General features: G+C 29.0%; 6 protein-coding genes across 10 annotated transcripts in view; 2 read left to right on the forward strand and 4 right to left on the reverse strand.

The window, feature by feature from the left end:
- Nucleotides 1–18,059, reverse strand: part of LOC119690151 (putative uncharacterized protein DDB_G0277255) — a 98,658-nt gene extending 80,599 nt beyond the window's left edge. The window contains exon 1 of the mRNA XM_038105141.1: nucleotides 17,854–18,059. The gene's annotated coding sequence lies outside the window, so the exon portion shown is untranslated. The remainder of the gene's footprint in view (nucleotides 1–17,853) is intronic.
- A 12,478-nt stretch (nucleotides 18,060–30,537) lies between these two features.
- LOC119662494 lies at nucleotides 30,538–35,776 on the forward strand. The gene is made up of 4 exons (XM_038072125.1): nucleotides 30,538–30,705; nucleotides 30,773–31,066; nucleotides 35,437–35,544; nucleotides 35,619–35,776. The coding sequence occupies exons 1-4, from the start codon at nucleotides 30,640–30,642 to the stop codon at nucleotides 35,661–35,663; spliced, it is 513 nt and encodes a 170-aa protein (XP_037928053.1). The 5' UTR covers nucleotides 30,538–30,639; the 3' UTR covers nucleotides 35,664–35,776.
- Nucleotides 35,775–40,969, reverse strand: LOC119688279 (zinc carboxypeptidase). Its single transcript, XM_038102959.1, has 7 exons — nucleotides 40,938–40,969; nucleotides 40,177–40,300; nucleotides 39,939–40,075; nucleotides 36,605–36,983; nucleotides 36,448–36,541; nucleotides 36,093–36,386; nucleotides 35,775–36,025 (listed from the first exon to the last, which is right to left on the reverse strand). The coding sequence occupies exons 1-7, from the start codon at nucleotides 40,967–40,969 to the stop codon at nucleotides 35,832–35,834; spliced, it is 1,254 nt and encodes a 417-aa protein (XP_037958887.1). The 3' UTR covers nucleotides 35,775–35,831.
- A 6,107-nt stretch (nucleotides 40,970–47,076) lies between these two features.
- Nucleotides 47,077–48,770, reverse strand: LOC119690217 (zinc carboxypeptidase). Its single transcript, XM_038105230.1, has 6 exons — nucleotides 48,567–48,770; nucleotides 48,372–48,505; nucleotides 47,936–48,314; nucleotides 47,763–47,865; nucleotides 47,417–47,704; nucleotides 47,077–47,333 (listed from the first exon to the last, which is right to left on the reverse strand). Exons 1-6 carry the CDS (start codon nucleotides 48,732–48,734, stop codon nucleotides 47,137–47,139), a joined length of 1,269 nt encoding a protein of 422 aa, XP_037961158.1. The 5' UTR covers nucleotides 48,735–48,770; the 3' UTR covers nucleotides 47,077–47,136.
- Nucleotides 48,771–56,865: 8,095 nt separating this feature from the next.
- Nucleotides 56,866–112,924, reverse strand: LOC119662664. 5 transcript variants are annotated; one of them, XM_038072344.1, is made up of 14 exons: nucleotides 112,607–112,924; nucleotides 73,551–73,734; nucleotides 71,788–72,096; nucleotides 68,526–68,627; nucleotides 65,380–65,484; nucleotides 64,959–65,057; nucleotides 64,674–64,772; nucleotides 64,491–64,589; nucleotides 60,736–64,398; nucleotides 60,502–60,600; nucleotides 60,036–60,119; nucleotides 59,671–59,739; nucleotides 57,349–57,922; nucleotides 56,866–56,952 (listed from the first exon to the last, which is right to left on the reverse strand). In XM_038072344.1, exons 2-14 carry the CDS (start codon nucleotides 73,660–73,662, stop codon nucleotides 56,946–56,948), a joined length of 5,421 nt encoding a protein of 1,806 aa, XP_037928272.1. In that variant the 5' UTR covers nucleotides 73,663–73,734; nucleotides 112,607–112,924; the 3' UTR covers nucleotides 56,866–56,945. The 5 variants fall into 5 exon arrangements, with proteins under 5 accessions (XP_037928272.1, XP_037928268.1, XP_037928269.1 ...); XM_038072340.1 differs by lacking the exon at nucleotides 68,526–68,627 and having other exon boundaries at nucleotides 112,607–112,923; XM_038072341.1 differs by lacking the exons at nucleotides 65,380–65,484; nucleotides 68,526–68,627 and having other exon boundaries at nucleotides 112,607–112,922.
- A 5,472-nt stretch (nucleotides 112,925–118,396) lies between these two features.
- On the forward strand, nucleotides 118,397–121,115 carry LOC119662276. The gene is made up of 6 exons (XM_038071868.1): nucleotides 118,397–118,557; nucleotides 118,614–118,737; nucleotides 118,794–118,917; nucleotides 118,980–119,110; nucleotides 119,166–119,234; nucleotides 119,566–121,115. Exon 6 carries the CDS (start codon nucleotides 119,718–119,720, stop codon nucleotides 120,882–120,884), a length of 1,167 nt encoding a protein of 388 aa, XP_037927796.1. The 5' UTR covers nucleotides 118,397–118,557; nucleotides 118,614–118,737; nucleotides 118,794–118,917; nucleotides 118,980–119,110; nucleotides 119,166–119,234; nucleotides 119,566–119,717; the 3' UTR covers nucleotides 120,885–121,115.
- Nucleotides 121,116–121,896: the final 781 nt, after the last annotated feature.

Genomic DNA, 121,896 nt, shown 5'->3' on the forward strand with positions numbered 1-121,896 from the left:
TCCCGATAATGGGGGACAATGGCGGGTGGTGCCGTATTCGCCTCTGCTAAGCAAGACATACAATGCTCATATTAATGTTGAGTTTTGCAGTTCTGTGAAGAGCATCAAATATATAAGTATGTCCATAAAGGCAGTGATATGGCTGTGTTTAGAGTAGAAAATACTAATGTAAATGCTCCTCCAATGAACAAAAACGGTGAAATTACGCTCTACCAAATTGGTCGGTACATCAGCTCCAATGAAGCTGCTTGGCGTATCTTCGGTTTTCTAATTCATGAACGGGATCCAGCAGCTGTTCAGTTAGCCGTCCATCTTGAAAACGGTCAGCGTGTATTTTTCACGAACGAGACAGTGATTGATCGTGGTACAAATCCACCTAAATCTACACTCACTGCATTTTTTGAATTGTGTAATAGTACGGATGATTTTGGTGCCTTTGCAAGAACATTACTCTATTCACAAGTACCACGCTATTTCACATGGGCTCAAACAAAAAAATGGATGCCCCGCAAGCAAGTTTCACCAGTTGATGCATGTCTCAATTTATTTAAATCGAACGCTTATTTACAGTTAATCCAAGACACACTGAGTGCTTTTATCTTCGACTGTTGTTGGTTAATGTTACTGGCCCATTATCATTATTATTATTTACAGTCAATCCAAGACAATTTAAATTTGAAGATACAACAGTTGTTGCCAGGGAACTTGGTATCATACAAATCTATTGATTTTAAATTAATAATTTAATAAATAAACTATAATAACTTAAAAATAATATTGTTTGGCGTTTGTTATTTTTATTTTCCTTTTCGTTCATAGCGCTCCATGCCTATTTCATGCATATACCACATACTTACACACTTATAATAAGTAAGTTACTTTTTGTCTACACTAGAATTTATCTAGAAACTAGAAATAATTAATGAGGCAAAACAACGTTTGTCGGGTTATCTAGTATATTTATATAGATAGATATATTTTTGATGTAATGATATATGTTTGTTTAATTCAAAAGTTTTATAAATTAAGATAAAAAAGTTGTGTCGGCTTTACAGTTCCTTATATATCCGTCGGTTTTCTCTAGTCTTCGTCAAAAAAAAAAAACACTAGTCCCAACCACTCTGACTTCTCGTAACACATTGACATTTCTTATAATATACTGACACTTCCTACTACTGCTTAGTATTGTCTCTATATATATGTAATACATAATTATTGTGATGTGATATGTCATCACGAAGTTAAGGTCTGTTGTGCCCCTTTCATGGATAAATAATAAAACAAATCCCATTCCTTAGTAAATATTAACACAGATATCCCTTTTTTGTGGGTCCGAAAGTAAGTGTAAACAAAACACAGTTATGATTAAGATTTTCAGCAAATTTTTATTTCAAACAATATATTTGGACCTTGGAAATGTTGTTCAAATGCCCACAAATATCTTATAGTACTTACGATAATTTTACATGATTTACCTGCGAGAGTTTGAGGATTGTCTGCGTATACACGATTCTTTGTGAACCTTCAGTAAAAAAGTCAGAGGCAATTATACAATTTGAATGTGAAGTTACACATTCGAGAAATTTCTCTAAAAAGTAAGTTGCTTGTGGAGCACCATTCTAATAAAACTACACATCACCTTTATTTATATGTATAATTTCAAACAATTTCTTTTACGCGTTCAATATTTTCAAATCAGTATGGGTCCATCACACTTTCAAATAATACAAACTTTACAATAATATGTAGTGAGTTTTTGTAGATACAATGGTCTTTTGTGGATTTACTCTGATTTTTACTATGGAAATGACAATTTATTCTATTGACATATCCACTAAAAATAATACAATGTACGTACTAAAGAATCACCATTTTTGTAGTAAGTTTTTACCACTTAAACAAGTTAAACTATTGCTAAACGATAAGTATTGTAAAATGGCAACTTTGAAACTCAGCATATGATGGCTTAGATTAGGGCTGTCCAGATCAGATACGTTCGCGGGCCAATATAAATGACTGTGCAGATTGGAGGGCCGCAGAAACACGTAAATACGTCCATGGTTTTTTTTTGGAGTTACGGTAATAATATTAAATTTAGTTTTATTTGGTATCCCAATAAAATAGTGTAATATTACCGAAATATGTCAAGGAAAAATTTGCGTAATTGTGGTACATTAGAATGATACATTATTTATTTATTTGAATTGCTTTGGGATATGGTAAAATAGTGTAATATTACCGAAATAAATCAAGGAATAATGTGCGTAATTGTGGTCGTTTAGAAACAGTTCGGGTCCACACATATATTATTAGAGGGTCCAATGTGGCCTGTAGGCCGTGCATTGGACAGCATTGCCTTAGATTATAGTTCTATTTGATGTAGTATATTAGTATTTTAGTTTTATTTTACTTCACTTTAAGTATATTGTATTTCATAGAAATTTATAACAATTATATTATATAGGTATATAAAGCTAACAGTTATGGCATTTTCGCCGTCTATGGAAATTTAGATTAATATTTTTATAATTTATCTTAAAAATTAAATTCTATTTGATGCATATAACTGAACTAGTGTTGCCAAAACAGATTATAGAAGTTTTTATAATCTCTCAAGAAAGTCATCTTTACAAATTGTTTAAGTTGTACGATATAGACTTAAAAAACAACACCAGGAAGGGTCCAGCAGAAGCGGTATAGGGAAAGTATTTTAATACATGGGAAAAATAAAAAAAATGTGATGACTTAAGTTTATTTAGAAGTTAATGATCTGTAGACAAATATATTATTATTAGAGAAGAGAATTTTGTCACGATCTATGAGATTTGTTGTATCTTGTATAGCATCTTTTAGATTATTGGGTTAGTTTCTACTTTATTTTAATTTACGCAAATTAAACTTAGTAAATTTAATCTCATAAAGATTAAAGATTATTTAAATAAAAATAATACAAGATAAAATATCTAATTTTTTGTAGAAAATAGAAAGATATTTTATTCATTACTTTAAGAATTCACAAGTCACAAAACAAATTTTATTTCTTGTTTTTGTTTTGTTGTTGATAGAAATAATTACGAATATGATTATAATTATAATTAATTAATCATAATAGTCTTTGTTATCTTCTAAATTTGTTACTTTTGGCTTTTGGTTGCTTTTGGTTGCTTTTGATAAATGTTTTCTGTTTTCTTATCTTTAAGTTAAAATCTCATTGCAATTATAAATATACGCTGTTCAACTATACGTTGTTATTGTGAATTTATATATATATATATGTATATATGCATATATGAAAGATATATGCATATATATGTATATCTTATACATTATAATTGTCAATATATATGCAAGTATATCTGAATGGAACAAATTTCATATGTGTATATAGTTTCTTTGTCGTCGACTCGCCCGCAGCAGATATTCATAAATTTTTGAGCATTCACAGTTATCAGTTTTGTGCGTGTTTTGTTATCAATTATCAGTTTCTTTTTTCGTATTATTATTATTTTTATTTAATATTTTTTTTTTTTGCCTATTGAATAACAACACATTTAACCTACTCATTATTGAAAGTAGGCATTGTATCTTAAGAAAGCCGGCGGTAGTGCAAGTATTCGGGCAATGGGGTAATTTGTCTAGCACTTCTATCTTGTTTCGTTCGTGCCAAGCAAAATTTATGGACATGAAAAATTGAAAATGTAACGAAAATGAAGTATTTTATTCCATGATTATTGCTTAGAACTAACTGGATATGGAATATAAATGATATATGAGTTGATGTCAGTTCTGATTTGAGTAGCACCAACAGACCATATGTGGGTGTGAGCATAACCCGTAAACTACAAGATTTGCCATTTAAGATTAATGGAAGCATAAATCTGCAACAATTTCAGTGAAGAGTTTTTAACGAATTTAGTTCATGGATTAAAGTAGGAGAAAAGACTTAGAAAAATTGCTCTTAACAGCTGCAATAGAAACTTATATTGTCTTTGATGTTATGTTTGGCAATAAGTAATATGCAAATGTATGCTACAATATGTTCCTCACAAGCAGTAAAAATTTATAGCAAAGATTCGCAATAACAGATTTTAAAATCTAAACTGGACTAGCTTAAAGAAGTAAGAGGAACAATTTTCATCTCCGCCATCTTCAAACTAATAGTAATGGATTCTTGCTCTGAAAAGCAAATCAAATACAATTTAGTTGTCTCATAAATCTTTAAGTAGCATTTTTGTCAAATTTTTCTAATGCTAATCTTGCTCTGCAACTAATACGGCCGTCAAACATCTGTAGCTCCACACAAAACTAATATTTATAAGAATTGTTGCGGCACGATTATCAGAGATAAGCCAATGCTTGAAGATACTTTACTTCTGTAACTGAAGTTGTGCAATTTGTCGTTTTCGTGTTCAAATTCTTAACAGCAGTTCGTTAATATTGCTTAATAAATTTAATTTTTTATTAGAAAATTTGTGTCTAAAATATTGTGCATCTATTTCCGCCTCTTAGTAGTACTCGTAGATCTATACTATGCATTCAATGGAATTGAATCTTGTAGTTTTTCGACTACTTGAATTTTTTTTTAAATTTATTTCAAATTTTTGGTACACAAAATTATTATTTACGCGTTATTTGTTGGTATATATATATATATATACGTAAATATATATGCATAAATTGCTATATAATTAGCACTAATTACACAATATATACATAGACTACAGAAGTGCAATTTTAAAAATCTTATTTAGCAATCCGAAATTTTGAAATTGTAAATCTTAGAAATAAAAGTATATTATTTAGAAATGAGTTGTGTGCCGAACTAAGATACATATATACAATATAAGTATTTGGTTTAGTTTGGCCTTCAATTGAAATTTACATCCTATTTTATTTCATTCTATTGTATTTTATATTATATTATGTGTTATTTTTACTACTATTAAATATAAAATTTTATGAAAATAATAAACAAAAATATTTAGCCACATGCTTAATATACAGTTTATATACAGTACACAATAGTTTTACAAATACTAAATAATAATAATAATAAATAATAAAGACAGAGACTTCTTATAAAATATAACCATTTCAATTATCAATATATTCATCCTTACCCATATAGTTCCAACCCCAACCAACCGCAGCACTTTGTACTATTATGGGTCTTTGTGGGAACTACGCTTAAAAACTTGCCATGGATATGTTTTTTGATAATTAAATCCGTTGATGAGCATAATACTTATCACAAACTATAGTTTTATAAAATGAATCACAGCAAAAGCTTGGTTTTTTGTATGCGTCAAATTTCACATTAATTAAGAAAAGGGGCGTGAGAATTAAATATTAATTTTAATTCTAATTTAAAATTCTAAGATTAAAATTCAATGCCAGTTTTTTTTCGCCGATAAAATAGGTTCTACACTACTTTTTATCAAGGCGACAGTGCTTAGAGACTTACTTTAAACCCAGAAAGTGGCACAATAGATCTGACGGTTGCAGTGCCACATATCACAGCAATAATAATATCAATAGAACGGCATACAAATTAAATTTCTAGATATGCTAGTCTTCACAAATTCATGTTAGTTATACATTCTATTAAGCACATTTCCTGAATTATTTCAAAACATTTCAGTTTAAATTTATTAATAAAACTTAAATTGTTAAAAATATGTATGTCATGTTATTAGAAAAAAATCTATTAGATAAAATTTAATAGAAGCAACAGGTAAATATTACAAAAACCAATTTCAATAACTATCACTTTTTTATAATTCTCATTTAATTGAATTAAAATCTTTCTTGAAAAGAACATAAAATCTTTTCAAGGGTGTTTAATTTTAATATAAGGATTTGTTTTATCCGCTCCATACACACTAATTGTATCTGGCGGTGATACAATAATTATGTTGCCATTTCAGAGAAATAAATTAATCAGAAAATTTGATAAAAACTACAGATACCATAAAAACAACAATTTCAATAACTATTAGTTTTGTTTATAATTCTCATTTAGTTGAATTATTTGAACAGCGTACAATTTTAATGTAAAGAAGTTTGTTAACAATAGTGGTTAACTGGTATTATTCATGAAATTGTTTTTTGAATGGCGTATAACTGTGATGTGAGGGATTTTTGTGCACTGCTTTCGTTTAAACTTACATTTGGCAGAGATTTTATAAGGCAGTAAAAATATGTTTGCGTCCTCTTTTCATCCCCTTTTTAATTTGAAAGCGCTTCTTTTTTTTTTATCAAAAGAGCATGACGCACTCTTTAGAATGATCAACATTTTAATGTCAGAAAGTTTTGTGGGCTACCACAGTCAGTTTCTACAGTTGCTGAAGAACTTGGAGATCATTAAAGAATTGCTAATAGAGTTAAAGCTGTTGGGAAAATATTTGCGATGTCATTGAAGAGACATGATACATAGTAAGTAATTGGATTTATCAACTAAATAACACAATAACAACTGAAACTATACAATATTATATATACACAAGTATGTATAATATAGCTACCATTAAATGCCATTATTTCAAAATATAATAAGACATTTTGTAAGTCTTTGGTAAAGATATGGTATACAAAATCTAATCAAGTGAAGAACACAAATTTATATTATCTTAAATGTGTTCCATATAACGTTATAGGCTATGTTTCGAAATATGCTATAATTAACAGTATTAAATGTTGATCACATCAGAAAACATCAGACATAAGTACTATGAATGATCTGAAGAATGTAGTTCACCTAAATGTGGAAAAACGTGTAGCAAAACAATTCTCTGTTTATATGTCTCTGATGAGAGTATTACATATGGTCGTCATCAGGGATTTATAGATAATTACGTATTATGTGTTTGTGTCATGTGTAGTACTAAAATGTATTTTAGATTTGAGTTAAGTTTGTCGTATACGTTATGTATATATATTTTAGTATAGATTAGAGAAATGTTAATAATCATTACTCTTACACATAGAGTATATTCATAAATAGCAAGCATAATTTTTTTACTCAGATTAGTACTCATACGCACTCATACTGGTCAAACAGGTTTTTTTTTATAAATTTTTACATGAGTAAGTATCAGTTGAGCGTTGGGGAACTTATACCTGAGTATCACAAGTGGCCTTCTTCGTAGAGTTTACGTGAGTCAAGTATTTTACGAGACGATGTTTTGATATAGTTTTCTTATAATTTATAATTTCTAAAAAGTAAGTATTAAAAAATTGAAGTAAAGGTAAATTATCCTAAGTAAGCCTTAATGTCAAAGTTTTCACAACTTGTACATTCTCTGCTCTTTATATATGAAGGGTTAACTATCAACTTTGGGAATTTGCGAATTTGATGAAATCAGATACTTGTGAAATTTTCACTTCCGATTGAATTATGTCGTATATTTTTAAATTTTGTATTCATAAACTGAATGCTTTCATTAAATCCTATTGTGTTATATTCCTGAAGATAGAAAATTTTTTACTTGCCGAAAAAAATTGTTCACAAAAAAGATACACAATCTCAGGTCATAAAACTGAAAATGTTTTACTTCTTTTGAGTTTTAATTTAAAGTCATTTAATTGCGTTAATACCGGTCATTTCGAAATTTTTAATAGAAAAAAAACATAAAAATTAATTAAATAATAAACTTTTTGCAACAAACAAAAAAATATAAAAAAAAGTAGTAAAATTTATTAGAAAGTGAAACTGAACTTAAAGTTTTAAATTAACTCGTGATTTTTATTTTGTCTGAAAAAGAAATCTTTTCTAGCATTTGAGTAAGTTGAGTAAAATTAATTTAATTTGCGAAAAGCACTTTTTTAATGTAATATTTTTTCTTATATTTATTTTTATAATTTCAATCGACCTTTTTCATTTTTATTAGACACGTATGTCATATTGAGACATTCATATTCAGATAAATTTTTTCTCCATAATTTACAGTAGATTTCCGAAATTCGCGAAAGCGATTATCGTATTTCTTGCTATTAAATTGATGCCACACATTTACAGATATTTTTAATTTATTTAAGCAAACAAAACAAAAAATTATTTATTTTTATGTTTTTAAGTGCTATTTTTATAGAATTTATTTTTATAATTTTTTTTTGTGTATTCTTCAAAGTGAAACTTCATTTGATAAATTTAGCTTTTTTCGACTATGAACTTTTTGATAAGAAGATTAATATGATCTCATTCAATTGGATTCTTAAAGTTGCGCCGAATTGCCCCCTCTCCAAAAATATTCATTGTGCACTCGAACATTTATGTATGTATTTTGATTAGTGGTTTGATCTATGAAAAGAAATTGGTTCAAAATTTAATTTTATTCTATATTCATTCTATGTTCTGTATTTATTGCTGTCCCATTTATTGCTTTTCTTTAGGCATTTCTTTATTTATGTGTTTCAGTTTATATTTATTAGCACTTATACGACTATACACTACATACTATTGTGAAAAGAGAATGTTAAGTTTATCAACAAATTTGTAACATATTGAATGAGGCTTCGAACCAAAACTGTACCGTAACTGTCTAAAGAAAAAACCGAATTTGAACAGAAAATAATATATCTCTTTTAATAAATTAAGTTTATATAGTTCAGTACAAGTTTAATACAATGTTTCCACTGCTTATTAAGCAAGTTACTTAAGTAACTTTAAGATTTTGTCGTTTTCATTGGCATAAGTTATTTATTGCATGGGAAAGAACTTTTATAGGCACACTAGACCTGACAGTTTCAGTGCCATATCCCCTAACAATAATAATAATTATAATTTGATATTTTTCGCTTTAAATAAATTAATTTATTTATAATGAGCTCATTTATATGAAAGCTCTTGGTACGAATATGGTAAATTTTTTGCATTAGCGGCCTTAATGAGCAAAACTGTTTAAATGAAACCAGTGGAAACATGGTATAAATTATTTATCTTATTTAAATTCGTCACTGTCATCAACCAAATGATATCATTTATTTTTGTTTTAATAAAAATTATTTAAGCATAAATTATTAATTAATTAAAGACATAATATTATGTTCAATACTTAAGCTAATGAATTAATTTTATCAATTGCCTTACTTACTCTTACTTGCATACTCGTCAGCCAAATTGTTGAAACTTACAATCTGCAGTTGGGGATTTGTAACTAATTATTTCGGCTTAGACACTGAGTAAGCGGAAAACTTTATCTAAATCTCTTCGCAAATACTTTCCGACACAATCGTGATACTCCTTCCTATGAATAACGAAAAATATTATATGAACAAATTATTCAACTAAACGACGTCGAGCATTGCAAACTGCTTCTTGGCTTCGGTGCTGAGTCTTGGATAATTTTAATGCGACAGCTCTAAGAGATTTGATTTGGATACATAAATATGATTAATTATGATAAATTATAAGGAAAAGTCATTGGAATCGGCTTGGCTTTATTGCAGAATAGCATGTGAACATGCAATGAAATTTGTTTTTATTTTAATTTTTTATAATTTTTTTAAGTAAAAGTATTGCAAAAACATTTAATTTTTATGCAGACCAAGACATTTGCAATGTTTGCCGAATTGTAACATTTTTGCTATGATTTTGTCTTTTTGATAAACAATTTAGATAAAATTTTTGTGCATTTCATTTATTTTTAAATAGAAATGCAGTTTTTTAAACAAATTTTTTTTTTATGATTTAACAGATTAGTAGTCTATAATTGATTGCAGTTTAATAGAAACTTAAGTTTATGACTGTGTAAGGTATTAGGCAATTTCATTGACTGATAAAACTGTTAATATGTTATGACAATTTAAAAATAATTTGATAATTTATTAAAAAGTTTTCAGATAAGAAACGTGTGTGCCCAATAATTTGGTAATATGGTATATAGATAATTTTAAGTCAATAAAATTAAATAGACTAAGAGGTAACAAGAGGCAACTGCTCAGGGCGGCGAAAATAAAGAAGCGTTGAAAATTAGTTCCACTAGTTCTACATTCATGATAGAAAATAAGAAAACGAGTATGAGAAGTACCATCTTAAGAGCGAAGGAGTTGGCTAGAGTACGAAAATAACCTGCATATGAAATCTCGATGTCGTGAAACATCAAGAAAGTCTACACCTTCCCAGAAAATTAATTTGAAGTTAAATATTTCAACTGACACTATTTTAAATTAACTCTAATAAAGATTTAATCAGAGAGAATAAGTACTCAGAAACTTAGTCTATATTGTATAATATATAAATAGTTCAGAAAATCTTGAACTCTCTGATCTCTGATGATATTGTCCAATAGAAACTTAAAAATAAAACGAAAATAGAATTTCCTTGAAACTCCATCAAACAGAAAGTCTCAATCAGAAAGTCTATCTCCTACCCCTCGTATCTCACATTTAATATTATTTATAGGGACATTTCTCCTACCGAATAATGTTTTCCTTAAAAAATGGTGTATTTACTTGATGTTTGACGTTTAAATGTTCATTTCATGATAGTCAATAATCTAAACTCTAGATTAGAGATATTATAATTATAACTTATAATAATTTGCCTTCCTGAAAATCTGAGATTGCGACATGTAGTATCGGAGCAATCAGAAGAGTCAGAATAGCCAACAAAACAAAACACGCTTTCAGAAGAGCAAACCCGTTTTCTTTCATTGAAAGAAAATTGTTAGTAGTGAATATTGAACTGCTTTCAGCTATATGTGTGTTTCATTACAAGTTTCATTACAAGAGCTACTGAAAAGGTTCAACGAAAATTGGTTGACTTAGAGGTCCCCTACTGAGATCATGTAGTATTATAATAAAGACAGTACATGTTTATGTGGATTTTTCAAACAATAAATTCTTAATACTTTGTATATTGTATATATCTTCTTTTTTAATTTTCAGTTAATTCCAATATAGACAGTTTTTAAGCATGTTTTAAAAACCTTAAATTCCGGATACTTTATACACTAAACATATATTGTATAGTTATATAGAAAAATTTGCATTTTTACGTGAAATTCAATAAATAAATTTTTAATTCAATCTTAAACAATGAGTTGTTCAAAAATGCTTATGTGAATGTAAAAAGGTATATCCGAAAGTAATCGACAAAAAAGTATATGACCATGTATAACCATGGAGATATTCGGAGAGTAATTCTGTTTTTTCTTTTTTTTTTTGAAATAAATTGGAAGACGTTTATTTATTTATTTGCAGTACATAAAAATTTTATTAAATTAAAAAATACCAATAAAGTGTAACGTCGCTAAAGCTTACTAAAGTAAAGGTAGTAAGAAAACATCGAGGTAGATTTAAAGAAGATTAGATATTATCTAATATATGGATATTAGATTTTGTTTCTTTAAACGTAAGATTCTATGAAGATCAAAAAAAATAGCAATAAAATCGAAATCAAAAATCATAATTCTAATCGCTATAACTTCATCTTGGAAAATCAAAGCTTTGTTCGATAGTACCTATAGTCGAAGTGAATGATATATGCCTGCAATTAGAGGGAATAATTCTTCTGTCAATAAGTTATGAGAGCTGACTTAATTTACTTGAAAGTTCATCCTTTTCCATTTGTTTCTTAACAGTAATACCTTCAAGAACCTTTCAGACCATAATTATAGAGTTAAATACTTTGATGTCATCCTATACATACAGTTTCGAACCAACTCATGAACTCGACTATGACCGCATGTATATTCAGTCTAGCAGTTTATTGCTGTTGAGACCTTGCACTTCACTTGAATTGAAATTTCATTAAATGTTATTATTTTTATTAAAAATTTCAAATCTAAATTGTTTTTATAATTTATTATATATTGTTCAAGTTGGAGTGTCAATCAATTAATTGTCGTGTGTTGGTTACTCTTCCACAATTTGGCAAATCTCTCGCGAATACACAGAAAAATCGCAAATTGTTTAAATTTTATTTCATTGTTTATTGATATATTTATTTCTATAATAAAACCAGTTTCAAAATTATTGTTAAAAACAATCCAAGCTGTTATTGTGCAACCAAGCGAGGTGAATAGAGAAAGAGAACTTTATTGACAACCGAGAATACAACTGAAAAGTATCTGTTGAATGTAAGATGAACTGAACACAGTCATTTCAAAATAATAAAATTTTATTCCATTGCATTTCAAACACAATCTCATACGATTTTATTTTTATTTCAATATTATATTTCATTTATGCAAATGCATATTAGAAAAACCACACACATGCACACTTTTTAATATCTGTTTAAATGATTCTATCGAGGCAATATAGAAGGCGAGGCCCTGTTATGCAAAACACTTTCGTTTTATTAAAGTTTTAATAAATTAGAATTATCGACACACAACATGTTCGATAGAGAATCCATAGGAGAATGCAATCAAATACTATCTTGTGAGTTCTAGTGCACTTTTTTCAGCCAAGTCAACTTCAAGCGTTCAATAAAAACAAGGTATTGGCTATATGAATTACATTGATTCGTTCATTTCTCTGTTTTAAACTGATCACCTATTAATTAATCTTAATTTGAGCGGACTTTGATATAGTGGAGGCAATAAATATACTTCCCAATTAACAGAGAATATTTTTATGCTATGCTATATATTTTGCTAAGCTTTTAAATGTTGTTTTGACTATAAAAGATCGAAAGTAAACATAACTGCAGAGTAATTTTATACAAAACAGCTTTTTTTAACCTTAAACTTAAAAAGTAGCATATCTTGAGATTCCATTTACAACAGAGCAGCCTCAACAAACAGTTTTATTTCATACGTTCTGGACCCAAAAGAAAATATACATATAAAAATATATGCATATAAATGCATGTAGGTATATACATATATATATATTTAGCGTTTTAAGATTTTTCACTACAGTACACATTTATGGTACTTTCTTCTTCCTATAGTTTCCATTTAACCACTAATATTTATATTGTAGGATTTCTTTGAAGGATAGTACGTATTTACCATAGACACTCGTAAGTCCAAATCAATTGATTCATTTCAATTTTGTAAAACTGGTAACCGGATTTTATGACTCTAATTCATATTTATAGCTATGTTGACGGATGTCGTGGGTAATATTAATTACCTAGAGTTGATCAAACATAATATCATTTAAGTTCTTTCTTTGAGCTTTCTCAGTTTTCGAACTTTCTTAGTTTCTGAGCTCTCTTAATTGCTCAACTTTCTTAGTTTTTGAGCGCTCTTAGGTCTTGAGCTCTCTTATTTTTGAGCTCTCTTAGTTTATCAGCATATGAAGATAATATAGTAAATAAAAAAAATATATATATAAATCATAAATTTGAGCTTTCACATTTTCGTTATACTACATTTTGATAACAGCCATCAATTTGCAAATTATTAAGTTCAAGTGCATTTATAATAATAATTACAATAACGTTGATTATTAGAAAAACAAATAATTAAATTATTATCAAAATTTTTTTAATTTCATATTCGTGATTATTTGAAAATATACTTTTTATAATAAATTTAATTTAGTTTATAATAGTTTTTTCATTACAATGCTTTATTGTTTGCTATACGTACGTTATATATACAATAAATTTTCTATATATATATGTTCATATATTGCATTTATAATATATTATGTGAATACAATAAGTACTTAAAACCACACCCATGATTTCTATAAACTACATACTAATTACACTAATCGTAAATTACATTTAAAAAAAATTTAATACATAATACATTAAGCAGAAGAGAGATTTTATATTTGATGAAATCATCATTTTTGGAGAATTTTCTATTAAAAATTCGTGAATGATTTCTTTATATTACAAATTTAATTTGTAATAGAGAATAATACAAAATTATTTTTTAAAATTTATAATTTTTTACTTTTTATTATATATATTCTTATATCTCTTATATCTCTTATATATATCTCAAAGATCTTAAAGATATAAATGGAACTGTTCGGTATCAATTCTTAGACACAGAATAAACAAAATTCGATTAGTTAAGACACAGATAACATATGTTTTGTGATATTACCACAGAATTCAAGATATTAGGCTTACTTACATACTGAGGTCGCCGTTACAGACGTTAGTTCTGCTTGACCGCGTTTGAGGACGATTGAACGCAGCGAAATGGTCAGATAAAAAACTGGGAAAGTAAACTAGTATCTACTCAATTCCTTTCTGGTCACAGAATTTAGGAATTGAGGTATTTCAAAAATACCTCTTCACAAACAATCTGAAATTTTTATGCAGAGATGCAGAGATGCAGCCAAAGACGACACTGAGCACCCCATAATTCAAATGCAATAGATGATACAATAGTCTGTATAATAAGCTTTGAAAATTTTACAACGTAACATAGATGATGCTATCCGAAGATATAAAAAAATAATAATGTATAATAAGTAAATAATAAGTAAATATATAATAATAAGTAATAAGTAAATATATATTATTACTATATATATTATGAAAATAATAATATATATTAGGTATATAATAAAATTCATTCCGTAAATACGTAATAGCATAAAATAAGTAATGTAATAAAATATTTTAAAAATAATAATATGAGATAAGTAGATATTAATATATAATAAGTAAATAATAACATATAATAAGTAAGTAACAATATAAATAAAGTAAATAATATCACATAATAATGAAATAAATATATGGTATATTACTTGTTAATAATAATATAAAATAAAGAAATAAGAATAAGAGAGGCCAAGGTTCATACTGGACTTTAGTGCCAAATAAGAAAAAGAAAGAAATAATAATATATGATAAGTTAATATTTATATATAATCAAATAATTATACAAAAGTAACTAATAATATAGAAAAAGTAAATATGATTATAAAATAATGATATAAAAATATATTATATGTTAATAATAATATAAAATAATAATATAAATAATAAATAATAACATATAACAATTAAATTATAACATATAATATAAAATATTTATATTTAAACAAATAATAATAAATAATAACCAAATATTAATACACATAAAAAATATACATGAAAAATAACATATAGTAAGTGAATTGTATTTTCCAATAAGTAAACATTTACAGATAAAATGTACGTAATAATATACAAAAAGTGAAAAATATTAATAAATAATAATTATTACTATTACTTTATAAAAATTTTATTATTTCATAATAATTTTGTTATTATTTTATGATAATTTTATTATTATTTTGTAATAATTCTATTATTATTTTATAATAGTTTTATTATTATTTTACAATAATTTTATTATTATTTTATAATTAGTTTATTAGTAATTTATAATAATATTATTATTATTTTATAATAATTTTATTGTATTTTATAATTAGTTTATTGTTATTTTATAATTAGTTTATTATTATATTTTAATAATTTTATTATTATTTTGTAATAATTCTATTATTATTTTATAGTAGTTTTATTATTATTTTATAATAATTTTATTATTATTTTACAATAATTTTATTATTATTTTATAATAATTTTATTATTATTTGAAATAATTTTATTATTATTTTATAATAATTTTATTATATTTTATAATTAGTTTATTGTTATTTTATAATTAGTTTATTATTATTTTATAATAATATTATTATTATTTTATAATAATTTTATTATATTTTATAATTAGTTTATTGTTATTTTATAATTAGTTTATTAGTATTTTATAATAATATTATTAATATTTTATAATAATTTTGTTATATTTTATAATTAGTTTAATGTTATTTTATAAATAGTTATTATTATTTTATGATAATTTTATTATTATTTCATAATAATTTTATTACTATTTTATAATAATTTTATTATTATTTTATTATTATTTTATATTAATTTTATAAATTATTAAAATTTTATGAAATTATAAATTTTTTATAAATTTTATAAATTGCCTACTTGTGTGCTATATCAATGAAAGACAAAAATAATTCAATTTGAAGTAATAATTAAAAAAAAGAATGAATTTCATACAATTGTTTAATTCGAAAGTTTTAATTTAAATTGTTTAAAAAAAATTAAAATACAAGAAAAAACTTACTTTTAATGGATCTGCCTTAGTTCGCCTCCATCCTACAGCGCCGCATTTTATTTGTAAATTTACAAGAAGAAAAGCAAATTAAATTGAGTGACGATTTCTTGTCTTTGGTTTCCCTACATTTTACATCGAAGCGATATCGCATTAACGAAATCATGACGACGTAATAATTAATTTATTAACAAAATGATTGACTGCATTTGCAGTTTGAACTTTGGCCTGTTAATATTGCAAGCCTTTGGAGAGATTGACAGACAGACCAAAGTTGGCAAAGTTGGAAATAAGAATCACAATGGCACAAGCACAAGCACAAGCACAAATATCATTGTCTCAGCCAACCGAGGTAGTCAGCCGGGCTGTGGTAGTTCGTTCAAAAATATAAAAAATATAACAACAAAGAAGAAACAGTCAGCAGAAAGAAGTTGACAGAAGTTAACAGCAGCAAAAACAATTGTTTTGGGCAAAAGTCTACAGTCTACAGGTAAGCCGTGTGTGTCATACACACGCACACATATGAACGTGCATACAACTTCAAGCTGCTACATACGTACGTACATATGTATAAGCTGATATATTATTTAATTGATTTGCTTGTTGTTGTTTTGCTTCTCGTTTTATTTGCATTTATTTAACATTATCATTGTTGCCGCCGCTGCTGTTATTTTTGCTGCTTTCTTAGCCGTGTTTTGGTAAGTGACGGCAGCTTAACCTGAGGCGAAAAGAACATGCGAAAAGAGCAGCAACTGCTTTGGCAAATAAAACAGAAGAAGAAGAGTTTTATTTTTTTATTTTTCAATACTTTTGGTTGTAATCTTTTAATTTTCTTCTTGCATATGCAGTTACATACATACATACATACATAAAATAAACGGTATATATGATAAAATTTATTGAAAACAGATGAGGGGAAAAAGTAACAATAAATGACTTAAAACCGCGATGAATCATGCCACAAGGTGAGCACAGCGCTAAATTGAAGTCTTAACTTTTTTCATTTAAATTTTTTTTTATATTATTTTTAATATATCAGTTTTGTTGTTGTTGTTGTTGTTGTTGTTGTATTGTAAATAATTCATTTATTAACAATTTGTAGATTTCTTTTAAATTCTATTAATCATACAATTTAATCATGCAAACGCTGCCGGCCTACAACGGATCGACTTGATGCCATTCAATTTTCAGTCATAAGTAAATGCGAAATTCAATAACAGAAACAAACAACAACAACAGTAGTAGTAACAATACTAGAACAAATAATAACGAGAAGAGGCGACAACAATAATAACAACAACAATAGCAGCATTTATAGTTAACACAACCACCTGTAGATTGTTTTTTTTTGTTTTTGCTTTAGCTTTGTTTTTTTATTTTAATAAAAACATTTGTAGCTTTGCCTTAATTTTGAATTTGATTTGTCAGCGTTTAATTCACAACGCGATCTCTCATAAAATCGCACAAAAACAAAAAAAAAAAAACATTGAATACACAAAAAAAATTTATATACGAAATATAATAAAATATTTTTTAATAAGAAACAAATAAATTCATAAAAATTTTTAAAAACACTTTTCGTTTTAAATTATTTTTTTTTTTTTTGTTAACGTTTACGCTCCAATGTCTTGCCTTCGCATTTCACCTTTTACCGCACCTTTAAACGTTCTGCATTAATAAAATTTTGAAAAATTAAATAACAATAATAATAAAAATAAAAGCAACAACACAGAACAATGAAATTTTGTAAATTTTAGAATTTCTTATTCTAATTCGGATTAAAAAAAAATTTTTTTTTTTGAACCTTCACTTTACCGCTTTGATGACGCGTTGTGGTTGTTAAACTTTTTTACTATCAAACGATTTTTATCGACGTATTCGTTTTTTATTTATTTATTTTATTACTTTTAATAAAATCGTAAAATATTTTTCTAACGCCAGTTTTAAATTTATATTTCTAACGTTTTTTTTTCTTCCAACTACGCACTATAACCAATGTTCGCCCGCCAACTTGTGCAACACAACTGAATATCTACAACCAAAAATTTCGTTTGAGTGCTTCGCTTTGCGGTTGCACGATGTTTGAGCTGAAAATTGCTAATATTGCTTTTAAATGTTACTCACACATTTAAAACGTGCAATAAGTGTGTTTACATGCGTCAGCTGTGGAGTTGGCTGCTAGAAATGAGTTTGAAATTGAGTTATGTTTTTGGTTTATGTATATAATATTATAGCAGAATGGTATAGCACATTATTCAAAAGATTGTTTAGACCGTATGATAAGGTGTTCGATGGTTGTTGAATAGAATTGGAATATAGAAATATACTTGTTATAAAGAATTTATTATTTCCTTACATTAAATTATGTTAAGAATTTTTGTTATTTAAAAAATAAAATAAAACAGATTTAATAAAAAATATTCAATAAAATTATATATAAGAAAACGTAAGGAAAACAAAGACCGTTTTACGGTCTTCGACGAACTGAAAACAACTCAATTCAATTGAAAAGATTCTAATACAGTAAACGCTTGCAGTTCTTAAGCAATTTTTTAATGGACTACTTAAATTTCCTTAAATCTGTAGATTTTTAACGTCGAAATAATATTTACACTCATTATAATTACTCATTTCTTCACATATATTATTATTTATTATCTTTTAAAAATTTGAGTTCATCTTCTAAGAACTTAAATTTATATATAAAAAACCAAATTTGAAAAACCTAAGTTTTTCTAAAACTCAAGTTCCTCTTCTTACAACCTAAGTTTATCTTTTAAAAACTTAAGTTTATCTTTTAAAAACTTAAGTTTATCTATAGAAAACTTGAGTTTATGTTCTAAAAACTTAAGTTCGTCTTCCGAAAACTTTAGTTTATTTTCTGAAAACTTGAATTTATCTTCTGAAACCTTGGGTTCATGTTCTGAGAACTTAAGATTATCTTCTAAGTTTAAGTTTATCTTTTAAAAACTGGAGTTTATCTAAAGAAAACTTGAGTTTATGTTCTAAAAACTAGAGTATTGATGCTAATGATGCTAGAGTATTGAGAAGTTGAAAGCGTTCCCAGCGTAACTTTGATTGAAATGAAGAGTTTTTACCTATTATTATTAATATGCGATCTAGTATGTTGAAGTCAGTATGCAAGCTATTTCAGAGAAATTGTAATCTTTATCATGAACACCTAACTATCAACATGAAGCTACAGTATACAATAATAGTGTGTGATAGGGCGGTTGAAGGGTATGTAGATACAGATTGTGGCGACGATAGCATTGACAAAAAATCATATACAGGTTATTTGTATACCTTGGATAGTAGTATATTTATTTAGAGAAGCAAAAAATCAGTCTACACTGACCCAAAGCAACACAAAAGCTGAGTATATGGTGCTCTCCTCTGTAGCAAAAGAAGCTATGTATATATTAAAGAAAATTATGGAGATGGCGATTTAATAGGTTTCAATGAATATGGTTTAAAATAATGTGTATATGTAATATATGATGTCATTAAAAATTGTGTTGATGATATAAACTATGAATTAAAAAAAAACATAGTATTATATATTATAATAAAATGATCTAAATTTTTTTATTAACATATAGGATTATTGAAGTAATGTACATACACAATGCTAGTAAAATTAATTTATATTTCAAATGACTTATTAAAATGGCGATACATATTTTAGTACGCCCGTAAATATAACATGTTTTATTTAAATATCTAACAGACACAGACCTTCTCGAACGATAGCTCGATATTGGTTCTTCAATTTAATTTACTGCCTACCAAGAAGTACAATTCAATAACAAATTCAAGTGCCGTCGATGTTCAGATGTATCATTTTATAATATATTAAAAAATTAGAATTACATTCAAGTTTTTGATCTACCTGCTCTTTTATAGAAATGTTGAAATATTAAAATGTTGAAAGTAAACGAATAATGCATATTTGTTGTACTTAAAAGCACTTTTTAAATTACAAATTGCCTGTAATGCACTTTTGAACTTTTTAAATGCAAAATCACATCAATATTTATTATTGGAAGGCACGATGGTACAGAGAGACCTATTAAGATGTATTGTACTATGTTTTTATAAAGTTTTCTAAGCTAATCTGAACATATAAAGTCACTTGATAAATCGTAAACCGTTTCAAGATCCCACACCTATTATAATGTGTTAAAATACTCATAGACTTCCTTCTGTGGGTAGTCAATTTATGAGAGTTTGGGTGCTTGACGACAGTTTCTGATAAATTTTGATAAATCGTAAACCGTTTCAAGATCCCACACCTATTATAATGTGTTGAAATACTCACAGACTTGCTTCTATGGGTAGTCATTTTATGAGAGTTTGGTTGCTTGACGATAGTTTCTGATAAATTTTGAGAACAAGAAATTTCGACCAAAGAGCAAAGAAATAAAAATGGTTGGCTTCGCAGAAAAAAAAAATGAATTTTTTATGACAATAACTATTTAAACCATTTATGAATATACTTTATATATTAATACATTATAAATATATTGTTTATCATTTTTATTAGTATAATTACCTTAACAGTATATTAATATGTTTTATATATTGATACATTATATATATATTATATATTTCTGATTAGAATAACCATTTAATAATATATTAATATTATTTATATATTGTTAGATTATATTTATAATACATATATATATATTTTATCAGTATAGCTACCTTAATAATAAATCTTCATATATATATAAACATATGCTATATATATAAGTATTTTATCGGTTACTCTGATACCTTAAGGGTGTATTCCAAAAACCCTTTCAACACAAACTTTTGCAACGTAACGACTTGCAGTTAGTACAGGTAACTGACTAGACTATGTTGTTATATTTGCGGGACTTGCACTGCGATCTAGAGATTTGTTGTGCTGCTCAACTGGACTATAATTGAAAACAGAAATTAAAAGTATCTAAGACACTATTTTCCTCTTTTACCAATTTAAACCCAATTGAATCTCAAATTGGGATTTCAACAGATTAGAAAATCAATTTTTATTATTTTTTTGCCATTCTTTTATTAAACTTTTTGCAATTTTATTATCTCTTATTTCTCTATTTTAATCGAACCATTTTCTTTAGAAACGTCGCGGTAATGAAAATTTATTTCCATCGCATCTACGGGAATTAGAATTGCAGTCTCCATTCGATTCCATCCATTGACTCCACTTAATTTATTACTAATTGTGCACATTTCTCGACTCGAATCAAATCAAATGCTGACTCAGTGAAAATCAGATGCTGAACAATTTAGAGCAGGCGTTATTCTCAGAATTGATAAATCCGCTCCACCACAAACAGCAGAGGCAGCAGCAATTCAAATTATAAGTCCATAATGAAGTCCATAATTTAGAAAATTGTAATTTTTATTTGGTAAACCGAAACACATTGAAACACACTTTTTTTTCTGGAAGACATGAACTCGTGCTTTATGGGTATCGGCATAACCGAAATAAACTACTTGAGGTCAAGAGTACTAAGTGGGAAGAAGTGAACATAAAATTTGATATGAAAGAACAAATGTAAAATACAAGAAAAACATGTAGAAAATATTAAAATAAATGAATACTTAAAAAAATAAATTTTAATAAAATTAGAAATGCTATAGAAAGAAATTTAAAAACAATTTAATCGTATCTGAGTTTTAATGCGGCATTCCTCGAGATAAGAGCTCGAGAACGAACTACCATGAGAATTGAAGGGAGTGCCAGAGTTACGAGAACTAGAACGAGAACGAGACTAGTCTTGTATTTTTACTGATTAGAATGCTCAATGCTTTGATTGCTGTTTATATAAATGCTAAGGAGAATTGTGGTAAGTGAATTGTTTTTTATTTTTTCGCAGTATTAGATATCTTATTATATTGTTACTTGTATGCTATATTGTATGTTTTTTTGTACTATATATCATATATGTACTATATATAGCTAAAGTAGCATAGAGCTGAAATCTCAAATCTGTTCACTTGAGAAGTGCATTAACAAAATTTTATAATAAAAATAGATTAGTTGTTTGGAATAATGTTTAAATATTAATTTTTGCACTTTATATACATATAAGCATATAGCTTAAGCAATGTAATTTCAAGAAGAGCCACATAATTACCAAGGTGACTTTTTTAGGCCGATTTTTTATTATTATTTTTATTATTAATTAACTATTATTATTATTATTAATTATGTTTCATTATCTATAAAATTTTGAGATGTGCTTAGAAATCATTGAGCACTCAAACAGCCTATTGAGAGATATAGTAGATGTTTTAACAGACTTTTAAATCAATATACAAAGTGTGCGACAATCAACAACGCCTAAGAGACAACGTGTTATTTTACTTCGGGGTCTTTAAAATGTTCTTATCGTGTAGATTATATCCGAAAAGCATTTTTAAAAATTAGGAAGAGAAAATTAACAGATGGAGCTAAAGGCAACAAAGCATGTGGATGTGATATCAACTCATAATCTAATGACAAATGAGCTTAGTAAAAATTTTGTTTTTGTATATGTAGTTTTCTTCCCTAATATCACCATCTAACTAGACTGCGGTCTAAAAGTGGTTCGTAATATTGCCTATTCTTAAGTCCATTTCAAAGTAAATAATTATAATCATAACTAACACATCTCAAAAACTGGGATCCATAACATCTTTAATTGATATTATTGTCTTTGTATTTAAGAAGTAGGAGAAATCACTATTTTGAATGCTCTTTAATTTCCGACGTTTAGGCTTGGATCTATGTTTTACAAAAAATATTTAGAAACACTGTAGAAAGTGATTATATGGGTATATTTATTATTAACAATATGATAAAAAGTAGTACCGATTTAGCTGAAAACTTTTCCATATGAAAATACTTTTGTTAAAATGTAATAATTGTTTTATTAGTAAGTATTATAATATAAACTGCTAAGTAGTAGTACTTTACTCACTCACTTACTATTATCCTTCTCTCTGTTAAGTGGAGCAGAGGGCCTCTACGGTTTTAGTCGTCTGGATACTCAAACGTGAATTTGGCGCCTCCACATCCGATACGTTTATTGCCGTGGCAGGGGGATTAGCCGTGAATCGGCTGCTTCATAGAGATATAGTTCTGCTGTGGTTTTCATTTATGTTTGTTAAGAGTATATGTAAAGATTAGTCAATGAGTGATGGGTTCAAAGACTATGGCGACCCGTCCTCTTAGTGAGTTCTAGAGTTCTAGAGTTGTTTTTTCTCGCCTACTTCCTGAGATGCTATGATGTTTAAAAAGCCATTCAAATTAGTTGATTATGTTCCCTCCTACTTTTTTAACCGAGCTTGGGACCGGCTACAGAGAAATTACTTTACCTACTAAGTAATATTACTTTAAGCAGTACCTTGACTTAAGCAGTCAATTTAATTAATATTCGTGCTATAGAATATTTAATTACAAGGTGTAGTATTGTTTTATTCAAAATTGTTAAAGATAGGTAACATTTACTTTATTTTATGTAGCGATAACTTATCATAAGTGTAAAATGTTAAAAAAAGTCCTACTCATAGCAAGACATAGTGTGAAACTTGAACCCAAGGAAACCACCTTTCAGGAATGTGTTCAGACGACCCTAGACATTGAATTCTGAAAGAGTTCTGGCTAAATTTACATTCCAGCAATAATGAATAGTATTTCTAAATTAATCTAATATCATGTTTCTACTGTCTCATTTAAACACCCCAGCGGGAAAGAGCTTAAGCATACCGAGGTAAGGTATGCCTGTCATAAGAAATTACTAAAATCCAAGCACCATCCGACACTGTTTGGAGTGGAAATGGTAGTGAGTCAGTCACTTGTGATACCAGACTGTAGGTGTAAATTTGGTACCACGAGGCTCAGTGCCCGCTCTCCTGACCAATTGGCGTTGGCAGTGTCATGGTCATTGTGGTTATATATAGGTATGTATACATAATTTGCTCAAATTTTACTAATGATCTTATGTTCAAACTTATCATTTTATTTTATCCTTAATAAATTTATAGGAATATTGAAACAGGAATTATTGCTCTCAAACTAATTAAAACCATTGAAATATAAATACCCGTGCTTACTACTTTTTAACTAATTTATAATTTTAATTAAATTTTTATTGTGACAATTTAGTGATTTGACCGCTTTTAATAAATAATTGTTTATGTGTATCAATGATCAACTCCTGTTACTGCTGCCATATGTAGGATGAATAACTCCAATGTGGCCAATTTAAGAATAGCCGCTCATATCTCATAAAAATAAAAGTCAATTGACCCTTGCTGCTCCCTTTTGGAGATTGTAAATTCAATAAATTTGTTTACGATTGATTTATGATAACAGAAAAAATATTAAAAATACAGAAAAAATATTATTTTTAACACTTTAAGTGTTAAATGAACAATCTCCAAATGACTTTAAATGAATTGGAGATACATTAAGTAAATGATACTGAATGTGTGAGGTGGCTCCATGCCACTTGATAAGCAAGTCAATTAAATTATTTGATACAGTGGCATATGAAACTTCAGAGTTGTTGCTTGGAACCGTGGTAGTAAAATTACTTACCACATTAAGGGTATTCACTATTACGAGTAACGAACTCGGTACCTACTGATCGGTAATATTATAAAATATTTTTAAAAATTGTATATTGAATGGGAAGATGAACTGATCGTAGCCTAATGTAATATATGTATACAATAAGCAATATAAACATTTAATGAAAGTATGGAAAATTATTGGACCTATTTTCAGAACGTAAATGAGTTGCGTCTTTTGTACAAAACTGACTACCACTTGAGCCTACCATAAAGACTTTTAGTTATTAAAATATTACTTAATTAATAATATAAATAGATTCTTCTTATTCTTATTTGGTACTATAGTCCAATGTGAACCTTGGCCTCTCTCACGATCTCCCTCCATTTATCCTAATTTTCTGCTACTTTCTTCTCATTAAATAGATTAATATGTAAAATAATTTCTTTTGAGAACTCTAACTTAAATATTTAAAACTTGGTACAGAAGACATGCAAACATATATATTGAAGCCTTTTATAATGAAATGCACATCTTGGCAAAAATTTTTGGTCTCATGTTTTGAAACCCATTTTTAATATTAATACAATCGCATTTACATTTTTACACTTATCTTCCTTATACTTACCTATGTGTTGAGATCTTCAAAATGGATCTCTGCTTCAGAGATTATTTAATGATTCAAACTAAATCTTATTTTCCGCTTTTTATATAGTTTTGGGATCGTGGGAGTGTAAATATGTAAATAAAATGCAATTTGTGTGATCTGTCAGTATTTATGAGGCAATAGTATTTTCTTCTTCATGCTTATTTTGCAGTTTCAATCTTTAAACATAACAGTAATTCTATCTAATATTTAGAATTTGTTGAGAATTTCAAAATAGAGATCTGCTTGGGAGATCTCTTAACTATACAAATGAAATTACTTTCCTCTTCAGTATTAGATCAGTAATCTTAACAATGTGGGAGAACCTATGTTTTAACTAAGCTTATACATCGCATGAAAGAAGGCTCGTGCAAGTTGTATTTATAAAAGCTATCGTAGTCATCGAACCGTTGCTGTTTTCGATGGATTGTCAAATATCTTAGTCAAATATTTATGTGAATATGCTCTACTCGTTCATTTGATATCTTTTAGATGCCACTTGTTTCTTGGACTTTAATTTGTGGTCCTTCAACATAATTTTGCGAACTTTTTTATATATTCTGTAGTAGCAGTCTACCTTTAAGGTCCGTATACAATATCTTGTATTCGATTTACTGCAAAGTCAAGCCCTATGCTCCAAGAGGATTTAAAAGAAAAAAGAATTAATATATGAAGTTCATTTAAATTTTATTTCCATTCTGGAGAACATTTTTTTAATTAACATATATTATACAAAAAAAAAAAACTGACTCTGAGCTTCAAATTGGCAGGGTACAAGTTCAACCTATCGTACTTGCGGTCTCAAAAAATTATTTGTCAATGTTTAAATATAGAAACAATTCCAAGACCACTGTTGATGGGTATTTGGCCATACTTGAAACAGCTTAACTGGTCAACTTAAAATTCAATTAATTAAAAATTATAAAAATATTTTGTTGTTCTAATTCACTACTATTTAAAAGTAACTCTATAGAAAACAAAAGTTTATGTTAAGAGAATAGTTTCTTTTGTCGGTAAAGATCAACTCTAATAAAAAATTATTATAATTAAAAGAGAAAAAATATTAATAAACAATACTTAATTATATTAGATGCTGTAATAATAATGTAAGCAAATTTTGTGATAATAACAGTTATCCATATTACTATTAAGCTTTGGTTATGATGACATTTTAATACCATTTACTAATGTTTTTATCGCGTGAATACTTAGTAGTTTACAATCTATTTTTTTATTACGAAGTATATATTGTACTCTGATAAATCTACTTAATTATCATATTCTATTATTTGTAAAATACATAAATATTTATATAGAGTAAATAACAAATGACATATGATTATAATATGAGAAATTTGCAGTAGTTAAAAATATATATTAAAAATTATTTATCCAAGTAATATACAATATAATAATCAGTAATCAATTGAATTATTGTCAAAATTAAGACATAATATACATACATAATGTATGTATAGTATAATAATGTGTAATAATATATAGGGTTTTATTAGGACAACATACGACATAACATAAGTTTGGTAACCCACCATAAGCTTAAAGCACCAGTATTATTAAAGAAAAAAGATAAATATATTCTTCCAATAAGATAATTTTCATAACTCACTAAAATTTTACAGTTTATTCGGTAGATATTATCACACCCGCAATATTTTCCATTATTTTTCTGAGATCTTCAGAATAACACTTTTACTGGTCTATTAAAAATAACTAAGCTAACATAACCTCTATGACAAAAGTGGAATTTGCTGAAATGGAAAGGAATATACGTCATGTAACCTGTTTTGGACATATTTTGCCTATCGCTTTCTTAAACCTGATTATTACCTTCGAATTAAAAAGCTCTACGACTTCTGAACAAGCGCTTAACAAGAACTCTTGAACAGTATTATATTTAAATAGCCAGTGTGTTAAGTGTCGAAAAATTCAACGATATTTAAAATCGTAGAGATAACGATGAAAAATCTAGTTAAAACTTAATTAGTATTCTCCTTTTCTCCTTATTCTCCTTTTGTATAAGAGTCTAGTTAAATCCAATTAGAATTAAACGAAAATGTAGACCAGGGCTGTACACACGGTTGCCACTTGAAAATTTTTTTCTGTACCAAAATTGGTTTAAAAAGGTACCATTTTTTTGGACCTTTTTGTTTTCTCGTTCTGTGTTTTTCATAGTGTTATAAATGAACAAAATATAAAATAGTGCAAAGTTGCATTTATATGGGTCGTCAAAAATGTACCAGTTTTTGAAAATGAGTACCAAACGAAAAAAAAAAAAAAAAAAATACCAATTTTGGTACTAAAGTACCATAAGTGGCAACCGTGGCTGTACACGAGGCCCGTGGGAGGACGTGCTTTAGACAGCCTTGATGTAGATTTAATTCATTCTACTCTAGTATAAGTTTTTCTAGTATTGTTTACTTAATATTTTCTTAAAATTTTATCCAGCTAATTTTTTTACTTTAAATAATTCTTTCTCTATTTATTTATTTACGATACGATAAATATATATACAGTCCAAAGTTTCGAGAGAGGGAGAAAAAAAAAACATAAAATTAAGAATGCGTTTGCGGATTCCCGTGTAAACACAATTAGCAGAATATAAAACCTATTAAAATAATCATGCTGTAGTGAAGTATATTGGTCTCTTTTGCACAAAAATTCACTTCAACCCAATGAGAATTATAAGGAAATGTGGAAACGTATGTACGTAATCCAATTCAACCCAATGAGAATTATAAGGAAATGCGGAAATGTATGTACGTAATTCAATTCAACCCAATGAGAATTGTAAAGAAATGTGGAAATGTATTATATTTTTTATATAAAAAAATTAAAAATGTATGCATTATAACTGCAGATTAAATACTCTTACTCTAATATCTTATAGTAGGATATTTTTATACAGCACATATAATTATTATCTTATCCTATTTTATTAAACCTGATTTGATGTTTTCTTACTACCTTAGCCTTAGTAAGCCTTAGTGAATATGGTATATATGTATATTTATTACTCCATCGGTAGCATAGACTTGTTGCATAGAATTTTCAACTTTTTCTCTCGCCAGCAATATAACGAAATTCATTAACAGATTAGCCGGTTTCAATTGTTTTCGTTCTCCAGGTGTTACATGGTTTTCCTTTGTGTCTGTTGCGTTGGAGGTTCCATTGAAGTGCTGCGTAGCATATTTCATCGTACGGCTTTCGAAGAGTGTGGGCAAGCCAATTATATTTCCGATGCTTAACGTATTTGTTAATATCTTCTTGGTTTGTTTGTTAAGAAATTCCATGTTTGAAATTCTACGTGGCCACCAAATTCTCAAAATATAACGTGTATTTCACTGTTGACCAATTAAGTTTCTGATTCACACAATAGGACGGATTTTGCTCAGGCATTGTAAACATGGATTTTTCTTTGTAAAGATATTTCATTTGAATTCCATACACTGCGAAGATTACTGAACGTTATTTTGGCTTTTGATATTCTGCTATCCACATATTTTGAAATCTTAATTATAAGACTTTGTTTCCGTAGTCTTAAAGTACTTTTTAAGTGCACCAGATAGAAATCTTTAAACAAGCTCATTTGATTATCAGCCACAGTATTTATATCTGCTTTAAAGGAGTCTGTTGGGATATTATCAGTTTCTGCAGACATCCCAATTTTCAGTTGTGTTATAGCTTATATAGTTTCTTCTATGCTAGAGTGATTTGTAGATATACATCTTAAAGACCGACTTGATGGGAAGATGACCAATGTGTCATTGTCTGATAGTTGGTCTTTGAGAAACTATGTTGTTGCGTTTGTATAAGTAAAATTTTTACGAAAATTGGATAGAAAATATATTCATTATATAAACTATTTATTTTAAAAATACTATCGTTGATTATTGTATTTTGTAGGAGTTTTTTAAAAAAAAATTTAATAAATGTGATCGACTAAGGACAATTGTCTACAGTTTCAAATCTGTGTTAGATTTTTCTTTTCTGGAAACTTAAATTACCCCTTCGTTTTGAATTGATTGTAGTCGAGGATTCAAGAACTCGTGGACGAAGTTGGGTCATTAATATCAGCCAACAAGAAATTAATTTTAAGATTTACTTTGCCATTAGACCCCGATAGGGATTAAATTTTCTTTTAGACGGATACGAATAGCAAAGAAATAACAAGGACATAAATTTTATATAATTTATTGAAATTTGAAATAAATTATATACGGACTATAAACTAATTAAAAAATTCGAATATTTCTTAAGACCACTGATGATGAGTACTTGGCAATACTCGAAACAGCATTGTATGGTCAGCCAAATTTCAATAAATTAAACATAATTTTTGTCCTTCTCTTTTCTTTGCTATTCGAATCCGTCTAACTTTTAAATAGTTTCTTTTCGTTATAAAGACGAGTCACACTGGGCAAGAAAAAATTAATTAAAATTAATTTTTGTTCTATTTATTTTATTTTATAATTTCGGGTACTTTGTACATTGAAGGTCCATAATATGAATTATATTCACAATTTCTTTTATTTAAATGTACATATATTATGTGCATTTCCCATATATCATAAGAATCATGCCATATATCATTAAGGACTTTTTTCTCAAAAAAAGTTGGATCTACGTGTCTTAGTTCGGGGACGGACAGACGGTTGTTTTTGTGGTTATATGGCAGCATTAAATCATGTTTTTGTAAAATACTTATACGAGTAGAATTGAAGAAATTTATTTAAAAAAGAAATATCACTATTATTTTTAAAATCATTAACTATTCACATTATATTGCATTTTGTATAAAATATCAATGTAATTAGAACTTTTCAAATGACAGGTTCATGTTAAAACTATCGTTAATATTGCGTTTATAATGGAACTGAGTTTTAGCATTTCTTTTTTTTTGTTTTGCTCGATCATATTTAATATAACATTAATGAGAAAAATTATCAAAAGTATTAATCGCATAACTGAAATAAATCAAACGAATTTCTAAAACTAATTAGCGTGTTTCGTTTACATTAAAAATCCGCCGTTTCGATTTTTTTATTATATAAATTCAATGGCTAGTTTCAATCGAAGCGACTAATTTCGAAAAAAGTGCTGAGCAACACTACATTCAGTGCACAATTGACCCGAACAATCTCAGATCGTTGAAGTTAAATACCGCATAATTTCGGTATAATTGCCCAAGGCAATTTTCCCTAAAATGTTTGCACACTTTTTGTGGGCACATATAAAAGCGTTGACCACAGAAGAAATGCCAAATTGAAGAGTGTTGAGGCTTGTGTTAATAGGTCAAATACTGAAAACTCCGGTTAAGTGATCAAGGATATCAGTGCTAATAGGAAGTGTGAAAAATGTTTTCGAAATATTTGTTGAATTTCTTAATCGTTGGCATCGTAGCCGATGTTGCCTTCGCTTGTGTAAGTCGTCTTGGATGATTTGTGTGCTCTCCAGGTTTTAAGTGCTTCCATCGTTATTTATTTCCAGAATGGTTATAAAGCAAAAATTTTAAAATTGGAAAATTGTGCTGGTCCCGAAGGTATCATTACTGTTGACTCGGATTTTTCGGTTAAATTGAACAAGAAATGTGAATTGGTGCCAACCGGTTGCATTGTCAATAAAGCCTTCAATACTGCAGTTTCGAAATTCAAAATAACAAAAGATGGCGTTGTTATCAAGGAGGGTAAGCACGATATGTGTGCCATGGCTGAGCAGGCACCAAATGAAGCAAAGGACCTGTTAAAACTATTTGGTGCTCCACCAAATTGTCCAGTACCAGAGGTGAGAATATCAATATAATCAACTTATATAACATAGAATAAGGAATTTACTGAAATTACATAAATCCATTAAAAGCTTTACAGCTCTATAAAGTTGAGATGTAAATCCATCCATTTTAGTGTTCTGAAATTTTGGATATGTTATTAGGGTACTTTGTGAATATTAACTTAATTTAGTGTTCGGAAATTATGGAATTATTGTTATGGTTATTTTAGGAACACTTACTTATATTAGAGTTCGGATGTTATGAAAGTATTATTGATGTTATTTTAAGAATAATAACTTTTTTTAGGGTTTTGACACAATAAAAATATTATTAGGGTAATTTTCATAATATTAATTTTTTTGGGTTTGGAAATTATGAAAGTATTTTTAATGTCACTTTTGGAATATATACTTATTTAGGGTTCGGAAATTATGGAAGTATTATTATGGTTATTTCAGGAACATTATTTATTTTTAGGGTTCTCAAATCAGGGAATTATTATCAAGTTTTCAAAAAACATGTAAATTAGTATACCTTAAAAGCTGCTATAACATTTTATTCGAAGCATAAGCTATAGTGTTTTCCATTTTAATAAAACTAGACGATTCATTTTTAAATCTCTTTAAAACAGTATATACTCAAAAAGTAAACCTCATAATTTAAAATAGTTGTCTAAAACAATAATGTCAATCCAATGTTAATCCAAGTTAACTTTACCCAGACAACTTTAGGCTCAAAAAGATACTTCAGATTTTTCTATAAAATACGTTAACCAATCCATATTCAAATGATAGAAAGATTATAACCATGCAGAAGAGAAATTTAAAAACTAATGATCATTTTAAGATCTATTTTTGCTTATTATAGCATTTTATATTCGTAACTAATATACCGTGTCATGTATGTTCGTAACGGTCACAACTTTTAGTATTATATATATCTTAAAAAAGATTAATTTTACTTCATTATATTATTTAAATATTTCTATGTAACATCAATTAACTTATTATTTAATAGCGATGTCGATTACTATATAATAATAATAATAAGTGAGCCTTTATTTATAGATTTACATTTCTTATATACAAGAACAAAGACACAAACTTGTATTTACAGTAACACTTAACTTTACATCCTTAACAGATTTGTCAAAGTACTTAAATATTTTTTTTTTTTTTTTTTTTTTTTTTATAAATTGTTTATTATTATATATGATTTTAAAGAACAATAAATAAAACAAAACAAGACATAAAGCAACTAGTTATTAGATAACTAACAAGCAATTTAAATTTAAATAGATTAGGCGATTCCACGCAATAATAAATTAATTGTACTATATTTCAATGATTTAAGCCCAAAGATCGCACGGCTTTCGGCGCTTTAGACGGCGTATTGGCTCAGTTGTCGCTAGTAAATGCGCCTCAGCATTTATGTGACAACTAAGTCTATCTTGGTGTGATTTGGCTTTGGTATGAATTTCTTCCTGTACTGTTGTCACTCCAAGGTCACGATGTAAGTCAGAATTTCTCACGTACCATGGCGCGTTTGTTACACTCCGTAGCATGAAATTTTGGAATCTTTGGATGATGGAAATTTGTGTTCTGCTTGCGCAACCCCATAGCTGTATTCCATATGTCCAGATTGGCTGGAGCATTTGTTTGTATAATATGTACAAGTTTATTGAAAAGCGATAGTTTTGATTTTTTGCCGATTAACCATTTCAACGATTTGAATTTAAGATCTAATTCACTTCTTTTCTTTTTTATGTGCTCGCTCCATCTTAGTTTAGCGTCCAAAGTCATACCCAAGTATTTCGCAGTATTCGCGTGAGGGATTTGTGCTTCATCGATGTAGACAGGTATATGACTGATGCTTCGATTTGTGAAATTTACATGCACTGATTTTTCTTTATTCAGATTAATTTTCCATTTTTTTGTCCAAGCAATTATACTGTCCATACTATTTTGCAAATTATTAGCTGCTATTACTGCGCTTTCTCCAACTGCAAGGACTGCAGTATCATCAGCAAAAGTTGCTGTGAACGTTGTTGCACTCGTTGGCAAGTCGTGTGTATAAATCAGATATAAGAGAGGACCCAAGACACTACCTTGCGGAACTCCAGCGTTAATTTTATGCAGTTTACTATAGGTATCACCGTGCTTTACTCGAAAGTAACGATCAGATAAGTAAGAGGAGATTATGTCATAATACTCCGTTGGGAGAATATTTTTTACTTTGGTAAGCAATCCGGAGTGCCAGAATTTATCGAAAGCCTGCGACACATCTAAAAACACAGCTGAGCAGATTTTTTTTTCCTCAAGAGCTTTTTCTACTACATTGGTAATCCTATGGACTTGATCTATGGTGGAGTGATTGCACCTAAAACCAAACTGATGTAAAGGTATTATGTTTTGACTTTCAATCAGAGGAAGGATTCTTTTCAGTAAGACTTTTTCAAATATTTTTGAAAGTACAGGCAGAAGTGCTATTGGTCTGTAACCACTTACGTCATTAATATCCTTTCCTGGCTTATGTACCATGATAATTTCAGATACTTTCCACAGGGATGGAAGGGTTCGCATCTGTATTATAGCGTTAAATATATTCGTAATTTTAACTAGGCATTTTGCAGGAATTTCTTTTAAAACTTCAGCACTTATCAATTCATAACCTGGGGTTTTTTTAGCTTAAGTTCATTTTTAATAATCATCATTACCTCAAGCTCGGTGGTTGGTGGAATACATGATGAATGTGCTGTCCTAGGAGGGCAGATTACTGCATTGTTAACGTTTTCGTCTATGGAAAACACTTTTGACAGGTGTTCGGAAAAGACCTCCACTTTTTCCTCATCGCTTTTAGCCCATTGATTAGCGTGATTTTTAATTGGAGCTTTGTGTACTAAAGGTCGCTTAAGGTTTCGTGTGCATTTCCAGAGAGAATAGTTGGTAGCACGATCATTACTTAAGTTAGATAGGTAGTAGTTGAATTGATTATTTTTAAATTGCTTGATTTTTAGGCTGAGTTCTTTTGCAAGTACTTAAATATGATAGGTTTTCGATTTCTCGTTTTAATTATATTAAGTATGTTTTGTTTGATTTAACTTTTGTATTTTCCTTACACGACTATGTCGATTACTATATCTTTCAGCTAAAATGCATGATAAAAAAAAATCTATAAAACATATATTTTGCCCTGCTAAATTCTTTAGCTTGATCCTGGATTTCTTTTATTCTTGAACGTTGATAAGGGTGCCTACATCTATCGAAATCTAACTTCATCTGTTTATACTCAATACCACTATTTGCGTGCTTAACTCTATTTTATGTATTCTCAACTCATACCAAAGTGTTGTTCTATTTGGATTAGTAGATTTCAATAAAATAACTGCTATACATATATAAGTCTACAGAATTATATTTTTGTAAATTCCTAAATTTGCTCTTCTATAAAAACTTATGTTATTATCTTTTTATATATAGCTCCATATTTTTGGGCTGACGAATTCCAAAGAAATGAGTCATAAATAAACTACTATAGAATAATACTCTTTGACTAGCTTTTATATTTCCTCTAATTTATCACTTTATTAAAAGCAATACGATTATATATAAGTCTTGCTCAAGTTCCATTCTTCATACTAATAACAGAAATCATCATATATATATTTTGCCATCCTCTTTACTTCGTTCTGCTACTCTTGCTCTTTGACTTCTATTTAATAGTACTATTCTGTATATGTAGACAAAAATTCAGTTCTTTTTTTTAGTTTAATGAATATCAATCAAAGGTGTAATGGTAATCCAAATGAAATACATGTTTCTCAATAATTTTCATCCCTTCATTAGATCTATATAACATCATACATAAAATATTTAATAACTAGTACGGATGTGAAGATTATATCTCCTCACTTATATCTCCTACAGTTGCTTCATTTTTCGCAAAGATTATAGCATAGAACATCGTCCATATATTTTTTCGAATAAAAGTTTTCGCTTTTTGTAAAAACAAAAATGTGGAACACACCTCTATAACTTTATGAGATCTGATGGGATATTGAGGTCCTATGCTCCACGAGGAGTTTTCAGAAAGAAAAAGAAGAATATTGGATAAAACACAAATATTTTATTTCGACTATTTTTTCTGGAGCATGACCATTAGTCAGTGTAAAGTCTATTCTTTTGAATGCTGAGTTGACCTCTTTCTACAGAAACTCTAAGATCTCTAATAGATGTTTAAGCAATTTTATTGTAAAAAAATCATTGTTTATATTAGTTACCGCCAATAGTTATGAATAAATATTTTAAATTATTTTCTTTTGATTAGAAGTAAATAATATGATTTTATATATAATTATATATGTTTTATAAATAATTTTTTACAGGAAAAAATTTGTGCTAACGACCACAAAGTTGACTTGTCAAAATACAAGGCTATGCTTAGCATGGCAAAGGGTAATATTGTTATTGATTCAGAGGTTCAACACGATACTGTAAGTACTGGGTTTTATATAATTTTATGAATTTGAATATAATATTATTTTTCATTTGAATTTTCTCTAAACAGGGCAAATCTTGCATCCATGTTGAACTTGAAATCACCAAGAGTTAAATTATATAAGAAAATTTTTTTCAACAGGAACCAAATTGATGTTATTGGATTAGTAAAAATGTGTTAAATTTCAAATCAAACTTAAGTAATCAATAAAATAATTAAATAAATGAAAACATTTTAATTGCAAATTTAAAATCGTCTATATTTTATTTCGAAATATTTTCCTTATATAACATTGACTTCTCGAGCTGCATCTACCATACCTACAAAACCATCGAGCACTTCAGAACCAACGGGTATAATATACTCTGGTGGCAATAAAAATCCATATTCACTTTTATCACGTAATTCGATAGTGTATGGAATTGGTATACCTTTAACACCGTATGCCCACTCTTTACCAGAACCAGAAACTTTATCTGTAATATTATAAAATATTAAATTACACAATAAATAAACACAAATTATTTCATTGATTTAACGCACATAAAGTTGTTGAACTCGAACCATAAGTGAATACAGTATTAAAACGTCTATACAGCGCATCGGCGTAACCCTTAGCTACATGCATCATCTCCGGGTAGTGTTCCGGAAAGTCTTCGGTATGACCCCAGGGTGAGAGTACATATTGACCATACGAATGTAATGATATATAAATTCTTATTGTATCTTCGGGTATACTTGTATTAATGTACTGCAACATTTGTTTAATTTCAACATCCGATTCAGCATAAGGACCAGCATAAGTTTCGGAACATGGGTTATCTGATGCACCAACGCCTATGTGTTTAATGCATTCATTAACTTTAACAACGCTTAAACTAATAATATAAAGTCTTACTCATCCATAAAAAGTCAAAATTACGGTTTAGATCAGTACCATAACATGTACCAGCTGGATCTGATAGTAAACGTGATTTACGCCACATTCGATTCTGAAATATAAAATGTAAATCAATATGTATAGATTGCCTTTAATATTTTTAATCGCCACTTACTACTTCGTGTGAATACACAAAACCATCGACATTCAATACTGGTATGATGTACCAATCTAAGTTTTCCGCTATATCTCGTACAGCAGGATTTCTTGATACCAATAACTCGTCTATCACATATGTTATAGCAGCCGATGTTATCCACTCTCTGGCATGTATGGTTGACTCTATGAAAATTGCTTTGTTTCCAGGTTTATAGGAAATTTTTATACCCTTAATTTTGCGTCCCTCATGAGAATTACCAATACTGAAAGGTGTTATTATGTCAGGATAACGATCCGCAATTTCATCCAACCAAATATTAATTTCATCCAAAGTGTTATATTGCTTCCAATCCATGCGTGATGAACGTTGAGATGGAATTCCAGCATCGATTAAGCTAAGTGTAAAGAAAATGTATTTTATTATTATTTTATTATTTAAGTAATAGGCTATTAAAGCACCCGACTAAAAGATCTATTGTGCGCCTAAATCTTGTAATTGCTGTGGGCTTAATTTTACCTATTTGACTTGTGACTAAGATCCCGCTTCCAAGGTAATCGAGTCTACGTCTTGCCACCGCTAGGCAGTTGCATAGAACATGTTCTGATGTTTCCGTCTCCTCATGACAGAGTCAACAGGAGTCAATTCCTACCACACCTATAATCTTCATGTGGTCTTCATGTGTAAGTCTACAGTGTTTTTATAAATCATATTATGATATACCTCATATACTAGGAATTTTCGACTTAAACTGCTTAAACGAAAGAGATGATTTGTTGGTTGTTGAAATAATCGTATATAAGATGGAGGGTGGACGTTTTTAATATTAATCGAGGTATAGGGTGTCATAAATGTATATATAAAAATAAACCTATGAAATCAATAATCTAAAAAATTAATTGTTTTAGTATATACATTGTGACCGAAAGGTTTTCGGAAGTTCTCATTTAAAATTCGCGCGCTGTATATTTTTCGATATTTTAAGTTTATGTAGTTTGGCAGCACTGTCCTTAATTACTATGCCAAAAATGAGCGCGATCTGTCAGACAGTTCGTTTACGACAGCTGTTGAAACCAGTTCCCCTCAGTAGTGCGTTGCGAAAAAACAATGGAAAAAAATATTGAACAAAGAGTTTGCATCAAATTTTGTGTTTCGAACGAAATTTCGTGTGCAGAATCGTTGCGAATGCTACAAAAGGCTTATGGGTAATCAGTTTTATCGAAAACTCAAGTTTATGAGTGGTACAAAGCCTTTCAGGACGGTCGTACGACCGTCGAAGACATGCCGCGTTCTGGACGACCTTCGGCCTCTACCACCGACGAAAACATTGAAAAGGCAAAGGAAATCGTGTTCCAAAATCCTCATGTGAGTGTTAGAGAGATAGCACGAGAGCTAGGCATCGGTCGTGAGAGCTATCCGCCGTAAACGGCCTCAATTGTGGAAGGATAATTCATGGATTTTTCATGACGATAATGCTCCCTCGCACCGAGCCAACATTATCAACGATTTTAAGGCCAAACATTCAATAAATACCATCAAACAGCCACCGTATTCACCTGATCTTGCACCGTGTGACTTTTTCCTGTTTCCCAAACTCAAATTACCACTCAGAGGAACGCGTTTTGAATCCATAGAAGACGAAAAACAGAATTCGCAGAGGGAACTCAAAGCCATACCGGAAAGCGCCTATAAAAAATGTTTTGATGATTGGAAGAAACGTTGGCATTTGTGTATCGCTTCTAATGGAGCATATTTTGAAGGAGATAAAATAAATATTGATGAAGATTAAGAATTTTGCGTTTGTACATTGTGACCGGAAACTTTTCGGTCACAATGTATGCCATTTTTATACCTATGTACAATTTTATTATTTTTTTAATCTTTTAGTTTGATACATCGCTCGATTGATTATTAAAAATATAGAAGTTCAAAATTGATTTTTCTCGAAATTTTTCAATAATGGGATGTGAAACACATTTTTTCTATTTATTTAGAGGAGTACAATGACATATATACGACTATTGATAGAAAAATTCTTATCTATCGGAAATAAATATTTGAATTTTTATTGAGACTTGAAATAACGTAATCGAATATAGTTTTTCAATAGACTTGACATACTATAGTAAATATTTTATTTATTTTTTATACTGTAGAATAGCTATGTAATAATAAAAGTAGCTCTATGGATTGAAACCCTAATATTAATTAAATAATTAATTATAATTAATTATAATCAATTATAATTATATAATTAAAGTGGACTTTTAAGCTAGTAAAGAAAAAGAAAAAATTCAATATAACTATTATATTATATGTGAGTTTATTATAATCTTACTACTTTATTATGATAAATACAATGAAGAGGGAGTTATTTTTTGAGTACATTATTAGTGGGGGTTGTCAAGTATAAAATTAGTTTTATTATAATTTGTATATTTGGAAAAGTTAGAGCTTAACGTAATGTTTTAGTCTACAAACGATCGAAAATTCTAATAGCTTAGCAGGCATTTAAATTGAATATATATCGTAAACAGTTTAGTGATATATATACATATACAACTTACATTGCAATATCTTCACATTAATTCTTTAGATACTTAACTTAGTATTAACTATCTATTTGATTGGAATAATATGTAGGATCACTTATGTTCTCGTTCATACTTTGATAATAACTTTGCCACTTGAACTCTCTCAATAGAGAAATGGGAGGTAGGGCTGAATTTAACGGAAGAGAAAATAGCGATATACACAGATGGGTTTAAGATAAATAAAGGCATCGGAGCTGGAATCTATTCTATGGACTTAGGGATTAGTAAATCCTAAATCCTTTTGAGTTCCAGAATATTTCAATATAGTGGAGATTGAGTGCGCAGATGAACAAACCAGACTAGACGAGTTTTCTATGGGAACTTCTGTTTCAATTCCTGCCCCTGCCAGTCACATTCAGAAGTATCTATGTTAATATTTGTTCTAACAAGGCACTGGATTACAGGACGGCATGGGGCCAAGCTTTTCCTACCTCTTGTACTTGTCCAGTAGTACTTGTCTACCGATCCTCGTACAAAAGGCGACACAACATCTATTCTGTTCAACACACTCGGCGATATTTTTAGCATTAGTATTCTCCAGATACTCGCATTTAACAATACTTCCGGCGTTTTCTAACATAACCCACCATAACAAGGAATTTTGAAGTCAAAAGAGCTTTATAGCTGATTGAGGAGAACTTGTGCCTCTTTTTCTTTTACCAAACCTAATCTAACTTCCTATTTATATTGTATTTAGAGGCTACAATAACATTTTCAGATTCAAAAATGGCAATAATATTATCTATTTTTGACATTACCTTTGTACATTTTTAATTTTAACTCCGTAGCTATAATTCTTTGCTAGCATATAGTTTTCGAATTTTTCCTGCATAAGCGGTGGAACCATAATATCAAAATCATCTTCCAATCGACGTACTTCATTCCAAAAATTTAACTACAGGAATTTGAAAATTTTCATTAAATAAATAGATAGTATATATATATGTATATATAATATATGTATGTGTGATTACAAAAATGTAAACAGTGACTCACGTTATATTTGGATTCAAGTTGTCTGATCTCTTCATACTGTTCTGGACTTTGAATTTTAATCTTATAAACCTTGAAGTCATCATAACGCACTATATTCTTTTTAAGAGAAGCACCCAAAGCCAGACTAAACAGAAGCAATAATATATACACTTTGCTTAACGAAAACATTTTGCTTTCTAATCGGTGGTCAATTTCATTATCAGCATTTTGCTTGGCTATTTAGAGTAACTTTTGTAGTGCTTATCTCTAGAACTAATAAAATTTTTGTATAACAATTAAATTAAACTAACCACCTTAATTAAGATTATCTGCTACGACAAGTGTATTGAGTTTCACTTTGAAATTAGCGCATAATACTCGTAGATAAAAGAATTAAGTTCCCCAGTAGTACACGATTTCAGTGATACTTTATAAGTTTGTTTCAGGAAATTCTAGTAAAACATATATTATCTCTATTCTCCTGTTATCATAAGTCTTTTTATTATTACGATTATAATGGCCAGTCGAAACAACTGTATGATCAGGTCAAGAATTGATTTGATTAAATATATCTTTTAGGATAAAAATTTCCTCGCTATTTCCATTGCTTTTTATTCAAAACAGATTTATTCTCATACAATATATGTTTAAATAATAATATTTATAATTACTGTTAATTAAATAATTGTACTTCTCAATAGCGATCACCCTGAAGCAGTATTATCACAATATAGTAATGCGTTCCTAAAAGAGAGTTGAGACTTAAAATCGATGTTATTTACCTTGAGTGAACAGGACATTTAACAGGATTCATGCTTTATACTAAAGTTTTAGTTTGAACTTTAGATATTTGCATGCAAAGAACTATAAATTTCTGATATTACAGAAAAGTGTAACATATTTTTAGAAGTTTTATTTTAACATAAAGTTCTTATGTTATTAACAGAGAATCACTCAAAATTTACTGTAAGTTACAGTCATAAGTTGAGAAACTTGGTTAAAAATATGCTATCAAAAAAAAACAATACATAATATAAGGTCTGAGTGTTAATACTTAGAATTAGTATTTGATACATTATACAATTGATACATTGATATTCCAAGATCTATTAACGGCGTTTTAGGGTTTTCCGTTAAATACCAATAAAAAATCAAACCCAACTTATCATAAAACATATGGACATAGACATGGGGGTATAACGAGCAGTATCTCTTCCCCATTAGAGTTTGTTTGAGGTAATAATAAAGAAAAGTGGACTCGAATAGGAATGGCATCTACCAAATATGATTGACAGATGTTAAAAGATTAGGCGTGCAGGCAGACTTATACAGGAAATGTAATAAGGAAGCCCGGTTTCAATGTAATGACCACTTCTGTTTAGTAAATCATATATCAATAGATATATCCTTAGTTTCGGTTTGCAAGGTAATATTTAAATTAAAAAAATTGGCAAAAAAGTAAAAAAAATGTCCTTAAAATCGCACAAACAAAAAATTGCATTATTGAGAAGTAAAATACTTATATTTTTTATCCAAAAGTTGCCAATTTAAGTATTTATTCCAGAGCAGATTTTGATGTTGACGGATTTTACAGTGGAAGTAAATACATTAAGACCGAAAAGTTTTCGGAAATTCTCATTTAAAATTCGCGCGCTGTATATTTTTCGATATTTTAAGTTTATGTAGTTTGGCAGCACTGTCCTTAATTACTATGCCAAAAATGAGCGCGATCTGTCAGACAGTTCGTTTTCGGCAGCTGTTGAAACCAGTTCACCTCAGTAGTGCGTTGCGAAAAAAACAATGGAAAAAAATATTGAACAAAGAGTTTGCATCAAATTTTGTGTTTCGAACGAATTTCGTGTGCAGAATCGTTGCGAATGCTACAAAAGGCTTATGGGGAATCAGTTTTATCGAAAACTCAAGTTTATGAGTGGTACAAAGCCTTTCAGGACGGTCGTAAGACCGTCGAAGACATTTCGCAACGCACTACTGAGGTGAACTGGTTTCAACAGCTGCCGTAAACGAACTGTCTGACAGATCGCGCTCATTTTTGGCATAGAAATTAAGGACAGTGCTGCCAAACTACATAAACTTAAAATATCGAAAAATATACAGCGCGCGAATTTTAAATGAGAATTTCCGAAAACTTTTCAGTCTTAATGTACTTTAAAATAAATGTAAAAGTACAAAATATAATATTAAAGAGAGTGGAAGTGCGAGAATAGTTACCTCCTATAAAAATAGAAAGAAAGAGAGAGATATAGATAAGGAAGTAAAGGTTAGCATGGAAGTGAGTGATTGAAAGAAGAAGGGTTAGAGAGAAAGGGCGAGGAAGAGAGTAATAGATAGAGGGTGAAAAAACCTCCTATAAAAATAGAAAGAAAGAGAAAGATATAGATAAGGAAGTAAAGGTTAGAATGGAAGTAAGTGATTGAGAGAAGAAGGGTTAGAGAGAAAGGGCGGGGAAGAGAGTAATAGATAGAGGGTGAAAAAAGAGACAGATATAAATGAGGAACTGAAGGTTTAGTGAGAAAGGACGAGAGAGAGGGAAGTAGAAAGCGAGAGAAGGAGAGAATGAATAGGAGAAATATAAATAGGGACAAAGAGAAAACAAATATATATAAGAAGGAAAAGAGTGGTAAAAGATAAACCGATAGATAACAGTAACAAAGCACTGAAGTTAATTCAATAAAGTACTTTGGTAAGACTTTGAAAATGATCTCATTATAAAGTAAACTCGGTTTCTTTAAGATATCTTAAGCTGTTTTGAATACAACTTAAAAAAAACAATATTTTTAAACGAACTTATAATAAGCTCAAGATTATGAGCTAAAAAAAAATAATGTTCATAGTTCGAATTCTAACTTGAGAGAAATTTTTATTATGTTTCGCTTTTCTAGTAAGTAATTCATTCTTCTTTTAAGGTGTGAGTAAAATCCAAACATAAACATAAAAACAAAATACATATTATATAGGTATCTAAACATTAACAAAGTGCCATCAAAAAAGTATAACAAAATAGCTAGAGAGATCTGTAAGTGTTAGGTGATATAGACTTACCATTATATAGGTTGTGTCGCTACATTTTAAAGAAAATCTAATAATAAGTGAAACTAATTAATTTTCCTTCCATCGGAATCATTTATGAATACAGAATTTTTCTTATCATCAACAAAAAAATTATTTAAATTTTATCATTAATCATTTATATTATTTGCCTATAAATGTTTATTGCCGTTTAAATAACCTTAGCTACACTTTTCCAAACAAACTTTCATATCATCCGATATTCAAATAATTTTTTTTTTTTGTTCTCACTAAGTTTTTTTTTCAATTTTTTTTTACTATGTTCCTATCGTTCTTCGCTTTTATGAGCCCATAATTTTTTTATTGCATTTGGTGACATTTCAAGAATATTTTTATGTCATGGCCCGACCCCACTGAACAACTAAATACCATATAGTTAAATATGCGAAATTATTAGTTAATAGCAATTTTTAAATTATTTTTTTTTTTTATTTTTTTTTCAACTAAATAATAATTTTTTTTATCACATTGTCACAATGTCACATTATAAATTGCACTATTTTTTTTATTATAAACAAGTTATTCAATTTAATGTCTTTACTGAGTTCCCTTGACAAATATGTTAGAGATGTCTTTGAATTCGAAATTATGTTGAAGCTTACTTTAAGCCTTAACTAATTTTAAGCTTAACGGAATTTGAAAGAAGCAAGTTAAGAATATCGCCATAATATTAAATTTCTTTAAGTTACTAGCATTGTGTTGTTGTACCATCGGAGATTATCATCTGTCTTATCTCTCATTTAGTGTTTCTATCTCTCTGCTCTTTTTACAATTATACTTTTGATTGATCTGCGATGACAAAAAGTTAAGAGTTTTTGGTATAAAACTCAGCAAAGCTGTTAGCTCAATCATTATCTTACCTGGTATTGTTCCGTCTGACTTCTTTTTGTTTTTGAAACTAAAATCATCACTTCAATAATAGTGACCAATAAAGAAACTTCACGTAGTAACTTGGAGTATTCAACCAAGTAGAGAGGTTGTATTGCACTCCATGAGATCATGTTTAAAGACTCAAAATTAAAATTTAGTAAATTAATTATTCTTGTGTTTTGTTCGAAATTCCTTATACCTAATGTTTGTATTGTGTTCTAAATAAGTACAAGAAAGATATTATCAGCAGTAGCGGGAAAAATATATATTATCCGTCTGTCCGTGATCGCAAATCTTGTTACTAATCAAAATGATTTTTTAATATTAAAATATATCTTTTCACTCGCAATTCAAAAATGTCTACACCATTCTAGTACTCTTACTGATAATAATACACACAATGTTATCCCAAAAGAAACCATAGTATTTTATTTAACTGATTGAATGGTAATAGAGATAACAAATTAAATTGGGCTTATTAAAAATTATGACTTGTGCGTTTATCTGATCATATCTAAAATCATAAACTCTCGTCTGGCACTCATTTCAGTTTGAAATGAAATCGAAAGGTTACTTTATTAACTTAATTGTAAATTTTTTACTACTAGTAATATACTTTCTTTACAGTTGATAATAATCGGGTATCACCTTTTTAAAATAATGTATGGGGGAGGGTGTCATGGAGTCAAACGCACCTGTTAACTGGTTATTACAGAAGTGAAATAAATACTATTAAAATTTTTTAGAAATATTAATATCTATTGACTTGATGTCTGTTACCTGAACGTATGATATAAGCTTTAACATGTCACTTATTTTAAGCTTTTATTTAATAACTGTTAGCCATGATTTTAAAGTAGTAAGTATATATAATTAGATGAAATTACCGAACAACTTCAAAATGGTTTGCTATATTGAAGATCTTGTTTGTATAGTATAAATTATTTGAACAAAAACCACTCAAAAGATTTCTGCTTCACTAGCGCCATCTTGCTAATATTCTCCTTGAGTTCTTATTTGTGCCCAACTACAATCCAGCGAAATAATATTGAGTCCAGTTTTTGCTAAGATGAGATAATTTTATTTTCAAGAAGTTATGTTGCAGATTTACATCTAAATAGGATATTGGTTAAGAGACTAGATATATTAATTTGGTTTGGAGTAAACTATTACTATAATACTTCTTAAAAGTTTTATGTATAAACTTAAGATCCCTTTGAACGCATCTTGAACATAGTATATGGTTAATTTGGTTAAGAATAATATTAAAAAATGAATTTAAAGAGGCAGAGGAAAGTTTAATTACCCATAAACTTTCTTAAAGGTTCAAAACGGACATCTCTTCACATCTCTGTACATCTCTTCTGTTCTATCGAAATCGTTAGGTTACGTCCATACAAGATAACTAAGCTTTAAGCTAAGCTAATAAGATTCTATATAAAATTAGAAAACAAAATTTGTAATAATAAAAAATGTAGTAAATAAATAAATCATAAAAAAAACCCATATATGTAGGGTAATGATAATTTTGAAAAGCCCGAGACAAGCACCTGGTAAATACAAATTTGCACACAGGGTTTATAGTAACCAGTGCTTTAGTTTGATTAATAAAATATTTTAATAATCTTTAATTTTATTCCAAAGCCTTCAAAGTAGTTCCCACATAATATTAAATGCTGATGACACCAATATTTCTGATTGAAGAAACAATGATGGAATTTTTAAACTCGATCTGCAAACTCTTCTTCATCTCAACTGTCTTTCTAAAACATTGTTCTTAAAGTGTGTTTTTTGACTTTGTGAAATAAGTAATAGTCATCACAGAAAACTTACTATCACTCTTTTCATGTCAAAAATATTCATAACAATCACAACGTATGATATTCCAATGTCTTGTTATCTTCAATGTTTCCTTGATCTTCCTAAAAACGTTTGTCCCATTCAACAATTCGTTGCTGTGGCACAGTATTGTCGGAAAAGGCCTTATTTAACATATTAAATGATTTAACATTTTACCAAACAAATATTATAATGTACATCAATGGTTCCAATTGATGATACATTGATACATTGTGGACCGTAACCATTTCTTAGTCTACCTAAATCTATTGTGAGACTAGCAAGTGCGGTTGGATTCAATCTGTGTCAAACAATAAATCGTGTAATCTTTTATGGCAGTAAGCACACCAAAATATGTCTTACCTGTGAAAACAGTAAAAAGGATAATACTCTTCTTGGGAGTTTATATTGCAATGTCTGTGCCAAACACCTTTTTTGTCTTGATTTCGCTTACAGCAGCTTATGTCCATTTTTTTCAAGAATGATAACACTATTGAGCATTTTGCTCTGCGCCCTTAAGATTTAGACTCAAAGCGCTAGAGTTTGCGCCATAAGTAGCTCTAGCGTTAACTCTTTACTCTTTCGAAATATGCTTTGCATCATGGTACAATAGACTTTCAGGAGCTGAGTGCTGTGATTCTTCCAATACAACATTCCTGAAATTTGGTTTCAGCAAGTTAAGGTCTCAAGCGGTGGCCTTCGATTTTTTCTACTTACAGACTAAAAAATCTTGTTTTTAGTGTGTAGTTTGGAAAACACTAAATAACCACTAAATAACCATTAAATAATAACTAAATAAATTACCTAAAACTATTGATAGTTATTTGTGTACTTAAAAATTTTTTTTTAAAACATTGCACCTTTTCTTGTAATCTAATCGCTGTTTTTTAACTATTATTATTAGCCTAATTTTTTCATTTAGAATATTGAGTGAAACAATATTCTGCATTGTAATATCCAATAGTGGGCTTTAAACCAACCTGTAGCTACGTTCTTGGTCTTTGAGTTTGCTCGATTTGTGCATGTGAAAGAAGTGATTTTCAGTAATCTTTAAAATTTTTATTTCATTAACATTAGCTGTTAAATATAAAATATATTGAATACAAAGTTTAACAATTTATTAACATTATTTAAATCAATTCCAATGAATTTGAAATTAGCTTCAAATGTTTGTAATTTTGATTTTTAATCAAAAAGTCCTTTTTCGTTGGCTGCCACAAACAGAGATATTAAACCTTCAGTCACCTCCTCACACACATCAGCTATTTGGTCTGCAGGCAAGAAGAAACCATATGTACCACGATCACGTAGTTCAATTGTGGCTGAAAATGGCACATCTAGCACAGCAAATGCATAATCCTTAGCAGCACCAGATACAGGATCTATTACATAGCAGAAGAGTATGTTAATCAATATTATTAGTTTAAAATGTAAAAAATAAAACAAATTTTTTACAAGAACTTACAGTTAAGTTTGCCACTTGGTCCTACAAGATATTGGGTATTAAACACAGATGCCACACCCTTAGCAAATCCTTTGCATATATATTCCATAACATCGTAGTTTGGTGGGAGCTCATTAGTATGGCCATATGGCAAAAGGCATAAATTACCATATGAATGCATTGCCAAATATACCTTTATATCGGGGATTGATTGCAAAAATCTTACCATGGTTTTTACTTCTGGCTCACTATCAGGAGCGGATCCAGCATACCAGTGATCACATGGAACGTCCATATTGTATCCATTAACTGTAATATATTTTTTTTAATGCATACATTTTAAACTAAATTAATACACTTGGTTTACCCATCCACTGATAATCGAAGTTTCGATTCAAATCAGTTCCGTAGCATATACCGGATGAGTTACTGAAACCGGTAGGCTTGCGATTTTTGCGCCATAAGCGTTCCTATAAAATAAATATTATTAGCTGATATTAAACCCTTATATAAGGTACACATTTTGTTCAATGTACACACCTTCTCATGTGAAAAAACAAAACCATCGGGATTAACAATTGGAACAAAGTACCATGTATAGTTTTCACGCAATGCAACAAGTCGTGGATCGGTTGAAGATAGCAAGTTATTAATGAAGCATGTCAATGTAGCTGATGAAATCCACTCAATAGCATGAATGTTGGCATCTATTACAATATTCTTCGTTCCCTTACGATGTTGTACTTTAAGCGCTTTTATTGGACGACCATCGTATGAAAACCCAATTATGAAGGTTTTCACAAAATGTCGGTAAGTGAAAGCAATATGATCAATCCATTGATAAATTGTTTTTAGGTCGTGATAGTCTTCCCAATCCATAGAAGTGCTTTTCAGACTTGAAAAGCCTTGCTCAATTAAACTGTAAATATTATAAATCTATAGAACTCATTATGATAAAGTATACCATTCCACTCACTTTTGTAAGTCTTTAATTATTGTTTTTATTAAGAGACCATAGTATCTACAACGCTCCTCAAAGTCCTCCTGGTTCGAAGGAGCAACGGCAACATCATAAGTACCAGTGAGGGAGGTTTCTTTTAAGATTTCAACCTATACGTGCAAATTAAATAATGATTAGACTAATTTGATATTGTTCTGCAGGCGCACTTACTGATAAGTCTTCACTCATTTTCCTGAACTCAGTCAATTGTTCGCCATCAGCAACTTGAACTTGGTATACTTTGAACCCATCCAAGCGTCGCATTGTGGATGGGAATTCTGCCATAACTGTAGTTAGGCATATAAAGCTAAGGATGGTCAAGAATATCAGTCCCTTCATGTTTTCAAAACGACTAAATGCTTCGATTCTCAATTCAACTGTGATTTCTATTCTTCAAGTGAAAGTCTTTTATATCAATGCGTTTCTATTCCAACTTGCGTTATCATAGTTTCTTTATTAGCAACTATCATAAAGTCCTGGAGCAACTCATTATGTATTATCGCAAAGTGATTAAACAATTTGGCGCAGCGAATTTGATTTCACCAACATAAAATATATTTTATTTTATAATAGAAAGAAATCTTTATTAAAATTTTATAAGGTTCATAAAATTTTATGGGCTTAACTGATTTTTTTTGCGTTATTTAAATTTAACAGTGGTTTGTTTCAAAAAAGTTTAAATCTTATCGGCCTATAGAGAAATTAGTCAAAATCGTGTGATACTTGCTTTACTTTCGATTGATTGTAGATTTGTATACATTCAATTTTTTACTGTTAGTCATTTTAATTCGAATATCTTTAAAAATTCAATATAGAATATATTAATAAGCTCTAAATAAACATTTAACAAAATTATTCTAAAACTATAATTTTATATTATAAATAAAAGATGACTAAATTCTTAGCAAGTAAAACCATTTCTTCTAAAACACAACTAATGTTTCTTAGTTACTTTAATGTTACCGAATCCATCTGCGTAATTCAATCCAATCTTGCGTTATCCAGATCTGTTACCAGATTTCTGCTCTACGCAAGACTTCCCTCTGAACTTTGCGTACAAATTCTTCAGTTACGTACATCAAGTTCAGCTAGTGAATTTTAAAATTGGTCTTCAAACTGATCGTGTTTCAAGATACACTAAGTATTATAAGTAAGTCAACCACCTTTTTTGCTGAACCATAATATTTCAAATTTGCACATAATAACCAAGAAGGGTAATCGTTTAATGAAGATTCACTTAACAAGTATAATGCCCTGGTAGGCCTTAGATAGCTTATGGTGCTGAAGTCGTCTCCAAAGCGCAAAGGATCAAAGGTGCAACGAATAATCTTTTTATTCGTAATATCTAAATTTGACATTACCTTTTGTGCTACAAATAAAGTTATTATTGAATTATATGGGTGATTTGGTTTTTCACCTTTGAGAATATGTTATATATGAACTTATTGTTCATTTAGTTCATATTTATTTCAGATTTGTTGTGTTGTCCCTGGTAAGAGTTTTTCAAACTATTCTGAAAAATTTGAAGCTATTAAAACACCTAATTTTTTTTATTTTCTTTAAGCATTTAGTTCTCATTCGGTGCAATAGAACCTATATAGTGGAACAGGTTACTTTCACATAAATAACAATAATATATTCTTTATCATTTCGAATGTTTTCCTTTGCTCTACAAAGTGAAACCCATTAAATTATAGACAAAAAAATCGAACATAAATAGTCAGTCTACTAAAGTACAATACCATTTCTTTAGAGCAAACGAAGTCTATTAAAAAAAAGCAGCTAACTTTGGTCGTTTAAAGTTAATAATTGTTTCATTCACATATATTTCATTTTTAATAATTAATTGTTAAGTTAGGTCATGTTATACCGACGATCCCAAGGGGTCCACTTAGGCCTATAAGCCCATTACCATATATTATATAATACATTATATAATACATATATAATACATTACATGTATTACCATATAATTCAAAACTCAAGGGTTACAACCACTTAGAACCTTTGACAAAGCTTACAATGCTATTCAGAAGGATGTCTTGTAGTTCGCCAAGATCTTCAAAAAGAAATCCCACGTATGTGTCACACACAGAAACAAAGCAGATGGGAGACACTTTCATCGTTCTCTCCTCAACTACATCTTTTGTTCAAAAGTCCGGTACAGGAAGAACTCAGTGTAAGTTTGCATGATGTTAACGAAATGCCCAAATTGCTTAGGTGTTCTGAGTGGTTTCCTGATGCACCTTGTCTGCGTAGTTTGTCTGCTTTGCAATTGCCGTAACCATCCCTATGACTGGGTACCCAGATTAGAGAAATATTGAACTGTGTGTAGCAGTCAAAGACTGTAAATTGGACTGAGGTCAAGAACTTTAAAGCAGCTTCACTCTCAGATAGTATATATATATGTATAGATGATATTTATGTATATATGATATATATGTATATATGATATTTATGTATATATGATAGTATGTACTTCTTCAAAATTTGCAGTATGGTTCCTCATAGAACAGTGAGGTGCCGGACAATCAAATACTAATTTACAAAAAGGACAAAAATTAATTATATATTTTTTTAGTTCGGAAAAAAGTACATCATCACTTCTGGAAAATAATAATAAGTATGAAAATCTATTTATTATTTGGTTAAATTTAAAGTATATATTTAAAGCTTAATATTGCAATTACTCAATTCCACTATCATTAATAATTAATTAAAAATTAATTATAATTAATAATAAAGTTAATAAGTTTAAAATCTAATGAAGGAAATTTTTTATATTCCAATACAGCTTGATTCTTTAGATTTAAAGCCTTAACTGTGCAAACTTTTTACTATAGATTAATTAGACTAAAAAGTCACTAAGCAGCTTTTTATATAGAAATGTGACACTTTTTTAAGTCTGATAACACTAGAATTAAGCCAGATATGCATATAGCGCATTGAAAAACATTGCTTAGAATATTGATGTATGCCAAAATCTATTGTCAAATCGCAGTGCTAGGATAATCAGAATTTTTTACTAAGTTAGATTATATGTACTTCAATCAACTACTACATAGGAGGTTATATACCAATTCTCCACATGACCTTTGAGCAGCTATGTTTAATCTGAATGTTCAATCTGAGGATAACATTTTAACATATAGACAATTACATTATGAATTTTTAGAGTATGGCTAAGCACACCATGTTATGGGTAGGTTAGAGTGGCGGTCTTATATCATAATTATTTAAATTAAAATTCGCAAAGGTAGGTTAGGTAGGTTACTGGGGCCATCCGAAGACGCACTTAGACCAAATAAAAATCCGTATAAAATAGAATATATCTATATATTTTTCTACGATACAGAAGTAAATACTCGTATTTATATGTATTTTGTTGATGACAACTATACCTATTTCAGAAAATATAATCAGAAGTTTTGTTTGTTGTTATACCATTTGTTATTTATGTGATCCTATACTAGGAATAAAAGTAAGTGAGATGATGATGTAGTACTGCAAATTATTATATAATGATAACATGTGGTCTGCCATTATCACCATAGAACACAACCGATTTTCTATTAGCCAATTTTAGTAGCTTTACTGAAAGTTTCATTCAATTTGACAAGAGTTGTGTCAAGTAGAAGACCGAATTACTCTTTGCACTAGGCTAGAGCAGCTCCTACATATAAACAATTTCGTTCCAATGGCACCCAACACTCAATATAGTCTTGTTTGCCATTACTCCGGGCTTTGACGACGTTTGTGGAATGTCATAAACGATTTCAGCTTTAAGTTTTAAAAGTTTAATTTTTGTTCATACTTGAAAGTATTTAAATTTAAATAGAAAAAAAGAAACTGGGGGTGCTAAAATTTTCAAGAAATACCTGTATTCAATTTTTAAACGTTTTTTAGTGTGATCATCCACCTTGTTTAATAACGACTGTTACTGACTTCCTTTACTTACTTACTTACTGCTCTCCTCCTCTCCTTGTGGATCATAGGGTCTCTACTGTTTTCTTTTAATTCTTCATATATTAAGTGTGAAAAAGCTGCAATATTACTGCACTGCACTGATATATGCTCGAATACTTGAACAGTTTGAGAAGATTAACTTATTTAGTTGTGTTTATTTCAGACTGGATATCTTGTAATACGAAAGACTTTACGAACGAAGCTAATCGGATGAGATTTTGAATGAGGACTATTAAGGTGAGTGTGAATGATGAATGAGTGAACATTTTTAGAGTACATAGAAATAAGTGAAGTTGGTTCACTAAATCATATAGTGTCCTTAAGTATCAACTGAAAAAAATGAAATCAAATATGTATGTAAACGTATTTGAATCTCATCTTGTTCCCGCATCTTGTTTGCGTCAACTCCATTCCCTTCACATATGAACACATTCCTCTCTAAGTGAGTTGGACCATGCTTTTTGGCTTTGATAAATTCAGCTTGGTAAATACAAAGCCTATCTACTCTTCCCTCTGCCCTTCATTTCTGGTATATGGTTGCATCTTCTGAACGCGACTGTAATCTTCTATAACCAGTTTTAAGAAGTGATTTTAGTGAACTCATGTCTAAGATGGGATTTTTGACAAAAAAAAAAATTTATCATCTTCTTCATTCAGAGGAACTTTGTCAGTACAGACAGAGATTTGAGAACTGTTTAGTCAGTCACTGATAAACAAGAACTTGTGTAGAATTTTTATAAGAATTTTAAAAACTTAACTCAACAAAGAGCGTCTAGTTTTATTATAGTTTTATTTTTGGATGTCTAATTTACTATCGCACCTAGTATTAGACCAACATACACTGAGCGCTTGTAGAAAATCATTCAAATACTCATTAATAATATTACTAGCTATTTTTATCTGAACTATTTTAAATAAGAGCAGACAAAAGTTTATGGATTCAGATATGAGTAGATAAAGGCACGAGCCATAATTTTTTATGAGTCCAATTTAATCACTTATCTAAATTACATATAAGTTATTTTTCTTTTTTAATATTTAAAGAATCACTATCATTTCAAAATTTAGAAAATTGCAACTATTTTTATAACAAATTCGCGTAGACCTACTTTTAATTTAATCTTCCAGAATACAAATGGTTTGCCTTTTGATTTAATGTAAATTAATAGTAAGCATAACGGCTTATGGACAGACGGAGTATCAAAATATTTTATTTATAGGGATCATTATGAAGAATTTTTATATTAGCTTTATAAATATGGTCACTACATATATCTTTAGATTTATTTAATGAAATTATTCAAAATTGTGTTGAAATAAACCGTTGTCATCTCATCCATTTTCATAATCATGAAAATATTCTGAAGGGAATGACGAGGCAGCTACCACATGCGATTATAAATCTGCGCGAAATACGTTTTATAATATCGTAAAAATAAAAGGAAAAATAAATAAATACTATAGACTCTCTAACGAGTCTAATAAATAACACACAGAATTGATGATCACGATCGTAGACATTCAATAGAGTTAAACTATCGCAATTTTCTTAAGTACGCTAGACTGCGTTATTACATTAACAAAATGGGTCTGTCAGAAGAGATAGTTTGTCGCCTCTGCTTAGAAGCAGACTAGACTTTCAGTTACATTCTCTGTGACTGTCCAGTCTTGATCTGGACTAGGAGGAGGTGACTGGTTCGAGAATTACTTTCCCCTTCTGACAATAGGAGGTCTTTAACGGTTAATACTTTAACGGCTTTTATTCGAATAGGGGAATGTCATCTGTTCGATTAGGGTCTGTGGCAGCATAATAGATCAACTATGGTCGCGGTGCTCCGCTCCGTTCAGAGCCGTGACTCTATTTATATCTAATCTAAAATAATCTTCTGTATATGGCACTTAAGGCCAGCCAGTTCAACTTTATTATTATTATTTTATTAAAGTTATGAATTAATTATCACACAATTAATATACGAAAAATTATCTTTAATAATAGCTACTACTTTCTATTCTATACAAATTTTCTGTTTTTGTAATATTAAATATAACATATAGAGACGAAATTTATATTAATAAAACTTGTTTTACTATATGAAATGAGAAAAAATTTATTATGTTAAAGTATAATTATAATTGATGAACTATGTAGAATTATATTAGAATCAATGTTAAATAAAAAGTGTTATTATACATTATTATATATTAATTTCCAGAGAAGCCCCCACAGCAGTTCTTGTAACATCATCCAAGAGAAGATATTTCTTTATCTTATTTTTATCATATGTTATTTCTTTATCTCTTTGAACGTATCCAGGTTTGGGCAAATTTTAAAACCGTTGTGTCTACATACAATTTTAGGTTTAGTTTGAATATACCAGCAAGTGCATCAGTGTTATCATTTCAGATTATTAAGTAGGATTTGAAAAACTGCAAAAGTCGATATATATATGATTGTCGTTATGGTTCAAGAATATTGCGTCTTAAAGCATATATATTACAATTATATAAAATAGTTAGATACAATCTGGAACATAGTATAGCGAAACTCTTATGTAGTTCACTTTTTATTCAAATTTTAATACAATTTCATTGTTTTAATAATAATAACTTAATAATAATAATTTAGTTGTGTGGAAACGCAGACCCATGAACAACTAAATGAAGAACCTCTTTGTATCCATATCAGATGTATAATTTATTATTTTCAATACATAGTAAGACAGTCTAGTAACACCGGATTGCTATGACTTCACACAAAAATAAAATAATACGAAATCAATAATGAAAGCTCACGTATATCGATTATTTTAACTGATAAGTAAAATATTTATATTAACTAACAAACAATCTGTAGCTTAGTTTACCACGACACTTATATAGTTGATGAGTTATCAAAATACAATTAAATTGCTTTAGTTTTGCTCTAAAGTGCTTTATAACGAGACTTTAATTATTAAATCTGCTTTTTTGCTGATTGGATGATTTGAATAAAAATTGATGATTCTTCCTGATGTAGTGGGTTTTTGTAAAGATGTTATTATTGCGTGACATCAATTTGATATCAACGAACTATAAATTATTTTAAGAACATTCGATAATTTACTAAGACCATTGATGTTGAGTACTTGGCAATACTTGAAATAACGTTGTAAGGTCAACTAAACTTAATAAATTACCTAAAATTTTGTTGTTGTGTTTTAATTTCTATTTGACCCTTTCTAACATAAAATATATATAATATATATTAGAGCCAAATCAATACGTTAGCGTCAAATTATTATTTTGAAAGAATTTCGAAAAAGTATTTTACTTAGTTATTGTTAAATCGAAAACTTATATATGAAGACAAGCACTGTTTTCGAATTTATTTTCTTAACTGCAATATGAGCAATGCAACTGCATCCATAAATTGTTTAAAACTCTGACAAATGGTTCCATCTAACTAAATTGTATTAAAAATTTTCGATATTAAAAAAAAAAAAAAGAAAAACTCAATCAATTTAGTTTGTTTAATGTTAAACATTATTTATTTATCCGTTTTTACAAAATATTATGTGTAGTGTAAAACTTAATCAATTTGGAGTCTGAATTCGAGTTAGTAATAATACAAACTTATAAATACATATACGTATATAAATTTATATATATATATATAAATTATTTCAATAGGTTTTAATAAAAGATTATAATTATAAATTAATTAAGGTCATAAAATTAATTCAAGAAATTTATAATTATATATTTATATATTTTATATATATATTCGAGGAAATTAATAGTAAATTAATTTTAAAAACAATTACAAAAATTCGTTTAAAAAATGTAGTGCTTAATAGTTAAAAATAAATAAATAATAAAACATAATAATATAAATTTAACCGTTTTGAACAGATAACAATAAGAGTATTTAAGAATTATTTTGAAATTATCTACGAATTAATTACGAATTAATTGCGAATTATTCAAGAATTATTTACATTGGCTAGATTTTTGATATGGAACTATTTTTCGTATCTTTTTAGTGGAATGTTTGGTTGCTGGAAACAATTTGGAGTTAGAGATGTAAACCAGTTATTGAAAGTGGCTTAAGTGACCGTGCAATATAATAATTAACATAAGATATTTTTTTTATAATTATGTTAATAACAATAAAATTAGGCTAACATATGCCGGAAAAACCAAAATCCTGGTGTTCACGCATTTGTCCCAGATATTGTGAGTGTTTAATACCAAAACTGTAAGCAGGAACATGAGATAAGTTTACCTAAAAAGTTTTAAAATTATAATTAAAATATATTTTAAAATGTAAAAATTGGATAATTTCAAATATTAACCTTTTCTGGATAGTGCGCACCAGGTCCAGGCTTCAAGCGATCATCACTGGGTGCTCTAACTCGATAGCGTATAGAAAATTCGGGGGCTTTATTTTTGGTTGCTATATATGAAGGATCATAGGCACCGGGTCCGGGTAATGCAGGAGTTGGTAAAAAGAATGGCTTAGAACGACCAGCCATTGAAAATGCTGGAGCAGAACGTATTGTGCCCTCTTTGCTGCTGCCCAAAACGGTAGGGATCTTATAGACATTAGGAGCTGCAAAAAGAACATACATTCTTTTATTATTATGAATGCGTATACTATGTAATTTATATAAAAACTGACATGATTGGCTATGTTATTTAGTATGTATTTTTTGGTGGATGGTTTAATTGAGGCGCGCTCAATTATTTGTAATTATTTAAATGGAAAAATAATATATAATAATATAAAACGACAACTTTTAATACATAAATCGTTAATGGTATGGTATATAGACGAAATGAGTTATAAGAAACAAGGAATGGAAAAGTAGAAATAGTAGTAGAAAAAGTAGTAGAAAAAGAGGAAAAGTAGAAGAGTAGAAGAGAGGAAACTCGTAGATGTATCGTAACGCTGATGGACTTATTAACATGGTTTATCATTTGATGCTTTAATCGCTGACTAATTTACCTGATTAATTTTTCTTGTACCGTACTGGCTTCTACGGCGTACTTCATTGTTGTCATTTTCTCTGACTTTGTAGTGGTAACAGTAGCGCCATCTGATGTTACCACAGTTTTTGTTGTATTCGCGGCAGCATTTGTGGCAGTTGCATCGGCAACACCATTTGCAATACACTTACTATTACCGTTTTCTATGACACCATTAGCTATAGTACGCACGGTAGTGGTGACGATCTTTGTTGTGACACCGTCGCCACCAATTCTAGCAACACTATTGCCATTGTCGATGCTGTCAATTGTGCGCGTTGTGGTCTTGGTGATCTGTTGACTGTGGCCATTTGGGGTGTTGGAAGTGCCATTTGTTAACTTTTTTGTGATTTTGTTGTTTGTGTTATGTTTTTTGTTTTTGACTTTCTCAACAACTTGGTCACCGTTAATAGTTTTTGTTGTTTTCGTTACTGTTGTGCTCTTTGGGGTCTCATTACCATTTGTGGCACTAACTTCTGTAACAGTGACCGTCGTTGTTGTTGTAGTCGTGTTGTTCAAATTTGCATCATTAACTTGCATTTGATTGATACGAACTAATTAATAAAAAAATTAAAATAAATCAATAATAAGTAAAAAACAAAAAATATGAAACTAAAAAAAAATTCAAAATTTAAAAAAAATAATTTTTTTTAAATTGGTGTGAAAATGCATTTAAAAGATATAAAACTTATATCAAAATGGAATCTTAAATTACAAACAATATATGTTTCTGGTACAGAATTTCTAAGATCTATAATTGATGCATGTGTGTTAAGTTACGGTGCCAAGTTTTCTGATTCAACCAGTCTATTATATATTCCGCTTGGCATAATATAATATATTAACATTATTGTATATATCAGTCATTCGTTTTCATTTGAGCTACCATATAGTATAATATAATACGACATTACAATACGGTTTGGTTGTAGTCTCTTCGAACTGCTTTTTTACAATTTAATATTTGTGTGTATGGTATATATTTGTGTATATATAATGTATATATACATTATTTCTCAAGTCTAGCCCGGGGTAAAATACGGAGACTATGCATCAACAACTATTGTTAATTTCAGCCCCCACTTTACATTATACTGACTAAAAGTTTCATAGTCATATAACATAAAACAAATTAATAACATATTATAACGTATTGTATAATTGTAATTAATTGTAATTGTGTTAATAATATGTTATAAATATTATTGATACAATAATCGCTCTTTTAACATTATAGGTTATTTCCGCGTTATAGAAAAACTCGTTCTGGAAAAATACTCGTTATGTAGAAATCTTATCTTATTAACGGGGGTTTAATTGAAATATTAGGAAAAAACTATGTTTCGAACGATATATTAAGAAATATGAAAATGATTATGCACTATAGAAATCATTATAAATTTCATAGTACAGATACATAATGGGGGGAAATTCACGCGTTATACAGCGGAAAACACATGTTACGAGTATACGAGGGACATGATATCGCGTAATACAAAAACACGTTGTAGGAGTACCGTGTTATATAGAAAGGATTACTGTATATTATAACATATTATAATAATCAAAAAGAATTTATCCGGGTTCACTTATCAAAACCGTACTTACCAGTCTTCTTAGTATCATTACTAGCAGTGAATAAAATCTCTTTTGGCATTACACATTTTTTTATATTAAATCTCTTGCTAGATCCAAAGTGTTTGTTTGTCCCTTTTTAACTTAAGTTTAAAAAGAGAGGAACGTGTATATTTTATAATAAAAAAAACAATATTGAATTGTCGAAATCATTCAAACACGATGATATTTTTAAGACTGGAAATTAATATGAACTTATAGTTTCAGGAGTGTAGTTTAAATGGCTGTATACTATTGAGACTAAGGACTAGTAACGGAGGACGCTCAAGTAACAGTTAATAAACTGTATAAAAGATAATACAACAACTATTGAATTGAAAAATGGGAAACTTATAGCATGGAGTTGAATAAGTTGAAGAAAAATAATGGAAGAAACCAGAAAATGTATTGACATTTTATTGACTACTTAAGAGTACTTATAGAAAGTTCACTTCTATCATATAGGTTGATTCATTTACGCACTTAAGTTTATACTTTAAAACTTCGTATAACTGAGAGGTAGTAATAGGTTTAGGAGTCCTATTTGCCTCCACTTTCAAGTGACTAATTACATAGCAATTGTGTTATATACATTTTACATACATATATACAAGTAAATTAAAAACAAACTAATACTAATACGTTACGAGTATCACAGTAGATGACAAACATATAAATTTTTACTTACCGGGACTTGCTAAGCGTCTTTCACGTCTTTGCAAAATTCGGTCTTCTACATAAGCACCCTTTGGAAGCGCTGTGCGTTCAATTGTGGATATGGAGATGTCAAGATTTTGTTTATGTACAAGTATACAGAAATGATGATGTAAAAATGAAAATAAAATATACAAAGAAAAATTTTCAAGTAAACAAATGAAACTGACAGTGCATATGACGTATCTTGTATGAGATACATAAGAAATAAAAAAATAAATAAATAAATATAAATAAAAATAAATAAGTAGAAAAATACATAATAAAGATCAAGTAATTATTTACTTTGACACAAAAGCTTCAGTTGTATGATAAGGAAAGCATATAATGCTTACTCACCTGGCATTGGTATTGTTTTGAGACCAAAGCTAAAAGCTGGCGAATGATCCAATTTGCAGTTTTCAGGACGATAATGTCCAGGTGCTACAACACCACACAACACAAATGAATAATGAAAAAATACAGATAAAGATACACATATAATAAAATATAATAAAAAGAAGAAGAGATACTCATGCATGACCCACTCAGAGCGTATAAATTGAAAAAGTACGGGTATATGAAAATATGATATGTCTGTCTGTCAATAATTTCGTTTAATGATAAAAACTTTTATTAATGAATGTCGTCGAATAGGAACGACTACCAAAGTTGTGAGAATATGTATAACGGTTGTGAAAACAAACATAATGTTGGCAACAACAACAATAATACCAACAATAATAAAAACATTGACAACAACAACAACAACAACATATTTGAAATCTTGTAGAATTGCATGCAGTGACTCTTCGTCTAATCATACCTGGTGCAATTGTGGTGAGTTTAGTTTCGGTCCTGGTACCAAAAGTGTAAGCAGGCGTGTGTTCGAGTGTATGTTTTTCTGGTTCATATGCTGTGGGTGCTGTAAGATTAAAATTGAAACCGTGCATTAACCTATATGTATACATATGTATAGAGTAGTTGTTAATAAAAAGAAGTTCAGCGTAATAAATAAAAGTACCAAAACAATTATATTTAGCAACTTGAAAAGTATTACCTGGTGTATCACTGACGTGATCACGATTAACCTTCAAGCCGAATGTGAATGCTGGTCCATGATCTAAATTCACCTTTTCTGGCTGGTAGTGTCCCGGAGCTGGTGATTCACTGCGCATCGTGGTGTTTACTTTCATACCGAATGTATAAGCTGGTGTATGATCAAGATTGCATTGTTCTGGTTTGTAATCACCAGGCGCAGGAGTGTGACTTATGCGCTCTACAGTTGTGCGGCCTGTAATTGTATAAGCTGGGATATGATCTAAACGTATCTTCTCGGGGCTATAAGCACCTGGTGCCGGCGTGTCATTAGTAATTTTCATGTCATGCTTTCCAGCAATTGTAAAAGCGGGTGTGTGATCTAAGCGCACTTTTTCAGGACTGTAGTCACCCGGTGCTGGTGTAAAGCTAGATGATTTAATTTCATGGCGTCCGGTCATGGTAAAAGCAGGTGCATAGTCAAGTTTGCAATTCTCAGGTGCATAAGCGCTAGGTGCAGGCGTGTCACTAGTTTTTTGAATGATGTTTTTGCCAGCAATGGTAAAAGCAGGTGTGTGGTCTAAACGCACTTTTTCTGGAGAGTATGCACCCGGGGCAGGTGTGTCACTTGATCTCTGTACTTCATATCTACCCGCTATTGTGAAAGCTGGTGTATGATCAAGTTTTACTTTCTCAGGTGCATAATCACCAGGGGCTGGAGTATCACTGGCGATTTTTGGATTGTGCTTGCCTGCCATTGTAAAAGCTGGAGTATGATCGAGGCGTGTTTTTTCGGGACAATAGGCTCCTGGGGCTGGGGTGTCACTTGGTTTTTGCAAATTATGGCGACCAGCAAGAGTAAAAGCTGGTATATGGTCCAACCGCACTTTTTCTGGACAGTAGTCGCCAGGTGCTGGAGTATCATTTGCTACTTTGGGATTGTGCTTGCCGGCCATTGTAAAAGCTGGTGTGTGATCCAAACGTACTTTTTCAGGACAGTAATCTCCTGGTGCTGGTGTATCACTGGCGATTTTTGGATTGTGCTTACCAGCCATTGTAAATGCCGGATTATGGTCTAAACGTACTTTTTCTGGACTATAATCGCCGGGTGCTGGGGTATCACTTGTTACTTTAAAATTATGCTTGCCAGCCATTGTGAAAGCTGGCGTGTGATCCAATCTAACCTTTTCTGGACAGTAATCCCCAGGTGCTGGAGTATCGCTTGTTACTTTGGGATTGTGCTTGCCGGCCATTGTAAAAGCTGGTGTGTGATCCATACGTACTTTTTCAGGACAGTAGTCCCCAGGGGCTGGTGTATCACTGGTGATTTTTGGATTATGCTTGCTGCCCATTGTAAATGCTGGATTATGATCTAAGCGTACTTTTTCTGGACTGTAATCACCTGGAGCTGGAGTGTCATTTGATATTTTAAAATTATATTTACCAGCCATTGTGTATGCTGGTGTATGATCCAATCTTACTCTTTCCGGACAATAATCACCTGGTGCTGGAGTATCACTTGTCATCTTAGAGCTATATTTACCAGCCATTGTGTAAGAGGGTGTATGGTCCAAACGCACCTTTTCAGGACAATAATCACCAGGTGCTGGAGTATCACTTGATATTTTTTGGTTGTGCTTGCCAGCCATTGTGAATGCTGGATTATGATCCAAACGCACTTTCTCAGGGCTGTAATCGCCAGGTGCTGGGGTATCACTCGATATCTTAGGGTTATGCTTGCCGGCCATTGTGAAAGCTGGTGTGTGATCCAATCTAACCTTTTCTGGACAATAATCACCAGGTGCTGGAGTATCACTTGTTACTTTGGGATTATGCTTGCCGGCCATTGTAAAAGCTGGTGTGTGATCCATACGTACTTTTTCAGGGCAGTAATCTCCAGGGGCTGGTGTATCACTGGTGATTTTTGGATTGTGCTTACCAGCCATTGTAAATGCCGGATTATGGTCTAAACGTACTTTTTCTGGACAGTAATCGCCTGGTGCTGGAGTGTCACTTGTTACTTTGGGATTGTGCTTGCCGGCCATTGTGAAAGCAGGTGTGTGATCCAATCTAACCTTTTCTGGACAATAATCACCAGGTGCTGGAGTATCACTTGTTACTTTCGGATTGTGCTTGCCGGCCATTGTAAAAGCTGGTGTGTGATCCATACGTACTTTTTCAGGGCAGTAATCTCCAGGGGCTGGTGTATCACTGGTGATTTTTGGATTGTGCTTACCAGCCATTGTAAATGCCGGATTATGGTCTAAACGTACTTTTTCTGGACTATAATCGCCTGGTGCTGGGGTATCACTTGTTACTTTAAAATTATATTTACCAGCCATTGTGAAAGCGGGTGTGTGATCCAATCTAACCTTTTCTGGACAATAATCACCAGGTGCTGGAGTGTCACTTTCTACTTTTGGGTTATGCTTGCCAGCCATTGTAAATGCCGGATTATGGTCTAAACGTACTTTTTCTGGACTATAATCGCCCGGTGCTGGAGTATCACTTGATATCTTTAGGTTATGTTTGCCAGCCATTGTAAAAGCCGGAGTGTGATCCAGTCTAACTTTTTCTGGACAGTAGTCCCCCGGTGCTGGTGTATCACTTACCTTTTGCTGTATGTGACGTCCACCTAGAGAAAATGCAGGTGTGTGATCCAATCGAACTTTTTCCGGGCTATAGTCACCCGGTGCTGGTGTAACGTTGATAAATTTTGGTTCTTGTCTACTAGCCATTGTGTATGCTGGTGTGTGATCCAATCTTACTTTTTCTGGGCAATAAGCACCTGGAGCAGGAGTATCACTGCTTGGCTTAATATTGTATTTTCCAGCCATCGTGTAAGAGGGTGTGTGGTCTAATCGCACCTTTTCTGGACAGTAGGTACCAGGGGCTGGTGTGTCAGTAACTTTTAGTGTTTCATGGCGACCAGCAATTGTGAAAGCAGGAGTGTGATCTAATTTGCAATTTTCCGGTGCGTAAGCGCTAGGTGCAGGGGTATCACTTAAAATTTTGGTCTCATGCTTACCAGCCATAGTATATGAAGGTGTATAGTCGAGTCGGACTTTTTCTGGATAATAGTCACCTGGTGCAGGCGTGTTAATAGTCTGACTTATTTCATGACGAACACCAAAACTATAAGCAGGAGTATTATCTAGTTTCACTTTTTCGGGAGCGTAAGCACCTGGAGCTGGCGTTTCGTTAATACTCTGTACACTATGTCTGCCAACTATTGTAAACGCTGGCATGGTATTAAGATTACATTTTTCAGGTGCATAAAAACCTGGTGCAGGGGTGTCATTTGGTTTCGCTAACTCATGTTTACCAGCTATACTATACGCCGGTGTGTGATCTAAGCGAACTTTTTCGGGACAATAAGCTCCAGGCGCCGGTGTATCTGATGCTTGCCTTAACTCATGGCGACCAGCAAACGTATAAGCAGGTGTGTGATCAAGTTTCACTTTTTCTGGCGCATACGCTCCAGGTGCAGGAGTTTCACTAGTTTTGTACTCAACATAACGACCACTAATTGAATAAGCAGGCGTATGATCGAGTTTACACTTTTCTGGCTCATATGCGCCAGGAGCAGGTGTATCAAATCCTTTGGATAGAATAACACGCTGGCCAAAACTATATGCGGGAGTTTTATCCAAATTGCACTTCTCAGGTTGATATGCGCCAGGAGCTGCAAGTGTGAAGAAAGAGCGTTTAAATAGAATTCAATATTAGTCACTATTATTTTGTGTATATTCATATATGAATGCTGTAGGAACTAACCTGGTGTCGCATCGACAACATCGTAAGTAATTTTGCCGGCCATTGAAAATGCTGGTGTGTGATCCAAGCGTACAGCTTCTGGTTTATATGTGCCAGGAGCTGCATTTAAAGATGGTGGATTGAATGGAATTATTAAGCTAAGCTATTCTGAAGGATTTTGCGGGAAATACAACAAGTACTTACCTGGAGTATCGCTAATAGTCAAATGCTGCGTTTTTAAGCCAAAACTATAAGCCGGCGTGTGTTCAATTATAACATTTTCGGGCCTATATGATCCCGGTGCTATATTTTCAACAAAAAAGAAACACAAAGGATAAGATAAAAGCAATAAAAAGCACGCATTTAAGCTAAAAACTTGAATTGGCAACTTGGATCCAAAGGGAAGTTTCTACTGAACTATAAATACTTTACAACTTAAGAGATATCTAGTATTTGTATTACGTTAAATTAAAAATTTTATTCACTGACCTGGTGTATCATCTGTTTTAAGTTCATGATGCTTTATGCCGAAGCTGTATTCAGGAGTTTTATCCAATTTGACCTTTTCGGGACAGTAAGCACCTGGTGCTGTGATTAGTTGCCCATGTAAAAGTGAAGAAAAATCGTATTACTATAGAGTGAATATTTTATTCGATAATCTATGCTAAGTTTGACTATTACACAACACACAACAAAACTACAAAAAATGCAAGCTCAACTACAGGCTTCAATCAACTAATTAAATTAATTTATATAACAAATGTTTGATATTAATTAATTTTTCTTCTAAGGAGTAGTAATTAATTATTGATTGTGCTAATTTAATAATAAAAACCATGTTAAACACAAATTTGTTAAAATTAAACACCATCAATTACGTTTTTTAAGATTTTTCTAGATTTAAATTTACCTGGTGTTCCCTTTTCGTAGTGAATTTTAGTTCGTCTACCAAATGTGTAGCGCGGTGAAGTCTTTTTAGCTAGTGAGACCTTCTCAGGGCAATAACTATTTGGCGCTGTTAGTGTATAAGATTCGTTTGTTGTTGTTTTTTTTATTTTTATTTAATTTTTTTTTTAATTATTAATTATAGAGAAAAAATTAAAAGAAAAGAATTTAAAACCATTTTCAGTACAACTACAGTGTTTCTTAAATGTTAATTAGTGCACACAGTTTTAAAGCTGCTGTCACTATCTTATGTGGTGCGGTGTATTTACAATGCAGATGGGGGAAAAGAGATATGGTGTGAAAAGTGAGGGAAAAGCAAAGGCCAAAATTATAAATTGAAAAAAAAAAAATTTAAGTAAATTAAAAAATTATACAAAAAAAAAAAAATTAAAAAGAGATGTATAACAAAATAAAAAAAAATTAACCTTCAAATTCATTTATAGAAGAGAAAATATACTAATATATATATTAATATATTATAATATATTTAAACATAACTGATTTAGTGTTGAATCTCTTTTAGTACAAACAAACTTAAGAAGAGATAGTTTAAGCACTTCATAACTTTAAAGAACTATCTACATAAAAAAAAAGAAGTCTGACGGATACTATTGATTTTATTATTAAAAATAAAAATTATGTAGGTAACTATTGCGATAATAATGTCGGTAAGTACTGACGTAATATTCCAAGTAACCAGTAGGCTAAATAGCTGATTCGTCATAACTACAGTAATAGGCCTTTACTCAGTAAAATAGAGCTGAGGTTGTTGGCTGTTTATCTGTTAGATTTCTGTAGTCTGCCTTCCATTCTTAACAATATGAACATGTATGAGGACACATAATGTTAGATCTGCTTGAAATTTTTTTCACGTCCTTCCTAATTTTCCGGCTTTGGTCTGCATCAGAAGGAGATCACAATGCCAGAAGTTCTTATTCTCTTCTGATACAACAAAATTCTCAAAAGCTGAGTATCTTCTGTTCAGTTCAAATTGGTTCCGCAACTCAAAAGTTAACTCATTACCCTATTTATTCTTGTCTTGAAAAATGTCAATGCATTTGATTTTTTAATAGCAAAATCATATTAAAGGAATTATCATAAATATTAATTAATTACTTTATTCATACACAAAAAAAAAACCGTAAAAATACTTAACAAATGTTCTGAAAGAATCGTCGATATAAACATTTTCCATGTTTATAAAAAATCTGAATGAAATAGTTGAATCAATTAAAATATAATACCTCGCGCTCCATTTAAATTTGATAATTGGTTCTGACCGTATATCTTTCACAACCATTTGCGACCTTTCTGGAATATATAATAGTACATTTAATTATGTGAAATTTTGGAACTACTTTTTTCAAAAAAGATATGCACCTTTTTAATTATTGAATCTATTATTTCCGCAGATATGATCAATATAAGTTGAATTCACATAGCCTAGTTATCATATTCTATAATTATTGATAAATTTGGTATGGGTGTGACGGTGAAATATAATGGTAGCACTACACATCTACAACTGTAATGATAAAAACTACTACAATTGATATATGGAAGCCTATAATTGAGAACGTAGTTCTAATCTCAAGATTCCGTTGAAACTTGAAGAAGGAATAAAATAAAGGTAACAAATCGTTGAAAAATTTCAGGATTGAATAAGAAAAACTAGGTATGGCTTTTGTCAATAGTGAGTATTAATAATAGAATATACAGTCGACGTTACAGGTTAAACAAAAATTTTGATTTTTGAAGGACTAAAACTAATTTTATAAATTATAAGTTTGTATAAGTTATATTTAAAAGAACATTGTTATAAAAAAGGAATACCTTCTGTGACAAAACACTCGATTAAGATTTAAGATTATAGGTAAACGATGTAAAGATAAAAAAGTTATACGTGTACATATTTATTACATATAATCGTTCTATAATCAACTCTCTAAAAATTTTTCTACTTATTGTTGATCAGAACTATCAGGAATATATAAGCTATATAAGCTATATAAGCGAAGTTTTTTTTTTGATTTAGTATACATGTACTGAAAATAGCAATTTCCATGGTATAAAAGTATATCGAATGGGCACGGTAGATCGTCGTCAGGGATATTCTTCAGAATGTCGAAGAATGTTTAATGCGCTCTTTGTCCACTAAACTTTTTCGTAAAAAAAAAAATCGTAAAAAAAAAGTTTTTTCCAAAAAGATAAAACTCTTACACTGACACAAATCAAAGCAATAATTGAGTCTAACTATAAATTACCAATAGATGGCATCGTGATAATTTCTTATCTTTAAATAAATTATTTATTTATGAACTCTCTTTTTAAATTCTGTATCTTTAATTACAGTAATCGGTGTCTAAAATTTCCTAGCGTAAAAATATGTGCTTATATTAATTATAAAAAATTATTAAAAAATTAAAAAAAATTATTAAAAAAGCTAATTTAATTTTATTTTACACGTAATTGCTTTTTGATAAGTTCTTAAATATATAATCCACCACCAAAATACACAGGGAATTGATAAAATTTGGTAATAACATATATACAAATTACGTCTTTAAAATTGCAATGGAAGTATAATATCTCATAAAGTACTAGCATTTTTTAATATTTTAATTTATTTTAATTTATTTTTCATTAATATTTTAAAGAATAATACTATATGTTATTGCTAATACATTACTTCACCTCCATATAAATTAAATTTATTTTTTATTCGCGCCTGTAGATATGATTAATATTCAAATTAATGGGGTTGATATTTCTTTTTTATCATTTATTTATTTATTTAATTATCTATTTTAATTTCTTATTATTAGTTATCACAGTTTAAAATCAATTTCTGTTTATAGATGGCGCTAGTACTTTGTAGAGATATTAAGCTTAACTTTTTGTAGTGGACACAAATGGACTCATATTAAATATACAAAATTCACATAAATTTGATTGAATTAATAAGAATTTCCCTTAATATATTTAATGTTTTTGCTATAATACTAGATGTATTCCCATGAATAATGCAGATCAACATTTTTGTTTTTTGATTTGTACAGAGAAATGTTATTTGTATGTTACGAAAATGTTTGTTAATACGATTTATGTTACCTGGACTGTTAACAATATAAACGTTAACTTTAATACGAAAGGAATATTGTGGTGAGCGCGGTTTTATTAGATCGAGCGGCACAACACGATATTGATTCGGGGCTAGACTCAGTTTGTGGTTATGTGTTTATTGGACGCGATTACAAAAATAATTAAAAAATTAAAATAATATTAGACATAAGGTTTATAAAAAAATATAAATAAATATAATAACTAAAATTTTTTTTGAAGAATTTTAATATAAATAAAAGTAAAAACATTACATAAACACAAAAGAGAGCTACTAAAAAGCAGAAGAATTGCAGTTTACATAGTCAGACTACAACAGAAATTCACAATACAGAAAATATAACAAAATACGATTACGTAGAAGAAATGATAAGGACAATAGAGATATAAAAGCAAACAACTGTTAACATTTAACAGTAACTACAGTTCAACTAAAGCACCATACATACAGTCAATTATTTCAGCAAAAGTGAGTCTATAAACTCTTTCTACAATATACAATATGTCCTTATTCACTTATGTATTTATTCATATATATTTATATTTATTCATATATATATATTTATAATATATTAATATAATATTATATATATAAATAATAATATATATATATATATATATATATATACATATATATGTATATATATATATTCACCTTTATATATATAAATTTATATGTATATGTATATATGATTATATATTTATATAATATATAGATTATATATAAGATTATAAAATCAAACTTCACATCATATATACATAGATGTACATAGGTGTATGTAAACAATTCTAATATTATGCAAAGTTTTCTTAGCCAGAGTATGAATCTTTTACCAAATCTGTCAATTATTTAGTTAACATTGATTCTGTATGTTAATTATCAATTTTAAAATGCTAGCAAAATACAGAGAATATTATTCTGTTAAGTACTCCTCCGGCAATAATTTATTACCAATTATTTAGATAATTATTAATTCATAGCTTAATTATTATTAATATTATTATTAATTCATACAGGCGTACAAATGTTTAATTGATATATATTTTTATATATTATTTCTAATTGAGTTGAACGTTTATATGAACATACAAAGTAGTTCAATTAACTAAAGCCAGTTCCAAAATACTACAATTTTCGGGCTAGTGGTAACACAATGACTAGATTTCGTCTAATATGATCTCTTTTGGGGTTGCTAAACGGGGCATAGACTTATATAGGTCAAAGACAGTAGCATACGCTTGTTAAGGTTCTGAAATAAATTTTACCACAGAAATAGACTGTTGAAGTGCTCAAAAATTCTCTACTTCATGAGTGGATAAAAATTCTTTATTATTATTATTATGGATACGCTGTATATGCACTGCGTCCTGAAAGATCTTTTGTGCTGCTTTTCACCCAACTAGTCCAATTCCAAACTTATTGAGCATTTTGTCAAAACTCAAACTTCACTGCCTAAATAGTTAAGTCTGTATCTTGACACAGCTGCGTGGACGCATAGAACGTGTTCTGCTGTTTCCTGTTGCTTTTGACAGAGTCGGCAACTATCGTTTTTAGCTTGACCAATCTTTTTTAGATGATATCATAGTCTACATTGACCTGTTAGTAGTTCCGTGTTATAGTTTGATGTCTGTTCTGCTGAAGTTCAGTACAGCTTCAGCCTTTATATCTTCAGGGATTATAAGACGTTTTGACTGCCGCATGCACTTTTAGGCTCTTCATAAATCAGTTAGGTTTTGACTTTCAATTTCGCATACTAGATTGGTTTTGAATCTGTTGTTATCACCGCAGAATTTTTTCGGGCCTACGAAAGGTGTTTTTGTTGAAGATTCTTTAGGTTCGCACTCGAGCAGCAATCGACTCCATTGTCTATCAGTTGAGAGTTAAAGTTGGTCGTATACACGTAACGAAAAAATAGAATTAATTTGAAATTAATTCGTTAAACTTAAGGTTTCTTCTAAAATTGTTTGTTTCCAAAATTAATATTGTAATTTAAATAAATGTTCACAATTAACAAATTAAATATAAAACAACAAAAAAGAATTAATAATAAATTATTTGGAGTGCATTTATCGGTTGAAGCTATGTATTTATTATTCATTATTTTAATTATTATTTGCTTTCAATAATTTTTTCATATTTTTGTCGTAAAATATTTTGTATAATAAATATATTAGGTAATTACAAATTGACAGTTTTGCTTAAAATTATTGCATACTCTATTTCTCTATGAGAAATGTTTTCTAAAGCAATTCTACATATAAGCTCTACATACATATACAACAAAAAAAAATTACAACAACTGCATCAAACGTATTTGTATCTAATAAATTTCGAAAATAGTCTACTAGCGTATCTAATATTTACAAAAACTAACAGTGCACAGTATGAGATGCACTGCAATTACCTTCTGTTGTTAGAACTGTTTTTGAAAGGCACTACACACCGTTGATCTGTAACAATTAACATGAAAAGCTCTTAACAGCTATAATGACAAGCCAAAAAGCTCTTGTCGTATGTTTATAACATTATGAAGGGAAGACCGACCACATATTAAAGAAGGAGAAATAAAAATTTAAATAAAATTTATTTAACATGCAATGAATGAAGCTTTTAGTGTTGATTTGTAATAATTTTTTTATAGAATATTGAATAAAATTTTCATGCATATTTTATTTTTTTTATTAAGTGATTTAAATAAAACTAAAAGCTACATTTTTGAACACATAGTAATGTCTCACGATTTTCTTTAAAAAATAGAAATTAAAAAATAGAAAATAAAAAATAAAAAATTGACATCAACAATAACGCACCATGAAAATATGTTTAATATACATTAAAACGTATATATATATATATATATATAACATATAAAAGCCACATGATATATGAAAAGAATGAGTTTCAGAGTTACGAGTACATGAGGTAAGAGTAGAGAAAAGTATTAATGTTAATAGTAAATATATAAGTTTATGTACGATTTTGTAATGTACATGATAGCTGCTTAGATGGTAAAGCATTTGAAACATTTTTTTTTTATGAAAACATTGCCACAACACCAAAAATGTGTTCTTGTTAAACTAGCAATATATAGGCATACAGTCAGCAACCAAGTAATTAACCAATCAACCAACCAACCAACCAATCAACCATCCATCCATTTAAGCAATAGTTAAACATACAATAATTACAATAACCACCCATTTAAATATATTTACACACTCCAGATTTATGTTCGGAACATATTCAATGTACCTGGTGTTTGATTCTCCTTAGTCGTTGTGTGTCGATGACCAAATGTATATTTGGGAGTTGAGTTGGTGATTGCCTTTGAAGCGTGATCGACATTATATTCGCCTGGTGCGGGTGTATGAAATTTTTGTTTGCTCTCATAACGACCCGGCATCCAAGCAGCTGGTGCTGTATCCTTACCCTTAGCACTTAAACCGGCAACATTATATTGTGCAGGGCCTGGTCCAACTGTTTCGAATTTTTGTAGATGTCGAAAACCAAATTTAAAAGATGGTGCACCTGCCTTTTTAGAATCAACGGTTATTTTGCTACCTGTAGAAAAAAATATTATTTTTGTAAATAATAGATTGATTAAAGTAGACTATATATGTACATTTAAAAGGTTATAAGATAAGATAATACAAGATAAATAAAAGGATTATTTTAGTTTTATAAGAAACTAAAAAATTTAAAAAGAAAAATAATTATTTTTGTAGCTCAGAATATGTGTGAAGTACGACGTAAGGAGGTCTTTTGTGTGGGTTTCTATTTAAGTATTAGATTCTCGGTCTTAGATTCTCAAAAAATTTTAGAACTGCTGTAAGCTTAATTTTAACTACGTCTTTAAGATGTGAAATAACAGAAATTATTCATCTAACTTTAATAAAATATGTGCGTAATTTATTATCGTCTATTTTTTGATGCTCATGACATAGGCTACGGGAAGTGCTGTCATTAAAATCAATGTTTTAGCACAGTTTAAAATTGGAAGACCCTATGTTTCACTAACCAAAGATGTGGAAAAATTGAGTACTTAATTACGATTACAGTGTCTTTTGTAAAACACTTTCTCATAAAAGAATAAATTAGAAACTTTTGTCAATCCTAGTGTACCTCTCTAAGTCCATAGAAAAACTCTCAAGTCTTATAAATTATGATAAAATATGTCATTATTTTTAGAATAAAAATTATATTGTATTACGTTAGATAATCTACTCTTATAAAGATAGTACGAGGGTTACAAGTAAATTCTTTGATTTTATATGCTATATTTAGTATATTGGGCTTATTGATGAAAACTGATACTATAAAATCCGACATCAATTGTTCTCATTAAGTTAGATTTGAGAACCTAGAGTAAGAAAAGGAAGAAAGTTGTATAACTAGTTCAAGTTCCCATATGGAGTGACTTTACTGAAAGAATAAGGCTATAATATATTATGAAATAGAGAATTAATAAAAAACATAGATAAAATAGATCAAAAAACAAAAAAAAATTTTTTTGTTATAAAAACTGAACATATATTGATTATGAAAGTACAATATATAAAACTGAAGAAGAAAGAAACTATAAAATTAGAAACAGTGATATATTAATTACGTGGGAATTCCAATTATCCTTTAATTTGAAGTCAATAATTTTTGACCATTACGTTTTCTTTTAATAGAAATTTTTAAGAAAGCACTAAAACCGGTAATGATTTATTCTTCAAGTTAAAAGTAAATTGTAATATTTATTTTTTATTATTCATAGCTGAAAGGTATGAATAATAACCTTAATTATATATCTTTACTGGAAAACTATATATTACTTTTTAAAATACAAATCTCTTAATTATGATATGAAAAACGTTAAATAATCCAACTTAGATTTTCGAAACTTTACCCTTCCTATTAAGTTATTGTATGGATCACTTTGTATATGATTTTTTTATGGCATAACATATCTTTTTTTTGCTTAAATAGATTAAGCAGTTGAGTAGACTTTTTCTTTATATTGTACTTACCGACTAATGTTGGTAATTGAACACAAGCTGGCCCGGGACTTGTTGCTTCAGCACTAATTTTACCTTTGCGTACTGTCGGAGTCCAGGGTCGTTGTTCTACGCCTGCGCCCATGCTTTAAAAGTCTATTTTGCGTTACTTTGTTGCAGGGTTTGCGTAAGAAAAGTATAACTTTAATTTAAAAACCTGCAAAATAAAAAAATAATATTTTTAATAATAATGAAAATATTTAAGAAAAATTGATAAATGAAATAAGATATAAATTTTCATTGATCTAATGAAAGTAAATCCTTTCGTTTTAACATACATTTGCAGTCGGTCGAAGAAAGAATTTATTAAAAATAGTGCAAATACTAACAGTAAAAATGGCTTATTATTCTCCGAGTTGTATTCAACAGTATTGTATACAAAATCGATAACATGTTTTCTGTTTCCCTACACCTTTCATCCATTGTACTGCGGTATGACGACTGATTAAAAAATTCCAGTCCCTTAGCTTAGAATAATATTATAACTTAATCACATCATATAGGCATAAAATTTCAGAGAAATGGTATTACCCAATATAAGAAGTATCCGCTTTAGATCGTAGGGTGAAGTTGGTACCAATATATCTAGCAACACTAATTCGATTATATCAAACGAATATGTGTTTTGTGAGTATTCCATGAATTTTTTGTTTGTATTTCCTTAATAATTTATTACAATGTGATAATCCATGTTTGCTGAGAGATGAAATTGAGAGGATGTTCCCGTTTCTTGGGTGGAAATCTTATCCTGTCACTTTACCAATATGACGCAGAGCATAACTCGGTAGATCACCTAACTGAATTCTTTAGCGCCGCCATTGGCTTTATACAAAAGTTCTCTAACGATTTATCGATAGCAAATAAGGTTATGCAGAGTTTTTGATGGACTTGTAAGGGAATTGTTTATTACCAGCTACTTTAGCCCGGTACAAGGATCTCTATTTCGACCATGTGAACTAAATAATCAAAAAAAATTGTTCGTTAAGCCAACAGAATAGAAGTTGCTTTTCATTAAGGCAATGCCAGGCTATACACATCTCACAAATGACGAAATTTCGTTGAAACATTTAAATACATCCTTCGTATAGCCCAGACCTTAAACCATTTATAATAATTTGATTATAATTTGTTTTGGTTTCTGCAAAATTCGTTTATTGGTGAAAAATTGGCCGACCGAAAGGCTGTTGAAATTGATTTGGTCAAGTTTTTCGTCGATAAATCATAAAATCTCTACATGACTGGAACTATGAAACTATCCAGACAATGGCAAAAAGTCATATATAGCAATGGTTATAAATACTTTATTAAGTTTAATTATCAATAAGTGTTATATTTTTATTTAAAATGTAACAAAAAAATGCGGATACTAGCGAATATCATTTATCATGAATAGTATATTCTCCAAGCAGAATGGGTTTAGCTATCTGAAGAATTATAATATGTAATTTTTTTTTCTGTTCTATTTATTAACTAATTTCAGTTGTGCTTGAGAAATAATTTTTATTCAAAACTATGGGGGTTTGAATGTCTGAAGGTTTTGGTCTCAAAAACCTCGAAAAATCTAAAACTTTTTGTGAAATTTTTTTTTATAAAAAAGTAACAAAATAATTATAAATAATTTATATAATTCAACAAATTACAACTTTTCTGCATTATATTAATATTTTTCTTGACATTGTTGATTTATATCACAACAATTACCGAAACGGCTCCACTCCGAAGTTATGATGTGGCATATGCATGTGTGTTAATGGCTGCTAACTTGACCTACAAAATCCATCAAAATCAACCTACAAAACTAAATAACCAATCAATTTTTATGTTGTACATTGCATGAAAATGACGTGGAAAAACAGAGCCCGCAACGGCAACATAAACAAAAGCCGAAAGGAGGAAAGGATATAACAATCAATCGCTTGATTGTAGGTCTTCAACTCACAGCAAAGGGAAGCGTGCTGTCAAAGTGCTTCACTAGCAACCAAAAAACAAAGTCAACGAAAGGAGTTTCTTGTATTTCCGCATGGAGTTAGCAAGTTTTGACTTTTCTGGGCCAACCAACATTGGCGTAGGCAAGTCTGTCGTGTACAAATAAAATTATTACGAAATTTTCCATAGACACTCGCACGGTCTACAAAGGGTCTACGATTTAGTATAGTCTGTGTGTTGTACTTTAGTGAAGCCTTAGACTGCAAAGGCGTTGCCTACATTTTAGCCGAGATACTCGTTTGTTGTAGTTTTTTTGTTTACTTATTTGCTTACTTTTTTATTTCAAATAATATCATTTTTTTTTCTATTTTGTTTGTTTTTTAGTGTCTTTAGTATATCGATGAATAGTGCACCTTGATGATTTTTGAGGTAGGTTCTCTATGTTTTTGTTTTGTCCATAATTATGTTGACCTTCTTTTTCGTATTGTCAGGTTGTCAGCGAAGAATTGTCTTACTTGTCTATGGTATGCTTTCCATGTGGGCTGTTTTCCGATTTTTCAATATTTTGACTTTTGTTGCTACCATCTTCTTCCACTTCGTTTTAATTCATTGTGTTTTTATCCACGTTACCTTTGTTTTGTTTACTGGCTGTCATACCTTTTCTGGTGCCAAAGAAAGTTTATTTTATTGTAATTTAATGGTTCTAATGTTAGGCTGTATCAACTCGTAACTTGGTACGATTTTTGTATTGGATTTTGTTTAAATTGCTTTAAACGCTTTTTAGCTTCTTAACAAATTTTAATTGCCACGCAAATCACAAAAAAAAAAAGAATTAGATACTATTTTTAAATTAGCTTATCTATTAGTATTTTATTGGTATAAACTCTGAAGTGCATTTTTCTACTTTTACATTACTTGGATAAGAATAAAAACTTCTAATTAATCTGTTTTTGTGAGCATTTAGAACATGCAATCGATATCTTCTTTATTCAATTTAATCGCTTAAAAATAAAAACAATCATTATTTTTAAACTTTAAGAATTTCTGAAAAATAAAATTTTCAAAAAGTATAGAGTTTAAAATTAATATATACCACGATAAGTATATACTATAATTCCATTAAAAATTACAATAACAAAAGTCAACCTAAATAACACATAATTAATACTATGTTTCCACTGGTCTCATTTAGGCACTTTTGCTCATTAAAGCCGCTAATGACGATAATTTACCGTACTCGTACCAAAAGCTTTTATATAAATGAGCTCATTATAAATAAATCAACTCACTTGAGATGAAAAATGCAACTCTTAAAATTAAATTTCCCACAAGGAAAATGACCAAAATTTGAAATATTTTATTTGTCGTATATTTTATATGTAAAATGTAAACTTTTACAATCTTTTCATATGAATAAATCAGTTTATGGCAATGAAAACAACCAATTCTTAATTACATCAACATAATTAGTTTCAACTGCTATGAAAACAAATTTTTTTTGACATTATCTTACAATTTTCAAACAAATACTTGACTGACTAAATAATTATTAAATTTTTAAAAATTAATTTAATAAACATTTTTCACAAAATAATCACATATGCTAGACAAGCGAATGTCTAAGGAACTTCATAGTGGAAGTTCAATTTCCCACAACTTTAAAGATCATATCTCATAAAAAGGGCTGCATAGGCTAATGATTTCAAGTATTCACATAGAAAGTTTTATATCACATGACCTTCGTGGTCAAGAAACGAGTCTGTTTATATAGATTATGTTCTAATAAAATTCTTGCTTCTATAAGTTAATGTTTTCCTTGGAATAATGATATTTCTCTACTACTTATTGAAACCAAAACCATAACCTTGCATTTTTGGAAACTGAAAAGCTTTCGTATGTAATTTTTTGAGACTGCAACTACCAGGGGTTGAGCTTATACCCTGCCCAGTTTGAAGCTCAGAATCAGTCTTTATTAGCCAACTGATCCAAAGCCGTACTTCGCTTGTATGTTCGAACTTTGTTAATTTTGTTTTGTTAATTTGCTGTGAAACTTTATTAACAAATTCATTTGCTGTGCTGTATTAGAATAAAATCATAAACCAGTTATAGAATTAAATTAAATTCTACATAATTCTGTAATTAAATTAATTTATTATATTTTTTATTTTTAATTGTTAAATTTCAATATTATAGCATTAATTGTTGCTAAAAATTTATGTTGTTGCAATAACACTACTGTTCGATAAAAACCTCTCAATTGAAGACAATAGTTTGTGTTAAGAACTTAGTTTTTTTCGTCAAAACGGATTTGAAAAATCTGTTTAATATAAACAAATAAAATAAAAAATATACACGCATTTTGTAAACATTTATTTGACGAATTAAATCTTAAATTTTTGAAAGCATCTAATATTTGGCATTACTGAAAGCAAACTAAAATTAATTCATTGAATGCTTTTCACTAACCACCAAATATTTAAGAAATAATTTTCGCAATTTATATGAAAGTTAAAAACAAATTAATGCAAATTTTCGTAATTTGCTCACAGGAAATTCAATTTTTGCTTCACTTCCCCTTGACCAATAAAGTTTCGGCGTAAATTTCGAAATGCAAATATCCATGCACACAATAAAGCACCGATATTTAGATACACACGATATTAAATATGGAAAAAATCACATTTTCTTTATTGCTTTATGGTTTAATATACATGGATACACTTAAATAATAAATATTTTTTTACTGAAAATTAACCGCCATAAGTCATTTTTAGAAGATTAGTAACATATAGTCTACTACCGATATATTTCATTTGAATTACCAAGGCCAGAAATTTAATAAAGTTTAATAGACATTTGTAGTATTTTATTTACGTATCACTCATATTAATAAGTCAAACTTTTATTCAATATCAAGAAGGTACTGTACCCTGCCAAAAATAAAAAAATTTCATATCTAATGTCATATCTAATGTTTTTTTTTTACCAAAAGTGACGTGTCTTACGACGAAAAGAAATTATTTTTAAGTTAAAAGGGTTCAAATAGAAATGAAAAGACAACAACAAATTTTTTTAGTTAATTTATTGACATTTGGCTGATCATGCAACACTGTTTGGCAATACTCAAGACAGCGAGCGTTATATGGTTCGTTAAATTTCAATAAAATCACTAAAATTTTTTGTTGTTGTCTTTTCATTTTTATTCGAACCCTTCTAAAATTTGATATCGATTAACATTGCAAGTAAATCTAAGAACAATGAAATGTTTTCAATAATAATATCTACAGCTGTGCTTATCCAGACAATGTTAAAAATTTACATTATTAAATTTACATTCCATACTTTTTTTTAATTATTATTTTGTAATATTATTTTAATAAAACATATATAAGCACTCTTATAGTTAATAACATGATAAAGTATGAAAATCATCAAAAATCAAACATGGATTTATACACTGACACATTTAAAAGGATAATAACATAATAAAAGCAGAATTAATAAATCTTTTATAATTTTGTTGCTATAATCTATTCCACTTTCAAATATAATTGCTATTATGCATTTCTTTTTAAATTCACTTACTTTCTATGGTTATTTTCTGTTTCAAATCCCCACCTTTGGAAAACATACAGAATTGTGAAGCAAAAAAGCAGATTTAATGATGAAAGTGTAGTTATAAAGCACTTTAGAGCAAAACTAAAGCAATTTAATTGTATTTTGATAACACATCAACTATATAAGTGTAACGGTAAACTAAGTTACAGATTGTTTGTTAGTTAATATAAATATTTTACTTATCAGATTAAATAATCGATATACGGGTGCTTTCATTATTGATTTTGTATTATTTTATTTTTGTGGAGAAATATGGCAGTTAGATTTGATGAAACCAAATGTATTAACGAAGTCTGTGTTTTTCCGTTAAATTAAAAACAAATTAATGCAAACTTTTCTGATATCGAGTATATATACCCACTATATATTTCATTGGGCGTAACTTAATCGAGTTTTGTCTTAACGCAACATCCTTCTTTGGGTGCGTTTCCTTAATGCTCACCTTCTCAAACTTCATGTAGCAACCAATCGTACATTAATCGATTGACACTTTACTAATCTTTATCTCTGGAGTGTACTCGTTCTTGCTTATGATATGTGCAATCCAGTGAAGCTATTGAATGTTAATTCGATAAATAATATCCATGTTGTGATTAAGCATGTGGTTAATCTGGATGTGATATTACCACTTTGTTTAGTAAAATTAGTTATAGTGTTTATTTGCGCAATCCGGAAATTTTTCTCACCAGAGGTCATAACATTCTTCGAACATAACAAGGTTATGTTAATGTGAAACGCTGTTCCATGGTCTTATGGACTTCACATTTTTTTTTTGAAAATTTATAAAATATTCCTTGCGATCATAAAGGATAAAATCAGTTACTGTCAGACCAAAATCCCCACCGTTGAAAAACATACATAGATGGCCGCAGTGCCAATAATTCGAAAGTTTTACAATATTAAAGTTGGTTGCAGTTCAATTGGGCCACTCTATTTTCTTGGAAATGTTTCTTTTTTTTTTATAAACTTTAATAAAATATTGAATGTAATTAATTTTAAAAATAATTTTAAGAGAATTAATTTGAAATATTTTAAATATTTAAGAAAAACTTTCTTTTCTATTGTTTACTCCTAAGCAAAGTGTACATCGTAAAGAAAAGCGAATTTCTTTCTAACCACAATAGCGTGACGCATACGAATATTTTAGCGACATTTACACTTTTTTGTAGTGCAAAACATATCTCGAAAATGTAAACCTTGAGAAATTGTTTAAATATTTCTTATATAAACTTTATGCTCTGCAATTACGTGTTTTGACATTGTAATGTTGCGAAAGATTTTTTACTCACTTCTAATCGCAGCCCCACAACTTATAGTCGCATGTGCTTAGTTGTCTGCGCCCACTATAGTTGAGAGTGGGTAGTACGTATAGCTACGGAACGAATTGTGCCGTAGGAACGACAAGTTCATTATTAATATTTGCTTATAATTAACGTTATAGTACCGGTTGTATTAGAATAAATACTATATTGTTGTTAATACTATTGTAATTAGTACAGGGTAAAATAATTACTCCGGTACTAATTACTATATATATATTACATCAAAATATACTCAAGTACTTACTGCCCTACAAATTGGGATTTATATTTATTTATATTTATATTTGATATTTATATTCTAGCTAAATATAATCATTTTTTATATTTAAATATAAATAGTTTTTGAATTCCATTTTCTTTGTATTTAATTTAAAAAAATTATTTGTACTCTTCGTAAGAATATGTACTTCTTTGCTAAATGAAAAGAAAACATTTTAAGACCTTAAAATTACAGAACAAATTTTTTTATTATTAATTTAAAAAGTCTAAATAAACATTTAAATGTTTATTTATTACAATTTTGCAGAAATTACCAAATTGTAATTGAAATATTATATTTGTCTTATGTTTTATATGTAAAATGAAAACTAAAAAGTTATTAATTAGCTTTTGCCAATGAAAACGATCAAATCTTGATTTCATTAACATAAGAAGCTTCATCTGCAGTGGGAACATGATATAAGTGATTGTTGAACCCAAACTAAGCATAGCCACTTCAACAAAAATGCAAAAAATTCCTTTACTTCTATTGAAAATTTAATAAAACTTATCATTATATTTTTAATAAATGTAATATATTTAAAACATTTAGTTTACTTTGTAAATTGATATACTGAATATGCAATTGTTTTTTAGTTTAAAAGTTGTTGCTACCACGCAACTTAATTTGTCTGGTAATTTAAAATGATTACTTATTGCTCATTACTCAGACAACTCCCACTTGAGAAAATCAACTTTTAATCGACTAGTATACAGTAAACATATATATATATATATATACAGAAGTATGTATGTGTCTTACAAAACTAAATATGGATTTTTGAAATTCTAACTAACCAAAATTAATCATGTCAACGAAAACTTAGTATCTATTAGTGTTAGATGATTCAGAGTCAATTTATTTGATGAAAACATCATTTCGATTGATTTGACTATTTTGTAGTTAAGTAGATAATTTATTTGAAATTTAAATTAGGTTTCGCCTATTGTAATATAAATTAAAGTTACCGTAAATCGAGAAAGTAGCCTCATACGAATACTCGTATATAGGGAATAAGATGAGTATTAATAGCAAACCAAATAAGGAGATTGTAATAATTGTTCAACTAAAAAAATGTGGTTTATGGTTCCAATTCAGATACAGAGAATCCAATTTAAGGTCGAACAAAATAAAACAAGATTCAGTAAAGGTGGGTGTTTACAACTACTTTGAGAAAAAATAAAACTAAAAATTATAGATATATATTAGATATATAAAATACCCATTAGGTTGGATGTTCACAATTGCTTTAGAAAAAAATTGAGAATATAAAAATGTATAAATATCGATTGATTTCTATTGAGCAATTAATTATATAAACAAACTAAACTTAAAAATTATATTCATTTTTAAAATAAGTAATTAGTTCCATAGTAACTATATTTAAAAGAAATTTGGTTACACTAAAACTTTTGCAGTGTATTCATATGTTTCATAAAAATATATATAAATATATTCATAACCCCCTTCTTAGTAAATATATTTTAAAATACTGTGTAGTATCATCAATATAGAAATTAATCACATACTCAATCGGGTTTAGAGCAATTGACCCCCTCCAAAATTGTGAGCAATCTAATAGTATGTTCCCACTACCTAATGAAACTTGGTTATTCACACAAAAAGCTTTCGTGCTTTTTAACTTAGTTAAAAATAAATCAAGGGAATTTTTTTCAAAAATGTCGAATATGAAAACTATATTATATTTATATAATTATATATATGTATATATGGTATTATTATATTTTAATTTTTATTTAATTAAAAAAGGATTTTTTGGACACTTTTTATGTCAGACAAGCTGAAAAATATGGATAGAAGAAAAACTGCTCGAATTATATATTTTTATATTACTAAGATATCAAACTTAGTAGTTAATATAAAAAACATTCAATTAATTACTTTTGTATATTTTTAAAAAATATTCAAAGTTAACCGTGTGATGCACCATACGGAGGTACGAAATGGGTTCAAAAAATATATATTTCGGTTGAATATCCTAGAATTTTTTGACACATAAAAGCTGTTTCACGTGCATAAATCAAGTTATGTCAATAGGATCAAATCTTAATTTGATTAACTTAAGTTGTTTTGGATGTAGTGGGAACATGATATAAAAAAATTTAGTAGCTAATTGAGTTAACGCAACGTTCATTCACCTTACTTACATTCCTATCAAATTATTACTCAATCTTTATTCACATCAACTACCTACATATCTTATTAGTACTCAACTTTTCTTGATGCATAAATGCTGGCCGATCCATTAAATTTATTTAATTGATTGGTGGTTTTTGTTGAAACAGGGAGTAAATGTAACATTTTAGAAAGCAATCATTCTTTATTCTAATTTATAATCTGCATTATAGATGGTGAACTCAAATTATGTTTAAAAGATAAGAAGTTAATGGTTCGTTATAAACAAGTAAAAGATTTACGAAAAAATATTAAAATGAATAATGTTTTCTAAAGAACAAATATAAAGAGAGCTAGAAAGAGAGAAAAGTTTCTTTCTCCCTTTAGGGAGAGAGAGAGAACCGAAGAAAGGTCGAGTGAGAGAGAGGGGAAAAGGAGGATCTGCATCTCTATTGGCTACTGAATCCACTGTAGCTTCTCAAAAAGTACATACTTCACGACAAATTAAAGAAAGTCATCATAACATCCAATTGCATCTAAATATACTGAGGAGGAGACTATGAGATCGGGAATTCCAATTCTCGCTCGAAGTTGGGATGTCCTCAACAGCTAATATTTTGGTTTTCTTTCGAAAAGCGTAGTATATTTTATTCGGTTAAAGTTGATGAGCAACACAAAAGATCATCTACCGATGGGATGGGAGCTAATATTTCGTTTTTATCCTTATCTATTCTTCTAACTATATATACATTATGATTGGTGGTCTCAATAGTTCTACATTAAAAGTAAAATAAACTACAATGAAACATAAAAAACTGTGTATATTTATATATATAATATATGATCATATATAAATAAAAAGAAATCCCACTGTAATAAAAAATTAATTTAATTAAAAAAAAGAAATTAAACCATATAAGTTCATGGTAATTTTCGTTTTCATTTTCATTTACAATTTTAATTATAAATTTCTTTATGTAAGAAAAATTCTTGTTATTCACAATCAAGTTCAATAGTTGATAGTTTTTCTATATTGTATCTGTTATATTGATCTCTGTTTTAAGTCAATCACATTCGCTATAAGGAAGGGCGTGGTGCAAAGATATTAGCGCAGTCATGCCCATATTGATTCAAGTTGAAAATGAACGCAATTACCTGTAAATAAATTAAGCAAAATAATATTAAGCACGTTAAGGCGATGTGAGGGCGTATCTGAAGGCACTTAGGCACTCTCGAGAAATATTTTAACATTATTAGTTATAAATAAATTTACAAAAGTAAAAGTATTATTGGCAATAAATAATAGTCATTAAAAAAATTTCATTGATTCTATTGGTTGATAGCTGCAACAAAAATTGTCTATAGTAAATTAAATGTTATTATTTAAAAATATAATTAAAATAAAAAATTTAATTAAAATTATAAAATCTTTTTTATATACCTTACATTAAATGCCGTAAAATTATAAGGATTTAGGAGATATAAGATAGCTTACAAATATATCATTAATGACCATCAGACGATCGATTCAGTAACGTCTGTTTATCTATTAGTGTACAAACACAATGTTATAGTTTTTAGAAAATCGAGTAAAATTCAAATGAATTTCGAATAAATTTCGAATGAATGAAGTATCGAATAAAAATCGTTTACATATTCAATTATTTTACATATGCATATTTCCAGTTGTGAATTTTTCTATTTGTGAATATATTAGGTAAAAAAAATACAAATACAACCACAGAATAATCAAATTAGTATTACATACTTTTTAAACATCATTGCAGAGATTTTCTATAATATATGTTACCATGTTTCCACTTGTCTCATTTAGGCAGTTTTGCTTGCACAAATCAGCTTATGGCAATGGAAACGACCAAATTTTTATTTGATTAACATAAGTAAGTTGAAGCTGCAGTGAAAATATGATATTAGACTTACATCATTTATTGACATTTACGTTAAGTATTATTTAGCAAATTAAAGTTTCAAAAAAGTTAAAAAAAATAATGGAAAGTCACAAAAATAATTAATCTATTCAGTAGTATATATAATCTATTGAAAGCTTAATAGACGAACAGAGTTTACTAGTATGTTTGTTATAAAATTAAAAAATCGGGTTTAATGATATTATTAAATATATAATAGATTATTGCCTATTATAAACCATTGGTTCCGTATACTTTTTTTCATTATATATGAGAATTTGAAATTTTTTTTTTTGGTATACTAAATGGTAAAAAATGTTGTTAAATAAATAACTGCAATAAATAAATTTCTTGCAAATAATATAATTATATGAAGTAAGCCAAAGTAAAAATTGTAAGTATATATCTCTATCTAGTTCTTAATTTATACCTGCAAGCGAAATGGATTTTGACCAACATTGTCAAAATCCGATATTATCACATCCGATATTTGTGAGACATATAATTTTTTTTTTCACAGTGCTTCGCTCCATTGGGAGCTGGTGCCCTATTTATTCTTATCTCTTTTCTTTAATTCAAAGAAATTAAATTCTTTATTTTATTGCAAAAATATACGAATTCCAGTAAAAGTATTTCTTTTTTCCTATATATTGAACTTAACCTTTTATAACAAAAATTGTTTCAATATCAATAAATTGTTGTTATTACGTTCACATTATATCTATAATATACTTTCCCATTTACTTTACAAAAATTTTAAAGCAAAATTATAATAAAAATAATATATTAGACAATCTCAATATATTTTTTCCAACCCATGTAGGCGTCAATAAAGTATTTAGTAGTGGAATGGCTGCGTCAGAGATTTAATTTTAACTAAATGATTTAAGTTTGACTTGAACTAACTTGGCTGCAGAAAACAAGATAAACGAGGTTGAAAACTAGCAAAAATAATTATAAAGTTTATTAATTTTAATCAACGGTTTGATAAAAAATTGAAGTTAATAATGGTTTTTATAAAACTTCAATGCAAACTGCTCTAAGCCATAAACTTGAATTTATAAAGATTTATGATTCATCAGTCAAAAAATTTATTTATCGATCGTTAGAACTTAACAAATTCTTCTTTATATTGTTTCTCAATTAAAATAATAGACAAGAACTAAATAGACTTTCAAATAATTTTTACTTTCTATCTTGGTATTATTATGAAGATGTGTATTATTTGTACATAAATGATTGAATGATTCATTATAAATGAAAAAATTATTAAAAACTGATCTATTAATTTTTTAAATATACTTTAAAGTTAGTTTAGTTTTCATGTAAAAGATGTGCAGGTGAGTTGCAATGATTCTTATGCCAACTCTGTTTTAAATGACAATTTTAAATGTAGATAAGATTTAAATTAAAACTCAACTCAAGTTTTAAAATAAACAAATTAACAATCGATTTTATTTTATATTTTTCAAACTAGATTTGATGTTATCACACAGGATCTTGTCGATTGAAATATACATATTTTTTTATTGAAATTATACTTCTTCTTCTTCTACTTCTTAGTATCCATTTCCTCTAGTGCGGCATAAGGCCGTAACGATTCTCTTAAATCGCACTCTGTTAGGTGCTTCTCTGCATATATCGTTCCATGTGTAGTGCGCTTCTGTGATTTCTCTTTCAATTGTCCTTCTCTAAGTTAAAGGCGGTGCACTAGGGTGTCTCCTGCCTTGTGGGTTTCATGTCAAAGCTTGACGTAGAATGTATTTATTGGATCATTGGATAGTATGCCCCATCCAATTTCATTTCCACATATTTATTTCGGTTACAACAGCTTTCTGATTTGTTTGGAGCAAAAGTTCTGCATTTGATATGTAGTTACGCCACCATATTTCTGGTACTAAACAAATATTTTAAATATTAAATTTAAAGAAAACTCTTATTGGAATACTTTTATTATTATTAGAATTCTTGTGAGAAGAAAAGCCTGCATTATGTATTCACAACGTTCACTTGCAGGGGCTGTGAAAAATGTCACTCATACGTCACATCGCTAATTTCTAATTAAAACAAATGTAAAATTTTTAATAAATATTTATTTTTATGTTATTAATATGTGATTACGTACAAAAGTAACAATTTTAATAGAAAATTATAGTAACAAACTTGACAATTCACTGGATTTGCATTGTTAACAAAGCACAGAGCTGCATAAATTAGTTTTCATGTAATTTTCACTTAGCATTTTGTGACTTTTATCCATAATAAAACCATTCCAGCATTTGAGGCAAGCAACGAAGTGTTGCATGCAACTTAATTTCTTCACCTAAGAAAACTGATTTGAAAAATTCTCATTTCGAAAAGAAAGTGAAACGAAGTCAAGCGTGTAGGCTTAATGACTTAAGCTTGAAGCATGAACAAAAGTTAGTAAGTCTTTAACAGAATTTGCATAATAATTTTACAAATCCTTGAATTGAATCAAATCTTCGGAATTGACATTGAAAAGCGGTAAATATTTACACACATAAATGTTTAGGTAAAATAATTTGGCTGATTAATTAATAAAAAGTTGAAGTAATTAAATTGTGATACCATTATCACAGCAATCCTGTTTAATAGAAGACTTTCGTTCTATAAGAATTAAAAGTCAATTATTACTTAATCCTCACTTAAAACACCAGTGACACCAAGAAATTCCTATTTTCACTTAAAGATATATTTAAACAAATTTTCATTAAATATAATATAGATTTTTCTATAAATCGTTTTTAATTCTCATGCACTTTAAATTAATGTAAGTGTTAGAGTCTTCCCAAAGTGTTCTTAAGTACAAATATTTTAATACATTAGTTTTGTGGTATTTCAGTAATAACTTCTTTATTGTTCATGTACTCGTCCTCTACAACCGTTCAATTAAAAGTCGGCAAGGCAAATATTGTATATATAAATATTAGAAATGATTTTGTGTTATAGTATTTACTAATATTTAAGAAATTGTACTAAAGTTTGTTTTTGTTGAAAGTTTAATTAGGAAAAAAATCCATCTTGGCAATGCAATAATTGTTAAAAGAAGATTATCTATGTGTTTTACAAAGATTTAAGAAGAATTCTATTACTACACTACTAGTGTCTTCTATTACCAGAAATCTGCTAAATTGAATTTGATACAAAAAAAGTTAAATCCTCCTATTTTATTGGCTTTTTATTATGTTAATGATATGGAGCAGGTTCTTGAACTTAATTTCTTTATAGTGTGTTACTAATAATTCCAGTTATTCAATTAACAATAGGTGAATCCAAGATAGAGCTAAATATTTGAGTAGTCCGATGATTAATTGTTTGTTCATCTGAATTTTGATGTCAGTACCAGCGTTCGTCTAATTTAGATTTAGGCATAGCATTTTCAAACCACGTTTTCAGTCCCAGTCTTCTACAACATATTTTCGTTGAGGAACATGAATACTCTATCAGTTCCAAAGTTAATTTAAAAACTAATATTATTTTAATATTTTGCTAAAAAGTTATAGGTTGGGATGCGTCTCTTAAGCCCATCCCTCTTGATAAAGTTAATTAAGTAGTTGCTGTAAAATATATTGTAGTTTTCAGGAAGACATCATTTAGTCAGAGAGAATATTTTGCGATTGTTATTACAAATTTTATTAATGCTTAAAGTACTAGAAACAGCTTTAGTTTAGTACTCTTTAAAAACCATGTTGCTATTAACCGGGGTTAATGCTTGGAGCGAGATTTTTATTCATTAAACATATATAGTTTAAGTTACAAAAAACTCGAAGTCACATTATTATGTTGTATAAAGTCGAGTAGATATAATTTTTTTGGTGTTTGTTGTAAGATCATCTATTGACAATCATATGCGTTGGTGAAATAGATCTTTTACTGTTATTTTGTTAATATTTGATGCTATTTGAAAGAATAGCGGGGAGCTATTACATATAAAGTGACCTGTCATATGATGATAATAATACAAGCCGATATAGATGTCATCTACATCAGGAAAACGCTTCACTCGATAAATGTTTATATCCCGCAAAATAAAATCTGAATGATTCTAAAATAGATAAAACTGAAGTGTATTTATTGTTTTAAATTTGTTTTTGTGATATTATCGCATTATTAAATTAACGAATGTCTAGTTAGCTATGTATTAGCTTTAATGATATTTCTGTTTAATTGTTAAAACATAAATTTCATAAATTTTTCCATAAATTTCTAAATAAATGGCTTATTATTTCACGATTTTACATATATACACTTTCGCTTGGAGATAAATCATAATTCACTATTAGACTTTTTTAAAAACGAAATTTATTGATGCCCTAGAACTTTCTGTATCAGACATTGTCTAGTTCTGATTCGGATGACGATGAAACCAATAATATATTTTATATTAAAAAGTTAAAAACCAATAACCAGAGTGAGCCGTATCATCTTATATAGTCTTCATAAAATGAGTTCTGTTATGTATAGCATTAATATGCTGCTTTCAAACATTAATATTGTGAAATTTGTAAATTTTGGTGATAGAACCAGTGAGCTTCAAATCTTATTTATATCTTTATAGTGGCTAACGGGCCACTGCGAAATAGGAAGGCATGCTATGAGTCTAGATCTACCCTACAATGACTTTTGTCGAGGTTGTGGCTCTGAAGATGAAAATGAGTGTTTTATCTCATGTGTCAGTGCTCTTCTTCTTATAGTGCTCTTCTTGTTATTGGTTTTTAACTTTTTAATATAACATATGTTAATAGTTTCATCATCTTCCGAATCAGAACTAGATGAAGATGTTGAATATTATTTTCCAGAGTAGAAAAAAACTAGACCCTGTCTAATACAGAAAGTTCTAGACCATGACTCTGTCACTCTATAATATTAGGGACCTAGCTAAATTTATTTAACTTTCAGGTTGATTTTCCTTTACCTAATGGGAAAGTCATTGGTTGTTTTAGGCATTGGTTGTATGCTGATTTCAATCTATGTACGTACCAATGCTATTCCTGTGGTACCACAATGGGTCATTATTTGAGCTCAAGTGGGCTTTTTGGGAACAAGGCCGCCACTCCAACGTACCTACCCCTATACAAAGGGCAGTCAAAATTAGAAATTAATTTTTACAACATTGTTTCATACTAATGACACTAGATTACCTTCCGCGTCATAGGCTCACCGCATATTCTTTACATTGTTGTAAGTAAATAATATTTCATTAGCTTTTTATTTGCTCAAAGTCAGTTAAGTTGTGTGCAATGCTAATACTCGTAGTCACAAGTACACAAATAGAGAAAAGTATCTCCAAGTACTCTGAAGTATTCAATTACACATTAAACGCTTGTAAATGTTTATTTGACATTTGTCATGTGTGGCTCGGTAGGTAATTGATACGACAACGACATTTTTATGTAATCCGCTAAAGCAACACAAAAGGCACACAGGCAACAATAGCCGAAAGATGCAAATAAGTACTTCAGATTACTTCAGATTTGCGTCTTTCAATTGCGAGTTACGAGTTTATTAAGCGCGTAACTCAATTTTATGCCTGAATTCTGCTTGAAGATGCACTCCAAGTTCCAAGGCGCAAGGCAGCTCATATTTACCTTGTGTTTCACTTCAGAATACGGTTTGTGTGAGCAAAACATTTACGTTGATGCAGTGCGCTCCATCAATTCCAGTCGTTTGACTTTAATTGTTTAGATATAGAAAATAAATGTGTGGTTTCCATGCAAATAAGTTGAGAAATTTATTAATAGTTAAGTTGCTTTTGTAAGTTACGAGATGACATCAATTTCCACTGAACCGATCACGGAGATTTCTATTACCATAACTACGAATACTTTTGCATTTCATTTTTTTGCGGTAGCTATGCATTGAGATACGACTACTTTGGCTGAATTAAAGCAGAAATGTAACTAGTAATGAAGCTAAACAAGATAATTGTTTATTAATTATAATTGTAAAATAATGTGAAAAAATATAATAAAATTAAAATATAATAACTTCAACTATAATTGCTTGCATACATAATAGTGGCATTTCAATCGTATAGTACCAATAGTAACTACAAGACTACGTTCTGTGTTTTACTATGGGCTTTAAGTAATTTGTAAATCGAGTAAATCGAGTTTTCAAATTTACTTATTATTATTATTGTTAGGGGATATAGCACTGCGACCGTCGGGTCTATTGTGCCCCCTTCTGGGCTTAGAGTAGGTCCTGTTGCGTCAATTAAAAGTAGTATAGAATCTACTTTACAGAGTTTTATTGCCTCTTCCGTAAGAATATACATTACTGGGAGCCTACTTCGTATGTGCATTAGTGCAGGGCATTCTAACAGCACATGTGTGGCCGACTCCTCATTCTCTTCATAGAATATACAGTTTGCATCCGTAAGTATACCCAGTTTTGTAATTTAAATTTACTTAATAAACTTAATACTTAAACTTAATAAAGATATCAGCACATTAACTGTGACTAATAGCCGTAATTTTCATTCAGATTTGTAAAAAAACAGCATTAAGTCTGATTGAAAAAAATTGGCATCACTTTTTAAATATGTTAAATGCTTATTTTTGACATATGTTTTTTGTTGTGTTGTGTACGACATGACATATAAAAATTTTAAACAGTAAGAATTAATTAATTTAAATAAAAGAAACTTCTGTAATGCATGTCTTCCAGCTATCGAAGAAAGGACACTAGAACACCTGCTGTGTCTATAACACACTCGGCGATATCTCTAACCTTAGCATGTGCCAAGAAAGGACACCAGAACACCTGTTGTGTCTATAACCAGGCTTGACTAGAACTAGGTTTAAGTTTCTGGGGGCCCCCTTATACAACACACTCGGCGATATCTCTAACCTTAGCATGTGCCAAGAAAGGACACCAGAACACCTGTTGTGTCTATAACCAGGCTTGACTAGAACTAGGCTTAAGTTTCTGGGGGCCCCCTTATACAACACACTCGGCGATATCTCTAACCTTAGCATGTGCCAAGAAAGGACACCAGAACACCTACTGTGTCTATAACCAGGCTTGACCAGAACTAGGCTTACCAGATTCTGTGCCAGATTCTTGCCTATATAAATATCTCTGGCTGGTTCTAGCTTGATCTTTTCTTTATTACCCATTGTTACAAAGTTTTGTGCATTCAAAACGGCTTTTTTTAGCTAATTGATGAGGATTCGGTCCTCTTTACATCACAACTAACTAATTAAATAATAAAAGAAAATAAAATGAAGCATAGAAGAGCAATGGTAAACATTTTTATCTTATATATTTAAAATAATTTATTTATTTATGTATTTGAGTTTATTAGTAAATGAATAGTCATGGACTTTAACGGATGACTGGAATTTTTGCAACATATTTTCAGTAAACACTCCTAATACACTGATTTTTGAATTTGGCTGCACTCAAACTTAAGACTCAATGTTTTTTGCGAGTAAAACCGAACCTTAGGTATATTCTTTTGATATGAATGCACCAATAGAACAACTTCTGGTTGCTTAAGAATAACTTAGCATCACTGCCTAAATCAATAAGCATATGACAAGTAAAAAAAATTGTTTGTTTTCTAAATAAAAGTATAAAATTGTTTTAAGTATAAATATCTTTACTTACTATAATTAAATTTTGAACTATATTTAATGTCGCCGGGCATATATTATGCTACAGAGTAGTTAAAATGACCACTGTGACAAAAGTGTTTGGAGATAATTGCGTTCACTAAAGAAAATTCTTGAATAAGTTAGGTCTATGAGAAATGTGTGTAGAATTAGGTTAAGCGCTGTTAAAGTTATGTTGTACTAAACTGGTGTTAATTTTCAAGATAATGTGTTATTATAGAGTGATGATTTTTACACCTAATATGTGATTTCCAAAATAATGAAAATAATTTTTTTTTTATTTAAAATTGTGTATTTAATTTATAGTTTTCTTAACAATTTTGCTGGACTGAAGTGCTTAAAGCAAATAAATATATAATATGCAAATCTGTACTTACTGACGATTAAATCAAATAGCAATACTATATAGCTTTCTAAACTACATTTAAAATAGTCTTGCTTCATATCTCGTCAATCAAAACAATATATAAGTTAATAAATTAATTAAAAAAAAAAAAACTCTCTTACGACAGAAAACAAATTAATGTAAATCTGCGATTTTTTCTATGTTCCCCAAATTATGTTTGACACCGACTTCAATGACAATTTCAGTTTCTCAACAAATTCTCTTCAATTTGTTCGAAATCGTTTAATTTAATATTTTTTAATTGAAATTGATTTCAACTTTTATGGCACATTCGCGTGAGAAGCTCTGAATTATTTTCTTTTCAATTTGTTTTTCTATTTTCATTTATTTCTAATTTATTAAAATATAAAAAAAAAATAGCAATTTGCAAAAATGATATCAGCTTCACTACACAATTGCACAATTATTTAATTTTCTACTAAACTCTATGGCACAAAATGACTAACAATAAACCTACGTGTACCGTGTACCGTGTGCCACAAATGGTTATTATTTAATATTGTGAAAAAAATATATTATAAAAAAAAAAAATAGTAGCAATTTTTTTTTTAATAAAACTGTTTGAGTATCTGCAAGATACATGCCAGCCCACTTTTTTTTTTGTGCGTCTAACTATGAATTTTTTGTCTGCTATTTTTTTATCAAAATCGCATTGAAGCGTGGCTTTTGCTGCGCAGCTTCGTCTGATCACCGCCGAATTTGGCTTTGACTTAAAGCTGAAAACTGAAAACGATGCCGTCGCAAAAAGTATAACAAAGAGTTACATACAAAGCTTATCTTAGAATTATTTTCGCCACTTCTTGATGATCTCATTATGTTGTGAATTGAGATACGGTAATTACGTTCGAGCAAAGATTTAAATAAGTTGTTTGTTATTGTGGCAAAGGTCAATGATGGTTCACCTCTAAGCTGGCAAAATTATATATAAAAATATAAATAATTTGTATTGATTTTATATATTCATCAATCAGCTAAACGCAAATATCTATTAACCAGTGAACAAATCATCTCAAAGATAATGACATAAGAACTGCGATTAATAGAAGACTACAACTAATTCTTTTTGGGAAATAATAAAAACAAATATATAAATATATATATCTATTTATATACATATAAATATTATATATTATAATTATATATATCTAGCAATCAGTTAAACGCAAATATCTATTAACCAGTGAACAAATCATCTCAGAGATAATGACATAAGAACTGCGATTAATAGAAGACTACAACTAATTCTTTTTGGGAAATAATAAAAACAAATATATAAATATATATATCTATTTATATACATATAAATATTATATATTATAATTATATATATCTAGCAATCAGTTAAACGTAATATCTATTAACCAGTGAACAAATCATCTCAAAGATAATGACATAAGAACTGCGATTAATAGAAGACTACAACTAATTCTTTTTCGGGAATAATAAAGATAAATATATTTATATATATATATCTATCAATAAATCAGTTAAACGTAATATCTATTAACCAGTGAACAAATCATCTCAGAGATAATGACATAAGAACTGCGATTAATAGAAGACTACAACTAATTCTTTTTGGGAAATAATAAAAACAAATATATAAATATATATATCTATTTATATACATATAAATATTATATATTATAATTATATATATCTAGCAATCAGTTAAACGTAATATCTATTAACCAGTGAACAAATCATCTCAGAGATAATGACATAAGAACTGCGATTAATAGAAGACTACAACTAATTCTTTTTCGGAAATAATAAAGATAAATATATAAATATATTTATATATATATATATATATATCTATCAATAAATCAGTTAAACGCAAATATCTATTAACCAGTGAACAAATCATCTAAGAAATAATGAGATTATACTTTAAAGATAAAGATATATATATATATATATATATTTATTTATATAGATCAATATAATAAATTAATTTTCGAAAAGTTCTATGAATATGATATTGACATATATTGCCTATTCATGGACTTCCGACAAGCTTTTGACAAAATATACCATTCAAAAATTAGCTAGCGTTATTGAAAAGTGGATTCCCAATAAAATTGACCAACTTAATTATACTAACACGCCATAACAGAACAAGTCAAGTACTTGTATAAAGTGAACTAATAGACCCGTTCAGGGTTGAATCAGAAGTGAAACAAAGTGATCTTCTTTAATATTCAATCTGCTGCTTAATAGTGTTCTATCAAAAATGCACGTTGAGATAAAAGCCTGTTTAACAAAGACATTAAATTCCATTTGTGGCTACTCCGATAATTTTACTAGATATATTAGCTAGAAGCTCCAAAGCTTTAAGCTCCTCATTCGGACATAAGACTCAACTTAAGAGTGCCACTGCAAAAATTGCGCTAGAAGTTAATCATGAAAAAATAATATATGCTGAGATCAAAATCTGGAGTCTGCAGTAACCAGTTCAATATTGACAATACTAGCTTTGAAACGATCATAGAATTTAAATACCTTGAAGTGATACTGAATTCTAAAGAAGACACAAAAGATGCCTCAGGCAGCAAATACAGTAAAAGCTCACATATTAGAACCACTTGGTTTTTCGGGTAGTTCAAATTTGCCAAAAGTTCTAATTTTTGAACATTTTTTATTTTTATAAAAAAAATCAAAATAAATCAAAATAATAATTAAAAATTCTGATTTTAGAGGTCTTGGTGCATATAATGTATTGAAATTTCTTAGTTCCAATTTCTGGACAATTCCAATTTGTGAAAGTTTTAAAAACTTTGTATGTATAAATGCGTAATTAGATCAGTCCTGACGTATGGTTGCGAAAGATTTTTGACTTAATACGTTTAAATAATGGCAAGCAGAATGTAATATGATACATAAAATCAAAACAAGTTAGATGGCTAGGATACATTCAGCGTATGAACTGAGTACGATCAGCAAAACAATCACTTGTAAAAAACCTAATCGGATCCCGAAAAAAAGGCAGATCTAGAAAGAGGTGGCAGATTGATGCTAGAAAAGATTAAATAAAGCTACGTTTGAGTGATAAGAAAAACTTGGAATCGGATCGAGTCAGATGGCAAAAATCGGTTGAGGAAGCATTGGTCCACCCACAACTGTTATGGTAAGAAAGAAGAAGAATTGATAATTATTGATAAGCGTTTGGTTTTTTATATATCTTTATTTTAAGCACGAGTTTAAGATCAATAAAGAAGAAATATAACAGTTTTATGGATTTTTAATAATCTTTATAATTTTTAGCTTGTGGTTCTTAATATTACAGCCAGCATTTGCAGATAATTGATGATAAGCAACTGTATTATTGCGCTAATACTAATTTAATGGAAATGCTTTTATAATAGCATTATATGATGCAATATCTTATATTTGTATACATTAATATATATAAGATATATATACTTACGTTGTTGACTTGTTCACATAAAATTTAGTATAACTGTCACATGTATATAAGTATAACGTAGTTACAACCATTCTGCTGTACGTCATGGAGCTTTTTCAAACCTAAATTTTAATTAATGGCTGGAAAGAGTAGCTCAGACTGATTGGAATAATATCATTGCCTGCAGACAAGCTTAAGAATCCATGCCGTATCGATTAAAAGTTAGAACTAGGTAGCTACTTATGCTGAGCACAAGTGTCATTCCACTTGTCACAAGGTATCTCACTGGGCATTGCGGAGTTAAAAAACATCTATCGAACCTTGGTATTACTAGAGACGATGACTGCAGACTTTGTTGCGAAGAAGAGGTAACAGCAGAACACATTTTATGTCACTGTGATAGTCTCGCCAGACTCAGAATGAGGCAATATCTCTCCAAAGGTCATAATGGCGCTCTTAACTGCTGCTTGTCTATGGAACTAAAGTAGGTATGTCACAATAATATCCAAGGGATGCACTGACGTGGTGACAAGTTCCCAACCTATTTTAAAATCTAATCTAGTCTAATCTACTACGAAAGGATTAAAAATTGTTAATAGTATTTTGTGAAGAGCATTTAAGCTGCAATGAAACTGTATTTCATAAAATTTTCTTTTAATTATTACTTTATAATTTTTAAAGTTCATTTAAGATTCATTCCAACAACTGTCATTGTTTCACGCAGTCATAAAAGGTTTAATTATAAAAGCGGAAAATTTTACGGCAACCGTTTTTGTTGATGAAGTAATACTACAAGTATCTTAGCTCAGAGGCAAATAAACTGGCAAATACTCATAAAAAGTATCTTTTAAGTTATTAGGTTCTCACGTTTTCAGTTAAGAATTTACTAGCACAAATTGAGTTAAAAAGTCAAAACAAGTTCTGAAAATTGGTAAATAAAGAGAGAAGATAAAAATTGTTTTGTTTATTGAATTTTTTCCAATTTTTTCCTATTTTAATAAAAATGAGTACATAAAATAAAAGCAGATAGAAAGTGAACAGAAAATAAATAAATGCCGGCAAAAATAAAGAAAATAAAAAAGATACTTAAAATAACAGAAATCAACTGAAATAACAAAAAATTGTATGAAATAATCGAAAGCATGAAATGCAAAATGAAACAAAACTTTTCTAACAATATAAATATTTTATAATAGCGATATGACGTCATCGAATATATTTATGCATTTTGTTTTTTTGACATGGATTATGACAAGTTTTTGTTTATACTAGAATTGGCATTGTTTTGGCTATTATTTTAAATATTTATTATTTTTAATTTATTTATTTTATTTTAGCACAAAAAAAAACAAAAAAAAAAGTTAGTTTACATACGTACGAAAGGTGTGAATATTTGTCTTTTAAATTAAGTTGAGTGGAGTGTGAACACCATTAAAAGTACACTTCACCATCATTAAGTGAGTGGCGCATTTTGTTTGATTTATTACGTTTCTTTCAATGTATAATTAATAGGTTTTAATGAATATGAAAAAAAATATATATGCAATAATCTTATGTTTATATTTAAATGTGTGACTTAAGGCAAAAATTTACTTTAACTTAAAAAAATCTAATGATCTATTAGCTTCTTTTTAAAGACAAAAGATTCAATTCTCTAATAGTGCACATACACTTTAACAAATATTCCATAGAAATTTTTTTCCACTGAATTTTTGCTATAAACTTCAGAGGTGGCGAACCTTTTTAATTTTTCATAAGCACATGCCAAATATTGGAATTTGTTGTTAATGTCTAAAGCGTATCCAAATTTAAGTATTATTGCTACTTAAATACAAAAAAAAATAAAGAATTATTCTTCATTTTAACATATAAGCATATGTGCTATGCTAATAAAGTAAGCGGTCGTTCAGACATGCAACTTCTGATTCACCATGGATCTTATAGATCATAAATTACCTATAAAATCACATATTTTTATTTTATTAGAGTACACATAATTTTATTTGTTTCAACATAAATAATCCATCTATTTTTAATCGAGACTATCAATAGTAATTGGCAGTCTTAGAGGGCGGTGACACTACCATAATAACCTCGAGAAATACGCTGCAATAAGTCTCAAGTCGAAACTATCAATTGTAATTGGTAGTCTTCTAAGGCGATGACATTATCGTAATAACCTCGACAAATACGCCGCAAAAAGTCTCAATTTTTATATAAAATCAACACACAATTTGGTTAGCTCTTAATTTATACTTATGTGAATATCCCTTATCTTAACTCCCTTAAGTAATAGTGATGATTGTCTTCAGCAACAAAAAAGTATTAAATAGATGCGAGCTGAGATTGTTGAAAACTTATAACTCTATACTCAAGTTCCTGCTAACATTTGCTGAGCTGTTGTACTGCTTTTACAATCCTATTAAGCACTTATCTAAGAGCTGGATTTGTCTCATTGTCTTTTTATAAAGTTGTTATCAATTTTTTAAGATAGAGCTCGAAATTACCGAAAAGTGAATGGAAGTGCTAAAATATTTAATTGACTCAATTATCTGATGTGTGTGTGATTTTTCAATAACAGACTCTTGTTGAATATAAGGTCCAAGTACTTCTCAAGGTGGCCCACTAATCTATGTAAGTATTACTAACTTGTAATCTTGGTGGATTTTAATTACGTTTTTTTGTCATGTAGATAACTTTCTTTTCTTCTGGTTAGTAATTTTTTTCTATATTCGGAAGCAGTTTAGCAGTGCATCCATATAATTCTGTATGTTGTCTGCTGAATGTATATTTTCCATTTCCAGAGATAATATGGAATGAGATCGCTGATGAGATCTTGAACAGTGTTTGTTATGGTGATAATTAACTTGTCAGCGTAAATTATATAGATGTTATTAGAACTGAGGGATAATAAAGTTAGTAACATCCGGAGTGTATTAGCTATATAAATGTTGCATAGGGTTGAAGAAAGCGGAGAATCTTGTAGAACACTTGTTTCTATTGCCTTACAGAGTAAGAGTTTGTTGTTATATTTTACTTTAAATTCTCTCTATTGGTAGAAGCTTTTGATGACTTGTGTGATATTTAGAAGATAATAAGGACTACCCTTATTTATACTAAATTTTGTATGACAGAATCGATGACAGAATTTAGAACTCGATACCCAAGTACGAAGTTGGCTCAGATGTTTAAAATGTGTGTGTGCGTTTTAAATTTTTCAGAGTTCAACCTTTGATGATAACTGAGCAAAAAACGTGTCAGTCCACTACTTTAACTAAGGCTTGATCTGTGCAGCACTACAGTATCGGTACTGACGAGTCACTGCATAATATGGTTGTGGTTCTGAGGATAAGACGAAAACTGTGCTCCATCTTATGTGTCAGTGCTCATGCTAAGCAAGGAGAAGATTATAAATTTTTGGGGCAACTTTTCTCACCGACCTAACTGAGCTGTCATCCTATAAAATGAGAGATTTAGCCACATTTATAGAATTGTTAAATTGTTGCCTTTTAGCGTTGCTCCTATGTTGATCACTAATCTATGTATTTTATTATTTATCTAGTATTATCTTAATACTAGACAGAAATGTTTGATGATTATAACTTGTATGCTAACAATTAAAGAGGAAATATTTTTTCGAATAGTATAATTGTTAGATATTTGATAATACAAGAAGTTCAGGGAAAACATTCAATTAAATAAAAATAGAATGGATTTTGTCGTACTTCATTAGTGTATACTCTTTTTCTATTTAAAATAATATCTCCGTTATACTTAAATAAATATAATTTGAATATTTATAATACATATAATAATCAACTGCTCTGGAATACCCCATGTACTTTTTGGAATCACTCTCTGGAAACGTAAATGCTAATATATATATATGATAAATGCAATTAAATAAAATATTTTTAAAACTTATTTTTGTAATCTTGGTTATGGATTTTCCCTGAAACGATAAAAAGCGCTGAGTTTTGTTGAAAACTGCAGATAAGAATGTGGATTTTTATGTCAAAGAGTCTGCAGTAGTAATTTCTTTACATGTGGGATTTTTGCTAGAATTTTGAATCTTTTTTCGCTTTTCGGAAGCATAAAAGTCACATAAAACAGTGCGTGTGTGAATTTTTTTGCAATACAATGCATATATATAAAACATGACACAAATCATTATTTTTCTAAGATTTTGGTCTTATAAAAATATATATTATTCGCAAGTATATGTGCAATGCGGTTAAAGCATTTCTAGAAAACGCAATCGAAGAACTCATTTGTAGATACTCGTAATTTTTTCCAAGCCGCTAAAAAGATTTATTGCGAATGACAAATAAGGTATTGGCTGTGTCGAAATCGGATTTCATTGAAGATATGCGTAAGACATAGTTCACTTCTGCATTTAACAAAACAACAAAAAAAAAAAGTATCTCATTTTTTTAGGCATTTTTATTTTTCTGTTTTCTGTTTTCTGATATGTAAAAATACATTTTTTGCGAATAAAAAACTGTTTGCATAAGAAGACTTGGCATTTTTCTTAGCTGAAATACGAGTTTTTTAATACGCCATGGCAAGACGCCAACAATTTGCAGAGGAAAAGTATCTTGTAAGATATTTAAAAATGTTGAAGTTGAATTGTTGGTGATGAAAATTTTTTAATGCGTGATGCACGCATTAAAAAATGAAACTGAAAATAAATGGTACTAGCCTAAAATGTTTTTATAGAATAAAAAAGTGCATTCAATTCAAAAAAAGACAAATTGCCATAAATTAGAGAATATTTCTTGAACAATCTACAACGTCGAACCGAACGCACACCTTCCTTTTAATACTTTTTAAAATGTTTGCTAAATTTTCGCTATTAAAATTGTTGTTGTATTTTCTTCGCATGTCAATAATAAATTAATTGCTTTAATTTTTTATTTAAAGCAATTAATTTGTTGTCATGGATTAGTACATTCAATTCCAATTTAAGAATATGAATTACAATGAAGTCATCTCTCACGGGACGACTTGTCACCGGCATCTATCTATCTTAATATTAAGTTCCTACAATTCGTTTCTCTTTGGGAACAAACTGTAATATAGAGTATATTTATAAATATTAAACATTTTCGATTATTCAATTGAAAATAGATATTCTACTCTATATATAAACTTAATTTTATTATAAGTTTTGGTGGTTGAAATTTTGATAGAAACATGAATTTCAATCAACTCATCACTCACGGGACAACTTGTCACCGGCATCTATCTATCTTAATATTAAATTCCTACAATTTGTTTCTCTTTAGGAATAAACCGTAATATATACAGAAACAGAGATATATATGCTATTCTATACATAGACTTAGTGATATTATAAGTTCTAGTGACCGAAGTTTTGATAGAAAAATGAATTTCTATAAACTCATCTCTCACAGGACGACTTGACACCGGCATCTACCTATTTAAATATCTTAAATTCCTACAATTAGTTTTGTTTTTCGGAACAAACCGTAATATAGTGTTCATATAACAGATTTCCTTTTCTATATATAATCTAAATTATGTTATTAATTTTATAAATTAATATATATAACAGTTATACAGCCTGTATAAGGGAGTGAAGCCCGGAGATTAATTGAAGCCAAAGCAAACAAACGGGCGATAAAGAAGAAAAATTATGAGAAAAATATTTGAGCCAGTGCAAGCAAACAAAGAATATCGCATAAGATATGGGGATGAACTCGGTTAACAGATAGAAGGTAATAGAATAATCAAACACCTAAAAAAATGCAACGCTTGAAGTGTATAGGAATCTGGAGCTTTTATGGCAGCTATATTTGAATCTGAACCGATATTAATATAATTTTGTATATTTTTTTCTATAAATATAAGTATATTATGCATTCAATTTTATTTAAGTATCTCTATTAAAAATAGAGAAAACTCATATTCGTTTGTTCAGATTAAATGGCACCGATAAGATATAGTCTTCTGATTTCTGTCAATCTACTCCCAAAGTAAGAGTTAATGAACTTAACTCGCAAGGCTTAGGAATAAGATGTTTGGGAATATAAATATTTCCGATATTTTTTTCCATTAAAGTCTAATTAGAATTATGCATTTTATAAATTATGTCTTTTAATTTGTCCATTAAAAGGCATAACATCCACCAAGAGCATTAACATCCAGCGGCTTTGCTGGCTTGGTCATGTCGTGAGAATGGATCAAGACGCTCCGGCGAAAAAGGTGTTTGAAGCAGTAGTTGGCGGAAGAAGACGTAGAGGTCGACTGTGTCTCCGGTGGAGTGATCAAGTTGAGGGAACACTAACTGGACTTGATATACGAGACTGGAGAAGGCGCCTGGGGAGACATGCTGCGTCAGGCCGAAACTCGGTAACGGGTTGCTATGGGAACATAAGTAAGTAAGTAAGTAAGTAAAATTTGATATAAGGACTAAACCATTTGTATGAGATTTTGTGATTAAGGGATTTAGAAATGCGTGAGAGCTCTCTTTACAATATGATTTCATTGTGTGATTTCACGCACCCTGTATTCTCCTTCTATAAATTACAATATCTTAGAAATAAAGTTTTTGAAGTTCACTCTGTCTCTAGCAATGTGTCAAGTCTCCAATAGTTCTTCAGTGTCGGGTATTCCTCAACCAAGACATTTGTTTTCTTCACACCCTGTATTTACCTCTATAAATTTATGACTTTATTATACTATTTTATATATATGTGTATTATATTATATATTTATTATTGTTTAATTAGTCACAACAGTTTAATATGGTTTCGTCTCATCGTGACGCTATTTCATTCACTAAATATATATGAATAATTTATTTTAAATCTGTAGATATGCAAATTTCAGAAATTTATTGAAACAATTTCGAAAAACAAGAAATCAGCATAAAATTTGTTAAATTCTTAATTTTTAGCAGATAAAATTTTTTAATTTTTGCAGTTTGTAAAATTTTTTATTTAACAGTTTTATGTGATTTTGCAGTTTAGCTTTTGGCGGAAATTAAATAATTAAAATTAAAAATTTTATTGTTTCTAGAATTAGCAATTATTTTCTTTTATTATATATAAATATATATAATTTCGGTAATATATTAGATATTTTTAGCAGTAATTTTCCTAACTTAGGCAATATTTACAAAAATATCTTTTGAGCTCACGAATCTTGATTATGACAAATGAGATTAATAAAATCCGTAGACTGGTTTTTGCTTTTCTTCAGAGCTGATGTCATTTTGTTAAGCAATTTTTTGTCTAAATAAAAATTTTTATTTTTTATTTTTTATTTATATATTATTTTTATATCTTGTTAACATTTTATAGCAAAACGTAGCTGTTTTTTTGCTGTTATAGTTGTTTTTACCTTTTTGGGCCAAGTTGCTTGAGTTGGTCTATTTTTTCCGTTTTTTTCGTCGTATTTTAGTTTCTGCTGACGGGTTTCAACCGAAAAGGTCAGCGCTTTTGTCATTATGCGATATGCGAGTATTTTGATTTGAAGCGATTTAATTTTACTTAAGTGTAAAAAATAGCAATTAAAATTATATTTTAATTAGTTGAATGATAAATTCATTATTATTAATTAATTTGCATTATTTAGTTATTTAAAAGTATACTTAAATTAATTTATTTATTAAAAAATTTTTTATTTTTTATTTTACTTCTTTGGTTAAATATTTAATCTATGCATAGAGAAATGCATTGAGGTCTGATTTATTAATTATGACAAATCGTTAGAAAATTGAATTATCATTTATGTAGATTTTTTTTTATCTGTAAACCCATACAAAGCGCTTATTAACTTTGTGTTGTATATTCTTGGAAGCCGTTCATACCACGGTGGCCAGGTGCTCGTCAGTGTTGGGATGGGGTTTTTGACTCCTACATACACCATTGACTCACAAAAGCAACTATCGTGCCATTTCTCCTTAATATCTATTAGAAATAAACCTATAATCCAGATATAAACTCCTAATTCTTCTTTCATTTTTTCTTAATAACTATTAGAAATAAACCTTTTATCCAGAAATAAATTGCTAATTTTTCTTTCATTTCTCCTTAATAATTATTAGAAATAAACCTATAATCCAGATATAAACTCCTAATTCTTCTTTCATTTTTTCTTAATAACTATTAGAAATAAACCTTTTATCCAGAAATAAATTGCTAATTTTTCTTTCATTTCTCCTTAATAATTATTAGAAATAAACCTATAATCCAGATATAAACTCCTAATTCTTCTTTCATTTTTTCTTAATAACTATTAGAAATAAACCTATAATCCAGAAATAAATTGCTAATTTTTCTTTCATTTCTCCTTAATAACTATTAGAAATAAACATATAATACAGATGTAAATTCCTAATTTTTCTTTCATTTTTCCTTAATAATTATTAAAAATAAACCTTTAATCTAGATATAAATTCATAACTCTTCTTTTATTTCTCCTTAATAACTATTAGAAATAAACCTATAATCTAGTTAGGAATTCCTAATCCTTCTTTAATTTTTCCTTAATAACTATTCAAAACAAATCTATAATCTTGATATAAATTCCTAATTCTTCTTTGATTTTTCCTCTGAATTCTCCTACTTTTCTTCTATCAAAAACAACAAAAACAAAAATAACATTTATTCACAGCAAAGAAAAGAACCTACTGTTGTGTCTTACGCTTGAATTCTACTCTCTTAAACTTCTAGACTCTTAAACAGTCACCATACAGGATCGAAAGCACCTTTTCCCCGTCAGAATAGATGACGCATGCTACTTTCGTTCTCAGGGGAACTTCGGAGACATCCTCGGAAGCTATCACGTCTTCGCAGGACCCATTCCTAGATTGTGCATTATCTTCACCATTTCTTTAACATCTTGGTGGTATACATCATCATCTCGTTGTTTTTCAATGTTTGTCTACATCTTTTGAGTAGTAATAGTCTTCTCTGAATGCTTTGAATATCTATATTAAATGCTTATTTATATATATATATATATGTATATAAATATTTTTGTGTGTCTATCTCTCTATGTCAGAAAAAAATTGCTATCTAAATTTGTAGGGGTCTCCTAAGGATCCCGTTTTATTTAAATAAGGCATATACTACATAGGTATATAGGTATATTTGGGTTTTCAAAAATAGTTTTAAATAACAGTAAACAAAAAATAATTATAATGTAGTTGGTAGTTCCTCTACCATTTACCATCTTTCTTTAATAACTCAAGTCAACGGATTTTTACTTTAATATAATAAATCTCTTAATTTTCTCGAAAAAATGACTAATACATACTTTCTAAGCAATGGTCAAATATTTAATCGGTTTTATCTTATAATTATAGTTGTACAATATTGTTAATATAAGTATTTAATATTACAATTTAAAAAAGTGTTTAAGCAAAAAAAAAATTAAATAACGAAATGCCAAAACCGTGTTCTTTTTTATCTTAATTAACACCGTCAAGTAAAATATTTAATTACACAAACATAAATAATAAAAACTTGAATAAGAACAAACATTTTTTGAAAAATATTTAATTTAATTAAAATATCGCAAAAAAGCTACTAATTGACTCAGGTTTCACCTCCACGCCAAAGCTACTAAAAGGCGTTGTTATTTTTTATTCGTGATTGTGATTGATTAAAATATTACGTTTTCGTACGGTATTAGAATGTTATGTGGTTGTTTTTTGAAATACCGCATTTATGTACACTAAATCCATATTATGAAGTAGGCCTTCTATAAGTAAAATACATGTATATTTGAAAATTCTAATATTAAGTCAAGCACTTAGATTCAAGTTTGCAATACATTACATTACCCACAAATCCATTCTTAGAGCGAGACAAAGAACTGTCAGAGACTGATAATGGAAATCCCTCATTATTTTCAAATATGTGTAATTAGTTAAAGAGAAACTGATAGTTCTTCATACACAACAACAAACGTTACAGAAACCCTCTCTATTTAAGATAAGCAAATTCTTAAAAGGTGGGGTATCTTATATTAGAAGCTCTGTGGTGAAACAATGGATTCATAAGTAGTCTACATCATTAGCGTAGCAAATTGGAAGGGAATAGATTTCTTTCTGGATGTGCCAAATGCCGAAAAGCTTAAACTTAATCCCGATATATTATTGTGGATATTTAAGATATCGGGATTAAGATAGGTAAGTAGAAGATTTCGGAGTTTAAGATATTTTCAATTTATTTTTATCAGAAGATTACTATTAATAATAGTCGAAATAACCGAAAATAATTTCTAATCTAATAAATGGGCAATTACCATGTTCTATAATTTATATATTAAGAATATAGTGAATTAATATGAATATATCTTTCGAGAAATCCTAAAACATTATTGTATATCAAATGCTAGTTATGCTTGTGATCTACATGGAGTTTGACACAGAGATAAATTCGAAACCCCAACTTATTCCTTTTAATTAATATGGGTATAAAAATGGGTATAAAAAACAAAAATCGGCTATTATATGTGCGTATAGTATGTAGTATATTACTTTAAACTATATAAACTATAGTGGTAACACTATACGCATACAATACTCATTTTTTATTATAATCTCAATGATACGCTGGGAAGGATCTATATGTTGGACAGATTAAAAACACAAATATTTACTGAGCATATAAAAGATAATCAATACCATACAGCATCTAAGAATCTAAGAGAATAATATTAACAAACTCTTCCTTTTTCTTTACCAATTTAATAGTACGTTTTGGCGTTTTACCAGGATAAGTCAATAAGACTTTAGGAAATCTGCCAGCTGATTTTCTCAGTGAGATTTTGATTTTCTTTTTGGTAAGCAGGGTCTTTCAGTTATATATCTTAAGAGAAATTCATCAATTTTATTTCTGTAAATGTTTAAGGCAAATAATATATATTTGTTTATAGAAAAGAAACGAATGAATTTAGTGGAATTATTAACCATCTATATATGAAAGTTAGATAAAAGCTGAAATGATTTAAATCTGAACTGTATAATATTAATAGCTCTTATTCGCAAGCATTTAGAATTGTATAGAATTGTATAAATGAATTCATAGCAATTTATTTCTAATAACGACAAGACAAGTTGGGAATCCATAGTCTATCCTCTCATTCACCAGATCTATCCTACAGTAACCGTATTTTTTTTTCATAGTTAGAAATTTAAATTGAAAAATATAAATTTTAGTGAATTGAATATCTTATATGCGCTGTAAATAATTATTTTCAAATCATGAATGAAAATTTCTAAATAGTTTTATGAAAACTTAACAATAACAATTTTAGAAACTTCCCTTTATAATATAAAGGGATATATAAAGCTTAGATGTAAGGTCAAAACTTTTAAAATGCCTGTAGTAAAGACTTCTTCACAAATGTTATAATCTAACCTCTCTCTTTCTTAACTGAATATAATCTGTAATATTTTAATTTCAATTATATTGATTTTTATATATATATAGATACCAGTATTAATTTTTTTTGTTTCTTTTAGATTTGTTATGATTTTATAGACTATAAAACACTAACAATACTGATTTTCATAGTTAGGAACTTAACTTATTTCAAGACTGTTAACCAATGTCCATCATAGTTTCCTTATGTTTAAGTTGGTGAGATATACAAAGCAAAAGTACTATGCATTGAAAATAGTTTTTATCTAAATCTCTAACTTTAGATATCAAATGCGGCTCTTTTCAAACCTATTCAAAATTATTAGCATTATCTCTACAAATATTAAAGAATTAGTACACTTAAGTGATGACTATGAGAACATCACAATGTACTGAGTGTATGACTTGTGCAACTAATGAATGTTAAATAAATAAAAACAAATAATTTTCTTTTGATAAATTTAACATCTGCAAAACATCTCAAAAAAGTACCAATAAACAGAAAAGAGAATAAATATCTATGAAATTATTAGGGTCAGTAGTGTGCCAAAGAAAAGTAAGTCAGAGTGAAACTTAATTTTTCGAAAGAGAATGTACTCGTATGTATTCTGAAGAATGTTAACATAGTAACTGCAGAGCAGGTTCATTGAGGAAAATCAGCACAAAAGCAGTTAACGAAAGTATGTAACTCTGAAATGCATTTTCTTTTAACAGACCTCACAACATCGGCTTTCTTACTTCTCTGTAAAAATGGACAGCTGCTATGTTAGCGGAACGTCAAACTAAAATTTAAATAAGACACAAACTAACATTAAAATTTACATTATGTGAAGTGAACTTCACTTTACGTAAACAAAAAAAAAAAAAACTTGAACTTTTCTGTATGAGAATTTTTCATTCCACAGTCAATGAACTTTAACAAAACAGTTGTGTATTCCAGTAATAATAATAACAACAACAACAAACATAATTGTAATATTTAATAATAACAATACAAATGTTTCGAAATCCGTGCACAGGACAAACATGCAACTTTGTTCTGTCCTGCGTCTTTGCTTTAAGTATATAAAGACAAGTATTTATATAATTTATTACAATACTCTTACATAGAAATAATATATAAAAATCGTTATAAATACAATATCTAAGTAAAGAAAAATTATAAAAATTACATACGGTAATATAAACCGGTACCGTTAGAGAGCTTTCGCATGAAGAGTCTTTTCAATATTTACCTAAATGTATAGTGTCGAAAGAAAGCATTTATATAAAATAATTAAAATTATTATTACATATATAATTCATATGTTTTAGTAACTTTAAGTGTTTTTGTTGGGAAAAAGAGAATAAAACTTGGATCAGCAGGCCATTACTGGGACACCCTACACAATAGAATAAAAACTCTTATGCAGAAATTGTTTATATAGTGCTGATAAAGGAATAGTGCCATATCTAATGAGAGATTCTTGTTGGTTGGTTGTAATGGCAGACCATCAGTTAACTTTTTATATATCTCAATTAATAATTTTTCACCGTTTTGCTACTACATTCCACACAAGAACCCTTAAGAAAGAAGAATATAGACTAAATCCAATCCGTCGAATTAAGATAATTTAATAGGTATTTCACCTTTATCAATGAACAGTCTGATAAGCTATTAAAAAAATATCTTCCTAAAACCTATTTCTTCTGTACGCCAAAGCCGAGCAGGTTTCTAAAACTTCTGCAGTGAGGATTACAAGAAATGCGCAGTTTCTTTGCATGGGTTCCTATACACCAACGACCTGATAGAACTGTAGTAAGCCTTGCAGTGTTCACACAATCTCTTTTGATAAGTTCTTTAGATCTCGTTTTGTTATAGGTGCGTCATGTTAACCGGGAAGTTGCACATGACTGTAATATCTTTCATTTGTTATTGGCAAGCTGAAGAATATAGAAGCAAGTACTTTTCTTAATGGTCTCTAGGGTAACATAAAACAGTACCGCTAGAAACCCATCCAGGGAAGTACCATGAGCGGACTAAACTGTCAACTTTCTCGTTCTCTTCCATGTTTCTATGTTTAGATTCTTCTTAGTAATGTAAACTACGGATCATACAGTTGGTATTACCATATAACTTTCTAATTTTTCTCTTTTTCACTATATTACTCTACTATAAAAAATCTTTTATAATTTATAATCCCCCTAGGCACAAACCAAGCTAAGCCCAATGAAGTAAATAAAAAATAATTTTACAAAAGTTTTAGGTAAATGAATCTTTAATCTGAATAAAAACCGCTTTAATATTCAAAACCATTTAAATATAAAAATATATTATAACCTAGATACATATAGAATTTTCTCACTACAATGGTAAGCAAAAATTATGTTTCTGGTTTTTTTAATTTTAGCTCCAGAGCAAATGCTTTTCTAAACTATCTTGTAGTATAAAAAACTAGTTAGATATAATGGTTTCTTTAATGTATATATAACGTACGATAGATTTTATACTAAATATACCACAAATTAAATTTTAGTTATTCTATACTTTAATTTGATATCACTATTTTGCTATTTAAATGTTATTATTATTACTATTAGATTTATTTTAAAAAATATATCTTATATCTTACACTATAAGACTAACAAATGTGCCAAATGTTAAACTATACCAGTTGGACAATAAATCCGTGTGCGTTATTCAAAACACAATATACAATCTATATATACAATCTACAATATACAATCTATCTTTGCAGTACAAAGTGTAGTAAGAATATCTTATGTACACATTCCTATATCTAAGCTATCAAGCATTAAAATTAATGATACTTAATTATCTAAAAGCTTTGAATAAATCCTTTTTGAGATATTGCAGATTTTTTCACAGAAGATTTTTTGGTACAGACTTGTTTTTCTTACTTCGTATCTTTGTATATATTGAAAATGGATCAATCATATTTATTGTTTATATATTTTTTAAATTTGAATATATATTTTAATTCTATGTATAATAAAAATACAAAAAATACAAATTTTTTTAATATCAAATAATATATTTTTTATATTTTTTATATCAAATAATTGTAGAAAATGAGCTAATATCACTGAATATATATGATATAACATCAATTGCCGTTGGTAAGCAGGACCGCCACTCCAATTAAACCGAACCTATGATATGACAAAATTTCATATCTTCAGGACAGAATTTTTCGTTTTTCCTCTAGTTTATTTATACAAAATCAATTTCTTTTAAACAAATAACAATAATTGATTTTTAATAATCAATAGTGAAATTAATGGCTGCAATTAATGACGGAGTACTGGCTATTCAGACCTATTGGTATTAGTACAATTTGACCTCAGCAACTGAATATAAAACAATTATTAACTAAAAATTTTTTGTTGTTGTCTTTTCATTTCAATATTTTCAATATTAAAATTTATTGATTACAAAAGAAACATCCAATTTTATATTTCTGGAGACGTAAAGCTTAGTATAGCCCCATAATTTTGAGTTGCTTGGCAGAATCTATTTCCTTATTGAAGTTGAGGAGACGACTTTAAAAAAACCGAGGTAAAAATATTTGGGTAATTACCAAAAAAGTTTAAATATATCACATTATACCAATTAATTTCTTGAATTAATTTTCTTCTTAATTTTTGAATTCTAATATAATTAATCAGATATGTCAGGTGTATACTATAGTGTTTTGATCATTATATGCAGCACATTTAATTGGAGCCATTTAATAATTTTACATTTGATTTTGAAGTGTATCTCAACAGTTTTATTTTATTTTTATTTATTTAATTTTTTATATAAATTTAATTTTTATTAATTTTTATTACATTTAACTGTTTAATTACAACTATTTTATTTAATTTTACAACATTTATTATTGTCTTATTTGCTTTATCTAAGTGTATCCACAGGTATTTGATATAACATTTTTCCAATAATTCTTCTTTGTTCCAAAATCAATAGAACTTTTGAATGGAATTACTTTAACATTCTTCCAAAAAAATTTCGAATAGTCAGTTTTTTAATAGAATTGATTTAAATTTCTATCAAAAAACTTCAAGTAAAGACAATTCTATTTTAATATTCTAATTTGATGATATCAGAAACGTCTGACAATATTTTTTTTTGTTTTTCATTTCGGCCTCTTCTTTACTAATACATTACATTATAATTTAATCAATAAAAAAGCGATAATCAACATTTTTAAATTATTTAAACATTAACTCAACTCAACTTATGTATTTACAAAAACACTAAATTGATTTTTTTAATTTAAATATAGTTTTATTTTAATATAAATTTATAAATTTATTATATATATATATATTATATTTATATTAATCTATATTATAATATATATATTATATTATTATATTTATATTAAATTTAATATATTACATATTTCTAGGTAACCATGCTAGGAGACGAAATGAAGCTCTGTCCCTCACATATAAGGCGACGTTTTAACATTTTAAGGACTTTCTTTTTTGAAGACCTTGGCGAACTTCAGGACCGTCCTTTAAATAGCATCATAAGCTTTGTCAAAGGTTCTAGATGGTTTTAACCCTTATGTTTTTATAAATATGGTAGCACAATGGGTCTATACACCTAAGTGGATCCCCCTGGGATCGCCGGTATAACCTTACCTAACCTAATCTAACCTATATGCTTAAATATATTATATATATATATATAAATATATTTATATATTTAATTAAATTATTTTTAAAGAAAAATATTTTAGGTGGAACAAATCGATACATTTTTATCATTTATTTTTAAATATTTTTGTTTATCATTAAGAAAAAAAATTCTTAAAATTATTATCTATGCGAATTATAGGACAGAGTAAAGAATTTCAAAGCAAATAAAATCTGATAACATATCTAATAAAATTAAATAAATGTATTTTAAATAATTTTTTATTAAATTTTTAATTTAGTAAAAAAATAAATTTTAATAAGAATTTTACTTACTGGCTTTCGTTTGCTTCCGTGCAAAGAACTGCAAAATTTTTCCACTTGTTTGTTTAGCTTTCTTTCGTAAACAAATTATATTTGAAAAATCTTTACTTTACTCTTGACTATGAAATTCAAAACAATTAAATAAAGTATAAGCACTTTTAATCTACTTTTTTGACAACAAAAAACAGTCCTTTTCGGCCAAATCTATCTCGGATGAAGATACAAATTTCGAAACACAAAGACACAGTTTTTGATATTTTTTGATTTAATATTTTTTTTTTTGTTTTTACTACACTTGAGTTGTAATGAAAAGTCGCTTTAAATTTCGTTTGTTTTCGTTTCGTTTAATTAAAAAAAATATTAATTTTATATCTTTTATTATCTGTAAACAATATTCGTTTGTTTTGCTCTTTAAATTTGTATGCAATAAAAATGCGAATAAAAAACGAATAAAATATTCTCTTTAATAATTTACTATTGAAGTTTGAAGTTGACTTTAAAACAAATTTTAAATAAATTGGAAGCAAATCTCGTAAAGAACCATTCGACTGCGATAGCAAACTACAACTGTTTGCCAAAAGAAAATAATTCCGCTGGTCGCGCAATGTAAATTTCACATAAAAACTTTTTAACATTGCAAAGCTTTCCCACATAAGAAACAAGTTTCTAGCTGTTAATAACAGAGAACATGTTCTGTCCACAACATTAATTCTGTTGTACTGTTAAATTTTTGCTTTACGTTTACATATTTGTTATAGTATATTTTAATGTAATTAAATAAGCGTACATAATTTATAAAAAAAAAAAATTTATCTAATAAAATTAAATATTTGTCTGTCTATGCATTCGGCTGGCTGCGTGGGAATATATTTAACTTTTGTACTAATGTAAAGGCGTTTAATGAAGATATTGTTCCAATCAACCAAAAAATGCACGCTTAAAATTATGTGTTCTTAAGAACATTTGATGAATGTTGTTAGAAAAGTTCCTGGAATGTACATAATTGCGGATAGACTATGCCAGTGCAATTGAACTGCATTATTTCAACAATTATTATTGACGCAAAAGGGCTTAGAGACCTACTCTAAACACAGATAGAAACACAATAGACCCGACGGTTGCAGTACCACATCCACTAAGATCCCCTAATAAATAATTCCAACAATTTATTGCGTTCCTTTAATGGTATCTTCAAAACGAATTAGAGAAAGGTTTAAAATTTAGTTGCTTTAACACCTTTTTGGATTTATTGTTATAATTTCAATCGTTGTGCACTGGTAGAATGAAAAAATACTTGTTTTGTACTCAACAAAAGTCTCATTAATAAGCCAAATACTCAAAAATATAAAGAAAATATCTACATAATAGAATATTTTAGGATACTTTTGATTGGCAGGGATCTTATATGATCTTGAAATATGAAATAAAAATATATATTTTAAAATGCACATTGTATTATTATTATTATTATATAAATTTGTAATGAAAAAGTCTTGAAAAAATCCATTTCAAACTTTAATTATCTAATTATAAATTAATTATTAATCTAATTATTTAATTGAGTTGTTCTCAGTGTTATGATGTCCTTTTCAATATGTTCTCATGATGTTCTCATTTTTATGGATTGCCCTTTCATCACCCACTCTGATTAAATGCTCATACCACTACTATTCTTGTATTTTCAAAAATCTTGTAAATCAGCATTTTTCATATAGTATATTTAATTTAACATACTTCAGTGCGAATGAATTACAACTATTTATTTTCTTTAGATCTATATAGTATCCTTTTCTTTAACGACCTTTTCAGTGAGACATCACTCTGAGAGATAAGCTACAAAAAAGAGACAACCCCGTTGAAATCCCACTAAGCAAACAACGTCAACTTTTGATTAATTTCCACTTTCGTAGTGCTTTGAGCATGCTTAACTCTCTTTTACTTCCTCAGCTTATACGTTCACGCTATTATAGATAACCAATAATCATTTTCTATGTCCCTAGCATGTTTTTCTTAAAAATTAATTTGAATTTTTTCTATTCCTGCACAAATTACCAACCACTGCTTTGGTATGACTGCTTTTCTAGGAGAGTTTTTGAGATTGCACAAAACTCTCCGATATAAATTTTAATTACATAGGAAATCAAACCCCTATGATATTTATAAAGTGCGCTTTAACAATGTTTAATATTCTAGAGATTATGCACTCGTAAAAACTCCACTCTTCAGTGTTTGTCAATATCTGCTTTACCAAAGAACAAGGACTGGCTTTCCCGATTAGAGTCTCTAGATTTCATCTAATATCTACAAATCTTATACATATGGGCGGGACTCTCAATTTTATCTGAACAAAACTGGCAATACGGATTACTTGCCAGCCTTAACCGATGAACTTTTCATTACGTGTGAATATGACTTTATGGTTGTATCAACGACTTGGAAACTGATGCTAAAAGAACACTAACGATGTCCTTGGGGTCCATAGCAAAAATCAAGGTATTAAACGAGATAATGTATTGAAAACACGTGAGGCTTTATCTTTCGATTGCTTTAGGTGTGTTTTGAAACTCAGCCTACTATCTAGAGTGACATCAAGATATGTAAGTTGGGGACTAGATTGTATGTCTACATCTCCCATTTTAATTGAGAGAATTTCAATCTTTTTCCTACTGCCGATTAGCAGCACCACTGTTTTATGATCACCAAACTCCAGTTAACCCATAACCATTAGCATCACCAATCCGTACTATTTTTTTTTTGTCTTTAACAATAAAAATTTTTTGGAGCATTTTGGTACCGGTATGATAAATATTATAACGTATAATTTAAACTAAAACTAAAATTTATTATAAAATGAAAAGCTTTAGTAAGAATAATTATAGTCAACTCTACCTCGTTAGTCTGCGCTCAATTACTACTGACGTCAATTTGGAATGATGGAATGATGACGTAAAAATAATTAAAAAAATGCACTTCATTAATTTATTTTTCATCTATTGGATTCTGTCTAAATTTTTATTTGCGGTAAACTAAGTGCGGTTTCAGTGCCTTCCATATATGGAATTTATTTCAAAATTTGAAGCAAAGTTTAGTTTAGGCCAATAAAACATTTTTTGAAACCATATTTTTATAGTTTAATTAATCATTCACAAATGTCGAAGTCTGTTACGCACAAAAGAATTATAATTTTTTTTCTTCTGTTTTCGATGCGTAGGATTATTTGAAGACTATTTTCTTTGGAGTTTGAACCCACTTAATAAAAATATCTGAAAATAATGATTTCATAAAATCAAAAAAGAAAAATGCTTTTGCATTTACAGTTGTTTTATATTTTATTATTCTGTTTTTTTTTTTTTTGATATATAAAAATTTGTTTTTTACAGTAAAGTTATCAATTTTATAAAAACAGAACTCAGAGTATTATTAATTGAAAACATGTAATAAAGATGACACATATTTTAATACTCATAATAATATTTAAAGATTGATTCTAGTGAAATTAAGGTTTGAAAATTTTGAAAACAATTCAAATTCTAGTAAAGTATAAAAGTTTCTATAGAGCGGTCTCTATAGTTTATCCAATGAATATTAACTAATAGTAGAAAACGTACAAAATCTGTATATTTATCTAATAGAGAATAATACAAAAAACAGTATAAAAGTTAACTAATAGTATATATATTATCATTATAATATTTCTAATATTCTTATAGTCCTTTGTATATTACTCAAGCTGTTTGAAGACCCAAGCATTAAGATATTTGACTATGCTTATGCTCGATTACAGAGAACAAATAGTTATTATTATTTTTTTCATTTTTATTATTTATACTGATTGACCGAGATATATCCAAAACACTCCCTAAAAATGCCATCAAACACAATCAGGAATATTAATTGTTTTGTATATCGTTTCATTACTATAGACTATAAATAGATGTGATCGGAGTGTACCATTACGATGTGGATTTATAACAAGAGGCTAAAAAGTGGTCCGTCTCTTCAGCTTCGAAGCAATTTTGTCTCCAGATATTGGCTAAAAAAATATAGAGTCAACATTTATTTTGTAATGGAAAAAGAGTTCTGTTGATGATAATCTATAAACCGTGAAAATAATAAACTTCGAATATTACTGAACCCTTTTTGAACCGTTATAAAATAAATGTTATGAAACAAGTTCCAGGTTAAAGAAAAAGAAGAATTATTTTCTATCAATCTACCAATAACCAGCTTATTCGCCAGATATAGTTCGCTATAAATTTTGATTCTTCCAAACAAAAAGTTATAACTTGCTCTATCAAGATATTATAAACACCTATGCAAATACGTTCAATGTTTGTGCACAATTTTTACGAACCATAAAAAATAGATTACATATAATAATATTCAATGAAAATGATCACGATCATAAGTCAGTGACTCTCCTAAAATGACTTCAAATCGTGAACTTATGTCAAATAAAGTTATGTTAAGCGATTGTTAGGAAAATAATAAAATTGTTTATTAAAAGCTGTTCCAGTTTGCTGCACTGGTTAATTCATTCCTCTATTGCTCACAGAGAGATCCCTTGAATCAAACGATCAATAAAAAGAGACCAGAATTGGGCAACAGAAAAGCAGTGGTTTTTCATAATGAGAATGTCAGACCACACATATCTTTAAGGACTCGAAACAAAGAACCAAAAAAACATATACGGAGGCATCTACCGTCACCATCACATTAGCATTTGTTTTGGCTAAAAATCGATGTACCGACGGAATTATAAAGGTATTCAAAAAATGTAAAAAGGTCATAAAAATTGCAAAAAAAGAAAATATAGAATATATTTTTGCTTAAAAAGTTACCTCTTCATTTCACTTCTGGGTATGCTCATACTACAACTCACGATAAGGCTCAGTTTCTTCCACTATCCATTTTTAAGAGTTTGTCAATGACTGTTTAATATTTTTGAAATATTAGATTTGCAAATCTCTTTCATCGTCGGCAAATCAGTAATTTCGTGATCAACTATATATTTTTGTACCTCTAATACATTCATGCGCTCCATTATCAGGAGTTCTGCACAATTTATGAAGACGTTTCAGACAATGCTATAGCTCTTTTTAATTATTCTTCAATAAGAAACTGTGATATATAAATACTGAATCTTACCACCTCAGCAGAAATTCCAAATATAGAACCTCTGATTTAATTCGCAGAAGCAAATCAGAGTTATCTAGTTTCACATTTGTCTTAACAGGACACTGGTGCATAGGACGGCATGGAGGTAGACTCGGCCTACCCTGTGGTACGTCTTGCAGTGCATGTCTACCAGCTTTCGAATAAATGACACCAGAACACTTGATGTGTATTTTTTCAGGTCTGACCAGAATTAGGTTTAAGTTTCTAGGGGCCCAATTCTTCAATTCACTCGGCGATGTCTCCAGCATCAGCATTAGCCAGATTCTTGCCTTTGTAAATGCCTCTGGCTGGTTCTAGTCTGACCTTCTCCCTACTACCCTCTGTTACGAGGTTTTTTTGGATTCAAAACGGCTTTTTGCTAATTGAGAAGGACTCGTCCTCCCTTTACCACAACTAACTAACTAACATACTACATATTTTATGTATTAAATATAAAATCAACTTATCACAGATTTTTATATGTAAATATATAAATATTTATATTCATATATTTATATATATTTATATATTATATATAAATATAAAATCAACTTATCATAGATTTTTATATTAAATACAAAAGTAAAATAATTTAATTAATACTGTGTTAGTCAAATTATATAAAATATTTTAATAGAATAGATTAGTTTTGAAAAATAGAGCTCACAAAAATTCAAGTTTTGTCAAAAGTCTAAAAAAAATTTATAAAAATTCGAAAACAATAAAAACAAACAATTCGTGTTTCTAAAACGACCGATTGGAACCATCTTAAAAAAAGTATTGTGATATTTCGAAGTTCCTTTAAGGTAAGTTAAAAGTCTATTTATAGTTAAAGTAGATATTATAAATATACATATTATAGTTATAGGACCGTGGTTGTCGCAATACTGTTTCAACAGTGATTCAAAAATACAATAAACAATTAGCGTTTCTAAAACAACCAATAGGAACCCTCTTAAAACTCAGAATTTAAATCCCGCTTTAAGGTAAGTTAAAAATCGTATTACTCGTAACATAGAAATTAAAGATATACATATTATAGTTACAGGACCGTGGTTTTCTCAGTAATTCAAAAACATAATAAACAATTGGTGTTTCTAAAACGACCAGTACGGACCATCTGAAAAATTAAGCCAAGTATTGTGATATTTCGATTTGGCTTCAAGGTAAATTAAAAATCTATTTATAGTTAAAGTAGATATTATAGATATAGTTATTCTAATTATAGAACCGTTGTTATCACAATACAGTTGCGGCAGTATTTCGAAAATATAATAAACAACTGGTGTTTTTATAACGACCAATCGGAACCGTCTTAAACGTTAAGCCAAATATTGTGATATTTTGATGTCACTTAAGGTAAGTAAAAATCCTATTTACAGTTAAAGTGATATTATAAAAATACGTATTATAGTTATAGGACAGTTGTTGTCACATTACAGTTGCTCAAGAACAAATACATATATTGGAGAGTTTTTTGGAGGTAATGTTAAGATTGAGTTATTTCCCATTCATTTACAGATTATGTATTCTTAAAGTACTATAGTTATGTAGAATCGATGTGTATTTTTATGCAACAGTCAAACCTTAGCACAGCAAAAAGAAAGCATTTAAAGTGGGTTTGACCTTCCTCTTTCTCTGGGTTCAGTCTATGACTCGAGCAATTTGACTGATAATTAATTTGAAAAATGTACATTTATTTTTTTCTTTTCGTAACAATTCACAATTATTAGTAATATTGATTAATTTGTTTTAAGTGTAAATAAATTTGTTTATAATTTTTATTAATATTATAAACTTTTCTTTTTACTTAGGTCATCATAGTGGATTTATTAGAAATTACGATTTGGATCAGTATATACCTATAATATAGGCAATTATATTGGACTCATTTGAGATAAAGTTTTGTATCAGTACATATCCCAACTGTTTTAGTTAAACTGAGAAAATTGCAACTCGTGCGAGAATGACCACCTTATTGACGACCAGCACTGCAATAAAAAAGATCGATAAAATAATAGCTGATAGACCACAAGCTCAAGGTATAAAGCCAATAAAAGTAGCCAAATTAAGCAAATCTTGCACTGTTACTCAGACCAGAGCATCAAAAACTTCGAAAACTTCAAGAACCTCACGTAATTCTTCATACGACGAAGTTGGTACATCTCAAAGGGCTAATCAAAAAAGCTCCTCAGGAAGAAGTTTTCAACGCATTAATTACATACAAAGAAATATTGATGCAATCAAAGAGAGAAAATCCAGTAAAAGTACTGATGGAGCTAGAAGAAGTTTAGGTGGAAGTGATTTGAAGCAAAAAAGGATTAGCGCTTCATCTTTGAAAACCAAAAAAAAACCAATTAAAGAATTTCCACGCAGGCCGATATATAAGCGCAATATGTTTGGTAAGAGAATAGATCGTGATGAAGAAAATAGTTATCCGGAAGAGTATTACAGTAAAGACGTTGAAATCATTTATACCAATCTGCGTTTTCAGCCCAATGTACCCCAAAGTCTTTGCAGTGCCGGAACTATTATCAAGCACAGAGATAATTCTGATCCTTGCTTAGTGTATTCACGTCAAAAATTGAAATTAAATCCAACACTGACACCACATAAAAGCATGATGAATTTTGTAAACAGCACTCAGCAGGAGAAGAATACTAAAGTTTCAAATGGTGTTACGGAAAATAACGATAGTGCTTTGAGTGGTATTGATCTATGTTCTAAGTCCCTACATAGTATATTTCATTACAGTAGGAGTGGGAAACAAATAGAAAATACCTCAAGCTGTGAAAAGTTCGATAGGTCGAAAGTAACTCCAAAGACCATTGATAACAAGGGATATGTGACAGGCACTCATTTTACTAAACTCACCACAACATGTACTGCACGCACTACGCAAAGCAATCCATTTATTGCTTTGGTTGAACCTGTGCTTCCTTCTAAAATCTCCAATATAGCCCAAACACAAGGTCTATTAGAGAAGCAGATAAAAACTACTGAGAAAAAGAAGGTGGAAAAATTGCAATGTCAACTCTGCAGAAAATCAATGAAAGTGAAAAGTTTAGAAGAAGTTCGAAACTTATGCAATAAGTGCATTCACAAGATCAGATCAGGCAAAAATGTTGGTTAGTCCGTTATACCATATAATATTAAAATCATGGATGTGCACTATATTGTTTATGACTGCATTCTTATTTTAGTCATGTTGAAAAATTTAATATTTATTTCCTATAATTTGAAGCAAAATTTAAAATTCTCAGAATAATTGTTAGAGCATCGCAATTGACACTTGGTCCACTTCTTATATAGTTTAAAATTTACGCGAACGTATAGAAAAGCAAAAGAACCACTACAATTTTATTTGAAATATAAATTTTGAATTTGAAAATATAAAATTAAATTTTTAGAAAACAAAATTATTGTGTTTCATTTACATTTCACGTCAAGACATGAAAATCCTATAATATAATAATATTTGTATTCTCAAGTTGGAATAGTATATATTTTAACATATTTAGAAATAATCACTTCACTTTCCCCCTACACATTAGAATACTAGGGCTGCCTTTTCAGCCAGTTAATTAGTTAATTCTATTAACTTAAGTTCTGCGAAGTATTTTCCAAAGATGATCAATACATTTTTGTATTCGATTGAACCAATTTTCGAAACAGTTTTGCCACTCCGAAATTGATATCTCTAAAATCTAGGTTTTAAATGTCACAAAGGCCTTTTGAGGCGTAGAAAAACGCTCGTCACTCACTTTTTGCTTAATGTTTGGAAACGAAAAGAAGTTAGGACTATAAGGCTAATGACCCATCAATTCGACGTTTTGAGTACACAAAAACTCTTTGGTTTTACCTGATATGTGGGAGCTCGCGTTCTCTAGGTAGTTCCATGGTTAATTTTCCTCGATTCTCTAAAGACTTCCGACAAACAAATAGTTGTGTACCACTTAAAATTGACCTTTCGATGTTATTCACATAGTACAATTGCGAGATGACTGGCTTTTCTGAGTTTCCTTGGATTTGCTTGGTGACAACTTTTGTCGAGTTCTGTCAAACTGTAGAATGCTGTTTTGTTTCGCATTCATGGGCTTAGAACCCTGATTCTCCACCTGTTATGATGTCATTCCTTGATCGTG

The sequence above is a fragment of the Teleopsis dalmanni genome, chromosome X (assembly GCF_002237135.1).
Source record: "Teleopsis dalmanni isolate 2A chromosome X, ASM223713v2, whole genome shotgun sequence".
Lineage (NCBI taxonomy): Eukaryota > Metazoa > Arthropoda > Insecta > Diptera > Diopsidae > Teleopsis > Teleopsis dalmanni.

Coding starts and splice junctions, on each gene's coding strand:
- LOC119662494 (XM_038072125.1), top strand. CDS start 30,640: ATGTTTTCGAAATATTTGTTGAATTTCTTAATCGTTGGCATCGTAGCC. Junction 30,706..30,772: donor CCGATGTTGCCTTCGCTTGT/GTAAGTCGTCTT, acceptor ATTTATTTCCAG/AATGGTTATAAAGCAAAAAT. Junction 31,067..35,436: donor CAAATTGTCCAGTACCAGAG/GTGAGAATATCA, acceptor AATTTTTTACAG/GAAAAAATTTGTGCTAACGA.
- LOC119688279 (XM_038102959.1), bottom strand. CDS start 40,969: ATGAATCCTGTTAAATGTCCTGTTCACTCAAG. Junction 36,542..36,604: donor TTGTGTATTCACACGAAGTA/GTAAGTGGCGAT, acceptor TTTATATTTCAG/AATCGAATGTGGCGTAAATC. Junction 36,387..36,447: donor TTTTGACTTTTTATGGATGA/GTAAGACTTTAT, acceptor TTAAACACATAG/GCGTTGGTGCATCAGATAAC.
- LOC119690217 (XM_038105230.1), bottom strand. CDS start 48,734: ATGAAGGGACTGATATTCTTGACCATCCTTAGCTTTATATGCCTAACT. Junction 48,315..48,371: donor ATAATTAAAGACTTACAAAA/GTGAGTGGAATG, acceptor TAATATTTACAG/TTTAATTGAGCAAGGCTTTT. Junction 47,866..47,935: donor TTGTTTTTTCACATGAGAAG/GTGTGTACATTG, acceptor TTTATTTTATAG/GAACGCTTATGGCGCAAAAA.
- LOC119662664 (XM_038072344.1), bottom strand. CDS start 73,662: ATGGGCGCAGGCGTAGAACAACGACCCTGGACTCCGACAGTACGCAAA. Junction 65,058..65,379: donor CTACGAAAAGGGAACACCAG/GTAAATTTAAAT, acceptor AACTAATCACAG/CACCAGGTGCTTACTGTCCC. Junction 57,923..59,670: donor AAGACGCTTAGCAAGTCCCG/GTAAGTAAAAAT, acceptor TTTATTAATTAG/TTCGTATCAATCAAATGCAA.
- LOC119662276 (XM_038071868.1), top strand. CDS start 119,718: ATGACCACCTTATTGACGACCAGCACTGCAATAAAAAAGATCGATAAA.